This window comes from Ranitomeya variabilis, chromosome 2 (genome assembly GCF_051348905.1).
Source record: "Ranitomeya variabilis isolate aRanVar5 chromosome 2, aRanVar5.hap1, whole genome shotgun sequence".
In the NCBI taxonomy this organism is placed as follows: Eukaryota; Metazoa; Chordata; class Amphibia; order Anura; family Dendrobatidae; genus Ranitomeya; species Ranitomeya variabilis.
This window is the reverse complement of record NC_135233.1, coordinates 949322369-949466547: the sequence shown is the minus strand read 5'-3', so window position 1 is coordinate 949466547 and position 144179 is coordinate 949322369. Positions and strand designations below refer to the sequence as shown.

The window sequence follows — 144179 nt, the reverse complement described above, 5'->3', positions numbered from 1 at the left end:
ACTCTCAAGGCACTCACATAATGCAGTTTGGCAGATTTTTTGCAGTGACATGACAAGAATCTGCATAACTAATCATATGATAAATATATTGATTTTATTAAATACAGAAATTCATATAAAAAGAAAAAAATTCCAAGACATACAGACTCACATAGAACAGCCCAGTGGGTAAAAAGACCCCAACAAATTGTTGGTACCCTAGAAAAATGAGAGATGCAATTATTATAGGAGACACAGTAATATAATAGAGTGTAAACAGAGTTGTCAGGACTCTGAACATTTTTTACCTTTTGTGCATTACTGCCCTTTTTCAAGATGGCGTCTTTGGTCTCATGTGCACTGTGTCTCCTGCTATAAAACTCCACCCCAGCCTTCAGTCTGTGCTAGAGTATTCTGCCTTGCATCCAGCTCCTGACCTCTGATTACTCCCTGGCTATACACCTGCTCCTGTGAACCTGTGTGGTGATCCTGCTACTCTGCTCTGAGTTCCTGCTGCATACACAAGTTTCCAGTAATCCTCCTTCATCTGCTGTTCGTGTTTACTTCCATCTGCATTTGCTGGTCATGTAAGCTGTTGCTGCTTTGCAATAACCTGAGACTATTAACCAGGCCTCCCTGGTTGAGCTAAGATATGATTTGAACTGCCTAATAAGCATATCTATCTGTGCCTGGACTAAGACAAGGATTTATTCGTGTCAAGTATCCTCAAGAATAACTGTGCTTCATAGACTTTCTGCTTCATTGCATTTTCCTCTGAAGTTTCCTATAGACTGCTAATCTGCGTTTATTATTTGCACAAGTGTTGTGGACTTGAGTTTCTCTCTGCACCTGTTTGAATCACCGTGTGATAATATAGACTTTACCACTTATAAAACTGTGTCCTGTAGTTGTCTTGTTCCATGCAAAGAGTCTCCTGAGTTATCCCCTATAATTATTACAAGAGTGCCTCCAAAATCATCAGTCCACTTGTCATAATATAAGTCCATTCAAAACTGCATCAATTATATAAATAATGTAGATTATATTTCATAATCTAACGTATTACTGAATGCACAAACTATATATGTAAATCACTGTTTAAAAGGGTATAAGAATCCCAATGTAGTTAATATCAACGTGCATCAGACATATATATAAGCATAAATAGGGACAGTCACCTGACGTGGACCCGACGTGCGTTTCACAGTTACTTCAGTCAGGGGTGACTGGTGAATCACTGGCCCAGCAATTTAAAGTACAGGCAGCCAATCAAAAACAAACATAAAAACAAACAGGTGTATTATAATGAACACAGCCAGCCGGTACCTCAGTCTTATTGCCGACGCATGCGCAGTTGTAATATAATGGTAATATAGCGCTCGCGTCTGAGACCAATATCCGGACACAATGACCGAAAAGGCCATAACTTGACAAAGGTCCGCAATGCGCATACACGCATAGAATTCCAACCCGACCGTGACCACACTACAGCCACTCGCAAGCGCACAGCTACGGGTATGTAACATCCCTGTCGGCATCACTGCATGGCTTCCCATCTCCCATCTTACTCACCACTCCAGGCAATGCTGTGAATTCTGTCTTCTGCTCCTGACTCTGGGCCTCATGTCCTTGCTTGCTGCCTACTTCCTGGCTGTATGCTTAGGGCGGTGGCCCCGACACTTCCTGATTCTTATAGAGACAGTGTGCACCTTCCTAAGGTGTCCCCAGCCAATTGCCAAGAGGCATCAGGTAGTTAAGACATCTCCACCCACTGGGAGATGCCTGAGCAACAAACTCTCTTAGTCTGCTTTCGGCTACAGAGTTGCCAGGTCCTATCCAGTTTTCCGTCTCCCTGGGGGATGCATACCTAGACCCGTTTCTGTGCATTTTGTGTCTAGTTTCTGTCACCCTGGGAGCTGTATACCCAGGCCTGAATCCTTTGTCCTGAACTTGTTCCCGTGTCTGTCCTTGTCTGAACTTCGTCCTGTACCGGTACCTGTTTATATCCTTGTCTGTTGTCTTCCCTACTCCGTTGTGTGTGTCCTTGTGTCCACTCCTTCTGCCCTGCTCACTACAACCTGCATTTCTGCTCTCCACAACCTGCAGCTCTGCTCTACACAACCTGCGGCTCTGCTCACCACAACCTGCGGCTCTGCTCTGCTCACCGCATACTGTGGCTCTGCTCTACTCTACTCACCACAACCTGCGGTTCCGCTCTGCTCACCGCATTCTGCGGCTCTGCTCTACTCCCCTCTCTCCTCCTGCGGCTCTGCCCTGCTCTCTGCATCTTGTGGCTTTGCTCTGCTCCCGCTCCGTGCCCTGTGTGTCCTTGTCCTTCTAGTCTGAACTGGTCCCTTACAGTTATCTGTCCCTCCCTCTGTACTGGTTCCTACCTGCTCCCTTATCCTACTTATACCTGCCTGTGTTCCTGTCCTACTCATTACGGTCCCTATTACTGCAGACTGTTCTGTGCCTGCCTGCCAGCCATAGTGCCAGCCATGCATGCTTGCCTTCCAGAGTGCCAGCCTTGCCCGCCTGCCAGAGTGCCAGCCTTGCCCGCCTGCCTGCCAGAGTGCCAGCTATGCCCGCCTGCCTGAGTGCCAGCCGTGCACGCCAGAGTGCCAGCTGTGCCCACCTGCCTGCCAGAGTTCCAGCCGTGCCCACCTGCCTGCCAGAGTGCCAGCCGTGCCCACCAGAGTACAGTCAGACACCGCCCTGGAGTGGTACCTGGTAGCTACCTGTCGCATAAGCCTGACCTCACCACTAGAGGCTCCAGTGAACACCAAGGTAGCTGCTTAGTCACGTCCCTCCAGGGTAGTCTGGTTTGTGGCACAGTGGCGCCCCAATCCTTGCTCGCATCACCCAGTCAGGGCGCGAGTGTTACAGGGTGCAGAGCAACAGAGCCGAAACACTGCGTGGACTAGGCTACGCGGGGGCACTTGGCTTTTTCTGGAAGCCCTCAAAGAGGATGAATGGAGCTGCGGTTAGACATCCCATCTGCAGCTCCATTTTAAAATGGGCATGCAAGTGTCAAGGATGAAAGTTCCACATTCTTCCGATTGGAGAGGTTTACAATGGTTGGATTCCACCGATCAATAACTTATCACCTACCTAACCTGTGAATCGGTGGTAACTTGTTTTCATCAAAGAACCCTTTAATGCAAACTATCATAATTGTACATCCCATGGTGGTGCACAGCAGATGTGCAGCAGCCTCCTGTGCTTTACAGTCGATGCTCCACTATAACAGGGATGACGGCTAACAAGTATTTGCATATAGCTGTAGGGTGGGCCCCTAGAGTCCATTCCCTGTGTGGGCCCCCGGCACCTCAGTCCGACACCGGATTATATTATACCAGTATGCCCCATTTGTGATTATGTGTTTATTTTATTCTAAGTTCTATTATTAAAATATACTTTGTTTGTGGGACAACCCCTTTAAGTTTGTTTCCATATGAAAAGGTTCATCATTCTATTTGATTATAAGGAAAAGCTTTCTCAATTGTACCCTAATAAATATCAAGTTTGGCCCGCGACTTTGTCCAAGTTTTTAATTTTGGTCCTCTGTGTATTTGAGTTTAACCTCTCTAGTCTACAAGATCCGCAGGTCTATCTCTAGAATGGGGTCATTGAATTCTAAAAGACTTCCAAAAATGGCAGAGCAAGTGTCTGAGACGGGAATACCTCTGAGACATAATAGGTGTCGTGCCTTATGAATCGCTATCAGAGAGCAGAGGCAAATATGCTTGCCCTAATTTGTATCTTTTTTCATTAATCAGACAAGATTTCCCAGGGCTATACTTTAATCCTCCATTCCATTGTCTGTAAGCTGGTATGTGTACATAAATTCTAGCAGTATAGAATGAAAGGGCACAATAGATGATGATAAAATCGGTAACTGAAATGATTTAGCGCACTGTGTGACAAGCTGCTATTTGTTTCCTTGGGCTTTTATCTTAGTAAATGTAGCCTTATCTCCATAGCTAGGAAACCGTCCCAAACACTCTTTCTATTGCAGTTTCACATAGCACTAGAGCTATAGTTTCGTAACAGTAAATATTCACTGACAAAAGTGAACGTTTCATTAAACTACAGGAACATTACTGAAGTTCTACCTGTTAAAATGACGTTTTTCTTATTTAGAGGCTAAAACAAAAACGGGCCAGCAAACCTGTTAGTATAAGTGTAGCATGCAGGTGCACATGAACACTGTGACCTTTAACTAATAGAAACAAACCATAAGATAAAAATAAAATGAACAAATGCCATGCAGTAAGTAAATAAATGGCAATAGTGCAAGATAAAAATATAGGGAACTTAGTTACCATAATTTTGATTTAAAGAAACGTAAAAGCCATACTACCACGTCAAGGTGACCCTATTCGGGACGGTCCTAACCTCTAGTATTAAAACCTTATCATGTGTCAAATGATTTAAATGTGAATAAGGGCTGAGCAATACTGAGACCCCGACTAATGGACACCAAGCTATATTAAACGAATATATCCTAGAATAAATACATAATGCATAGGCTTAATGCACTAAGTAAAGAGCAACACATGTAAAAACAACATAGGATACTTACTTAAAGAGTTTTCCAAGACTTTTTTTCAATATGGGCCTAAAAACTAACAGACAGGTAGTTAACAAAAGCAACTACCTGCCTGTTCTGCCCAGCCCTGACTCAGAGCGGACATTAACCACTCATGCGATTAAACTGCTCCATGTCAACAGAGCAGCTCTTCTTCTTCTGGGCTGCTCTGCCAATGGAGCATGATTGCTGACATCCTGCTGCTTGGCAAAATTAAGGTGGCTGTCAATAAGCATGACATATGGGCAGTTACGTCCCATCAAAAGAGCAGAGCAGAAGAGAAGCCACTGCTTTGTCAACGTGATGTCAGAAGAAGTCACTGATTCACCAGCAGGAGCAGTCTCTGACAGCTCTGTGCCAGCAGAGATCAGCACTAGGCACAATAGGTAGGTAGTTAGCAACTACCTGCCACTAAGTTCTTAGTCACATAATAGAAATTAAAAAAAAAATAAAAGAAATAGTCCTGGGTAATCCCTTTAACATTTTTTGCATCAAAATTGTATAAAAGGGGTCCCACTGAAACAAGGTGACCCAATGAGGATGATCCCTAACCAGGGCCGCCATCCGGGAATTACTGCCCTTACTACTGTATGGGGCCTGGTGAGCAGTAGTAAAAAAGGGGTCCTGGACGCACTGGCAGCCCGGGCCCCTCTCTTGTATCTGCTTGCTGGGCCCCAGATGCAATAGTTTAGGGCTGCTGCACATCAGATACATAACAACATTGCGGCGATTTAAAGATACACCTACAGTGTTGTTAATGCATCCGGAGGTCGGAAATTGATGCTGTACCTTTAACCCCTTTACGCCCGATGGTGGTTTGCACGTTTATGACCAGGCCAATTTTTACAATTCTGACCACTGTCCCTTTATAAGGTAACAACTCTGTAACGCTTTAACGGATCCTGGTGATTCTGAGACTGTTTTCTCATGACATATTGTACTACAAGTTAGTGGTAAAATTTCTCTAACACAGAGCCGTGAAAATAAAAAATCATATTTTTTATCTTTTAGTCCCCAATTTCTTATTTTCCCAAGGGTATCCGGAGAAATTGGACCTAAAAAGTTGTGCAATATGTCCTGAGTACGCTGATACCCCATATGTGGGAGAAAACTACTGTTAGGGCACATGTCGGGGCTCGGAAGGGAAGTAGTGACATTTTGGAATGCAGGCTTTGATGGAATGGTCTGTAGGCGTCATGTCGCGTTTGCAGAGCCCCTGATATGCCTAAACAATAAAAAAACCCAAGTGACCCCATTTTGGAAACTAGACCCCTTAAGGAACTTATCTAGATGTGCCTAAACAGGGGCAATGACCAACTAATCTACTGTTTCCTGGTATGTGAATTTTATAATGTAGTGGCATACGTGAGTTGTGTAGTGGCTGTCATACATCAGTTGTGTAATTCAGAAATTAATTTAGTAGTGCATGGATATGTGGTACAGTCTGAAGCATTCTTTCATACACAGGCGAGGTTTTTCGGGGCAGGTGTTGCATTGATAAATAGTGTCCTTGAGTATTCCTCTTCTGTAACACACTCGGCACCTCTTTTGCGACTTACCTTTTTTTCCACTTTGAGGAATCTCCCCCAGGAAAAGCTGACCTGGTACGATACGAGCACCTTTAGTTCCGGAAGTACTGGGGCCCGCTTTTTCCTGATCTCCAAAGATTAAGGTCTTGATCACTACCTCCTGGAACTGAAGGTACGATGGAGTGGTCTGGCCTGCACATCATGACAGCAGGAAAGCGTTGAGCATTGCCATCTGTACGATGTGCACGGCCAGCTTCTTGTACCACACCCTGGCCTTTCTCAAAGCACTGTACAGCTAGAGAACTTGATCGGAGAGATCAACGCCCCCCATGTTTTTGCTGTACCCCAGTACACAGTCCGGCTTGCAGACCTGTGCAGAGGTACCTCGTACAGTGATGAGGGTACTGCCATCACCATGTACAGTGGTAAAGAAAAAGACATCCCTTTTGTCCTTGTACTTGACCACCAGCAAGTGGTTGCTACATTGGGCTCTGCTGTCGCCCCTTCTGAGCCAATTAGCGTTTTTGGGAGACCTCTCTGATTTTTTCGGACAGTACCACAGGCTGCGGCACCTTGCGCAGAGAGGGACTTGAAGTGTGGGATGCTGGTATAAAAGTTATCCATGTAGAGGTGATAACCTTTATCCAGTAGTAGGTGCACCAAATCCCACACAATTTTCCCACTCACTCCCAGGATAGGGGGTATTCAGGGGGTTAAATCCAGGTGTCCTTCCCTTCATAAACTCTAAACCTGTGGGTGTACCATGAGGTCCTCTCAAACAGCTTATAGAGATTAATTCCGTACCTGGCCCTCTTACTGGGAAGGTACTGATGGAATTTGAGCCTCTCTTTGAAATGAATTAGGGATTCATCCACTCAGATGTCCCTTTGGGGCACGTACACTTCAGCAAACATTTTGTTGAAGTGTTCGATGACCGACCGAACTTTGAACAGACGATCAAAGTTGGGGTCATCTCGGGGAGGACACCATGCATTATCATTAAAATGCAGGAAATTGTGGAATGGCCTCAAAATGTGTCCGAGCCATGGCCATTCTGAAAACTGGAGTGTTGTATAAAACATCAACACTCCAATATTGCCGAACTTCTGGCTTCTTCAGGATTCTCATATGAAGGACCAGTCCCCAAAACTGCATAATTTCAACTGTGTGTACAGGAGACCAGTTAGAAAATTATGAATCGGGGTTTTGTGCCATAAATTGATGCGCGTACAAATCAGTTTGATCAGACTGATCAGAGATGCAGCCAAGAGGCCCATGATCACTCTGGATGAACTGCAGAGATCTACAGCTGAGGTGGGACAGTCTGTCCATAGGACATCAATCAGTCGTACACTGCACAAATCTGGCCTTTATGGAAGAGTGGCAAGAAGAAAGCCATTTCTCAAAAATATCCATAAAAAGTGCCATTTAAAGTTTGCAACAAGCCACCTGGGAGACACACCAAACATGTGGAAGAAGGTGCTCTGGTCAGATGAAACCAAAATCAAACTTTTTGGCAACAATGCCAAACGATATGTTTGGCATAAAGGCAACACAGCTCATCACCCTGAACACACCATCCCCACTGTCAAACATGGTGGTGGCAGCATCATGGTTTGGGCCTGCTTTTCTTCAGCAGGGACAGGGAAGATGGTTAAAATTGATGGGAAGATGGATGGAGCCAAATAAGGACCATTCTTGAAGAAAACCTGTTGGAGTCTGCAAAAGACCTGAGACTGGGACAGAGATTTGTCTTCCAGCAAGACAATGATCACAAACATAAAGCAAAATCTACAATGGAATGGTTCACAAATAAACGTATCCAGGTGATAGAATGGCCAAGTCAAAGTCCAGGTCTCAATCCAATCGAGAATCTGTGGAAAGAGCTGAAAACTGCTGTTCACAAACAATCTCCATCAAACCTCACTGAGCTCCAGCTGTTTGCCAACGAAGAATGGGCAAGAATTTCAGTCTCTTGATGTACAAAATTGATAGAGACATACTCCAAGCGACTTGTAGCTATATTCGCAGCAAAAGGTGGTGCAACAAAGTATTAAGTTAAAGGGGCCCAATAATATTGCAAGCCCCACTTTTCAGTTTTTGATTTTCCACAAAAATTTTAAATAACTAATAAATTTCATTCAACTTCACAATTGTGTTCCACTTGTTGTTGATTCTTCACCAAAAATTTACATTTGGTATCTTTATGTTTGAAGCATGATATGTTGGAAAAGGTTGAAAAGTTCCAGGGGGCCGAATACTTTTGCAAGACACTGTAGATAGATAGATCTATAGATAGATCTATCTATCTGTCGATAGATATATATATCTATAGATAGATGGATAGATAATACCAAGCCCGATGTTTAGTAATAAACATAATAAAATGTTACATAAAGAGTTAAATAAAGACACACACACACACATAAAATATGCATTAGGCCGGGGTCATACTTGCGAGAAGCTCGAGTCTCTCACATCAGTACCCGGCACTTGGGACCAGAGTGTTCAGCTACATAGAAATACATGCAGCCGCACACTCCAGCCCTGAGTGTAGGCGGCAGTGCTGGGTATTGAGGTGCTAAACTCATGCGAGTTTCTCGCAAGTGTGACCCTGGCCTTAAATGCAATATCTGTTTAATTTAAAAAATTGAAAAGAAATGGCGTGGGCTCCCGCGCAACTTTCTGTGCCAGAGAGGGAAAGCCCGCAACTGGGGGCCAATGTTTATAGCCTGGGAAGGGTTAATACTCATGGTTCTTCCCAGGCTATGAACCTCAGTCCGCAGCTGTATAATTAGCCTTTACAGGCTATTAAAATAGGGGGACCCCACCAAAAAAATGACATGGGGTCCCCCTATAATTAATAGCCAGAAAAGGCTATGCAGACAGCTGCGGGTTGATATTCATAGCCTAGGAAGGGACCATGGATATTGCCCCCCCGGCTACAAACACCAGCACACAGCTGCCCCAGAAATGGTGTATGGTGACATCAAGCCAGTTTAGTAATGGAGAGGCGTCAAAAGAATACCTATCCATTACTAATCCTATAATTGTGAAAGGGTTAAACCCACAGCCAGAAAAAAAGTATTTTAATGAAATAAAACACAACACAGTTTTGCCATCTTTATTGTTCTGCCAATCCATGCGACACCCTCGATCTCCTGCAGAAAATAATAAAATAAGAAATCAACACAAATACACTCTGTTCTGATGCAGTCCATTTAATAACGATGATCTCCCCTATAGAGCGGTCACATCAGGTGATGTTACTGCTCTATAGGCATCTCGCGATGCACTGACAGGAGACAATGGCTCCTGCAGTGCATCACTGAAGAGGTTACCTGATTTCAGGCTCTCAGTTTACAGCAACGCTGTGTGAGAATTTTCCCACGCAGCGGTGCCGCAAGTGACAGTGACTTCTGACGGTGGAGGGATACAATGTGGAGGATTACCTGCCGTCATTGTATCACTGGAGCCCCTGGAAAGCGATCGCATTTGCCGATGTCACAGCTCTCCACGGGAGATCGTTGGGGGATACTCATTATTAAATGGATTAGATCAGATCAGGGAGTATACTGTTGTTTTTTTTATTTTTTACAGGTGATCAAGTGCTTCGGGGACTAGGTGATTGGTGAGTATGTACTGTATGTTGTATGTACTGTATGTACTGTGTGTCTATATGGGTGTATGTGTTTTTTTTACACTTGAACACAGTAGACGTATGATGGGACTACTACTGTCCCATCATCCGTCTAGCTGTCACTGTAGCAGGCATAGCCAGATGGGATTAGTAGTCCCATCGGATGATGCCTGCCTGCCTACATACAGCCCCGCACACACACAGCCCCGCACACACACACAGCCCCGCACACCTACACACACAAACACCATTACACAGACACACACATCTTCTCCACACACACAGTCTCCACCCACACACACAGTCTCCACCCACACACATAGTCTTCGCCCACACTCGGCCCATACACTGTCCCCCTTCCCGATCTGCTGGGTTTCTCGCAGGCATACCTGCAGCAAATCTGCAGATCTTTTTTAATCCTGTGGTTTTGCTGCAGATTGGCCTGACACAATGGAAGTCAATGGGTGCAGAAACGCTGTAGATCTGCAAAAAGAATTGACATGCTGTGGAAAATAAAATGCTGCAAATCCGTGCTTTTTTTTCCGGAGCATGTGCACACCAAATGTCAATTTCACATTGACTTACATTGCTTGTGCACTGTTATGAACTATACTTTTGGGCTCCCTCTTGTGGTCACTCGCGGTATGGCTCTTGGATCTCTTTCCCCAGGTTGGTAGTCACCTGCTTCGTTAAGACTCTGGGTGTTTCTATTTAAACTTCCTGGAGTCTTAGTCCATTGCCTGGCATCCATGTAATCAGTCCTTGTCTGGTTGCTCTTGTCTACTGGTCCTGATTTTTGCAACATAAGCTAAGTCCTGCTTTCTTGCTTTTTTGTTTATTTGTATTATTCTGTTTTTGTCCAGCTTGTTCATAATGTGATTCCTGATTTTGCTGGAAGCTCTTAGGGGGCTGATATTCTCCCCCCATACCGTTAGTCGGTACGGGGGTTCTTGGATATTCAGCGTGGATATTTTGGTAGGGTTTTTCGCTGACCACATAAGTCCGCTTTCTATATTTCTGCTATTATTTAGTGGGCCTCTCTTTGCTGAATCTAGTTCATACTTACGTTTGTCCTTTCCTCTTACCTCACCGTTATTATTTGTTGGGGGCCTGTATCTACTTTGGGGTATCTTTCTCTGGAGGCAAGTGAGGTCTGTATTTTCTCTGAAAGGGTTAGTTAGATCTCCGGCTGGCGCGAGACGTCTAGAACCAACGTAGGCACGTTCCCCGGCTGCTATTATTTGTGGGCTAGGATCAGGTATGTGGTCAGCTCAGTTACCACCTCCCTAAGAGCTAGTTTTTATGTTTGCAGACTTTGCTGAAGACTCTGAGATCCTCTGCCATTAGGATCACAACAGTGCACTACACTGCAGATTTGATGCAATTCCTCATGTCCAAAATACGCTGCGGATCTGCATCAAAATCTGCAATGTGTGCACATAGCCTAAAACAGCGGGCACGAGCTCTGATGAGTGAACTGCGTCACTTATCAGTGCTCAACTTTGGAAGATTATTTTGTGTTTAATGCAGTCAGAAATCAAAACTTTCTGCCTGGTTTAGCCTTCATCAGTTACTACAAAATGAGAATTCATAATACATAAATTAGAACAAAGTAAAACAAAATAAATGACAAAAAATGAGGTATATACTAAAGCCAAACAAATAGATGTAATAGTCATGTGGTTGTATAGCATAGGAAAATGCGAGAAAATCCACATACATTGCTCAAAGCCACAATAAACAGGCATTAGGCTTGACAAAAATCAGAAAAAGATTTTTTTTTAAATTTCAAAACAAGGGTTTTAAATATGTCTAATGTCAGGGAAGGAAGATATGAAGTAAGGAGAACAAACACCTATCAGACTGCACAGTATGTGCATAGTCTTGTCAAACAGCAAGGATCCGCAGCAAAATCCGCAGCGTGTGAACATAGCCTTAAGGGACAAATTGGTTACTGCAGATCCTCACCTACTGTATCCTCACCCATCCCTTGTAGATTGTGAGCCTTCTCGGGCAGGGTCCTCTCTCCTCCTGTACCAGTTATGACTTGTACTGTTTAAGATTATTGTACTTGTTTTTATTATGTATACCCCTCCTCACATGTAAAGCGCCATGGAATAAATGGCGCTATAACAATAAATAATAATAATAATAATAATTTTGGGAAACCCACTAATTCTGTGGCACAACAGTTCCTACAAAAACCCAAATTAGGCACTTTTCCTTGTGTAAGATGTAATTAATGTAAAAATGTGATTAAAGATGAGAGAGAGAAACTCCAGAATGGAAAATGGAGCTACGGAGCATGCTCAATCTAAAAAAAAAAACAGAATTGGTCGCCGGATTCACTCGACGAATCTGGTGCCATAGGCTTCCATTATAGCAAAAGCTGCACGGCGCTGAATCCGTCACTGGCCGTTTTTTAGACGGACACAAAAAACTTTCCTCTTGGCGTTCTCTCTGGCCCCCGGACCGACAATTTTTGACGGATTCGGTGAAAAAAGGATGAAACGCGAGGCCATCCGGCGCTAATACAAGTCTATGAGAAAAAAACGGATCCGTTGCCAAATTTTGCCGGATCTGTTTTTTTCAAAATTCACCGGATTGTGCCTGAGCACTAAAAAATACTCGGAAGACCCCCAAGCGTGCTCGGAAAATCTCGAGTAACGAGTATATTCGCTCATCACTAGTAAAGATCTGTGGAGTTGAGGCCCCTGTCATCCTTGATGACAAGGGTATCCAAAAAATTATTTTTTTTTCTGTCATGTGTCATTGCAAAGCTGAACCAGGCCAAGAAGAGTTAAGAAGAGAAAATAACAAATTCAGTGAACCCATGTGTCCGCTTCATATGCAAAAGATATAATCTATATAGCGTTTCCATTACAGGACAATGTCCTGAGAGAGGAATTATAAATGATGGTGTTTTCGAAATCAGCCATACAGCAGTTTGCATATGGAGGCGCTACTTTTGAGCCCATGGGTTAGGGGCAGATATACAGCATTATGGAATGCTGTATATAAGCCCTGAAAGGCAGTGGCCGTAAATCGTATCGACCAAGCCTGGTGACAGGCTCCCTTTAAGTTTAGTGTTAGGACTCGCAAGTGTGAGGACCCTTGATGCGGGTTTGGAGCTTGCTTATCTTGGCCAAAATATCGACCAATACCTCACATATTTCTATGTATTTTCGGCACATTATTTTTCAGGGTGCAGCCAAGCCCAGCACTTTTGGTCTTGTAAACTGGGGTGTCCACATGGGATGCATTTAGAGAGCACTGGGCAGCCCGCCTGATCTAATAGTATGGGTGTCACTAATAGGCTGTAAGCCGGATGCTGTGCATTACCTGTATGTGACCAGCGCCCTATGCAGGCCTCTTTTGTGCAATCATATACTAAGCAGTGACCCCCCTCCATGAGTTGGCAGGCTGTGAGTGGTTGTCTCATCAGTATCTTGCACCTGTGTTGCCGCCATCTATACTACAGGGGAGCTGCATCTGCTTGAGAAAGCACACGGGAAACGTGCGTCGGGGAAGTCTGGTGGGTGCATCTAGTTTTCCCTGGCTATGGGTAAGCACTACATACTAAGCAGCTACATGGCACTTTTGTAAGTACCTGACACCATCTTGTTACTCTCATATTAATATGTGGAGCTGGCTATAATGGTGGTTGTCAGTATGTGCAGCTATATGTATTGTACTGGGGTCTGAGGCTATTATTTTTCTCTTGTTAGACGTTAGTTACATCTTAAGATGGTGTTTAATTTTTTAATCATTTAAACAATAAAAAGGTGATTTGATTTTATTCCTTTGTATGGTGGTAATTGTTTACTCCATTTTTGTTTGTGTTTCTGGTTAATTACTGTGATCTCAATGTTGTGTGACATGTACTATTGCCGCAATACATCCCCTATACCCGTATGGTTGGTAACAGTCAGTGACCCGTGACATAAACACCACATCGAAAACTATGGATACTTGACATAAATGTCAACAAAATGTAGAATCATTCTTTAAAATTCCAAGATTGCACAGAATCTGCAATAAACGACAATGTTGTAATCTCTTCCTCTTCTTATTCCTTCCTCTAATGGAAGTAGGGAAGAGGCCGAGGCGTCAGTGCTTTTGCTTTTCAGCATTATAATTCTGCTTTGATACATAAACAGTGTGTAACCCCAGTGGGTATTGTCACCACAAGATGCACCATCATAACCCCACGTTACAGGAGTTGTCATTCCGTAGCCCTACCCCCAGTGGATGAAATGGACGGAGTTATTCCTGTCTTACAGACTGGAGGTGATGATGTCACCAGCTGTCAGACCGCTGAGTTCTGTGATTGGCTGCAGTGGTCAGGTTACCTGTCTTCGGATGTTTTATGATGACACATTTCCTGGCTCCGGACGCTGCTGATAAAGGTTATATTACACATCCGGCATCTGCTGTGTAGAACGTGGCTGCAGCTCCTGAGCCTGCTCCATACAGCGGTTAAAGGAAATCTATCCGCAGGTTCTTGCTGTGTAATCTGGGAGGAGCATGATGCAGGGGCAGAGACCCTAATTCCTGCGATGTGTCACTTGGTGGGCTGCGTGTTGTCATTTTGATGCAATCACGGTGTTCTCTGCTGCAGGTCTAGCTGGTCTCAGAATGCTGAGCCCTGTATAACTGCGCCCTGACTGGCAGACTTCTGTGTGTACTGTGCATTGATCAGGGGTGGGGGTTTACAGCGCAGTTGACTAGGGGACACCTACAGTAGTTCTGTAGTGATAATCTCCTGCTAATAAAACACTGATTTCAGTGAAACAGCCACACACAACCTAGTAAGCGACAGAACACTGGAACCTGGGTCTCTGGCCCTATATCATACTGCTCGCAGGTTACATAGCAAAAATCTGCTGACATATTCCCTTTAGTATAGGGTAAAAGGGGTTCATATAAATTGTAATGAAAACTAAAAAAAAATACCTGTAAGGCCGGGATCAGACATATGCGAGATACGGCCGAGTCTCGCAGGTGAAAACCCTCCTCTTGCGCCGGCACTCCGGAGAGGAGTGTGCAGCTCCATGTATTGCTGTGCGGCTGCACGCTCCAGTCCAGAGTGCCGGTGCCAGAACTGGGTTTTCACCTGCGAGACTCGGCCGTATCTCGCGTATGTGTGATCCCGGCCTAACACAAAAGCCCGATTTAAACAATAGGCCATCTTGTGATGACACATTCCCTTTAAGACTCTGGCCCGTTTTTGGTGTTTTAGGGTATGTTTCCACGGTAAGTAAACGCTGCTTGTTTGACGCTGCAGCGTCAAACAAGCAGCGTCCAGATGTTCCAGCATAGTGGAGGGGATTTTATGAAATCCCGTCTCCACTATGCGTGGAAACCCGCACGCGGCGGCCCTGCGACTACGGACATGCTGCGCGTCTTTTCAGATCGCAGCATGTCCGTACACCTTGCGGGGACGCAGCGTCCCCGCAAGGCATATCACAGGGCCCTATGGCGAGGGGTGCGATGATCCCGGATGTGTACTGTACACATCCGGCACCATCGCGTCCCAGAAAGGGGGCGGGGCTTAGCGCCGAGCGGCTTCGCCGCTGCGGCGATACCGCCGCCCCTCCGGACCGTGGAGCCATACCCTTAGTCCTGTTTCCGATTGGTAACAGGTTCTTCCTTTGATCTGCGCCTCATTTCTTGTCTGTTTTTCGTGCTCTCTGTGGAGGGTTTCTTCTCCAAGATGTTAGTCTGCGGCTCCAGTCGCCCTGGGGTCAGGCAAGGCTACTTTCACATTTCCGTTTTTTTTAATCCGTCACAATTAGTGTTGAGCATTCCGATACTGCAAATATCGGGTATCGGCCGATATTCACTGTATCGGAGTTTCGATACTGAGTTCCGATACTTTTACGATATCGAATACTGGAATCAGAAGTTCCCATAGCGCAAAGATGCACTATAATGGAGTGTGGGCGGTGCGTGGGCGGAGACTGCGTATCTGTGTGTGTGGGCGGAGTCTGTGCATGACTGTGGGGGGTCTGTGCGGGCCTGCCGGTGGTCTATACGGGCCTGCCGGCGGTCTGTGCGGGCTGCCGGGGGTCTGTGTGGGCCTGCCGGGGGTCTGTACGGGCCTGCCGTGGGTCTGTGCGGGCCTGCCGGGGGTCTGTGCGGGCCTGCCGGGGGTCTGTGCGGGCTGCCAGAGGTCTGTGTGGGCTGCCAGGGGTCTGTGCGGGCCCCTCGGGGGTTCTGTGTGTGTGTGCAGGCATCGTCCGATGGGAATACAAGTCCCATCGGGTTATGCCTGCTACAATGACAGTGATTGACACATTAGCCAATGATGGGACAGTAGTAGTCTCATCATCCGGCTAATGTGTTGAATGTAAACAACCCCCCACAAACATACATACTACATACATACAACATACATACTACATACATATAACATACATCCTACATAAATGCTACATACATACTACATACATACATACTACATACATGCATACTGCATACATACATACTACATACAACATACTACATACATACTACATACAATATACATACATACAACATACATACTACATGCATACAACATACATACTACATACATACAACATACTACATACATACTACATACATGCATGCAACATATATACAACATACATACTACATACATACATACAACATACATAATACATACATACAACATACATACTACATACATACATACTACATACAATTACATGCAATACATACATATAGACATACAGTACATATAACATAGAGTACATACTTACCATCACTTGTCACATTGTTCCCCGAAGCCAGTGTCATCTGAAAAAAATATGAAAATACCAAACAATATACTCCCTGTCCGCAGAAATCCACGAGTGTCCCACGACGATCTCCCGTGGAGAACGGCAGCATCAGCTGATGCGACCGCTCTCCAGGGGCTCCAGGAATACAGTGACGGGAGGAAGGTATCCTTCCACACTGTATTCCTCCGCAGCAGTAAAAATATAGTCCCTAGACTCACTTTTGGCATTGCTGTGTGAGAAATTTCCCACACAGCAAATGCCATAAAGTGAGACTCTGAACTATAGTAACCTCTCAGTGATGCACTGCTGGAGCCATTGTCTCCTGTCAGTGTGCCACTGAAGGTCCTATAGAGCAGTGACATCACCCGATGTCACTGTTCTATAGGGGAGATCGTCGTGGGACACTCGTTATTAATTGGACTACGGCAGACAGGGAATATACGGTTTATTATTTTACGTTTTTTGCAGGCGCTGAAGTATGGTAAGTATGGTTAAATGAAGAATATTAAAATACTTTTTTCTGGCTGTGTCTTTATTTTTTTTTAACTCTTTCACTACACTAGGATTAATAACGGATAGGCGTCTTATTGACGCCTCTCCATTATTAATCCGGCTTAATGTCACCTTACAATAGCAAGGTGACATTAACCCCTTATTACCCCATATCCCACCACTACACGGGAGTGGGAAGAGAGGGGCTAAGTGCCGGAATTGGTGCATCTTACAGATGCGCCATTTCTGGGGCGGCTGCGGACTGGTATTTGTAGCCGGGGGCCAATATCCATGGCCCCTCTCTAGGCTATGAATATCAGCCCGCAGCTGTCTGCGTAGCCTTTCTGGCTATAAAATATAGGAGGCCCTCACGTCATTTTTTTTGGGGGGTCCCCCTATTTTAATAGCCAGTAAAGGCTACGCAGACAGCTGCGGGCTGATATTCATAGCCTGGGAAGGGCCATGGGTATGTCACTGCTCTATATGACCTTCAGTGACACACTGACAGGAGACAATGGCTCCTGCAGTGCATCACTGAGAGGTTACTATAGTTCAGAGTCTCACTTTATGGCATTTGCTGCATGGGAAATTTCTCACAATGCAATGCCAAGTGAGTCTAGGGACTATTTTTTTACAGTGGCTGAGCAATACAGTGTGGAAGGATACCTTCCTCCCATCATTGTATTCCTGGAGCCCCTGGAGAGTGGTCGCATCAGCTGATGCTGATACTGTACATACCACATACATACTACATACATACCACATACATACTACATACATACCACATACATACATACTACATACAGTTATATGAAAAAGTTTGGGCACCCCTATTAATCTTAAGCTTAATGTTTTATAAAAATGTTTTTTTTTTGCAACAGCTATTTCAGTTTCATATATCTAATAACTGTTGGACACAGTAATGTTTCTGCCTTGAAATGAGGTTTATTGTACTAACAGAAAATGTGCAATCTGCATTCAAACAAAATTTGACAGGTGCATAAGTATGGGCACCCTTATCATTTTCTTGTTTTAAATACTCCTACCTACTTTTTACTCACTTACTAAAGCACTTTTTTTGGTTTTGTAACCTCATTGAGCTTTGAACTTCATAGCCAGGTGTATGCAATCATGAGAAAAGCTACTTAAAGTGGCCACTTGCAAGTTGTTCTCCTGTTTGAATCTCCTCTGAAGAGTGGCATCATGGGCTCCTCAAAACAACTGTCAAATGATCTGAAAACAAAGATTATTCAACATAGTTGTTCAGGGGAAGGATACAAAAAGCTGTCTCAGAGATTTAACCTGTCAATTTCCACTGTGAGGAACATAGTAAGGAAATGGAAGAACACAGGTACAGTTCTTGTTAAGGCCAGAAGTGGCAGGCCAAGAAAAACATCAGAAAGGCACAGAAGAAGAATGGTGAGATCAGTCAAGGACAATCCTCAGACCATCTCCAGAGAGCTGCAGCATCAACTTGCTGCAGATGGTGTCACTGTGCATCGGTCAACTATACAACGCACTGTGTTTTTTTGCCGCCATGCATAACGCCTTTTTGTATTACCAAACAACTCAATCTTGGTTTCATCAGTCCACAGGACCTTCTTCCAAAAAGAAATTGGCTTCTCCAAATGTGCTTTTGCATACCTCAGCCGACTCTGTTTGTGGCGTGCTTGCAGAAACGGCTTCTTTCGCATCACTCTCCCATACAGCTTCTCCTTGTGCAAAGTGCGTTGTATAGTTGACCGATGCACAGTGACACCATCTGCAGCAAGTTGATGCTGCAGATCTCTGGAGGTGGTCTGAGGATTGTCCTTGACTGATCTCACCATTCTTCTTCTCTGCCTTTCTGATGTTTTTCTTGGCCTGTCACTTCTGGCCTTAACAAGAACTGTACCTGTGTTCTTCCATTTCCTTACTATGTTCCTCACAGTGGAAATTGACAGGTTAAATCTCTGAGACAGCTTTTTGTATCCTTCCCCTGAAGAACTATGTTGAATAACCTTTGTTTTCACATCATTTGACAGTTGTTTTGAGGAGCCCATGATGCCACTCTTCGGAGGAGATTCAAACAGGAGAACAACTTGCAAGTGGCCACTTTAAGTAGCTTTTCTCATGATTGCATACACCTAGCTATGAAGTTCAAAGCTCAATGAGGTTACAAAACCAAAAAAAGTGCTTTAGTAAGTCAGTAAAAAGTAGGTAGGAGTATTTAAAACAAGAAAATGATAAGGGTGCCCATTCTTATGCACGTGTCAAATTTTGTTTGAATGCATATTGCACATTTTCTGTTAGTACAATAAACCTCATTTCAAGGCAGAAACATTACTGTGTCCAACAGTTATTAGATATATGAAACTGAAATAGCTGTTGCAAAAAAAAACATTTTTATAAAACATTAAGCTTAAGATTAATAGGGGTGCCCAAACTTTTTCATATGACTGTATGTAGTATGTATGTATGTGGTATATATGTAGTATATATGTAGTATGTATGTAGTATGTATGTTGTATGTAGTATGTATGTATGTATGTATGTTGTATGTATGTGGTATGTATGTATGTATGTTGTATGTATGTAGTATGTATGTGGTATGTATGTAGTATGTATGTATGTATGTGGTATGTATGCTGTATGTATGATGTATGTTGTATGTATTATGAATGTAGTATGTATGTAGTATATAGTATGTTGTATGTATGTATGTTGTATGTACAGTACAGACCAAAAGTTTGGACACACCTTCTTATTTAAAGATTTTTCTGTATTTCCATGACTATGAAAATTGTACATTCACACTGAAGGCAACAAAACTATTAATTAACACATGTGGAATTATATACTTAACAAAAAAGTGTGAAACAACTGAAAATATGTATTATATCCTAGGTTCTTCAAAGTAGCCACCTTTTGCTTTGATGACTGCTTTGCACACTGTTGGCATTCTCTTGATGAGCTTCAAGAGGTAGTCACCGGGAATGGTCTTCCAATAATCTTGAAGGAGTTCCCAGAGATGCTTAGCACTTGTTGGCCCTTTTGCCTTCACTCTGCGGTCCAGCTCACCCCAAACCATCTCGATTGGGTTCAGGTCTGGTGACTGTGGAGGCCAGGTCATCTGGCGTAGAACCCCATCACTCTCCTTCTTGGTCAAATAGCCCTTTCACAGCCTGGAGGTGTGTTTGGGGTCATTGTCCTGTTGAAAAATAAATGATGGTCCAACTAAAAGCAAACCGGATGGAATAGCATGCCACTGCAAGATGCTGTGGTAACCATGCTGGTTCAGCATGCCTTCAATTTTGAATAAATCTCCAACAGTGTGTTATAGCAGGATCCATTTTATCTTGCTTGCCTCCATTTTGTGTAAGTGTCACAAAAGTTCAGAAAAACAAGTTGTTATTCCCTATTCTTCATAGCTGTTATTGCTGATTGCTAAGAACTAATTGTAACAGGGAATGTCCTTGGTAAGATAACGAATAATGTTCTGTGTAAAAATATGTTTTCGAAACCATAGGGAGAATGGAGTAATACACTCCGACGCTTAGCCCATGTATGGAGAATCCGCCTCCGACATAAGAATGCATAAAAAGTGTGTGTAAGCTTAATAAAACTAGAGATACTTTGGACGCATGCCTGGTGTACTGTGTCTTATCTCTCCGGTGGACTCATCAGAGAGTAGGTCGAGACCTGCGATAACAAGTGTCACCAGTAAAGCACCCCCACACCATCACACCTCCTCCTCCATGCTTCACGGTGGGAACCAGGCATGTAGAGTCCATCCATTCACCTTTTCTGAGTCGCACAAAGACACGGTGGTTGGAACCAAAGATCTCAAATTTGGACTCATCAGACCAAAGCACAGATTTCCACTGGTCTAATGTCCGTTCCTTGTGTTCTTTAGCCCAAACAAGTCTCTTCTGCTTGTTGCCTGTCCTTAGCAGTGGTTTCCTAGCAACTATTTTACCATGAAGGCCTGCTGCACAAAGTCTCCTCTTAACAGTTGTTGTAGAGATGTGTCTGCTGCTAGAACTCTGTGTGGCATTGACCTGGTCTCTAATCTGAGCTGCTGTTAACCTGCGACTTCTGAGGCTGGTGACTCGGATAAACATCCTCAGAAGCAGAGGTGACTCCTGGTCTTCCTTTCCTGGGGCGGTCCTCATGTGAGCCAGTTTCTTTGTAGCGCTTGATGGTTTTTGCCACTGCACTTGGGGACACTTTCAAAGTTTTCCCAATTTTTCGGACTGACTGACCTTCACTTCTTAAAGTAATAATGGTCACTCGATTTTCTTTACTTAGCTGCTTTTTTCTTGCCATAATACAAATTCTAACAGTCTATTCAGTAGGACTATAAGCTGTGTATCCACCAGACTTCTGCACAGCACAACTGATGGTCCCAACCCCATTTATAAGGCAAGAAATCCCACTTATTAAACCTGACAGGGCACACCTGTGAAGTGAAAACCATTCCTGGTGACTACCTCTTGAAGCTCATCAAGAGAATGCCAAGTGTGCAAAGCAGTCATCAAAGCAAAAGGTGGCTACTTTGAAGAACCTAGAATATAAGACATATTTTCAGTTGTTTCACACTTGTTTGTTAAGTATATAATTGCACGTGTTAATTCATAGTTTTGATGCCTCCAGTGTGAATGTACAATTTTCATAGTCATGAAAATACAGAAAAATCTTTAAATGAGGTGTGTCCAAACTTTTGGTCTGTACTGTATGTAGTATGTATGTTGTATGTATGATGTATGTATGTAGTATATAGTATGTTGTTTGTATGTATGTTTGTTTTTTTTACATTCAACACATCAGCCGGATGATGGGACTACTACTGTCCCATCATTGGCTAATGTGTCAATCACTGTCATTGTAGCAGGCATAGCCAGATGGGACTTGTAGTCCCATCGGACGATGCCTGCACACAGACACAGAGACCCCCGAAAGGCCCGCACAGACCCCCGGCAGGCCCGCAGACCCCCGGCCGCCCGCATAGACCCCTCAGAGGCCCGTACAGACCCCCGGCAGCCCGCACAGACCCTCGGCAGGCCCACACAGACCCCCGAGAGGCCCGTACAGACCCCCGGCAGGCCCGCACAGACCCCGCCCGCACACACAGACACGCAGTCTCCGCCCACACTCTTCCCCCCTCCGGAACTGGATGTGCAAAGGATAGAAAGGGCTTATTTTCATTCCGATATTTGTGTCCCATTGACTTGCATTGGTTTCCGGTGTCGGCGATACCCAATATTTTTTGGGTATCGGTCCGATCCAATCCGTTATTTCCCGATATCAGAAGGTATCGCTCAACACTAGTCACACTGCATTGTTTTGGTAAAAAAAAACCTCATCCTGCAAATGTGTTCGAGGGATACGATTTTTTCCCATAGACTTGTATTGCCGACGTATGGCCACACGTTGCGTCCGTCGTGCACTGGATTGCGCTGGGTTTTGGCGGACCGTCGTCACAGAAAAACGTTCAAGGGAATGTTTTTCTGTACATCAGACAGAAATGTGAAAGCAGCATCACTCCAAATATGCACACGAAATACACAAAAATAAGAGACATGATAATAAATCATATATGAAAAAACAAGATTTTTATTGACACACAATAGAAAACATAATTAAAAACAGCAGAGAGCCTTGGTCATACACAATCCTATAAATCTGAGAAGAAGAGTGAATACCCCACTGGTGTCACACGGTGTAATCTGTGTACAGCAGAAGCTTTCCCAGGAAATCATTGTGCAAATAAACACATCGGATTTAGTTTCCACAATCTGATGAAGTCCCCTCCGACCACCTAATAATTAGGGTCGGTTGTGCGACCTGACAACTACCAGCCGCCCCTCTGCCTTTTGGGCCCCTGCCGGCGGAACAGCTTGCACCAATCACGTCCGCCCCTGATTTGCAGGTTGTGCCACGTGACAACTAGCAGCCCCATCCTGCTCCTTCATCCCTAATGATCCCCTCCGCTTTCTGCCTGTACGACCTCGGTACACTCATTTCTACAGCTGCCCCCTAGCGGTGTGGCGCAGTATCTCCAGCCTCCCCTCTGCTGACCCCGCCCCTCCAGCAATCCATGCTGCTCAGTCACGTGCACAACAGGATGTTCCTTAGCAAATGTTAACTGACAGATGCAATGACCAATCAGCGCTTTGACGTGCGTCTAGCCAGCCAATCGGAGAGGGCGAATTGCGAGTTTTCCCACATCTTTGCTTGCGGTGGGCCGAACAGTGGTGGCTGCGAGGAATGAGCGGTGGGCTGCAGCGGGGGTGTCTGCATGTCTCCGCTGTATTCGGAGCAGCGGCCGTAGAGCTAGCAGGTAACGGTCCTGATGTAAGTGGACTTCCTCCTGTCCATTCCCCGTGTGTAGTCCTTGACTCCTGGAGCGGGTGTGACACTGCGCCGTCCCCTTGGTGCCCCCTGTGCTCCTGTCACTGAGTCCCCGCCGCATTGTGTGCTCGGCACTGTGCTATTATACTCCACGGTGACACTGTGTATGGGGGACACGTGACCATTGTGCAGAGGGAAAAGTAGGAGGAGGGGGACTGTCACATGACCATTGTGCCGACACGGGGGGGGTGTCACATGACCATTGTGCCGACACGGGGGGGGGGGGGGTGTCACATGACCATTGTGCCGACACGGGGGGGGGGGGTCACATGACCATTGTGCCGACACAGGGGAGGGTGTCACATGACCATTGTGCCGACACTGGGGGGGGTGTCACATGACCATTGTGCCGACACGGGGGGGGGGGTGTCACATGACCATTGTGCCGACACGGGGGGGGGGGGTGTCACATGACCATTGTGCCGACACGGGGGGGGGTGTCACATGACCATTGTGCCGACACGGGGTGTGTGTCACATGACCATTGTGCCGACACGGGGGGGTGTGTCACATGACCATTGTGCCGACACGGGGGGGTGTGTCACATGACCATTGTGCCGACACGGGGGGGGGGTGTCACATGACCATTGTGCCGACACGGGGGGGGGTGTCACATGACCATTGTGCCGACACGGGGGGGGGTGTCACATGACCATTGTGCCGACACGGGGGGGTGTGTCACATGACCATTGTGCCGACACGGGGGGGTGTGTCACATGACCATTGTGCCGACACGGGGGGGTGTGTCACGTGACCATTGTGCCGACACGGGGGGGTGTGTCACGTGACCATTGTGCCGACACGGGGGGGGGGTGTCACGTGACCATTGTGCCGACACGGGGGGGGGGGTGTCACGTGACCATTGTGCCGACACGGGGGGGGGTGTCACGTGACCATTGTGCCGACACGGGGGGGGGGGGGGTGTCACGTGACCATTGTGCCGACACGGGGGGGGGTGTCACGTGACCATTGTGCCGACACGGGGGGGGTGTCACGTGACCATTGTGCCGACACGGGGGGGTGTGTCACGTGACCATTGTGCCGACACGGGGGTGTGTGTCACGTGACCATTGTGCCGACACGGGGAGGGGGGGGTGTCACGTGACCATTGTGCCGACACGGGGAGGGGGGGGTGTCACGTGACCATTGTGCCGACACGGGGAGGGGGGGTGTCACGTGACCATTGTGCCGACACGGGGGGGGGTGTCACGTGACCATTGTGCCGACACGGGGGGGGGTGTCACGTGACCATTGTGCCGACACGGGGGGGTGTGTCACGTGACCATTGTGCCGACACGGGGGTGTGTGTCACGTGACCATTGTGCCGACACGGGGAGGGGGGGGTGTCACGTGACCATTGTGCCGACACGGGGGGGGGGGGTGTCACGTGACCATTGTGCCGACACGGGGGGGGGTGTCACGTGACCATTGTGCCGACACGGGGGGGGGGTGTCACGTGACCATTGTGCCGACACGGGGGGGTGTGTCACGTGACCATTGTGCCGACACGGGGGGGGGGGTGTCACGTGACCATTGTGCCGACACGGGGGGGGGGTGTCACGTGACCATTGTGCCGACACGGGGGGGGGTGTCACGTGACCATTGTGCCGACACGGGGGGGGGGTGTCACGTGACCATTGTGCCGACACGGGGGGGGGTGTCACGTGACCATTGTGCCGACACGGGGGGGGTGTCACGTGACCATTGTGCCGACACGGGGGGGTGTGTCACGTGACCATTGTGCCGACACGGGGGTGTGTGTCACGTGACCATTGTGCCGACACGGGGAGGGGGGGGTGTCACGTGACCATTGTGCCGACACGGGGAGGGGGGGGTGTCACGTGACCATTGTGCCGACACTGGGGGGGTGTCACGTGACCATTGTGCCGACACTGGGGGGGTGTCACGTGACCATTGTGCCGACACTGGGGGGGGAGGGGGGTCACGTGACCATTGTGCCGACACTGGGGGGGGGGTCACGTGACCATTGTGCCGACACGGGGGGGGGGGGGTCACGTGACCATTGTGCCGACACGGGGGGGGGGTGTCACGTGACCATTGTGCCGACACGGGGGGGGGTGTCACGTGACCATTGTGCCGACACGGGGGGCAGGTGTCACGTGACCATTGTGCCGACACGGGGGGGGGTGTCACGTGACCATTGTGCCGACACGGGGGGGTGTGTCACGTGACCATTGTGCCGACACGGGGGTGTGTGTCACGTGACCATTGTGCCGACACGGGGAGGGGGGGGTGTCACGTGACCATTGTGCCGACACGGGGAGGGGGGGGTGTCACGTGACCATTGTGCCGACACTGGGGGGGTGTCACGTGACCATTGTGCCGACACTGGGGGGGTGTCACGTGACCATTGTGCCGACACTGGGGGGGGAGGGGGGTCACGTGACCATTGTGCCGACACTGGGGGGGGGGGTCACGTGACCATTGTGCCGACACTGGGGGGGGGGGGGGTCACGTGACCATTGTGCCGACACTGGGGGGGGGTCACGTGACCACTGTGCTGACACTGGAGGAGGGGGTCACGTGACCATTGTGCCGACCCTGGGGGGGGGGGAAATCGTGTGACCATTGTGCCGACAGGGGGGGTGGGGTCGCGTGACCATTGTGCCGACACTGGGGATGGGGTCACGTGACCTTTACTTGATGCCCACTGCCAGACCTCCTGACGGTGGGGTTGATTGGCGCCCTGTACTGTTACCTCTATACTCAGCATTCCTGCGGGTCCATTACATACAGTAGACTAATGCTGGTGGACTCCGCTGACAATCTGCATATGGGGCCGCCAAGTATCCTTCATTGCTCTGGGATGTAAGTGGGGGCCGGCAGTGGCGCTTGTCTCCCCCTCAGGTCTTCTCCCTTATCTGTCTATTTCCCAGTCTCCTCCTGGTGGTTTCTGCTGATTCCTGTTGCCTAAGACTGGTGCTGCTGTATAACTGGTGTTGGGCTCCCATGTGTATACTGGGGGCTTCTGCGGCTCTAGGAGACGTACACTTGTTACTGATCTGGCAGATACCAAGAAGACCCTTTTTTTTTCTGGCTGTCATCAGAAGAGGGGAGCCTGTAGATAATGTTACTTTTAGCACAATTGGGCGACGTTGCAGAAAGCGGTGAGATGGCAGCCTGGTGTGTGGTCGGTGTAAGGCTGGAGGACATGGCCACTTATGGCAGCCTGGCGTGTGGTCGGTGTAAGGCTGGAGGACACGGCCACTTGTGACAGATGGCCACATGTTTCATCCGTCGTGCACAGGATCCGTCGTAAAATTGCTGTCCATTGGGTGGAGACAACGCACAGAGGAACTTTTTTTTTCTGTACGTCGGAAAAATGGCTCAGCGACAGATCCTGCGCTGTCCGTTGTTGGCAATAATGGAAGCCTATGGATGCAGGATCCGTCACTGACTGAGCATGTGTGGAAGAGTTTCCCGTCAGGGAAATTCTCTCTCTCTTTTTTTACTATTGATGCTGCGTATGCAGCATCAATAGTAAAAAGATATAATGTTAAAAATAATAATTAAAACAAAATCATGATATTCTTACCTTCCGGCGTCCCCCGCAGCCCCCCGCTCCTCGTGATGCTGCCGGCCGCTCCGGCTCCCAGTGATGCATAGCGAAATGACCCGATGACGTAGCATCTCGCGAGACCTCTACGTCATCATAGGTCATTCTCGCTATGCATCACTGGGAACAGAGCATCGGCAAGGCTGAGGGGGCTGCGCGGGACGCCGGAAGGTAAGAATATCACATTTTTTTTTTTATTTTTTTTTTACCATGGGTTGTGTATGCGTTTTCACAGCAAAAAAAGCAGTGAAGACGCATACACAACAGGTGCACATAGCCTTCTAGGATGCACTGGAACAGTCAAAAATAACAGCTCCAGTGCATCCGTTTTTTACAATCAGCACAGGATCCGTCTTTTCAACATTTTGACGGATTGTGACTGACTGTAAAAAACAGAAGTGAGAAAGAGGCATAAGGCTGGAGTAGCCAGGGATTAGGCAGCGTGATGTAGTGTGGTCACTGTCATGTCGTGGCTCTGTAACCACATTTTCTTCTACCACCCTGTCATGTTGCAGCTTTGTGACTTGTGTTTTAGGGGTTGAATAATCCATGATAGTAGCACATGGCTCAGAGCTGTACTTGTTGTATAGAGCTGTGCTATGTGGTGTCCTTGGGAATATCGGGGGTCTCTCAGGTACTTGCTGCACGATCTCAACCTCTGACTCGAGCTGAATCAATAGTATTTTATGTGTACAGCATTTAACTCTTATTGTTCATATAACTGATAGTTTGTGTGAACATTTAGAAAGAACCCGTCAGCATGACTTGTAATGTAACATAAAGACATGGCGGTAATGGTGCTGTAATGCTGCCTGCATTGATACCTTTTGTGAAGAAATCTGCTTTGTTGTTCCTCGTTAATCACCATTGAAACTTTTCTGTTCTGGTAATTAGATTTCGGTGCCCAGGGTCCGGCGTGTATACGGGGTCTTCTATTCCCTGTCGTAATTCCCCAGCCCCTCCGGTCTGTGAATGATTGGCCTCCTCTGTTTGAAATCTCAGCAGTGACCTGTCATGCACAAACCGGAGGGGCTGGGGAGTCAGACAGGGAGAATACCCCCCATTAAGTCTCCTCCTCTAATTAGCAGAAAACTTTAAATGTTGATTAAAGGGGTTTCCCACAAACAAAGTTTATTTTATTCAATAGATCTTTAAATAATAAGTCCCACAATTGGCTATGTTTGAATAAAATGTTCTTGTGCTGGGATAATCTTATAAATGTGCCCCTGCTGTGCACTGTGTAATGGCTGTGTCTGACCGTACAGGAATATGGTCTGATCACACCACAGCTCCTGGGCAGGGGAGGAAGCAACAGAGAGTATACAGACAGGACAGCATGGGGTCACAGATGATTCTTTCTGTGACAAAAAACATTTCCCTGCCTGTTTTGAAACAATATTGTACCTCAAAGAAAGAATCATCTGTGATTCCATTCTGTCCTGTCTGTATACTCTTTTGCATCCCCCCTGCCCAGGAGCTGTGGTATGATCAGACCATGTCCCTGTACGGTCAGACACAGCCATTACACAGTAACACAGCAGGAGCACATTTATAAGATTATCTCAGCGCAGGAACATTTTTAAAACATCCAGTTGTGGAACTTATTCCAAGGTCTTTTGGTTAAAATTAACTTTGTTCCTGGGAAAATCCCCTTATGAAGAAGACCACAAAGCAGATGTCATCACCAGAGGAATCAATGTAGTCAGTATTACAGAATCTTTACAGTCTTAACATTAGAATCGTGCTGATAGGTTCTATTTAAACAGAGTTTTGCAGATCTCCATTGTTTTTTGCAAATATGTTGCAACTCCCAGGACTGTGAATTTGAGTGAACAGCCGATCTTTGGAGTGACCCCGATCAGTCAGAATGAGCTGACCACATCCCCTACCTTACTGTGACAGTGATGTCCATACACTGGCATCTTCTGGCCCTGCCAAGTTGCCGTACCAGACACAGCGGCATAGACGTGATTTGCTGCCTCAGGTCTGTGCCACTGTCCCTTCATTCTGTTTTTCAACGTGGGCTACATGCGATCACACTTTCTGTCTTCAAGATAGGTAATTAATGTAATACGCACGGCCCCCCAGAAACAAAAAACACTTTGGCCCAGTTTATTTAAAAAGGGTGTATTTCTTTAAAATCTTAGGAGGTCCCAGTGGAATAATCCAGGTGACTGGTGGTATAATGGCTTCTAGCTAGTATAGATGGGTGGTTACTGGCTTCCTTTCTCTCAGCAGGTGCAGTGGTCAGGGCTTCTATGATGGGGGACGACTGCCTGATCTGCAGTGAGGGTCACAATCCATTATACTAGGCTTGAAGTCTTGCCAGCTTGCATATGCAGCACTAAAGCAGAACACATGATGCAAGTGGTTCATTGTAATGTCCGGTGGGTCTGCATTCATCGGTTTACTGTCAGTCGGCCTACTTGCAGAGGAAAACTATTTATTCCCTAGATGCAAGAGCTGAGTGTATTGTGTAACCGTGGTATGGATTCTGTGCTCTATAACATGGAAGGAAATCATCACATTATTACATACGTTTTCTGCAATCCTGATACACTGTACACTGAGCAACCCACACAGGCTGCCATTGTTCTCGGCAGTGTGACACCTGTTTACACAGGACAATTCTCTGACAAAACAGTGATCTTTTCTGCCATGCAAAAGCTTACTTCACCTGATGAACAAGAGCTTCTCTCATTCATCAGGTGATTGGCAGCCAGTTTACACAGGGAAAGGATTGTGAAATGTTCATTCATGATCCTTTCTGTGTAAATGCATCCTAAAGGAAACCTGTCAGCAGGATTGTGCCCAGTATCCTACAGACAACGTCAGGTCGCGCCGTTATACTGATTAAAATGATACCTGGGTTGATGAAATCCATCTTTTGGTTGAATATATATATATATTTCGATCTCTTGGAAAAAAAAAGTCCCCTACTGCAGGCAGGCGATGGTGCCTGTGCTGCAGCATGGTCGCATCTATAATGTGTATGGAATTACTTTGATGTTATCCATAAACTCATAACAAAAAAAAGTCAGGAACAAAACATATTGCCAACCATTAAGCTTGGGGGTGGATCAATCATACTTTGAGGTTGTGTTACAGCCACTGGCACAGGGAACATTTCACATGTACAGGGAAGAATGGAGGGTTTATTTTTTGCGCGCCAAGCTGACTTTTAATTACCGGTATACCATTTTGATGGAGATATGTTAGAGAGAAATGATGGAGAAATGTTATTGCATTTTAATGCAATGTCGCGGCAACCAAAAAAGCGTAATTCTGGCGTTTTGATTTTTTTTCTCGCTACGCCGTTTATTGATCAGGTTAATCTTTTTTTTTTTTTTTTTTTTTTTTTTTTTAAATCTGGCGATTCTGAACACGGCGATACTAGTGATGAGCGAATATACTTGTTACTCGAGATTTCTCGAGCACGCTTGGGGTCTTCCGACTATTTTTTAGTGCTCGGAGATTTCGTTTTCTCCACCGCAGCTGAATGATTTACGTCTGTTAGCCAGCATAAGTACATATGGGGGTTGCCTGGTAGCTAGGGAATTCCCTACATGTACTTATGCTGGCTAACAGATGTAAATCATTCAGCTGCAGCAATAAAAACTAAAACTCCGAGCACTAAAATAGTCGGAGGACCCCCGAGCGTGCTCGAGAAATCTGGAGTAACAAGTATATTCGCTCATCACTAGGCGATACCAAATATGTCTAGGTTTGATTTTTTTTATTTATTATTATTATTATTATTATTATTATTTTATTTTGAAAGGGGGATGATTTGAACTTTTATTCTTTTTTTTTTTTCCATATTCTTAAAAGCATACTTTAACTTTTGGCATGCTTCTGTAGCCTCCATGGGAGGCTAGAAGCTGCCACAGCGTGATCGGCTCTGCTACATAGAGACGATGCTCAGATCGTCTCTATGTAGTAGAATTACAGCATTGCTATGAGTGCCGATCACTGGGTGGTACTCATACCAATCCGGCACTGACAACCGTAGAGGTCTCAAGGAGACCTCTAGTTGCCATGCTGACGAACCGATGACCCCCGTCACGTGAGCGTATTTCTGGCTTGACTGCCAGAAGTGCGCGTTAAATGCTGCTGTTAGCGTTTGACAGCAGCATTTAACTAGTTAATAGCGGCGGGTGGACCGCAATTCCACCCGCCACTATTGCTGGAACATGTCAGCTCTACAAAACAGCTGACATGTCCCGGCTTTGATGTGGGCTCTGCGCTGGAGCCCACATCAGAGGAAGGGATGCTACCTCCGCCGTACTAGTACGGTGGAGGCTGCGAAGGGGTTAAAGAAAAAAAATTGTGTGGGCTCCCGCATAATTTTAATAACCAGCAGAGGGAAAGCCAACGGCTGGGGACTGATGTTAATATTCTGGGAAGAAGCCAATAGCCATAAAGGTTCCCAGGCTATTAATATCAGCTCACAGCGGTTTGGTTAGACTTTACTGGCTAGGTTACAGGGGGACCCCAGAAAAAAATTGACAGGGTCCCCTATGAAATCTAACCAGCAAAGGCTAGGCAGACAGCTACAGGCTGATATTGATAGCCTAGGAAGGGGCCATGAATATTGGCCCCTCCCAGACTCAAAACATAAGCTCTCAGCCGCTCCAGAAAAGGCGCATCTATAAGATGCTCCAAATCTGGCGCTTAGCCTTGTTCTTCCCACTCTCCCTGTAGTGATGGAAAGTGGGGTTCATATTTGTGGGGTTGATGTCACCTTTGTATTGTCAGGTGACATCAAGCCCACAGGTTAGTAATAGAGAGGCGTCTATAAGACACCTATCCATTAGTAACCCCATAGTGATATTGTATAAAAGCAGACACCCAGAATAAAGTCCTTTGTTTAAAATGACAGATTCCTTTTAATAATCTTAATTAAACCATATTTACCGAATGCCTAATCCACTGACGCCAACGTCTCCTGCAACAAAATTAAAATAATAAACCACAATATTCCTCACCTGTCCGCTGAGAAGATAATCCATAATATCCCACGACGATCCTGATCACTTTGAGAGCAGTCACAGTGTATTGCTCCCGCAGTATATCACCGAGCTGTCATAAGAGAGTTCACTGGAGTTCATCAGCTTACGGCACCACTGCTGCGTTGGAAAGTTCTCACGCAGCGGTGCCATTAGTGAGCGCACTGGAGCTGGTGAACTCACGGCAGCTCAGTGACACACTGACAGGATGCAATCACTCCCGCAGTGTGTCACCAGCAGCCAGGTAGAGCGGTCGAGATGTGACTGTTCTACACATGAGATCACCGTGGGACTCTCAGATTACCTGAACTTTGGCAGACATGTGAATATATGTTGGTTTATTATTTTACATTATTTCTAGGAGACAAGGGCATCGGGATTTGGTGTTATTTGAGCATAATTAATTTTTTTTTATTTGAATGTGTATGTAATTTTATTTATTTTTTTAACTTTTAACTGAGCACAGGCGCTGGCAGATAATACTACGTCTCCCATCAGTGGCACCTGCTGTCACTGTTATCAGTGACAGCAGACATAGCCTGATGGGAGCGGTAGTCTCATCAGCCCACGCCTGCAGGTCACAGCTTTGGGATCATGCTGACATCTGACAGCATGATCCCGCAGTGCTCTGACCGACAGTAGCAGCGGTAATATTACCGTGGGTGACAGTTACAGCTGCAGAGTCACGTCGACATCTGACAGCGTTACTCTGCAGGGCTCTGATCGGCAGTAGTGTTACCGCTGATAAGAACTACCGCGTCTGTGTTTCCCACACTGTCACACAGATGACATTGTGGGAAACACCATAGGAAGATGGTAAAACGCAAAACAAATCCCCAAACTTTTTTAGGGTATGTTCACATTGGGCATTTTTGCTGCGTTTTTTTAATGCTAATTTTCAGCTGCTTTTTACAATATCAGCAAAGCCTATGAGATTTCAGAAATCTCATGCACACACATTGTTTTTTTTGTCATCAGGATTTTGTGCTTTGCTGCTTTTTGAGCATTTCATTTCTTTCGGCGTTTTTGCAGCGTTTTTCACCCATTGGCTTGAATGGGTGTTGAAAAAAACACTGCAAAAACACTGCAACAATGCAGGTATCATTATTTGCAGCAAATCACATGTGTGCAAAAAAGGAAAAGATGAACGGCACCGCTGCACAACAGAAGGCTTATTCAAACTCCAGGGACACGGGTGCCGATCAGCCAAGAAACAAGCAAATGTCCAAATTCACCATGTGTAAGAAGAGAGCATGGCACTCACCGTCCCACAAACAATGTCCTTTATTATGGATACATGTATAACAGAGGCAGGGAGGCTTTCACATGGAAACTGCACCAGACGACGGCCGTTTCGCGCTGGCTTGCGCTTCCACGGGTCCTCCGTTTTACATGTATCCATAATAAAGGACATTGTTTGTGGGACGGTGGTGAGTGCCGTGCTCTCTTCTTACACATGGTGAATTTGATCATTATTTATAGCCTTTTTGCTGCAGAAAAGTCATGGACAGCAACTCCACTTTTTTTTTTATTAGCATGCACAAAGAGACTCAAGTTAGCCGAAAAAAAACACGACAAAACTGCAACTGAAACACACCTAAACCTGCGTTTTTGTCGCTGCTTCTTTCCTGCCAAGAAATCAGGTTTGCTGCAGAAAAAAAACACGCCCTGTGTGAAGTTACGCTTATACCTGTGGATTTGACTGATATGGCTAGGTTCACATTAGCGTATTTGTGCGCAGCGTTTCATCTGCATGCGCAAACATGCCGAAACGCATGCTTACACTGCATTTTTTTTTATCCACATGATGCCAAAAAAAGCTGCGTTTGTATGCATTTTTTTGCCTGCGTTTGCGTTGTTTATGCGCATGTGTTCGATATTTTATGAAGGGCGTGTCTCAATGGGTGTGTTCCTGGACATGCGCAGTCCAAAGTACGCAAACATATGCATGTCGTTGCGTACCAATGCGTTCCCATAGTAATAGTAATGCGTTGTTTTGACGCACTCATCCACATGCACATGCCTGCGCATTTTTTACGCGACAAAAAATGCAACATGTTGCGTTCGGGCGCGGCGCAACAACGAATGCGGACACATCCGCATACAAACTGATGCCAACGCATGTCCCTGGGTACACAATGTTAAATATAGGTACGCAAGACGCATGCTGATATATGCGGGTCTGTACGCTGCACACAGATACGCTAATGTGAACCCGGCCTGAATTGAAGTGATTGGGTGCAGAAACGCAAAAAGAATTGACCTGCTGCAGATAAAACGCCCTGCAAATACACCTGGAAACTTACTGATCGTGTGCACAACACTTCAGGATTGTCATTGAGTTACCTTGATTCCATTGCGTTTTTGGACCATTTCCGCACATGAGAAAACGCCTAAAATCCGGATAGTGTGCACACAGCCTAAGACCGCAGACACGGTCAGAGGGTTGGGGGCTTGTTCACACATCGGTTTTGCTATATTATTCCTGTTGGGGTGGGGGGATGCAGTCTCACAGTAGCAGGAAAATAACATTTCTAATATCTCGTTCACACACTGCATTTTTTTTTCTAACTCCAATGCCGGTTTTTAAAACTGCAGCATTTTAGATCTTTAAGCGTTTTTGCTTCATAATTGAATACATAAAAATGCATCAAAAAAGTCACATGGAAAATACATCAAAAACATGCATAATGTACACAGCGTTATTCCTGCTAGCACGCTATTTTTTAAAATGTATAGAAAACGTTGCATAAAAAAGCATTGTGTGAACATACGCCTACTTTTGCAGCTAGAGGAGCATAATGATTGACTTTGCATGCTCGGCCACCTGAGATCAGGTACATACACAGAGCCACATTGCGGGTATTATTACCTACTCCATGGAGAGCCAGCCTTATCATACCTCATAATTATCTCTATAACCATGCTTTTCTTTAATACCCCTGTAAGACCGGCTGTTTACTACATGAAAAGAGCACTGGAGTAAAACGTGACAAATGTATTAGGAGGCTTGGGCGTTTGCACCTTTCTTTCCATCTTGTCTGTCCGTACAAACCTAAGTGAAGATGGGGCATTTGTATGATCCGCTTTCTGCTTATTAGAGGGCTGAGGCCGGTAGCTGGATGTACAGAGATTATGGGGCTCACCCGAGACGTTCTGCCAAGCAAGGAAGAAGCCAGAAAGTGCAATGCTCTGCAGCTAGAGGGGCACACAAGTCAGCCGCCCCTTTAATGTTTAGGGATGATTTCTTAGTAATGCAGACTTCATTACAGCGGGGAACAGAACAGCTGATTGAGCAGTTACATAACACCTGACTGATGTCAGCGGGTCTTTCACCTAGATGAATCAGAAATCCTGTCTGTTTAGCTTTGAGCTGAGGGTGTGACACAAAGCTGGCGAGGACTCGTTCCCATCTCTCCAGCTCACACAGGTAGCCTCATAGTCTGGACTACTGACCCCTTATGTTTTAAGGAGAAATATAAATGAATAAGGTTCTCTCACGAGAAAAAACAATGACCTATCGTCAGTGGATGCTATCACTTTATGGACATTGAGGTGTCAACCTCTGAGACCCCCAACCACCCATAGAAAGATAGGGTTGACATAGCGCTGCCTTCACTTTTTACTTACTGCTCCCCAGTATTGCACCCATCCAGGGTGTATCATTAAAGTAAATGGGACCCCCACCAATCCTGGTCCTAGTGATACGTCATCGCTTTGTTGTGGGAGCACTTACAGACTAGAGATGGATATAGCAGAGCTCCATCTGATTCATAGGAATAGCAATGACTGCACTCTGTGGTTCAATATTGATTTTAATTTCCAGCATCTTTTCCCTCGGATGCAATGTGTTGGATTCATTAATTATTGGAAACGTGGAGATGTTCCTAATGAGCGCTGGCCTTTGAACATGTGGTCCAATGGTTGCCCTTCATTACATGTGCACCAGTGGTGATGCTTGGCTTCTCTGGATTTATTCACGAAGGTTGGGCTTTTATATGGCCTCTTCAGTCTCTAGAATTATTGCAAGTCTGATTAATTTCCTTGTATAGCCCCATTAGCTCCACAGCACTTTAACACATCAATGTCCCTATTAGGGAATGTAGATTGTGAGCCCCATCAGTATGTCTGTGGAGTCTGGAAGGAAACTCGAGAACCTGGGGGAGGCTCACACAAACATGGGGCGAACATACACTTGTCGTGTGGCCCGTTAAAAATTTGTGTATCTTGTCTGCAAGTTGTTGTTCCACAACTATATATATATATATATACAGGTCCTTCTCAAAAAATTAGCATATAGTGTTAAATTTCATTATTTACCATAATGTAATGATTACAATTAAACTTTCATATATTATAGATTCATTATCCACCAACTGAAATTTGTCAGGTCTTTTATTGTTTTAATACTGATGATTTTGGCATACAACTCCTGATAACCCAAAAAACCTGTCTCAATAAATTAGCATATTTCACCCGGCCAATCAAATAAAAGTGTTTTTTAATAACAAACAAAAAAAACATCAAATAATAATGTTCAGTTATGCACTCAATACTTGGTCGGGAATCCTTTGGCAGAAATGACTGCTTCAATGCGGCGTGGCATGGAGGCAATCAGCCTGCTGTGACACTGCTGAGATGTTATGGAGGCCCAGGATGCTTCAATAGCGGCCTTAAGCTCATCCAGAGTGTTGGGTCTTGCGTCTCTCAACTTTCTCTTCACAATATCCCACAGATTCTCTATGGGGTTCAGGTCAGGAGAGTTGGCTGGCCAATTGAGCACAGTAATACCATGGTCAGTAAACCATTTACCAGTGGTTTTGGCACTGTGAGCAGGTGCCAGGTCGTGCTGAAAAATGAAATCTTCATCTCCATAAAGCATTTCAGCCGATGGAAGCATGAAGTGCTCCAAAATCTCCTGATAGCTAGCTGCATTGACCCTGCCCTTGATGAAACACAGTGGACCAACACCAGCAGCTGACATGGCACCCCACACCATCACTGACTGTGGGTACTTGACACTGGACTTCAGGCATTTTGGCATTTCCTTCTCCCCAGTCTTCCTCCAGACTCTGGCACCTTGATTTCCGAATGACATGCAAAATTTGCTTTCATCAGAAAAAAGTACTTGGGACCACTTAGCAACAGTCCAGTGCTGCTTCTCTGTAGCCCAGGTCAGGCGCTTCTGCCGCTGTTTATGGTTCAAAAGTGGCTTTACCTGGGGAATGCGGCACCTGTAGCCCATTTCCTGCACACGCCTGTGCACGGTGGCTCTGGATGTTTCCACACCAGACTCAGTCCACTGCTTCCTCAGGTTCCCCAAGGTCTGGAATCGGTCCTTCGCCACAATCTTCCTCAGGGTCCGGTCACCTCTTCTCGTTGTACAGCGTTTTCTGCCACATTGTTTCCTTCCAACAGACTTACCATTGAGGTGCCTTGATACAGCACTCTGGGAACAGCCTATTTGTTGAGAAATTTCTTTCTGGGTCTTACCCTCTTGCTTGAGGGTGTCAATGATGGCCTTCTTGACATCTGTCAGGTCGCTAGTCTTACCCATGATGGGGGTTTTGAGTAATGAACCAGGCAGGGAGTTTTTAAAAGCCTCAGGTATCTTTTGCATGTGTTTAGAGTTAATTAGTTGATTCAGAAGATTAGGGTAATAGGTCATTTAGAGAACCTTTTCTTGATATGCTAATTTGAGACAGGTTTTTTGGGTTATCAGGAGTTGTATGCCAAAATCATCAGTATTAAAACAATAAAAGACCTGACAAATTTCAGTTGGTGGATAATGAATCTATAATATATGAAAGTTTAATTGTAATCATTACATTATGGTAAATAATGAAATTTAACACTATATGCTAATTTTTTGAGAAGGACCTGTGTATATACACTCACCGGCCACTTTATTAGGTACACCATGCTAGTAACGGGTTGGACCCCCTTTTGCCTTCAGAACTGCCTCAATTCTTCGTGGCATAGATTCAACAAGGTGCTGGAAGCATTCCTCAGAGATTTTGGTCCATATTGACATGATGGCATCACACAGTTGCCGCAGATTTGTCGGCTGCACATCCCAAAGATGCTCCATACAAGGCAGGATGGATCCATGCTTTCATGTTGTTTACGCCAAATTCTGACCCTACCATCCGAATGTCGCAGCAGAAATCGAGACTCATCAGACCAAGCAACGTTTTTCCAATCTTCTACTGTCCAATTTCGATGAGCTTGTACAATTTGTAGCCTCAGTTTCCTGTTCTTAGCTGAAAGGAGTGGTACCCGGTGTGGTCTTCTGCTGCTGTAGCCCATCTGCCTCAAAGTTCGACGCACTGTGCGTTCAGAGATGCTCTTAGGCCTACCTTGGTTGTAACGGGTGGCGATTTGAGTCACTGTTGCCTTTCTATCAGCTCGAACCAGTCTGCCCATTCTCCTCTGACCTCTGGCATCAACAAGGCATTTCCGCCCACAGAACTGCCGCTCACTGGATTTTTTTTCTTTTTCGGACCATTCTCTGTAAACCCTAGAGATGGTTGTGCGTGAAAATCCCAGTAGATCAGCAGTTTCTGAAATACTCAGACCAGCCCTTCTGGCACCAACAACCATGCCACGTTCAAAGGCACTCAAATCACCTTTCTTCCCCATACTGATGCTCGGTTTGAACTGCAGGAGATTGTCTTGACCATGTCTACATGCCTAAATGCACTGAGTTGCCGCCATGTGATTGGCTGATTAGAAATTAAGTGTTAACAAGAAGTTGGACAGGTGTACCTAATAAAGTGGCCGGTGAGTGTGTGTGTGTATATATATATATATATATATATATACTAGACTGTGGCCCGATTCTAATGCATCGGGTATTCTAGAATATGCATGTCCCCGTAGTATATGGACAATGATGATTCCAGAATTCGCGGCAGACTGTGCCCGTCGCTGATTGGTCGAGGCAACCTTTATGACATCATCGTCGCCATGGCAACGATTATGACATCTATGTCGATACTGTGCCCGTCGCTGATTGGTCGAGGCCTGGCGGCCTCGACCAATCAGAGACGTGGGATTTCCATTATGACATCATCGTCGCCATGCTGTGCCTGTCTCTGATTGGTCGAGGCCTGGCGGCCTCGACCAATCAGAGACGCGGGATTTCCAGGACAGACAGACAGACAGACAGACAGACAGACAGACAGACAGACAGACAGACAGACAGACAGACAGACAGACAGACAGACAGACGGAAAAACCCTTAGACAATTATAGATATATATATATATATATATATATATATATATATATATATATATATATATATATATATATATATATATATATATATATATATATATATATATATATACACATACTAGACTGTGGCCCGATTCTAATGCATCGGGTATTCTAGAATATGCATGTCCCCGTAGTATGTGATTCGCGGCAGACTGTGCCCGTCGCTGATTGGTCGAGGCAACCTTTATGACATCATCGTCGCCATGGCAACCATTATGACATCATCGTCGCCATGCTGTGCCCATCTCTGATTGGTCGAGGCCGCCCGACAAACCGTCGACCACTCCATATAAGGTATGGTCTACAAACCGCCAACCACTCCATATAAGGTATGGTCTACAAACCGCCGACCACTCCATATAAGGTATGGTCTACAAACCGCCGACCACTCCATATAAGGTATGGTCTACAAACCGCCGACCACTCCATATAAGGTATCCTGTTTGTAGACCATACCTTATATGGAGTGATTTCCAGGACAGACAGACAGACAGACAGACAGACGGAAAAACCCTTAGACAATTATATATATAGATTACATATAATATGCATATATGAAAAGCTACTTGCATTGAAGCCTGGGACAAGCGAAAGAAAAAATCATTAATGTGATGTTACAACATCCTGCTTTCAGTGTCGCATGGTATGTAGTCCCATTACTGCTGCAATACACCCCTAATCCCATTCTTGTCAGTGGCAAAATCCACATTGAAAACGTATTCAAACCAAGCTTAAGAACACAGCCGGCGTTCGAAACGGGTCTGGTATATTTCCACATTACCCCCACACCGTTGAGAGGTTGCTTTTTCATCTGTGCATTTTTTTTTCTTGTCACCATATTTTAATCGTAATAATAAAGCACTTACAATTTGAGAACGCTCTTGGATTTGGGTTTGGAAGCTGGATCAACTCACCCTTTTCCAATATTCCCTTTAACCATTGAAATGTTAGTAAGTCTGGTGTGGTGTAAAATGTTGACGGTATATATTTAGTGTGTCATGTGCACCAAAAGCAGATTTCAGCTATCATACAGTGCTACGTGGGGGGAACAGATGAGTTCTGCAGCTGCCCCCATAGGAACATTCACTAGGGCTATTTTCACATGTTTAAGGAACAGCTTTATAAAAACAAAAAAAAAACACTGATGTGGCAGATATTTCCACAGCAAGTGTGTGGCTGTCTGCATGCTTCATTCAGATCAGATCAGTCCTGCTTTTTTTTTGTCCATTTATACAGAATTTAATAAACATGCTTTTAAGGAGGAATCGCTCTGACACTGTTTTTCTGCATAAAACCTAAAGCTGAGTTCCGATGACTGCACCCATACATGACAAGTCTGCTGATCGCTGACGCTAAACAGGAAGTCTTGCCCAAATACTAAATCTCTTGTTCTCCTTTTGAGACCTGAGCGTGAACTCGGCTAATGTTACCAATAACAATGAATTGTTCTCGAGGTTTTTCAGGTTTACATTGGAATGAGATATTTTAATGACGGAAAAGAAGCAGAGTTCAAGTACTGCTCTATAAACTCAAGACATAATTACATGTTCCACAGAAACATTTTACAAGATTCTGATTTATTTTTGCTTTCAGGTTAACTTCAAAATGGAGATCTTAAAAATGTGCGTATGGTCTGTGAGAAGAGTCAGTCTGTGGGTAGTCCACATCCTCGCCATCGCTTACGTTCTGCCTGTAAATGCTGACATCATTGCTGTAAGTGAGAGGACTTGTTCTTTTTTTTCCTCTTTCCACAGCTGTGTGAGTATGCATAGTGATTATCTGCAGCATAGCTACCAGTACTGTGTAGTCCTTAAATCCACTGACTCTTATAACTATCTAGTTTGTTTGCCAACAAATAAAATAGTATTCTGAAAATAGGAAAACTTTGAGAATGCTTGGTGCTTAAATTGAACAATTCATATATACCCGGCAGCTACGGTAAGGCGATTCCTGTTGCTGGGAACCTGCCTAATGTGAATCCTCTCCGAGGCTGAATCCTAATGTGGGTAGATATGATCCTGCTATAATTAAAACCACCAGAGGCTGATGGGTGGAGTGCTCAGCCAGAGGGCCTATGTATACAAATAACAAAAGACTGACCGTCACTTCCAAACAGAAATCAGGTGCGAACTAAGAGTAGCCATCACTATACGTAACAACAAATAAAGTTGCACTTTGTAGCACTATAGCATGAAAACATGAAATAACAATTGCATTACTGCTCTCGAAAATAGGAGAAATTGAAAATACTTAGTGCATAAATTGGCCACTTCATGTGTACCTGGCAGCCACGATAAGACGATTCTTGTTGCTGAGAACCCATTTGCGGCTGCCGGGTACACATGAATTGGCCAATTTATGCACAAAGTATTCTAAATTTTTCATATTTTCTAGAGCAGTGATTCAATTCATTAAGTTTTCATACACGAGAAGCAGGGAGACATCAGACGCTGTCTGCTCCCACGCGCGGTCCTGCATAGCTTCAGGTGAGTCCACCGGCCAGGACTCCCTGAACGCTTTTACTGCGATCGAAGCTTGGACTGTTCTATCCACTTCAGCACAGGATCACTGTATGTGCATCAAGGTACACCGCAGACCATTTACTTTCTTTTGTGTGTGTTGTTACTGTCAGTGAATGAATTTGTAATCGCTACTGTTCTTGTATATGTGCGCAGTTCGTATAAGATCAGCTGGTACTCTCCACCACACTGAGTACTAACACTATATCTACTCTAAAAAGGGTGGCTACACCAATCTAGTGGCATACAATTTGTGCAATTGTGTTTACAAACAGGGTTAATACCGTATATACTCGAGTATAAGCCGAGATTTTTGGGCTGAAAGTGCCCCTCTCGGCTTATACTCGAGTCATGGTTGGCGGCGGGTGAGGGGGAGAGAGGACTGTCGCATACTCACCTGCTCCTGGTGCTCCTAACGCTGTCCCAGCCTGTCTCATGGTCTCCCGCGCTGCAGCTCTTCCTCTATTCAGCGGTCACGCGGTACCGCTCATTAAAGTAATGAATATGGACTCCTCTCCCATAGGGGCGGAGCCGCATATTCATTACTGTAATGAGCGGTACCAGTGACCGCTCATTACAGGAAGAAGCTGCGGTACTATGGGACATGCAGGGACAGCGTCAGGAGCAGGTGAGTATTTCATATTCACCTGTCGGCGTTCCACCGCCGGGCGCCGCTCCGTCTTCCCGTCCTCTTGCTGTGACTGTGTAGGTCAGAGGGTTTCGATGACGTATGTGTGCGCGCCGCCCTCAGCCTGAACAGTCAGTGCGGAGTGACGGGACCCTGAGGAGCAGCGGGCAGCGACGAGAGGTGAGTGTCTTTTTTTTTTTTTTTTTTTTTATTGCAGCAGCAGCATTACATTGTAATAATTATAGGGGATAACTCAGGAGACTCTTTGCGTGGAACAAGACAACTACAGGACACAGTTTTATAAGTGGTAAAGTCTATATTATCACACGGTGATTCAAACAGGTGCAGAGAGAAACTCAAGTCCACAACACTTGGTGCAAATATCAAATGCAGCTCAGCAGTCTATAGGAAACTTCAGAGGAAAATGCAATCACGCAGAAAGTCTATGAAGCACAATTATTCTTGAGGATACTTGACACGAATAAGTCCTTGCTTAGTCCAAAACACAGATAGATATGCTTATAAGGCAGTTCAAACAATATCTTAGCTCAACCAGGGAGGAGGTCTGGGTAACAGTCTCAGGGTCTTGCAAAGCAGCTACAGCTTACATGTCCAGCAAATGCAGATGGAAGTAAACACGAGCAGCAGATGAAGGAGGATTACTGGAACTGGTGTATGCAGCAGGAACTCAGAGCAGAGTAGCAGGATAACCCCACAGGTTCACAGGAGCAGGTATATAGCCAGGGAGTCACCAGAAGTCAGGAGCTGGATGCAAGGCAGAATACTCTAGCACAGACTGAAGGCTGGGGTGGAGTTTTATAGCAGGAAGACACAGTGCACATGAGACCAAAGACGCCATCTTGGAAAAGGGCAGTAATGCACAAAAGGTAATAAAAAATGTTCAGAGTCCTGACATACATGTGGCACAATGTTATATGGAGCGTCTATGGGGCCATAAAGAACTGCATGGAGCATTATATGGGGCCATAACTGCATGGAGCATTATATGGGGCATCTATGGGGCCATAAAGAACTGTATGGAGCATTATATGGGGCTCCTGATTCAATATGGATATTCAAAAACACTTAACCTACTGATGTCGCAATCAATTTTACTTTTATTGGTATCTTTTTATTTTTGAAATTTACCGGTATCTGCTGCATTTTCCACCCTAGGCTTATACTCGAGTTAGGCTACGTTCACATTTGCGGTCCGCGCCGCAGCGTCGGGCGCCGCAGCGGCGCTGCATGCGTCATGCGCCCCTATATTTAACATGGGGGCGCATGGACATGCGGTGCACTTGCGTTTTGCGCCGCATGCGTCCCTGCGGCGCACGCGTCCGGGCGCAGAGGACGCAGCAAGTTGCATTTTTGCTGCGTCCAAAATCAATAGAAAAAAGGACGCATGCGGCGCAAAACGCAGCGTTGTGCATGCGTTTTGCCGCGTTTTTGTTTGCGTTGTGCGTTGCGGCGCCGACGCTGCGGCGCACAACGCAAATGTGAACGTAGCCTTAATAAGTTTTCACAGTTTTTTGTTGCAAAATTAGGGGGGTCGGCTTATATTCGAGTATATATGGTAATAATTTTTTGTTGATCTTTATCTTTCATTTATTAAATTCAATATTTTCTATTTCTGAAAACAATAATTTTATAACAATAATAAACACATACATGACCTGATTGGTCTTTTTGGATCATATTTGAATTTCTAAGCCCTAGTCTGACTGTAATCTGTTGATACACGGTCTGCCTGGGACACACTGAAATAGCGCTCACAATTGAATAGCACATTGATCACACCAGTGCATTTCTTGTTCTTTCAGGTGTATATCCATGAAGCGTGGAGGTACATGCCAAAAAACAAATATTACATGTTTTCATGCTATAGTGCTACAGAGTGCCTTTTTTTGTTGATTATAGATGGAGATGACTACTCTTAGTTTGCACCTGGACAACCTAGTTTTCCGTTTGGTAGGGACCGTCAGTCTTTTATTAGTCTGAATTTGCACCACCTATTGTCCACCTTTGATACAAAATTTATGGCTCATTTTTTGGCATACTACACTGCACATTAAAATGCGCCCCATTTCTGACATATGACATCCCTTACCAGGTAGCCTACACCCCCATGATCGGATAAGGCATAGAATGTGTACAACACATCATAAATATGGTGCAGGTCATCAGGTGTTTTGTATGTGTGTGTGTTTGGTTTCTCTGGTACTTCCAACTTAATCTACCTCAATGTTTCTCTTTAGCACTCTGCAGACAATGTATCAAAGTCTTTTGAAGACCTTCCTGCACGGTTTGGCTACAGACTTCCCAGTGATGGCCTAAAGGTATGTGGAGATCAAAAGATCAAATCATGGCAGCTAAACATACTAAAGAAAATATGTTAGGGCCTATTTCGTCATTTGTCAGTGGCAGAAAAAGAAAAACCAAATTCTTCACACAGTGGAGCACATGATACATGAATTTTGTCTTAACTTTTTTTTTTTTTTGCTACTTTTTAGCCGACAAAGTTGCATGTTCCCCTAAAGTGTTGTAAAATTTTTGCAAAAAATCAGGAGTACATAACTAGGTGGGGGAGACTGGGGAATATTTGCTCAAACAGCGACTTTTAAAAAGCTGTAATTGATGATTCTGTCAAACATTTGAAAACCCCAAACATCGTCCACAATGAGGAACATAAAAAAAAGGCAAACTCTTATATTGAATAGATTTTTTTTTTTTCTTTTTTGAAAGGGAATTAAATGAAGAAGTCTCAAATGGAAAAACACCTAAAACTAGACAAAAAATGCATTAATGACTTGGATTCTAATGTTTTCGTCTGCGACTCCTTTTCATGATGCAGACTTGGTGCACACTGCAAGTTTGCATCAGAAATCCAAGTGTGAGCCTCGGGTTTCTGCTGTGAAAAATACTTGTTGGATTTTAACTTAACTCATGACACCGAGTGGTTTGAGCAAACTCCTGTCTTCTGCTTTATGTTGGTGAGATTTTTACTTTTCATCAAGGTGTCTGTTATTGTTTTTTTGGGGAGATTTTATACATGTGTAATATATAATTGGATATATCCGGCTATTCATGACTGCGATGATTCACCACCATCAGTTGGGTACTTTTTATTCTGCACAGATGGTGATCTGTTTCTACAGTCTGTTACTATAAGGAGAGTGGAATGAATGGAAAACCCAAGTGAGGTTTCCTTGTCTATTTATGACGGAGGGCGTTGGTGTATGCCTGTACTGTGTCCAATAATGTGTCAGTAATTTTATTAAAAAGTCAGTAAATGTTCTTGGGCGCTCATTACTACAAGCTGTGAGGCATTACATTACATTACGTTCCACAGTACAGATAGCGTCCTAGCTGGGGATAACCGGGGCAGCTTCAAGGATCGTAGTGATGATGGGTCAGTCTGCTACTTGGGACCGGCGTTTAGGACAGAGTCATGCTGGAAGGGCGGGAAGTGTCTTCTCCCGGGACTCTACTATTATAATGAAGCAATATCGGTATATTATTGGAAGTATTATTCTAACTTCCTGCTTCAACCTTCAATATTTATAATGCAGGCTTATTGTGACTATCGCTATTTCATGTGTAGTATCTAGAGAACTTATGTGTAAAGTACCTGATAGGCAAAGGGATTGGATTGGAAAAAGTAAACATGTAGCACTTTATAAAATAATTTAATTAAATCCCAAAAATCCCATGCAATATAGAAAAAATAAGATCTAGGGTGTTCAGTCTGGTGAACCTACAAACAGTATGTATGGTTCAATAGACAATCAATAGATATACCGTAGATCCATTGACAGAGGTAGACAAAGATATATATCTCAGGCAGCACCAAAACCTGTGAATCCCTGGTCTGATGCCCTTATCTGGTACTGCCTAGCTGCAGAGGTCGGCACCCTAAATGAACAAGATAATGGGGGCTCCGCTCACTTTTGGCGCTCCCTAATTCTCCCTAATCATCCCTGTTCTAACCGTAAGGTAAAACATGAGAAGTTAGATCCTGGATAGTTAGAACAGTGATATAAGACAGATATATCAATACTTGGGAGCCCACCGTGATAAGTTATCGTGATATCTTTAATCACTTATCATTCATTGCTTGTGCATCAGTGTGTCCCTATCTTAACTCTTAACCAATACTGCAGGCCTCTCCTGTCCTCAAACACATCTGCACTTCATCCTTTGATATCATGTTTTAATATATTTCTTCGTGAAAGCTTGTTACCTTTTATTATTTGGGCTTCATTGCTTCCACTTTTTCGGTTTCTTATATATTCATGGAAGTGGGTCTTATGTAGGTTATTTTTGTGTAGAAGGGGTTAGACCTTCTGTAATTATACACTGCGACCGCTATACGTTTGTTTGTTTTTCCCCATGTGTGCACACCATACCAAGTGAATCTTCATGCAGTCATTTTTCCAATAGCAGATATGTATAGTTGTAGCGCTTTACCGTCTATTGCTGTGTGCTCTAACTTAGAACACACACACACCTGCCCAGATATCATAGCGTGATTGTGAGCAGAGTGATGGAAGTGACGTCAGTATGGCAAGAGGTGCGCTCCAGCATGGAACGGACAGGCCATTGTCAACCATGTCAATGCGCATGCGCACATGGAGGAAAACATACGCTGTGGGCGCTTCTGTGCACATGTGTTTTTGAGGACAGGAGAGACCTGCAGTATTGGTTAGGAGTTTTATCATGCGGGTGTTTGGTTTTATTTAACCCCTTAACGACTGCCGATATGCCTTTTCACAGCAGCAGTTAAGGGTGCTTAAACCACAGTGCTGCTTTTTAATGGCGCTGAGGAATAAGGGTATAGCGCTCCCCAGAGTAGTAATTTCTCCGGGGTCTCGGCTACCGGGGTTAGCCAAGACCTCAGAGAACATGATTTGGTTTATTATAACCTACCCCGGTGTTGCGATCGCTGTAACGGTATAATGCCGACTGCAGAAAAAAAATCCAAATTTTTTTTTTTTTTCCAATTTAACCCCTTTCCGACATCGGGCGTTATAGTACGCCGATGTCTGAGTCCCTCCCTTTGATGTGGGCTCCGGCGGTGAGCCCACATCTTTCTGGGGACATGTCAGCTGTTCAAACCAGATAACATGTGCCCGCAATAGCCGACGGTGGAATCGCGCACCACCCGCTGCTATTAACCAACTAAATGCGGCTGTCAAACTCTCTGACGTCGTCATTTAACAAGCGCTTCCAGCAATCGCGCTGGAAATACACACGCTGGTGACCCCCGTGACGTGATCACGTGTCACCGATGTGTTAGCATGACAATTAGAGGTCTCCTGGAGACCTCTATGGTTGTCAGTGCTGATTGCTGTGAGCGCCACCCAGTGGTCGGCACTGATAGCAAGTGAGTAAATCTGCTATATAGAGGTGATCTGAGCATCGCCTGTGTGTAGCAGAGGTGATCGGAGTAGTGCAGCAGACCAGTGATTCACAGGTTTTGGTGTTGCCTGGGATATATCTTTGTATACTTCTATGAACGGATCTATATTTATTGATTGTCTATTAAAGTATATGTGCTGTTTGTAGGTCCATCAGACTGAATACCCTAGATCTTTATTTTATGTTGCACAGGATTTTTGGTGTTTAACATAATTAATAAAGTTTTAGTTTTTAAATGGTTCACATGTTCACTTTATAGCATCTAGAGAAGAAAACTGTTCTATAGTGTTTCATTAAAGCTTAGATTGAAATTGGGCATAAACATGTTCTTAAGGAAGGGTGCTCATCTTTGTAAGAAATGTGCTACATTTTAAGTCTTTGTGCTTAATAATGCAACTGCTGCTGTTCCCATACACATGGATTAGGCAGTAAAATGATTTAGGATTGTGCACAGTAACCTACACACAGTGTCAGGTCGGCGCCGTTATACTGATTAAAATGATACCTGGGTTGATGAAATCCGTCTTTTTTAATCTTTATTTTCAGTTTTGAGTTAATGATATCCTTGTGCTCCGGGGCGGTCTGTGGGGGGTCTTCATGTGGTGCTCTGATAAGGTATTCATAATGCAGACTGCTGACAGGTCACTGATCCCTCACTGACCTGCCCCCTAGATTACATAATGAATATCTGTACATATTGAAGAAAAAAAAAACCTTCTGGCCCCTGCCCTGCAGCATAATCGCATGTTTAATGTCCCAATAATAAATGTGAATGCTGCTATTCAGATAGAAGGGAAAAAATAAAAATGTAACCCCTTTTCGACATCGGGTGTAATAGTACGCTGATGTCGGACTCCCTCTCTTTGATGTGGGCTCCGGCGGTGAGCCCACATCTTTCCTGGCACGTCAGCTGTTTTGAACAGCTGACATGTGCCACTAACAGCCGTGGGAGGAATTGCGATCCTCCTACAGCTGTTGACTAGTGTTGAGCGATAGCTTCCGATATTTGAAAGGATTAGATCGGCCGATATCCAAAAAATATCGGATATCGCCGATACTGATACCCGATACCAATACAAGTCAATGGGACACAAATATCGGAAGTGATCCTGGATGGTTCCCAGGGTCTGAAGGAGAGGAGACTCTCTTTCAGGCCCTTTATCAATAAATATTGGCGGGCACCACTACAAGGGATCTCCCATCGCATGCCAAAAACACACCATAAGTACCGTATATCAAACAAAGAAAAGAAAGGCATGCACGAGACGGGGATCACCACACAAGTAATACAATTTCAAATACATTTATTCAGGACACAACAACACTGAACACTGCAATAGACTATTAAAAACAAGTAAAATCACACACATGGTAAATACAAAGACCTATAATAAGGTCATGCCCTGGTCCCAAACCCCACATCACTCAGTATGGCTAAAAGAAGGGGGTGATTAAGTAGCTCAAAGAGCTGGTAAGTAGGCGTAATACACTAAAGTCCACCATAAAACGCACAACCTAAACCAGATCAATAATGCACATACAATATGAGAGCATAAACATCACAAAACCCAAATACAACCTGTCCTAAAGTAGATTCCAGTCCCTATGGGGAATCCTAGGGTGGTATAAGGTAAGCCAGGAGGGGGGAGGACCAGGGCACTAAATGCCCAACGCGTGTCGCCAGGAAACCTGGCTTCTTCAGGGGCAGTAGGTACAGTGAGCGTGCAGGCGTTATATATACCTTAATAATTATCAGACCAGGAACAGCTGGAGTCCAAGGGCAGATCGCAAAGTGCATGGCGCCGGAGCTGACCGGAAAACCGGAAGTAACAAAGACGCCGGCGTCTGCGCAATAGGAGGAAGGAGCTCAGAGCAAAGATTTCCCTAAGTCCGGGCAGCTGGTCAGTGCGCAGGCGCCGTCCGGCGCGTGCGCACTAAGAACCAGCATAAAATAAGCCCATACTAATACTCTCGGCCGAGAGAAGGATCTAAAGGGAAAAAGCAGGAGTTTTGAAGAAGGTGGTATCCATAGGGCAAAGAGTATACTACATGCCGGAGGCACAGAGAAGAGATATCCACATGTATACAGGTGCATATATTGAACGATAGTTTTACAATATTGCCACAATGACTCCTTCATAGGCAGATAATAATAAATATAAATATAAACATACACCCATATATCTAATCCCATTATTACAAAAACCGGGAAGAAAAGGAAGTGCAGTATAGTAATACCTAGAAAAAGAAGTCATTTTTCGGGACATAAAGTGTTGGAACAGTTATAAAGCACTTGTAAAGTCCATAAAGAACACATGCAACAGATAGTAGGACTATTTATAATAGCCAGAGAATAAAAGTTCCTCATTTAGTCCATGTGGGGTAAAACTCTGTAGGTCGTGGATCCACCTGGATTCACACCTTAACAGTTTCTTCACTCTGTCCCCACCTCTAATGTTGAGTGGGACCACCTCCAATCCCATGACCTTTAGGCCCTTGGTGTGGCCACAATGGACATCAAGAAAATGGGTCGCCACCGATGAAATATTCTTGCCCTTCTCTCGGTCCTTCTGAGCCGTGGCAATGTTGGACAAATGTTGCTGAACCCTTCTTCGCAATTCTTGGGTCGTTTGACCTACATAGATCTTCGGACAATCACAAATTAAGGCGTAGACCAGCGACCCGAGTTTTACAATTGAAGAAAATCTTCCTGGGTTTGATCTGAAAAGGAGAGATAGGTAATGACAAACCATCCTGGGCAATAGTAAATTGGCAAACATTGCAATTTCCACAAGGATAGGTGCCAAAAATCCTCATACCCCTATTAAGCCTAGTGGTAGGGCGAACAAAGTGACTATGGCAAAGTAAGTCCTTGAGGTTTCTGGCCCTCCTAGCTATGAGTTTGGGTTTATCTGAGATATGGGATTTCAACTTCGGTTCACTCAGTAAAATTCCCCAGCTCCGGTCCAGAAGTTTGTACACATCACCCCACTGATTGTTAAACGTGGTAACAATGCCAAGAGGTCGTGGGGACTCACATGTACGTCTTTGAAATAAATCCGATCGTACACTGGTTCTTGCTCTCTGATAGGCAGAGGAAATAATGGCCTTAGGGTATCCCCGATGTTTAAAACGGTCAGTCAATTTCCGAGCCTCCCTGTTGAAATCAGCCGTCATACTGCAATTCCTTCTCAACCGAAGAAATTGGCCAGTTGGAATGCCGTTTTTTAGGTGTCTAGGATGGAAGCTAGAGTAATGTAACAGGCTGTTCGTAGCTGTAGGTTTACGAAAAAGGGTAGTAGTGACATACGAACCATCTAGAATTAATTTGAGGTCAAGGAACTCCACCGATGTCCGTGACAGATGTGAGGTGAGCCTTATGTTGAAGGGGTTATTGTTGAGGTCCGCAAGGAAAAGATGATAGTCCTCCTCTGTACCTGTCCAAAACATTACCACATCATCAATAAAACGAAGCCACTTCTGGCAGTGTTCCTTGAATGCCACATGTTGGAAAACTACAGACTCCTCCCACCACCCTAAAAAAAAGGTTTGCGTATGAAGGTGCACAACGTGCCCCCATAGCCGTACCCTTTACCTGTCTATAAAGTGTTCTATCAAACACAAAGTAGTTCTTGTCGAGGACAAAAAATAAAAGATCAAGAATGAACTGATCATGTCCTCTGTCCCCTGTACTATTGTGTTCCAAGAAAAATGAGACGGCTCTAAGGCCCATGTCGTGATTAATGCTGGTGTATAAGGACTCGACATCCAAAGTAATCAACAAAGTGCCTGATGGTAAAGCAATATCCTGAAGAAGTTGAATCAAATGTGTCGAGTCCCTAATAAACGATTTTAATGATATGGCCATAGGCTGAAGGAAGAAATCCAGATAGGTACAGGGTTTCTCAAACAGACTATTGATGCCAGACACAATTGGCCTACCTGGGGTTTTTTCCAATGACTTGTGCACCTTAGGGAGCAAGTAAAAAGTTGGTATCACAGGATGGTCTGTAGTCAAGAAATCCACCTCCTTCTTGTTCAAAATACCATATCGGAATGCTTGTTCGAAAAGTTGGTCCAGTTTCCTCTTGAAAATCTGTGGGATCAGCAGGTAGACGTCTGTAACATGTAGAGTCCCCTAATTGCCGTTCAACCTCCTGTACATAAAGGGAAATAGGCCATAAAACAATATTACCCCCCTTATCCGCTTCACGGACCAGAAACTCCTTATTATTCTGTAGACCCAAAAGGGCCTTCCGTTCAGGTGGACTCAAATTCCTGTTCTTATTACCATCCAAACGTAGAGTCTGTATGTCTCTGCAGATATGGTTAAAGAAGATCTGAACCACAGGGAAAAGGGAGAGAGATGGAGTGGCTTGTGAAGGCAGTCTTCCAGAGAATCTTTTCCTAGTTGAATCTGTATCATTTTCCTCAAGCAAGTCCATAAGGTCCCTGAGGACTTGTCTTTCATCATTCGGAAGTTGGTCAGCTAGAGAAGGATGGTGATACAAAAGTTTAAAGATTAGCTGACGGCAAAACAAGTAAACATCCTTGACAAGAGTGAATTTATCAAGTGTATTCATGGGAGAAAAAGACAATCCCTTGGTCAATACCGTTGTTTCTACTGATGTCAAGGCATGTGTTGACAGATTAATAATCTGGAGGTTACCTGGGTCCTGGGGGTCTTCATGTTCCAACAGGGATGGTAGAGTCAAAGTTAGTAATTCCTGCGGTTGAACCTTGTCTCCCGTTTGTGCAATGGGGGAGAATTCCTGTAGGCCCTGGTTTTCCTTTTCTTCACCCCTCCTAGTCTTACGTCGACCCCGCCTGTGGCCCCTTCGAGGTCGCTGGGGTCTGATGACAAAAAATCACTGGAGGAGACTTCAAGTCTTGTGTTGGTGTCACTCGGGATTTTGGAATCAAAGGACACCGCCCTCTTATTGCCTCGATGGCCCCATTTGTAGGCATAACCACCAGAGAAATCTGCTTTGTCCCTTTGAAATTTACGTTTTTTACCTTCAGCAATCTCCCTTTCATATTTATCAATGGTGGTTTTAAGTTGCTGCTTGAAAGAGGAGATCAGTGTCCCATCAAAACTAGCTAACAGAATCTCTCTGGTCTTGATGTCTTCCTTTAATTTATTTAGGAGAGCCTGATCATGTGTAATCAACATATCAATAAGTATGAAGGAACATTTCATTAAACCAGCCTCCCAATTTTTACGAAAACACTCATCTACCTCCCAAGCAGGGAAGATCTGGATCCTTAGTCCACGAGGAACAAAACTGGACATCTTGTACTCCTCCAAGCTCCTCAAATTCCACCATACTTTGGTTAAGGATCTATGTAAGTTGGTTAAAGGGAACCTGTCACCACGTTTTTGGAAGATGGGATAAAAATAGCGTTAAATAGGGGCAGAGGTGGGCGTTACATTAGTGTGTGTGTTATGCGTTTATTACCCACCTAAGTTGCCGAAATAACTTTGCAAAGTCTCCGTTTTCGCCTGTCAATCAGGCTGGTCAGGTCGCATGGGCGTTGTCTTCCCCCAGATTTGGCGTAGTTTTCCGTTGGTGGCGTAGTGGTGTGCGCATGCCCAAAGTCCGGAATCCTCTTCCAGGGGATTTAAAATAGCGCGGTGTTCGTTATTGCATTGGTGATCGGTGGGCGCGGCCATCTTCCTTTGGCCGCGCGTGCGCAGAAGCGGCGCTCTGCTGGCCGCGGCTTCAGGAAAATGGCCGCCGCGATATCCATCTGCGCACGCGCGGCATCCCGCGGCCATTTTCCTGAAGCCGCGGCCAGCAGAGCGCCGCTTCTGCGCACGCGCGGCCAAAGGAAGATGGCCGCGCCCACCGATCACCAATGCAATAACGAACACCGCGCTATTTTAAATCCCCTGGAAGAGGATTCCGGACTTTGGGCATGCGCACACCACTACGCCACCAACGGAAAACTACGCCAAATCTGGGTGAAGACACCACGCCCATGTGACCTGACCAGCCTGATTGACAGGCGAAAACGGAGACTTTGCAAAGTTATTTCGGCAACTTAGGTGGGTAATAAACGCATAACACACACACTAATGTAACGCCCACCTCTGCCCCTATTTAACGCTATTTTTATCCCATCTTCCAAAAACGTGGTGACAGGTTCCCTTTAATTCATTTGTAACTTTAGCAAAACCCCCATCATCACTAGTGGATTCCATGCTGGCACCACTCCCAGTTTCAAAGATCCCCTGAGCCCTCTGGCTCCAAGCTGTTTCCCTAGCCTGTAAATCCATAATCACCAGATTAGATAAAGTAGTGTGCCACACTCCAAGAAGAGTTTTCAGGCCCTGGGATCCATATTCATGTAAAAAATAAAGAATAAAAATAAAAAAATATGGATATACTCACCCCTCGGACGGGCCCTGGCTGTCACCGCTGCAAGCGTCTGCCTCCGTTCCTAAGAATGCAGAGTGAAGGACCTTCGATGACATCGCGGCTTGTGATTGGTCGCGTGACCGCTCATGTGACCGCTCACGCGACCAATCACAAGCCGCAACGTCATCGCAGGTCCTACACTCACTGCACTCTTAGGAACGGAGGCAGACGCTTGCACCGGTGAGAGCCAGGGCCCGTCCAAGGGGTGAGTATATCCATATTTTTTATTTTTATTCTTTATTTTTTACATGAATATGGATCCCAGGGCCTGATGGAGAGTCTCCTCTCCTCCACATCCTGGGAACCACACGCCTGGGAACTTATAGGAACTTCCGATTTCCGATATCACAAAAATATCGGAACTCGGTATCGGAATTCCCATACAGCAAATATCGGCCGATACCCGATATTTGCAGTATCGGAATGCTCAACACTACTGTTAACCCATTAAGTGCTGCTGTCAAACACGTTCTTCTGGCAAGCACGATAGAAATCACGCCCATCGGCGCCTGTGGCATATGACCGTGGGTTGCCGATGGGTTCACATGACAACCTGAGGTCTCCAGCAGACCTCTATGGTTGTCACTACCGGATTGCTGCCTGTTGGTCGACGTTCATAGCAAGTCAGCAATTCTGCTACATACAGGCTATGTGTCGTTCAAAAGTATAACTTGTCCTGCAAAACACAAGCCCTCGCATGGCCATATTGACCGAAAAATAAAAATTTATGGTTCTGGGAAGCAGGGGAGCGAAAACCGAAAATGCCTTTGGTCATGAAGGGGTTAAAATGGCACCTGCGCAGCATCAGTTAATCGGTGTGTGTGTATATCGATATAGATAGATGATAGTATATAGTAGTGCATGCTACTCTGCATGTATCGGCGGCGCCATCTTGCTGTAGAAGAAAAAAAAATCCTCCTCCAAGATGGAGCCGCCAGTGCAGTAGCAGCTCTCGGCTATCTCCGACAGCTGCTAAGGCACAGACGCGGAGGGTGCCATTTTAAAATTGTATTTTTTTTTCTCTATCTGAATAGCATCAACCACATTTATTATTGGGACACTAAACATGCGATTATGCCGAAGGGTTATTTTCTCTCCAGTTTGTACAGATATTTATTATGCAAACTAGGGGGCAGGTCAGTGAGGGATCAGTGACCTTTCACATGAAGACCCTCACCCCCAACAGGCCGCCCTGGGGCACGAGCATATCAGTAACTCAAAACTGAAAATAAAGAAGAAATCCGTCTTGTGGTTGTTTTTTTTAATCGACCAAGGTATCATTTTAATCAGTATAACTGTGCCGACCTGACACTGTGTAGGTTACTGTGCACAATCCTGCTGACAGAGTCCCTTTAAATACTTCTTGGAGAGTTTACTTTGTCCCAATAAGTGGACTGGATCCTGGCAGATTGGGCCTTTAGAGCCCTTTGGTGCTCATTTGCAGCAGTGTACCCCTTGTGCCCTCGCTCATCTCTATGGCCCCACTCTTGGGATGTTCTTTTGACAAACTATATGTAATGCCTTCTCTCATTTTCTGATGAAAAGTTGAACGTTAAATAGGAGAGACGTCCACTGGATCCACAGGCATCATTCTGGGTCACTGCAGAATAAAAAGTTACTAAAGTAATATCATTTGGTGCAAGGCTTTCATTTTTCAGATGGAGCAACCGTTAGCCATGTGAGAGTGACCATTGTGCGTCCTCTGTGCCTCGGGATTGAAGTAAACATGATGTAAGAAGTCAGATGTAGGGATCTCGTGTGTCTCAGATGAGCTAGGAAGGGGCAAGAAAAGCCTCTTTATAAAAGGTTTTATCAGCATATGTGACTGTAATGCTGAACATGGAAATCTGTATGTATAAAAATATAGATTACATATAGTATAAATATATATAAATATAGAATAGATAGTACTCTCACCCGATAATATTTGTGACATTTTTGTTATAAGAAATGTCCTATCTGCATATTCTGTTATACTGAGCCTTGAATGTACTATAATGCCACTTCTGACAGAACCACATACACAATACAGTACAGCCAGTGCTCAATGGTGAAGTTACAAATCACTGGATTTAAGAAATTGTTGCCTTATCCCTGATAAACCTCCACAGTTGCAGTGGTAGCCGGTCACATGTAATGCACACTCGCCATCATTGTGCGTACAGCACCCTAGTGGGGCAATGATGGATCTACTCTTGGCAGCTGTCCCTGTACATGCTTAGGCTATATGCTGTTGTTGCAATATGATTTGCTTTCACCAGGATAGCATGGTTATAGCACGATTGTGGCGCCGTATGGATGAGGAGACCAGTTCATCTGCTCGGCTAACCGTGCACCCGCTAGCACAGAACTTCACTTTATGGCATATACTTTTTGACCTTTCAAAGGACAGAAAATCCTAGTTGGTCCGAGCTTCTGTCATCTTTTAATAATTAAGATCCGCTATTAGCTATGAATGAATACAGTGGCACACTACACCATTTTCAAAGGTAATAACGTTATTCCTTGTCAGCGATTTTAAAAGCCTTATTCTTAACACATTGTCAAAAAGTGTCCTTATTTTAATTATTTAATCTCTAATACAGTGGATTTAAATTAATTGAAAGCTGGACTAACTTTTTTTCTTATCTTTGAAATCTACACGAACTATCGAAATGGTACCATAATTTTTTTTTTCATTATTGTATCTGTAGTTAATAAGATTACTAATTGAAGAGGACCTATAACAAGGTCAAAGGTTGCCAGTTTGCTGCTCCCAATACATTGTATGGATGACTTTATGTTGCAGAGACTCGTGTATCCGCAAGGTAAATTGACATGCAGCGTTCTGGAGAGATGCGCCACATGTCCGTCTCCGCAGGAAAGCCACGGACATCAGTGCACGCATAGTGGACATGGGATTTCTTGAAATCCCATCCACTATCCTGTAACAGCTGGATGCTGCAGGTTGGAAGCTGTGCTAGTACACAGTGTCCATTGATCGTGAGCACATACCTTAAAGGGACTCTGTCACCCCCTCCAGCCGTTATAAACTAAAAGAGCCACCTTGTGCAGCAGTAATGCTGCATTCTGACAATGTGGCTCTTTTAGTTATTGGTGCAGTCAAAGCAGAAATAAAGCGTTTTATAATTTCGCAAAAATACCTGTCTTTAGCCCTTGAGACAGGTCTTAACCCCCCTGCTGCACACGCCACACTGCCGTCACTCAAGGCTTCTTCGGCGCCGCCCCCTCCGTGCTGTTTTCAAATCAAATCCTGTGCCTGCGCTGTTTTGTTCTGCCTGGGGCAGGCGCAGTGAACGCTGCCCGTCTGACCTCAGATGCAGTCTCGCAGACGGCACCTGTGCGGCCACCCAGCTTGTGAATCCCAGCCCCGCACTGTACATAATGCATAACACACTGCGGGGCTGGGATTCACAAGCTGGGTGGCCGCACAGGCGCAGTCTGCGAGACTGCATCTGAGGTCAGACGGGCAGCGTTCACTGCACCTGCCCCAGGCAGAACAAAACAGCGCAGGCGCCGGATTTGATTTGAAAACATAGCGGAGGGGGCGGCGCCCGGCGCCGAAGAAGCCTTGAGCGATGGCAGTGTGGCGTGTGCAGCAGGGGGGTTAACCCCTTCCCGACCTTTGACGCAGCGTATGCGTCATGAAAACCTATGCCAATCCGACCTGTGACGCAGCATATGCGTCATGGTCGGATCGCGCTCCTGCAGGCCGGGTGAAAGGGTTAACTGTAATTTCACCCGGCCTGCAGGGACAGGGGGAGTGGTACTTGAGCCCAGGGGGGGTGGCTTCGCTTCAGCCATGGCTGGAGATCGCGATCGGCCCCCCCACCGCCACCGATCTCCTCCCCTCCGGTCCTCCGTCCTGTCATATAGTGTCCCCCGCTCCCCTCCATTCTCCTGTCCGCTCCCCCCCGCTGTCCGATCACCCCCTCGCTGTCCGATCACCCCCCCCCCTTCGTACTTACCGACCTGTGTCCCTCCCGGTGTCCGGTGTCCCGGTGCCATCTTCCAAAATGGCGGGCGCATGCGCAGTGCGCCCGCCGAATCTGCCAGCCGGCAGATTCGTTACAGGTACATTTTGATCGCTGTGATAGGTTCTATCACAGCGATCGAAATAAAAATAATAATAAATAAACTCCTCCTTTATCACCCCCATAGGTAGGGACAATAATAAAATAAAGAATTTTTATTTTTTTTTTTCTTCTGTGCAGGGTTAGGGTTTTAGGGTTAGGGTTTTAGGGTTAGTTCACACTGCGTCTAAGCAGTCCGTTTGACGGACTACGTTACACCGCGGCATAAACGCGGTATAACGTAGTTCGTTACGGCCGCCATTGACAGCAATGTCGGACGCATCACAAGCGCACGCCCACAATGGCTGTGCGCTAGGGATGTGCTGTCATTGAGTGACGGACCCCGGAGACGCGAACTGCATCGTTTCCGGGTCCGTCACTGCTAGCGCAGATAGAGCTAGCAGATGCTCTATCTGCGCTAGCGCGATGCAAACGTCGGCATTTGCGCTAGCAGCAGCCCGTTAGCGTATGTGCTGAACGGGCTGCTGCTAGCGCAGTGTGAACCTGGCCTTAGGGTTAGGGTTACGGCTAGAATTAGGGTTAGAACTAGGGTTAGGGTTAGAAATAGGCTATGTGCACACGGTGCGGATGGGGCTGCGGATCTGCAGCGGATTTGGCTGCGGATCCGCAGCGGATTTGGCTGCGGATCCACAGCGGATTGGCCGCTGCGAATTCGTAGCAGTTTTCCATCAGGTTTACAGTACCATGTAAACCTATGGAAAACCAAATTCGCTGTACCCATGGTGCGGAAAATACCGCGCGGAAACGCTGTGTTGTATTTTCCGCAGCATGTCAATTCTTTGTGCGGATTCCACAGCGTTTTACACCTGTTCCTCAATAGGAATCCACAGGTGAAATCCGCACAAAAAACACTGGAAATCCGCAGTAAATCGGCAGGTAAAATGCAGTGCCTTTTACCTGCGTATTTTTCAAAAATGGTGCGGAAAAATCTCACACGAATCCGCAACGTGGGCACATAGCCTTAGGGTTAGGGTTGGAATTAGGGCTAGGGTTGGAAATAGGGTTAAGATTAGGCTGTGGTTAGGGTTATGGTTAGGGTTAGGGGTGTGTTGGGGTTAGGTTTTGGATTAGGGTTGGGGTTAGGGGTGTGTTGGGGTTAGGGTTGTGGTTAGGGGTGTGTTGGGGTTAGGGTTGTGATTAGGGTTATGGCTAGAGTTGGGATTAGGGTTAGGGGTGTGTTGGGGTTAGTGTTGGAGTTAGAATTGAGGGGTTTCCACGGTTTAGGCACATCAGGGGTCTCCAAACGCAACATGGCGCCACCATTGATTTTAGTCAATCTTGCATTCAAAAAGTCAAATGGTGCTCCCTCCCTTCCGAGCCCCGACGTGCACCCAAACAGTGGTTTACCCCCACATATGGGGTACCAGCATACTCAGGACAAACTGGGCAACAATTATTTGGGTCCAATTTCTCCTGTTACCCTTGTGAAAATAAAAAATTACTTGCTAAAACATAATTTTTGAGGAAAGAAAAATGATTTTTTATTTTCACGGCTCTGCGTTGTAAACTTCTGTGAAGCACTTGGGGGTTCAATGTGCTCACCACATATCTAGATAAGTTCCTTGGGGCTCTAGTTTCCAAAATGTGGTCATTTGTGGGGGGTTTCTACTGTTTAGGCACATCAGGGGCTCTGCAAACGCAACGTGACGCCCGCAGACCATTCCATCAAAGTCTGCATTTCAAAAGTCACTACTTCCCTTCCGAGCCCTGACGTGTGCCCAAACAGTAGTTCCCCCCCACATATGGGGTATCGGCGTACTCGGGACAAACTGGACAACATTTTTTCGGGTCCAATTTCTCCTGTTACTCTTGTGAAAATAAAAAATTGTGGGCTAAAAAATAATTTTTGAGGAAAGAAAAATGATTTTTTATTTTCCCGGCTCTGCATTATAAACTTCTGTGAAGCATTTGAGGGTTTAAAGTGGTCACCGCACATCTAGATTAGTTCCTTGGGAGGTCTAGTTTCCAAAATGGGGTCACATGTGGGGAAGCTCCAATGTTTAGGCACACAGGGGCTCTCCAAACGCGACATGGTGTCTGCTAACGATTGGAGCTAATTTTTCATTCAAAAAGTCAAATGGCGCTCCTTCCATTCCGAGCCCTGCCATGTGCCCAAACAGTGGTTTACCCCCACATGTGAGGTATCCGTGTACTCAGGAGAAATTGTCCAATACATTTTAGGATCCATTTTATCCTGTTGCCCATGTGGAAATGAACAAATTGAGGCTAAAAGAATTTTTTTGTGAAAAAAAAGTACTTTTTCATTTTGAGGGATCAATTTGTGAAGCACCGGGGGGTTCAAAGTGCTCACTATGCATCTAGATAAGCTCATTGGGGGGTCTAGTTTCCAAAATGGGGTCACTTGTGGGGGAGCTCCAATGTTTAGGCACACAGGAGCTCTCCAAACGCGACATGGTGTCCACTAAAGATTGGAGCCAATTTTTGATTGAAAAAGTGAAATGGCGCTTCTTCCTTTCTGAGCCCTGTCGTGCGCCCAAACAGTGGTTCCCCCCCCACATATGGGGTATTGGTGTACTCAGGACAAATTGTACAATAACTTTTGGTGTCCAGTTTCTCTTTTTACCCTTGGGAAAATAAAACAATTGTTGCTAAAACATCATTTTTGTGACTAAAAAGTTAAATGTTCATTTTTTCCTTCCATGTTGTTTCTGCTGCTGTGAAGCACCTGAAGGGTTAATAAACTTCTTGAATGTGGTTTTGAGCACCTTGAGGGGTGCAGCTTTTAGAATGGTGTAACTTTTGGGTATTTTCAGCCATATAGACCCCTCAAACTGACTTCAAATGTGAGGTGGTACCTAAAATAAATGGTTTTTGTAAATTTTGCTGTAAAAATGAGAAATCGCTGGTCAAATTTTAACCCTTATAACTTCCTAGCAAAAAAAAATTTGGTTCCAAAATTGTGCTGATGTAAAGTAGACATGTGGGTAATGTTATTTATTAACTATTGTGTCACATAACTCTCTCGTTTAACAGAATAAAAATTCAAAATTTGAAAATTGCAAAATTTTCAAAATTTTAGCCAAATTTCCATTTTTTTTCACAAATAAACGCAAAAATTATCGACCTAAATTTACCACTAACATGAAGCCCAATATGTCACGAAAAAACAATCTCAGAACCACTAGGATTCGTTGAAGCGTTCCTGAGTTATTACCTCATAAAGGGACACTGGTCAGAATTGCAAAAAATGGCCAGGTCATTAAGGTCAAAATAGGCTGGGTCATGAAGGGGTTAAGACCTGCCTCCAGGGCTAAAGACAGGTATTTTTGCGAAATTATAAAACGCTTTATTTCTGCTTTGACTGCACCAATAACTAAAAGAGCCACCTTGTCAGAATGCAGCATTACTGCTGCACAAGGTGGCTCTTTTAGTTTATAACGGCTGGAGGGGGTGACAGTCCCTTTAAGGCTACTTTCACACTAGCGTCGGGCACTGCACGTCGCAATGCGTCGTTGTGGAGAAAAAACGCATCCTGCAAAGTTGCCTGCAGGATGCGTTTTTTCTCCATAGACTTTTATTAGCGACGCATTGCGACATTACTATGGGGCAGTGGAAGCGTCGTAAGACTGCTTCCGCTGCCCACGTCGGGCATTTTTTCACAGTATGCGTCGGGCCGACGCAGCGCGACGGCCCCGTACCGACGCTAGTGTGAATGCAGCCTTAGACTCCTAACAAGTCTCCTTAGACTTGGGGCTCATAATCTCATTTATTTCCATTTATTTCACATATGAGAGAAACGGTCCTATTTTCAGCAGGGTTTCAATTTTGCCCTGTCTTCCATTAGTTTTTCTTGGATGAGAAATAAAAGTTCTTCTGCCTTTTTATCCTGGGGTTTTCACTTACCCATACATTTGCATTGACCATTTTTGATCCAACATTCACATCAATATTGGACAAGTAGTAACAGCACAAAGAGTTTGCACTCCAATAAGCTTTATTCCAAAATGTTCATTTAAAGGCATGGACAACCGACAATAGAAAAATGGCATAAATAGCAGGGGTCCCAGACACCTGTTTACACGTTTCAGGGCAAAATATGCCCCTTAGTCATAACCTAGTATTATACCAGTGAGTCAGGGTTTATATAACAAAAAAAACCCTCCCCATCACATGGTTGTTATTTCACACCCACAACATTAAGGCTGTGTGCACACGTAGCAGATTTTTCGCTTTTTTTTCGCCATAAAAACGCTATAAAACCGCAAAAAAAACACTCACATTAAGCATCCTATTTAATAGAATGCAATCAGCATTTTTTGTGCACATGCTGCGTTGTTTTCCTGAGCGGAATCGCATTCCAGAAAAAAACGCAGCATGTTCATTAAATTTGCGGAATTGCAGGGATTCTGCACACCTAGGAATGCATTGATCTGCTTACTTCCCGCATGGGGCTATGCCCACCATGCGGGAAGTAAGCAGATCATGTGCGGTTGGTACCCAGGGTGGAGGAGAGGAGACTCTCCTCCACGGATTGGGCACCATATAATTGGTAAAAAAAAAAAAATTAAAATAAAAAATAGTGATATACTCACCTTCTGATGGCCCCCAGAGTCTTCCCGCCTCTCAGCGGTGCACGCGGCCACTTCTGTTCCCATGGATGCTTTGTGTGAAGGACCTGTGATGACATCGCGGTCACGTGTCCGTGACGTCATCGCAGGTCCTGAACACAAAGCAGCTATAGGAACGGAAGCCGCCGTGTGCATCGCTGAGGAGATCGGGGGCCATCAGAAGGTGAGTATAACCATTTTTTTTGTTTTTAACATATCTTTCTACTATTGGTGCTGCATAGGCAGCATCAATAGTAAAAAGTTGGTCACATTTGTCAAACACTATGTTTGACAAGTGTGACCAAGCGATGCTACAGATCGCTTGGAAAACGCTAGCATTCTGCAAGCTAATTATGTTTGCAAAACGCTAGGAATATGCATGCCAATTCCGCATGCGATATACCCACGGCAGGAGTTGCAGAATTGCTGCGGAAATTTTCGCTGCAATTCTGCAACGTGTGCACTTAGCCTAAAACTTTTTCCAGTACAAAAATACAAACTTCAAACCAACAATATGATGCTGTCATTAAGCACAGTCAAATGTTCAGTGAACAATATTAATAAAACAATATTATATCTGCGTTTATTTAAACTGTCATCAAGATCCAATGGGTTTCTCGGCTAAGACCTTATGGGCTTGCTGTCCCTTTCCATTCCGAAAAACTGGAAACCGCTCAAATCGCCACCGTGCACTTGGAAAAAATGTTATGATACATTAGAGGTATTGGGTGCATCTCTGTTCACTGAATCCCTAAGATGTTCACTGATGCACTGCTGGAGTTTTCATGTTGTGCAGCCTATGCAAGAGAGATAACAAATACTGCAGGTAACCATATACACTGCTAAAAAAAAATTAAGGGAACACTAAAATCCCACATCCTAGATATCACTGAATGAAATATTCCAGTTGTAAATCTTTATTCATTACATAGTGGAATGTGTTGAGAACAATAAAACCTAAAAATGATCAACGTAAATCACAACTAATATCCCACGGAGGTCTGGAGTTGGAATGATGCTCAAAATCAAAGTGGAAAATGAAGTTACAGGCTGATCCAACTTCAGTGTAAATGCCTCAAGACAAGGAAATGATGCTCAGTAGTGTGTGGCTTCCACGTGCCTGTATGACCTCCCTACAACCCCTGGGCATGCTCCTGATGAGGTGGCGGATGGTCTCCTGAGGAATCTCCTCCCAGACCTGGACTAAAGCATTCGCCAACTCCTGGACAGTCTGTGGTGCAACGTGACATTGGTGGATGGTGCGAGACATGATGTCCCAGATGTGTTCATTTGGATTCGGGTCCGAACGGGCAGGCCAGTCCATAGCTTCAATTCCTTCATCTTGCAGGAACTGCTGACACACTCCAGCCACATGAAGTCTGGCATTGTCCTGCATTAAGAGGAACCCAGGGCCAACCGCACCAGCATATGGTCTCACAAGGGGTCTGAGGATCTCATCTCGTTATCTAATGGCAGTCAGGCTACCTCTGGCGATCACATGGAGGGCTGTGGGGCCCTCCAAAGAAATGCCACCTTACACCATTACTGACCCACTGCCAAACCGGTCATGCTGAAGGATGTTGCAGGCAGCAGATCCCGCTCCAATGCGTTTCGAGACTGTCACGTCTGTCATGTGCTCAGTGTGAACCTGCTTTCATCTGTGAAGAGCACAGGGCGCCAGTGGTGAATTTGCCAATCCTGGTGCTCTGTTTGCAAATGCCAAGCGTCCTGCACGGTGTTGGGCTGTGAGCACAACCCCCTTCTGTGGCCGTCGGGCACTCAAACCATCCTCATGGAGTCGGTTTCTAAACGTTTGTGCAGACACATGCACATTTGTGGCCTGCTGGAGGTAATTTTGCAGGGCTCTGGCAGTGCTCCTCCTGTTCCTTCTTGCACAAAGGCTGAGGTAGCGGTCCTGCTTCTGGGTTATTGCCCTCCTACGGCCCCCTCCACGTCTCCTGGTGTACTGGCCTGTCTCCTGGTAGCACCTCCAGCCTCTGGACACTACGCTGACACCCACAGCTCGCATTGATGTGCTATCCTGGATGAGCTGAACTACCTGAGCCACTTATGTGGGTTATAGAGTCCGTCTCATTCTACCACGAGTGTGAAAGCACATCCAACATTCAAAAGTGACCAAAACATCAGCCAGAAAGCATTGGTACTGAGATGTGGTCTGTGGTCCCCACCTGCAGAACCACTGCTTTATTGAGTGTGTCTTGATAATTGCCAATAATTTCCATCTGTTGTCTATTCCATTTGCACAACAGCATGTGACATTGATTGCCAAACAGTGTTGCTTCCTAAGTGGGCAGTTTGATTTCAGAGAAGTTAGATTTACTTGGAGTTATATTCTGTTGTTTAAGTGTTCCCTTTATTTTATTGTGCAGTGTGTATATATAGACACACACACACACACACACGCGAGACAGTGCTGCACATAACAGCAGAGGAAGCTATGTAATAAGGGACAGCACCATATATAATTAGAGGATGGTATGTGATAAGGGACAGTGTTATGCATAATAAAAGCGGAAACTATGCAACTAAGGACAGCACTATACATAATAAGGTAGTACACTATATACTAAGTGACTGCGATACATAAGTGTTTACACTACACTATATACTAAGGGACTGTGCTATACATAATGAGTGAGTACACTATATACTAAGGGACTGTGCTATACATAAGTGAATACACTATATACTAAGGGACTGTGCTATACATAATGAGTGAGTACACTATATACTAAGGGACTGTGCTATACATAAGTGAATACACTATATACTAAGAGACTGTGCTTGGCGTTATATTCTGTTTGTGTTCCCTTTATTTGTTTGAGCAGTGTATATGACATCTGTACTACAGTTATATAAATCCTGACTCACAGGTATAACACAAGGTTATTACTAAGGGGCATATTTGGACCCCTGCTATTTATGCCATTTTTCTATTGTTGGTTGTCCATTCTTTTAAATGAAGATTTTAGAATAAAGCTTATTGGAGTGCAACCTCTTGGTGCTGGATTTTTTTTACGACTTGTTGGATTTTCCTGGGATGGCAGCCATGCACAGAGTGGGCAGGTGAGCTGAAAAATACTTTATTTACTTACATCAATATTGGACATGTCTCTGTTTTTGTGGGGACCACTTTGCAAAATGCACAGACATGTGAACAACGCCATAGGCTATAATAGGTACGAGTTCTATCTGTGGTAACCATAGATAGTACTTGAACAAAAAAAAAACGGATGTTTGAATGAGCCCTTACATTGAGAATGTAACTTCCGGTCCACAGATAAGCCCCTGTGTGATCCAGTTAGTCTTTTTTCAGGTCACGTAGACCAGAATCGGGTAAGACTGCACTCAGTAAATATTCTAATAAGATAATTAGGATGGATTATGATAGAAAAATTGATTGAACTGCTCCTTTAACGCACCCCTCCAGAAGGTAGGTTTGTGTCTTCATTTCAGTGCTACTAATCTAAGCTCCCTAGTATTATACTCACCAACCATTGTCCTCAACTCTTTGCAGCGCTGCTCCTGTCCAGTGCCAACATCTTCTGACTGACGAGAAGTCAGGGGTAACGTTAATGTAAGTCTGAGGCCTCGTTCTGGATCTCATACTTACGTTGAGTTGTGACTTCCAGATTGCCCAACAAACACTGGATCGGTCAGGTAGGTCACACCCTGCGGAATACCCAACGGAGCGGCACCGATAAAAGGTGAAGACAGCGGGCAGTAAAAATAATACTAGGGGCAAGGAACTTAACTCTACTTCAGGGGGAAAATAAAACAAAATACTGGAGTGGTGCTTTCAGAGCGGGTGTAAGACAACTTGTGCATGTTGTATTCCACCGCTGATGTGGTGTCTCCTCCATGACCATGCACTGACTCCATTACCGGGATTCTCTCTTAGATTGGCTCTATGTGACGCCTTAATTGGATATCACATTGTTTGTTGTACTTCTGTTTTTCCTATTGCTGCAGTTTTGCATTGAATTGTATGCTATGCATATTCACTATATGCTGTAGTTGTCCATATGCACCTTACATTTATTTTTGCACATTTTCTGCCTACGCTTCTGTGGTGGGCCACTGGGGAGGCGCCATTTGTTGCAGAAGGGCCAGGTGGGGCATGTTGTTCCACTGGCAGCAGATAGTGATGTCACGGAAGCTGAAGTGGGTTGCTGGACCCATCAACATGTCCCTCGTGTTCACAATTGTCAACAGCGGGAGGCGGCACTTGTGGATGGTATAGGACCCCCCGGGGGCACTCTTGTAGCGGTGGTGTCTTGGTGCAGGTTTTGGAGCGCCTGTGGTGTTTGTGCAATCTCAAGCAGCCAGACACGCAGGTGAACTTGTAAACATAGCAATTTTACTGAAAGAGGTAACGGGTACAGTCTCTCTCTTAAAGGCAAAGTTCACAGTATATTGTGCATATGAAAGTAATGGTTCTCTCCCCATGATACAAGCGGGGTTATGGCCTCTCAGGGCGGCGGGTAGAAGTGCTATGTGCAGTTCAAAAAATCTTACACTGATGGAGGGACATTCACAGATTGGCTCTGTGGAAACACACTAAAGTGTGGAAGTACCCATAGTTTTGAGCCTATCGCAGGGGGGTAGGTTAACCCATTAACGACCGCAGATACGCCTTTTAACGGCGGCAATTAATTAAGGGTACTTATGTCTCGGCACCGCTATTTAACAGCGCTGTGAAATAAGTGTATAGTGCCCCCCAGCGTCGGAATTTCTCCGGGGTCTCGGCTACCGGGGGTATCTGAGATTCAGAGAACATGATTCGGGTCGGTTTTTACGGTCCCCAGTGTTGCGATCGCCGTTATTAACGGAATAACGGCGACCACAAAACAAAAAGTCCAATTTCCCATTTAATTTCTCTCTTGCACATCAGAGGAGAGAGAAATAGGGTCCTGCCAGGAGCGTCTTCTTCCGGGAAGAAAATAGCAGGCGTAGTGCGCTCACTCAGATCTGCCAGCCGGCACCAGGCAACAATAGGAAATTTTTCCTATTGGTTTATTTTGATCACTGTGATAGGCTCTATCGCAGTGATTAAAATAAAAAAATAGTAAATTAAACCCCCTTTATCACCCCTTAGTTAGGTAATAATAATAATAATAATAATAAAAAAAAAAAATTTAATTTATTTTCATTATGGTTGGGGCTATGGGTTGGATTACGGTTGGGGTTAAGGTTGGAATTAGGGATAGGGGTGTGTTGGGGTTAGGGTTGGGATTAGGGTTAGGGGTGTGTTGGGGTTAGGATTGGAGTTAGAATTGGGAGGATTCCGCTGTTTCGTTACATCAGGGGGTCTCCAAATGCGACATGGCGCCACCATTGATTCCAGCCAATTTTGTGTTCAAATTTTGTAATTATGCTCCCTCCCTTGTGAGCCCTGCCATGCACCCAAACAGTAGCTTTCCCCCCACATACAGGGTATCTGCATACTCAGGAGAAATTGCGCAACAAATTTTGAGGTCCATTTTCTTCTGATACCCTTGTGAAAATGAAAAAAAAAAAATTGGTTCCAAAGTAAATGTTTTGTGAAAAAAGTAAAATATTCATTTTTTTTCTTCCACATTGCTTTAGTTCTCGTGAAGCAACTGAAGGGTTAATAGACTTCTTGAATATGATTTTGTGCACCTTGAGGGGTGCAGTTATCAGTATGGGGTCACTTTGGGTATTTTCTGTTTTGTTAACCCCTCCCAAAACTCACTTCAAATGTGAGGTGGTCCCTAAAAAAAAATGGTTTTGTAAATTTTGTTGTAAAAATGAGAAATCGCTGGTCAACTTTTAACCCTTATAACGTCCTAACAAAAAACAATTGTTTCAAAAATTGTGGAGTAAAGTAGACATGTGGGAAATGGTATTTATTAAGTATTTTGTGCGATATATCTGATTTAAGGATACAAAAATTAAGTTTTAAAATTGCAAAATTTTTGCCACATTTCCATTTTTTTCCTTTATAAGTAAACACAAGTTATATCGAAGAAATGTTACCACTAACATGAAGTACAATATGTCACAAAAAAACAGTCACCGAATCGGCGGGATCCGTCAAAGCGTTGTGGAGTTATAACCACATAAAGTGATAATGGTCAGAATTGAAAAAATTGGCTTGGTTATTTGGTATCAAATTGTCACTAAGGGGTTAAACAAAGTCAGTGGTGTGGAAGCTATGTGGATCTGGTCCTGGCTAGAAGCATAATCAGCATGCAGCACATGTGCAGCTTATCTCTCCTGACTGGAAGAGGCTTCACTCCTTTTGTGGAGGAGATTATGAGGAGAAAGATGTTCCCCCAGGGTGGACTGACATGGAAACAATGCTGGGAGCAGTAGTGTCTGTCTCCTATGCCTTCCTAGGCAGCTTGAATTGGAAGTTACCTCAAAGTGTGATAGTCCTGAGCCGGGAGGCTTCTCCCAACCGTTTCTATGGCAGCTTGTTGTGAGGAGAATGATCACTTAACTTCCATATACACATTGGCCAGTAGATGGCAGCAAAGCATATTTGAGTCGTTGGTATACAATGCAATGTATTACATTTTCTAACTCACAATGCCCAAACTAATCTTGACACACTGGAACAAATCTACTGCCACACGACAACTGTCTCATTCAGCAGCAGTAGAACGGGTACTGGGATACCACACTTCATTCATTGTCTATGGGACTGTCGGAGGTAGCTGAGCAATGTACTTTGCCTTCTCTGTTAGTCCCAAAGATCCAGATGATGTACACATTTTTTTTCTTTTGGTCTTTTCTTTGGAATGCCTGCTTTCCTCTCTGTTAAACTGGATCCAGGAAGTTTGGGGGAGACAAGTTAATGGCTGGAGAAATGCATGCTGGGAAGTGGGTGTACGGGCCTTATAGTGCTGGCAGAATGTTGATTTAATAGAAATGGCCATCTGAAAACAGAGTGGCTGGCAAGTTGGAGAGCATGAGAGTGTGTGCGGTTCCTGGCAGATGTCACACTAGTCCTTGTGCAGACTGTGTTACACTTTAAACTCTCTTATTACAACACCTGAGACTTCTCTTGCACCGCTTTAAAAAAAAATGAACATTCCAATGTGGCTGGAAGAGTCGTCCCATCTGGTGTAAGGATCGCCTCGTGGCTTCACATTGCGCAAACCATTAGGGGCTCAGTCAGATTGTCAGCGTGGTATCTGCACTTGTGGAGTGTCCTCGTGGAAGTGGCTGCAGCAGGGGTGATCATAGGTTCCGGAGTGCAGCCACAGCGGGCAGGTCATGTACCCTCTAATGCTGTGTGATGGAGAGTTCTACTCTGGGAGCTGTACACCAAAGCTGGAGGTGGTGAAGTGCAGGGGCTTTCTCTGTCCAAAGGATTTTTGCTAGAGGTTTTGGAGCTAGTAGTCAGTGATGAATATTGGGGTTTCATCAATCTGATAATTATGGGAGTTAGATTTCCCGTGTCATAGCGGAGGGACAAATATACCACATTCAGTCACATCACCCTAAGGCCAGCAGGACCCCTCCAGCTTAATATTGGACTAATGGATGATGCTATCCATGCCATGTTTCATCTCTATAGACAGGTAAAATCACCAGAAGAAACATGACAATATCTACCGCCTAGGACCTTAAGGGGAATAGATATCCTGAAAGTTGGGGATCTCCTAACATTCTACCAGACCTAGAACATCCCACAACCAACCTGCACATTAGCTCACCATGGGGAAGTATGTGGGCATAACCTTTATCTAGTAAAAACGAGTTTGGCTGTCTGGCGTCATACATTCTGGAAGACATAGAGAGAGAGTTCCACTGTCCTGATCAGAGCGCTTCCCTCCATAAAGATAAGAGCCAATCCTGCAACATCAGGTTTAGTAATTCTTTTGCTATTCCTTTTTATTCCATGTGATTGGAAATAACATATTTTGTTGTTCCCATTTTGTATCATGTTTGTATATTTTTTTTCTAAACTGTCTACCTTTCTGGATTAAATATATACAATTTAACCCCTTCCCGACATGTGACGGAATAGTACGTCACATGTCGGGACCCCCGCTTTGATGTGCGCTCCGGCGGTGAGCGCACATCAAAGTCGCGACATGTCAGCTGTTTTTTACAGCTGACATGTGCGCGCAATAGCGGCGGGTGAAATCGCGATCACCCGCCGCTATTAACTAGTTAAATGCCGCTGTCAAACGCAGACAGCGGCATTTAACTACCGCATCCGGCCGTGCGGCCGGATATGAGCGCATCGCCGACCCCTGTCACATGATCGGGGGTCGGCGATGCTCCTCCATTGTAACCATAGAGGTCCTTGAGACCTCTATGGTTACTGATTGCCGGTGGCTGTGAGCGCCCCCCTGTGGTCGGCGCTCACAGCACACCTGCATTTTAGCTACATAACAGCGATCTGATGATCGCTGTTATGTAGCAGAGCCGATCGGGCTGTGCCTGCTTCTAGCCTCCCATGGAGGCTATAGAAGCATGGCAAAAGTAAAAAAAAAAAAGTTTTTAAAAATGTGAAAAAAATAAAAAAAACATAAAAGTTTAAATCACCCCCCTTTCGCCCCAATCAAAATAAATCAATAAAAAAAAACAAAAACCTACACATATTTGGTATCGCCGCGTTCAGAATCGCCCGATCTATCAATTAAAAAAAAGCATTAACCTGATCGCTAAATGGCGTAATGAGAAAAAAATTCGAAACGCCAGATTTACGTTTTTTTGGTCGCCATGACATTGCATTAAAATGCAATAACGGGCGATCAAAAGAACGTATCTACACCAGAATGCTATCATTAAAAACGCCAGCTCGGCACGCAAAAAATAAGCCCTCACCTGACCCCATATCACGAAAAATGGAGACGCTACGAGTATCGGAAAATGGCGCAATTTTGTTTTGTTTTGTTTTTTGCAAAGTTTGGAATTTTTTTTCACCACTTAGGTGAAAAATAACCTAGTCATGTTAGGTGTCTATGAACTCGTAGTTATAGAAAAAACGTGTGCACTACTGTGTATATGGTGCTAAGGTAGGTTCCCACACCTTAATATAATCAAGAAAAAAACCTAGCACTCAACTTTGATGCGTTTTGTGAAATTTTATTGTAGTACCCAACAAACGTTTCGGTCCCTCATACGGACCTTCATCAGTAACGTACTTAACTGTGGCTTGGGCATAAAGAGACAAAAGGAGTCTCAGGGCACATAAACATGCAGCGCCAAAGCGCTGGGCTGGTGTGAATACTGTTGGAGACCTGGCAACATGTGCAGTGATCAGACGCGGTGTCCGCGATTCTTGATATGAACTCGTAGTGACCTGGAGAATCATAATGGCAGGTCAGTTTTAGCATTTAGTGAACCTAGCAAAATAGGCAAGCAAAAAACAAGTGTGGGATTGCACTTTTTTTGCAATTTCACTGCACTTGGAATTTTTTTCCCGTTTTCTAGTACACGACATGCTAAAACCAATGATGTCGTTCAAAAGTACAACTCGTCCCGCAAAAAATAAGCCCTCACATGGCCAAATTGACGGAAAAATAAAAAAGTTATGGCTCTGGGAAGGAGGGGAGCGAAAAACGAAAACGGAAAAACGGAAAAAGCTCCGGGGGTGAAGGGGTTAAAGGGAACCTGTCACCCCCAAAATGGAAGGTGAGCTAAGCCCACCGGCATCAGGGGCTTATCTACAGCATTCTGTAATGCTGTAGATAAGCCGCCGATGTATCCTGAAAGATGAGAAAAACAGGTTAGATTATACTCACCCAGGGGCGGTCCAGGTACGATGGGCGTCGTGGTCTGGTCCGGGGCCTCCTAGCTTCATCAGATGACATCCTCTTCTTGTCTTCACGATGCAGCTCCGGCGCAGGCGTACTTTGTCTGCCCTTTTGAGGGCAAAGTACTGCAGTGCGCAGGCGTTGGGCCTCTCTGACCTTTCCCGGTGCCTTCGCACTGCAGTACTTTGCTCTGCCCTCAACAGGACAGACAAAGTACGCCGGAGCCAGAGCCGCAGCGTGAATACAAGAAGATGATGTCATCGTAAGAAGATGGGGGGCACCGGACCGGACCGCGACGCCCATCAGACCGCCCCTGGGTGAGTATAATATAACCTCTCTTTCTCATCTTTCAGAATACATCGGGGGCTTATCTACAGCATTACAGAATGCTGTAGATAAGCCCCTGATGCTGGTGGCCTTAGCTCACCTTCGATTTTGGGGGTGACAGGTTCCCTTTTAATGGCTCTGTTCCTCTTGCTCCCCTGAAGCCATACACTGCCTGTAATGGGTGTCCCGTCGGCCTGTATAAACGATTGGTGGTGGAAGCTAGTGGTTCTTTATGTTATTGTAAAGCTGACAGTGACTTCCGTGTGTGTGAGAGAGCTGGAATCTGAGGTGTATATACCATACACTCACTGTGAGTTTCCCAATAACCGGCCCAGTTGTGGAGGCCGTCATGTCCTGACTATTTGATATTTGATATTGTCCTTATCCTGACGGATAAGGACAATAAGGCGCCGTGCTAGTGGCAGCCCATTGCAGCAGCAATAGTTTTAGTTTTATTTAGGAATTATTTTTGTTATGTGTGAACCTTTTTTCTTTCTGAGCCTCAGTTTTGGAACTCTAAGGAACCTTTTCCCCAGTACCTTCTCCTTCTGAACTTGGATCCGCTGGAATGCTTCCCTTGGATTTATGCTGAACCCTTGGATTTCCCCTTGGATGTTTGCTTCTAAACCTTGGATCCTCTGATTTGTTTCCCCTGGATGCATACTGCTACCCACTGCTTCTGGATATAAGCTTCTGAACCTGGGTTCCTTTGAAATGTTTCCCTTGGATGTTTGCTACTACCCACAGCTATCTGGATATACAGTGCATTTGTGATCACCTTGCAACTTAGGTCTGGTTTTTTAGTGGCCACTACCTGTCTGGGAATTGGCACAGCTATGTCTGGAGACGTGCACTGTATGCCACCCTGCACGGTCATGCTTGGTGCGACTAATATGGCCAAGGTTTTGATGGATGTCTCAAAGTCTGTTCCTAAACGTGTTGCTTACTCAAGGGGCCGACTTCTGGAGCTGCGCAGGCTAATGTCTTCTCCTGCAGTGGGTAGACCACGTGTCCCTAGTGAGGTAAGGCGACCTTTCAGAGGCTGCAGAGCGGGCAAAAAACTAAAGGCAAGGCGAAGACGGTTTAAACCTGTAGTTCCGTCCATCATCATGGGGAATGTTCAATCACTGGGAAATAAGTCGGATGAACTGTTAGCATTAATACGGACCCAGAGGGATTACAAGGAATGCAGTTTGATGTGTTTTACTGAAACATGGTTACGCGGCGAGATCCCTGACTCGAGTGTTTCAGTACCAGGATTTCACATGGTCCGGGCTGATAGAGACACTATGAAGAGCGGCAAAAAAAAGGGCGGAGGAGTTATACTCTACATAAACAATGGATGGTGCAATCAGGGGCATGTGACTGTAAGGGAGCGCCATTGTTGTCCGAACATTGAACTGCTAGCTGTTGGCCTCAGACCTTACTATATTCCTAGAGAATTCTCGCTTGTTATTGCAATAGTGTTGTACATACCACCAACTGCAAACCATGAGGCTGCAGGTGAAGTGCTGTCAGGAGTCATTGCTCGGCTCCAGATGAAACACCCCAACTCGCTTACTGTAATCTCTGGGGATTTTAATCGGGCTAAAATTTCAACTGCTCTACCTAAATTCTATCAATTTGTTAAATGTACAACACGTGACAACATTATTTTGGACTTACTCTATGCGAATGTCAAGAATGCTTATTCATCGTCTACCCTGCCGCCCTTGGGGAAATCTGATCACAATCTTATACTATTGTCACCAGTCTACCAACCTGTTGTTAGAACACAGCCTGCTACCATTAAAACAGTTAGAATGTGGAGTCCAACAAATGAACAGGCTTTGCAGGATTGCTTTCATCTTACAGACTGGGATGTGTTGCTTGGGACAATGGATGAGTATACAAATGTTAATGAAGTGGTTGGTAGAGTGACTGACTACATTAACTTCTGCACTGATATGCTGGTGCCGGCTAAAAAGATTAGGTGTTTTGCAAACAACAAGCCATGGATAACAAAGGAATTGAAGCATTTGCTCAACAGGAAAAAAAAGGCATTTAAATTAGGCGACAAAGAGGAAATTAAAATGATACAGCATGAATTGAAGTATAAAATAAAGGAGGCCCAGAAAGCCTTCAGAATTAAACTTGAAAAGAAACTGTCCCACAATAATACCAGGGACGTTTGGTCAGGAATGAAATTACTGACTGGGCTTAAGGCAAGGTCTGATCACGGGGGAGGAAATCTGGACAAGGCTAATGAGATGAACGAGTATTTCAATAGATTTAGCAGTACATGTGTACTGCCAACTGGAAGTGGAGGGGAATTGGGTGCAAATTCTGCAACATCGATATTGGAGGAGGAGCAGACTAATTTTAGAGTATCCGAAAATGATGTGAGGAGGCAGTTTAAGTCACTTAACATTGGTAAAGCTGCTGGACCTGATGGACTCAGCTCACGTGTCCTTAAAGTTTGTGCAGACCAGCTGTGTACTGTCTTTACACTCCTATTTAATGGAAGTCTACAAACACAGAGGGTACCTGTGTTATGGAAAACTTCCTGTCTGGTGCCGGTACCCAAGACTTCTTCTCCTGCAACCCTAAATGACTATCGTCCGGTAGCCTTAACATCTCACGCTATGAAGGCCTTGGAAAGATTAGTGCTTGCTCACTTAAGACCAAGGGTCAATGCTTTTATCGATCCCCTTCAGTTTGCTTACCGACATAGATTGGGGGTGGATGATGCTATTCTTTGTCTGTTACATAGTGTACATTCATTTCTGGAGACTGACGGAACCATGGTGCGAGCGATGTTCTTAGATTTCTCGAGTGCATTTAATTCCCTGCAGCCACCTTTACTACACAAAAAGATGACTGATATGAAGGTGGAGGAGGGGATGAGAAATTGGATAACTGACTACCTATCAGATCGGCCACAGTTTGTACAGATGGGTGCAGTTGTGTCAAGCAGATTATTGAGCAGTGTAGGTGCCCCCCAGGGAACGGTGCTTGCACCCTTTCTATTCACACTGTATACATCGGACTTTCAGTATAAATCTGATCTTTGCCACCTTCAAAAATTTTCGGATGACTCCGTGGTTGTGGGATGTATTAGGGGAGATCAGGGGGATGAGGAATATAGAAGGGTGGTGTCGAATTTCGTGGATTGGTGCAATGGTAACTATCTACAACTAAATGTTAAGAAAACCAAGGAGTTGGTGGCCAACTATAGCAGGATAAAGATGGAATGCTTACCGATCACTATTGCTGGGCAGCAGGTAGAGCAGGTGGATAGTTACAAATATTTGGGGGTCCATTTGGATAGCAAACTGGACTGGAGATGCCACTCAGAGTTTGTCTACAAGAAGGGGATGAGCAGATTGTATTTCCTAAGGAAACTGAGGTCTTTTAATGTGTGTAGCAAAATGTTAGAAATGTTCTACCAATCTGTAGTGGCAAGTGCCATCTTTTTTGCAATCATATGCTGGGGTAATAGTGTGCGGGCCTCTGATGCTAATAAGCTGAATAAGCTTATCAAAAAGGCAAGCTCTGCTGTCGGCTGCAATCTGGACTCTCTTGAGGAGGTAGTGGAGAGAAGAACTCTGAAAAAGTGTATGGCAATTATGAACAATAATGCACATCCATTATATGAGCTATTCATGAGACAGAAGAGCACCTTCAGTAACCGGCTAATATTTCTGAGGTGTAAGAAGGAAAAATTTAGGAAATCGTTTGTGCCAACTGCTATGGGGATGTACAACAATAACATTAGGGTTAAATCATAGAGGGGATTGTCTACTTTATTTCTTCTACTTTTCAGTTCACCCGCTGTGTTTGTCCTATTCTAATGTATAATGTCCTTCTGTCAACAAACTGTTATGTCAATTATGTAATTCATTTTATGATTCTTATGATGTAAGTTGTGCTGCTGTGATACCATAATTTCCCACGGGATCAATAAAGTGTATCGTATCGTATCGTATTTAACAAGCTGGTGACAGCAGTGGGATCTGTGCGACCCCCTCGGCTGTGATCCTAGACATATACTAGTAGGCCAAAGGGGAACATGTAAATAATAACAGTGGTTTAGTACGTGTTGTTCCCACTTATTAGTATGGAGCAGAGATGTGAGTCGTAGTTCTGGTGCCCTAATCATTCGCTGGCTACAGTGTAGAGGTTAGTGCATTTGTCCACTAGATGGTGCTGTGCTCCTAACAAATTTCTCTAACAGGTTCTAATCTAATGAGTTATTACATGTGACTGCTACAATTGGATTTTTTTCAGTGCGAGTCACTGTACTGCCTACGTTCCATGATAAACCAGCTGTACGAATGTGTATGTATTCTATAATATGTAATTTTATAGGATTCTTGTATAGATTTGTAATCAGTGTTTCTTGAACTGTGAGGTGTCCCCTGATATTTGCAAAACGTCATCTGGTGAGGTAGTGTTCACTAATGGCATAAGTTGCACAAGCTTTTCTTTTGCTGAAGGAAGCTTTTTATTTTAGTGTTGATTTAACTTTAAGTAATTGGCAACTTCTGCAATCATTTTAATAATATATAGTTTTAACTTTAATAATATATAGTTTTAACTTTTAATAAGTACTTTGCCATTGGTGGTGGTGCTCAAATCTAAAAAGTCTGCGAATCCAAAGTATATTTGGATGGCCTCAGTGTATGAGCCGGTAGCCCTGCCCCATGGATTGTGTGCATCCTTGTTCCCCTAAGGCTACTTTCACACTTGCGTTGTTTGCTGTACGTCGGAATGCGTCGTTTTGGAGAAAAAACACATCCTGCAAAGTTGTCTGCAGGATGCGTTTTTTTCTCCATAGGCTTGCATTAGCGATGCATTGCGACGTATGGCCACACATCGCATCCTTCGTGCGACGGATGCGTCATGTTTTGGCGGACCGTTGGCACAAAAAAAAGTTACATGTAACTTTTTTTTGTGCGTCGTGTCTGCCATTTCCGACCGCGCATGCGTGACCGAAACTCCGCCCCCTCCTCCCCGGACATTACAATGGGGCAGCGAATGCGTTGAAAAACTGCATCCACTGCCCCCGTTGTGCTTAATTAACACACTGTCCGTTGGTGCATCGGACCGACGGTTTGCGACGGCCCGTTCCGACGGACTAGTGTGAATGTAGCCCAAGCTGTGACGTTGGTATAACCACTCTGCCAGTTCCCTGAGAGTCAGACACGTCCAGCTATGCTGAGGGTTGTGTTACGGCTCTATTTGGGGACTAGCCACAGGTTGGGGAACTCTGATGTTGATCCATTCCTGAAGCTGTTGTCATGGAGTGGGACCTTATTAGTCTCACTGCAGTGATCGGGGCCTTCTTAAAGAGCCATGAACCTGTGGGTTCACCACATTGACTAGAGCAGGATTTTTATCATCTTGAAGTAAAGATTCCCACTCATTGACCACACACAGGATTCTTGATCATGATCAGGAATTGGAATTGTGATGTCGAAGTTCCTGATGTCTTTGTTGGAAAATACTATAATTTCTACTTGCTTTGTTTTCTTTAGGGTTTTTTGATAACCTCCAAGCCAGAGAATGCTTGTGAACCCATCGCTCCCCCTCCAGTGCAAAAGGACAACACCTCCAGCGTTTATATCGTCCTCATCCGGAGACTGGATTGTAACTTTGACATTAAGGTAGGACCGGTTGTCGCTTTCTGATCGTTAAGACTTTAATTAGCAGGTAAGTTTACTTTTACTGTATGGTGTTTTAGAATCATTAAAGGGAACTTGTTACCAGGTTTGTCCCATACAAGGTAATGCCAGCGCCTATAAGCCCTCATATACAGTATTCTATTATGCTGTATATATGCCCCAAAGTGAAACACCTGTTGTTATACTCCCCTATGGGGCGGGCGGTCGCTGGTCTTGGTCTGGCACCTCCTTTGTTTTGATGCCGTCCTTGTTCTGTATTTCATGTGGATGACGTGTCCTGCATCATCCGTACAGCAGTGCGCATGCACCAGGACTCTCTGACTTTCCCGGCACCTGCGCACTGCAGTACTTTGCTGTGTCCTAGTCAGCGCAGAGAAGTACACCTGCACAGGAGCGCGATGCCGGGGATACACCGTGGATGACATAAGATGTGTTGCCCACACAAAGCATAGAAGGAAGACTGCATCCAAAGAAGAAGGGATGCGCCAGACCAAGACCAGCGACACCCCTCAGACCGGACCGCCCCATTGGGGAGTATAATAAAAGGTATTTTTCTTTTGTTGCAGGCCGGATGAAGGGCAGATATACAGCATTTTATCATACTGTGTATGAGGGCTGAAAGGCGGTCGCCGTATCTAATGTGGGACAATCCTGGTGACTGGTTCCCTTTAAACATTGCGCCAAAAACGGACATTGTTGCAAAAATCACAAGATTGTTTTTAGACGTTTTTGCTTCTAGAGGATTTTGGCTCTTGATTTAGTGGCTCTTGTAGCCTGTGCTTGAATGCCGCTGCGCCATGTCTCAGGTGACTCATAGTCAGGATGTTACAAGCGCCACCATTATTTTGTCTGGTGAATAATGAAAGAGACGGGGAAATGTGAAGTACCAATGTCTTTTGTTTTTATTTTTTATTTTTTTTGTTATTTTGGAATTTATTAGTATTCGCAATACAATGATTTAGTTCTTTAAACAAATCCATGCAAAACAAATCTTAAAGCTTTAGCTTTGACGTCTTGATCCTGCGCCCCCTTATGTACTCAGCCGGTGTAAGGGAATGGTGGCGGCCATGATGATCCACCCTCTTGTGGTAGTTGCTGGATGACCTTGCTGATTGACATGGTGCGCCCGGCTCGTCATGTACTATTGTGGGAGCAGATTTAATAACCGTAGCAATCAATGTTATTAAGTAATGCTTTACAAGAAGCCTAGGGAAAATCTGGTGTGAAAATCCTCATATCTCTGCTTCCTAGAAGTGTGGGATTCCAGGCCGTGTGTTGGGATTATGGTGCTAAATGCAGTCTTGGAGCAAACCTCCATTATGCCTGGTACTAAATAAAGTGTCTATGGACTGAGGCCATCCGAATGGTATTCATCTACCAATAGCCAGCATTATGCCTTAGGGGCAGGGAAGAGTTAAGCTGAGCGCTGGAGCCAGACATCAGGCCTTTTTAGGTAATCACGTTTGCATTGCTTAATGTAAGATTCCATTACCTGCCTGTGGAGATCGTCCCCGTAGAGGCTTGTGGTCAATAGCATTCAGCCGCTTGGAGCTGGAGGAATGACTTTCAGCAGACATTTCGGCCTGTTTTACATTGTCTCACTTTACGGGAACTCAATCACCCTGGTTAGTTTGTAAATCCGGTGGCTCCAGGCCATGTATCTGTAAAAGTAATTTATAGATGGACGTCTTCACATTTTATATCCCTGTGCAACAAATGCTTCTGAGCGGACGGGTCCGGGTATGCATGACTTCTTGGTGCCGTGCCCACAGTTGACCTACACACCTAGAAGTGGCCATTATGTCATCAATCCTCGGTGATTGTCCTATAACATAAGGTTTGGGTAAGAATCGCGTGTCATTGCCTGATCTACTGATTTCACAGAACTCTCCATCGTTGTACCCTGTCGCCAGGTCACTGTATGACCTTGTTATTGGACATTACCTATGACGGTGGCTTGTTCAGATGCTTTTCTTGTTCTTTTCTCATTCATAAACGCAAGATAAAAAACAGAGTAAGTAAATACCGTATTTTCCGGCGTATAAGACGACTTTTTAACCCCCGAAAATCTTCTTAAAAGTCGGGGGTCGTCTTATACGCCGGGAATCGTCGTGTACGCCGGTGTATATGGTGGGTGGGGAGTGGGAGTGATCCTGATGACGAGGGGGCGTCTCACAGGAAAGTGAGTAATCCCCATTACCTTATCCTAGCGGTGCAGCGTGGGGGTGTCAGTGCTGGGAGCGGCGGCGGCTGCTGTGTTCTGGTGCGGCGGCTCCTCTTCTGTGTGGGGCCTCTGTGCTGTGAGGTGGCGGCGGCAGCGGCGTATCTTTATCCAGTCGGGGCTCCTCCGGCATCTCCTTAGCCCTGGAGGCCCCGCCGCAACTCCATCGGTGCAATGTGGTGGCCTCCGGGAAAATGGCCGCTGCTCAGATTCAGATCTCGTGTCCCGAGATTTCGGGACGAGATCTGAATCTGAGCAGCGGCCATTTTCCCGGAGGCCACCGCATCGCACCTATTGAGCTGCCTCCGGGAAAATGGCCGCTGCATTGCACCGATGGAGTTGCGGCGGGGCCTCCAGGGCTAAGGAGATGCCGGAGGAGCCCCAACTGGATAAAGATATGCCGCCGCCACCGCCACCTCACAGCACAGAGGCCCCACACAGAAGAGGAGCCGCCGCACCAGAGCACAGCAGCCGCCGCACCAGAGCACAGCAGCCGCCGCACCAGAGCACAGCAGCCACCGCACCAGAGCACAGCAGCCGCCGCACCAGAGCACAGCAGCCGCCGCACCAGAGCACAGCAGCCGCCGCCGCCACTCCCAGCACTGAGACCCCCACGCTGCACCGCTACGATAAGGTAATGGGGGATACTCACTTTCCTGTGAGACGCCCCCTCGGCATCAGGATCACTCCCCCCCCCCCCCCAAAAGGCACATATTCACCGGCCCTATAAGACGACATAGGGTGTATAAGAAGACCCCCGACTTTTAAGAAGATTTTATATTTTAACTGGTAAAGTTGGGGGGTCGTCTTATACGCCCAGTCGTCTTATACGCCGGAAAATACTACTCTGCAATAAATAAACAGCAATAGTGCATGAAAATCGTGTTTAATTAACATACTTTTGGTAGAATAAAAAACGCAATAAGCTGTCTTCCCACATCACGGAGACCCTATTTGGAATGGCCTTAAAGGGAACCTGTCAGTAGGATTGTGCTCAGTAACCTACACACAGTGTCAGGTCGGCACCGTTATACTGATTAATGACACTTTGGTTGATGAAATCCGTCTTGTGGTTGTTCTTTAATCTTTATTTTCAGTTTTGAGTTAATGATTTGCCTGTGCTCTGGGACGGCCTGTGGGGGGTCTATCAAAGCCACCTGGGCTCCCATAACACCCCAGCAGTGCCACAGGCTGATCGCCTCCATGCCACGCCACATTGATGCAGTAATTGATGCAAAAGGAGCCCCGAACAAGTACTGAGTTCATTAACTGAACATACATTTCAGTAGGCCAACATTTCAAATTTTAAAATTATTTCTCAAGCTGGTGTTATAAAGTATTCTAATTTACTGAGATAATGACTTTGGGGTTTTCATTGGCTGTAAGACATAATCATCAACATTAAAGGGAACCTGTCACCCCCCCCAAAATCGAAGATGAGCTAAGCCCACCAGCATCAGGGGCTTATCTACAGCATTCTGTAATGCTGTAGATAAGCCCCCGATATATCCTGACAGAGGTTAGATTATACTCACCTGGGGGGGCGGTCCGGTCCAATGGGCATCGCGGTCCGGGGCCTCCCATCTTCTTACGATGACGTCCTCTTCTTGTCTTCACGCTGCGGCTCTGATGCAGGCGTACTGATTTGCCCTGTTGAGGGCAGAGTAAAGTACTTCAGTGCGCAGGCGCTGGGCCTCTCTGACCTTTCCCGGCACCTGCGCACTGCAGTACTTTGCTCTGCCTTCAACAGGTCAGACAAAGTACGCCTGCGCCGGAGCCGCAGCATGAATACAAGAAGAGGACGTCATCGTAAGAAGATGGGAGGCCCCGGACCGCGACGCCCATCGGACCGGAACCAGATCGGGACCGCCCCTGGGTGAGTATAATCTAACCTTTTTTTTTCTCATCTTTCAGGATACATCGGTGGCTGGTGGGCTTAGCTCATCTTCGATTTTGGGGGTGACAAGTTCCCTTTAACAGAAATAATCACTTGAAATAGATCACTCTTTAATGACTCTACTTAATGAGTTTCACTCTTTGTATTTAAGAAGTGAAATAAATTAACATTTTGATGATATTCTAATTTAGTGAGAATCCCCTGTATATTCCAGTTCATCTTTGTAGGTTTTCTCTTTCAGTTGCATTGGAACTTTTCTCTCCCACTGGGATCTTACATCAGCACTTCGGCCTCCGGAGATATTAGCAGGTTTTCTCCTTGGAGTTGTCTTGCATCACACCTGACAATGTTCGTGACATCTTGCATTTACATTGCAGGGAGCAGTCTACACCCAATGTGCTGTTTTATCAGGCCTGGCTTGGTGCTGCCATTGCTCTTTCTGGGAAGTGATACTATTCTAGGGATCTGAGTGGGTTGCACAGGGACAGAATGTGTAATGCCACCGGTCGTCTGTTTCTATGGTCACTTGAGCGATCGCTATACCCCTGCAGGTTTTATGCTATTTATATGCTGTTGTTTTTTTTTAAGCAGCACCAAGTATTGTACTTATTCCTGTATTTATCTTATTGGTGTTAGGTGAGATATCTGAAAATCAGGAGCCACTACAGAGTTTTACTGCTGCTGCATTCTATCATACTACTGGGTGTTGAATCCCAAAAAAGCCTCTTCTCCAGATCAACTATATTGTATGCAAACTAGGGGGTAGGGAAATGGGCCCTTATAAGCAGGGGTAGGGGCATCGCCAGGCACAGTTATGGGAAGCCATTCCAACTTTAGGACCCCCTTTCTTAGATGTCTGTATGTATGGCAGCTGAGAATACTTAATCAGATTTTATTGGACTAGATTTAAATGGGTTGTCCACCTTTTTTCTTTTTCTCCCTTTACTTAAATGCATGTATTTAGGGCTAAAAATCATTTTTAATTAAGTTTTGCTAAAAGTTTTTCCCCATTTTGTCTTTTACAGCCTCTGTTTCCCTGCACATTCTATGGTCAGGTTTTCATAAATGTGCTGTAAGGATCTCCGAAAAAGAGGGACAAAATGAAAACTTCCCATTAAGCTATTATAGCAGATTGACTGACTGTCAGTTATATCACTCTGCAGCCAGCAGCAGACCGGGTAATGCAACATTTTTAATAAAACCCAATTGCAAAAATGATTTTTTAGCCCCAATACATGCATTTTAAGTTAAAAATGAATTATATATACATGTCTGCCTCAAAGGTGGACACCTCCAATAAAGTCAGCATAGCCCTTAATATACGTTCTATAGATACAAACGGGTACATGTATGGGTTTTTTAGAAGCCTTCTTCAGATAAACAGGATGTAACAAGTCTGCACACCCCTGTTAAAATGCCAGGTTTTAACAATGTAAAAAAATCTATCAAGAAGAATAATTTCAGCACTTTTTGCATCTTTAACCCCTTACTGACCTCGGACGGGATAGTACGTCTGACGTCAGCTCCCCTGCTTTGATGCAGGGCTCCGCGGTGAGCCCACATCAAAGCTGGGACATGTCAGCTGTTTTGAACAGCTGACATGTGCCCGCAATAGCGGCGGGTGAAATCGCGATTCACCCGCCGCTATTAACTAGTTAAATGCCGCTTTCAAACGCAGACAGCGGCATTTAACTACCGCATCCGGCCGGGTGGCCGGATATGAGCGCATCGTCGGAGGTCGGCGATGCTTCTCCATTGTAACCATAGAGGTCCTTGAGACCTCTATGGTTACAGATCCCCGGCAGCCGATTTTCTGCTACATAGCAGCGAACAGCAGATCGCTGCTATGTAGCAGAGCCGATCGTGCTGTGCCTGCTTCTAGCCTCCCATGGAGGCTATTGAAGCAAGGCAAAAGTTAAAAAAATGTGAAAAAAATAAAAAAAATATAAAAGTTTAAATCACCCCCCTTTCGCCCCAATCAAAATAAATCAATAAAAAAAATCAAACCTACACATATTTGGTATCGCCACGTTCAGAATCGCCCGATCTATCAATAAAAAAAAAACATTAACCTGATCGCTAAACGGCGTAACGAGAAAAAAAATCAAAACGCCAGAATTACGTTTTTTTGGTCGCCGCGACATTGCATTAAAATGCAATAACGGGCTATCAAAAGAACATATCTGCACCGAATTGGAATCATTAAAAACGCCAGCTCGGCACGCAAAAAATAAGCTGTCAACCGACCCCAGATCAGGAAAAATGGAGACGCTACGAGTATCGGAAAATGGCGCAAATGTTTTTTTTTTTTTTTTAGCAAAGTTTGGAATTTTTTTTCACCACTTAGGTAAAAAATAACCTAGTCATGTTAGGTGTCTATGAACTCGTAGTGACCTGGAGAATCATAATGGCAGGTTAGTTTTAGCATTTAGTAAACATAGCAAAAAAGCCAAGCAAAAAACAAGTGTGGGATTGCACTTTTTTTGCAATTTCACCGCACTTGGAATTTTTTTCCCGTTTTCTAGTACACGACATGGTAAAACCAATGACGTCGTTCAAAAGTACAACTCGTCCCGCAAAAAATAAGCCCTCACATGGCCAAATTGACGGAAAAATAAAAAGTTATGGCTCTGGGAAGGAGGGGAGTGAAAAACGAACACGGAAAAACGAAAAAATCCCAAGGTCATGAAGGGGTTAATGTCGCCCATAATCTATATCCACTTTTCTATTGAAAAACTGATCTTTTTGAGAAGGAAAATTAACCCCTTAAGGACCGAGTCACTTTATAGGTTAATGACCGGGCCTCATTTTTTAAAATCTGACCACTGTCACTTTGACAACTCTCGAACACTTCAATGGATCCCGGTGATTCTGAGATTTGTTGTTTTGTTTTTTTTTCGTGACCTATTGTTCTTCATGATAGTGGTAAAATTTGTTTGATACAGCTTACGTTTTTTTCTGAGAATATCAGAAATTTGGCAACCAATCTTGAAAATTTCACAATTTTCAAAGTTTTAATTCTTATGCCCTTAAACCGGAGAGTTATGTCACACAAAATAGACATGAGGGAAATGTTATTTAACTATTTTACATCTGCACAATATTTGAAACATAAGTTCAAAGTTGACCAGCGATTTCTCATTTTTACAACAAAATTTACCAAACCAAATGTGATGTGGTCACTAAATAAATTAAAAAGGACTTTAAGGGGTCTATATGACAGAAAATACCCAAAAGTGACACTATTCTAAAAACTGCGCCCCTCAAGATGCTCACACATTCAAGAAGTTAATTGAACCTTAAGGTGCTTCACAGGAATTAATGGAAAGGCAACAGGAGAAAATGGACCCCAAAATTTGTTGTGCAATTTCTCATGATCATGCCAACACGCCATATGCGAGGGCAAAACTGCTGTTTGGCTGCACAGCTGGGCCGAGAAGGGGAAGGAGCTCCATTTGACTTTTTTAATGCAAAATTTGCTGGAATAGTTAGTGGATGCCATTTCACGTTTCGAGAGTTACTGATGTGCCTAAACAATGTAAATTACCCAACAAGTGACCCCATTTTGGAAACTAAAACCCGTCAAGGAATGTATCCTTACGTGTGGTGAACACTTTGAACCCCCAGGTGTTTCATAGTTCATAGAAGTTTATAACTTTGAGCCGTAAAAATAAAAAAAATAAAAAATCTCACAAATGTTTTTAGCTCTATTTTTTTTCACAAGGGTAACAGGAGCAAATGGACCCCCAAAATCTGTTGTGCAATTTCTCCTGAGTATGCAGATACCCTATATGTGGGGGAAAACTACTGTTTGGGCATATGGCAGGGTTCAGATAGGATGGAGTGACGCTTTCGAACTCCGAGTCTTATGTAATGGTCTGCTGGTGTCATGTCATGTTTGGAGAGCCCCTGATATGTCTAATCTGTGGGAAACCCCCCCACAAGTTACTCCGTTTTGTAAAGTAGACTCCCGCAAGGAATTTATCTAGACGTGTGGTGAGCACCTTGAAACCATAGGTGCTTCGCAGAATTTTGCTTCGTTGATCTGTGAAATTTTAGCCCCAAATTTTTTGACTTTCACAAGAATAGCAGGAGAAAATGGACCCCAAAATTCGTTGTGCAATTTCTCCCGATTATACCCATATACCATATGTGGTTGAAAACTACTTTTGAGGCACAGTGCAAAACTCAGAAGGGAAGGAGCACCATATTCGAGTTCAGATTTTCTTGGACTGATTTGAGGGTACCATGTCACACTGATAGAGCCCCTGATATGCCCTCTTCCCCCCCATAAGTGACCCCATTTTACAAACTACGCCTCTCAATGAATTCAGCTGCAGTGATCATATTGACACCACAGGTTTGTCACAGAATTTTAGAACTTCGGGCAGTGAAGAAAAAATCATTACACTTTTACCAACAAAATTTTGTTTTGGCTCCAGATTTTACATTTTGACACAGGGAAGTGGATAAAAATTGCACCAAAATTTGTCCATCAATGTCTGAATGTAGAAATACTCAGTATGTAGCTGTACAGGACTGTTTAGCCACACGGCAAGACTCGGGAGGGACCACCATTTGCCTCTTGGAGCACAGATTTTCCTAGAATAGTTTCCGGACTCAATATACAGAGCCCCAAAGTCCTAGAAGCACTGAATACCCCCTCAAGTGACCCCGAAGCTGGGGATACGCACCCGTAAATTAGGCAGGCTCTCATCGCTACAGAAATGCCAAACCTATGGATGCTAAATGTGGTTTAGGCAGACTGGGGCTCAGAAGTGAGGGAGATATTTAGGAGTGCAGAATTTGCTGAATTTCTTATTGAGGAGGTGAGCGAGTCATTTCACTTTTCCAGAGCCTTTGTACTACCAGTAATGTGGAAACCGCCTTTATTTCAGTTAACAGATGATGGACCTGAGCGAGAGATTTTTTTTGTTGTTGATTGAATTGAAGCTTTTGTTGGCAACATCTTGCATAACATTTGGGATCACTTTTATCCGGCTCTCTGCACTGATCACTTTTGGGGTTTCCATCTAAATCTCCAAATTACATGATTCAGATGAAACCATGGAAGGATCCATTCACTATAATGAGGCAACAGAGTTACTCTGAACTCCGTCTGGCCACTATTCAGCAGTGTCCTCCTTTTCAGTAGTGCACAATACTGTGGCCAACTGCGCTATTATGTACACCTAAAAAGATGAACACTGACACACCAAAGGCCAGACGGCATCCACTCTGCCTCCATCTGCCTCATTATAGGAAATCTTCCGCCGGGGTTCGGTCTGAAGCCCGTATTTCAGAGATTTACTCGTAAACCCCGGTGTAGGCGCTCATCGTAGAGTGCAGGATAAATGTGAGCCATGCCTTGCTACGAACTTTGGGAGACAGAATGAACAAATCAACCGCAGGTGAAGAATTGACTTGACTTATTTTTTTTACGCCGTTCTTCCTGCAGTATATGTGAGAAGACTAGTTTATCCTTTGTGTCCGTGCTAATACAGCAATACCAGATTCATATCAGTGTTTTACATTTGGCTGCTGTCACACACTAAAAGGGTTTTTTGGTCAATTGTGCGTCGCCATATTTTGATAGTGACGTGCACAGCACCATGGATTTCATGTGTGTGTGTATATGTAATATATATATATGTATGTATACTTATTCCAGAGAAATGAATGTTTTTCTCAATATACAAATAAGCTGTTAAGATCTATTGGCTGGATCTAGATCTCCCTGAGAATCTGTCTCCAGATCTTATTTTACCTGAAAGGGGAGTTACTAGTGTGAGACATGTAAAGACAGTCTGCTCTCTCGGTCTATATGTCTCATATGCAGCATTACTGCTAGGAAGAGGGGGCAAAGATTGCCAATTCTTGATGTGCCGTGCTGATAGACTGCTACCCAAAAAGACTGACTGCGATCATAAATTCAAAGGGTACTTTTAATTTAAGAATGTGCGTATTTATGTAACCATATTATTTCAGTTCATTATTTTTCTCCCAATTTTGTTTTTTGTTTTTCAATTGAATTGTACATATTATAGGTGACATTAAAGGTTTAGCAAGTTATGAAAAGTTACGTAATATGATTTTATTACATGACAAAACCTGTAATTTTGATAGGGGAGTGAAGACTTTTTATAACCACTGTATAGTGTAGATTTGTGCTGCCGAGCTTTTCTGTAGTGGAAGCAGCATTACTTTTGTTAGCGTACAGACCTTTCCTGTTGCTCATAGAACAATATTACTTTGCATGTAAGACATGCATGTGTGCAGCTCCTGACTTATTTTTTGTGCGGTAATGTTGTTTTACAAGTTCTTTGGGTGGGCTGTCTTAAGGTGGGACTGTGTCCATGGGGCTGGCCATGGAATCTGAGGAATGCAGGCCTTTCTCCACAAACTCCTATTTAAACACCATCCTGGAACAGTTTAACCATTTCTAAGATTTATGGATAGAACTCCAAGCTATTTTTATGCAATAATATCTCTTTATTGATAGTGACAACATTGGACTGCGGTGTGTAGCCAGGAAAAGTAGACAAGAGACTGTTTTCACAGAACCAATAAAGCAAAGAGCTACTTTAAAAAAAAAAAAATTCTTGTTATATGTTGGGTTTTCTGTGGATATTGCTCCCTATTTGCATCAGTACATGAACCTGCTGGGTTTGAATATGTGAAGCAAAAACAGTAGTTACAAAGCTGCAACTAATGAAAGTGGACTCTCCTCCAAAGCTTTGTGCTGTCTAGTGTGCAAAATAAGTTATCCCATGCACTCTGTTCTGGTAAGGGAACATGCAAATATAATTTTGCAATTAATGTATTGACGATAGTTTGTGTTTTGACATCACATGCATTGGTGTCAGTGGTGGCTCCCCGTTGATTTTTCCCGAACGCCATCATTTATGAAAAAGATAGGGTTCAAACTAGGAGATAACAGTGGATGTTAACCCGCGCTGCCGAGGATCCAATATACGATAAGACCAGATGCGGTTTTATCTGTCAACGCGTTTGAAGTAATCCCTCTTCACCAGGACCAACCACAATCATAGTGGAGGTATGAAGAGGTATGATTACCTCGAAACGCGTTGTCGGCCTGGAGATTTTGAGGCTGCTGCTTAAAATCAGTAGAAAAATCATAAATTGCACTCCAGAGGGGATACCAGTAGTAGTGATGAAACGCTTCACTCCAAAGGATATGCTGCAAAACAAGGTGAATTTATTTACAGTCCTTGGATCAACAGCTTCACTCCGGTGATACCCTCTTGAGGTCGGCCACATTTATGATTCATGTATGATAATGTGGAGATAGGTTACATTTATGATTTATATATATGCTAATATTGGACAATGTGAACTATTCTTATGATGTTCTAATATATTGAGTGCTCCACTCCCTTTCATGTTATTTTATAGACATGAGCATGTCATTCAGGATATGCTACTATTAACCCCTCATATGACTCCAGCCAGTACATTTGGGCTCTTTAAATATTACTTGTTACATTAGTAGATCATGAATACGGTACATATATATCTTATATCTAGTCATGTTGTTACCGGCTACTGTCCTGAGTACGCTGATACCTCATATGTGGGGGTAAACCACTGTTTGGGCGCACGGCAGGGCTCGGAAGGGAAGGAGCGCCATTTGACTTTTTGAATGAAAAATTGGCTCCAATCTTTAGCGGACACCATGTCGCGTTTGGAAAGCCCCTGTGTGCCTAAACATTGGAGCTCCTCCACAAGTGACCCCATTTTGGAAACTAGACCCCCCAAGGAACTCATCTAGAGGCATAGTGAGCACTTTAAACCCCCAGCTGCTTTACAAATTGATCCGCAAAAATGAAAAAGTACTTTTTTTTCACAAAAAAAATTATTTTAGCCTCAATTTTTTCATTTTCACATGGGCAACAGGATAAAATGGATCCTAAATTTTGTTAGGCAATTTCTCCTGAGTACACCAATACCTCACATGTGGGGGTAAACCACTGTTTGAGTGCACGGCAAGGCTCGGAAGGGGAGGCGTGCCATTTGACTTTTTGAATGGAAAATTAGCTCCAATCGTTAGCGGACACCATGTCGCGTTTGGAGAGCCCCTGTGTGCCTGAACATTGGAGCTCCCCTACAAGTGACCCCATTTTGGAAACTAGACCCCCCAAGGAACTTATCTAGATGCATAGTGAGCACTTATAACCCCCAGGTGCTTCACAGAAGTTTATAATGCAGAGCCGTGAAAATAAAAAAATAATTTTTCTTTCCTCAAAAATGATTTTTAGCCCAGAATTTTTTATTTTCCCAAGGGTAATAGGAGAAATTGGACCCCAAATGTTGTTGTCCAGTTTGTCCTGAGTACGATGATACCCCATATGTGGGGGTAAGCCACTGTTTGGGCGCACGGCAGGGCTCGGAAGGGAAGGCACGCCATTTGGCTTTTTGAATGGAAAATTAGCTCCAATCATTAGCGGACACCATGTCGCGTTTGGAGAGCCCCTGTGTGCCTAAACATTGGAGCTCCCGCACAAGTGACCCCATTTTGGAAACTAGACCTCCCAAGGAACTAATCTAGATGTGTGGTGAGCACTTTGAACCCCCAAGTGCTTCACAGAAGTTTATAACGCAGAGCCGTGAAAATAATAAATGTGTTTCCTTTCCTCAAAAATATTTTTTTAGCCCAGAATTTTTTATTTTTGCAAGAGTAACAGGAGAAATTGGACCCCAAAAGTTGTTGTCCAGTTTCTCCTGAGTACGCTGATACCCCATATGTGGGGGTAAACCACTGTTTGGGCACATGCCGGGGCTCGGAAGGGAAGTAGTGACGTTTTGGAATGCAGACTTTGATGGAATGGTCTGCGGGCATCATGTTACGTTTGCAGAGCCCCTGATATGCCTAAACAGTAGAAACCCCCCACAAGTGACCCCATTTTGGAAACTAGACCCCCTAAGGAACTTATCTAGATGTGTGGTGAGCACGTTCAACCCCCAAGTGCTTCACAGAAGTTTACAACGCAGAGCCGTGAAAATAAAAAATAATTGTTCTTTCCTCAAAAATTATGTTTTAGCAAGTAATTTTTTATTTTTGCAAGGGTAATAGGAGAAATTGGACCCCAACAGTTGTTGCCCAGTTTGTCCTGAGTACGCTGGTACCCCAAATGTGGGGGTAAACCACTGTTTGGGCGCACTTCGGGGCTTGGAAGGGCGGGAGCACCATTTGACTTTTTGAACGCAAGATTGGCTGGAATCAATGGTGGCGCCATGTTGCGTTTGGAGACCCCTGATGTGCCTAAACAGTGGAAACCCCTCAATTCTAACTTCAACACTAACCCCAACACACCCCTAATCCTAATCCCAACTGTAGCCATAACCCTAATCACAACCCTAACCCCAACACACCCCTAACCACAACCCTAACCGCAACACAACCGTAACCCTAATCCTAACCCTAATCCCAACCGTAACCCTAATCCCAACCCTAACCACAACTGTAACCCCAACACACCCCTAACCCTATCCGTAACCCTAACCACAAGCCTAATCTTAACCCTATTTCAAACCCTAGCCCTAATTCCAACCCTAACCCTAAGGCTATGTGCCCACGTTGCGGATTCGTGTGAGATTTTTCCGCACGATTTTTGAAAAATCTGCAGGTAAAAGGCACTGCGTTTTGCCTGCGGATTTACAGCAGATTTCAAGTGTTTTTTTGTGCGGATTTCACCTGCGGATTCCTATTGAGGAACAGGTGTAAAACGCTGCGGAATCCGCACAAAGAATTGACATGCTGCGGAAAATACAATGCAGCGTTTCTGCACGGAATTTTCCGCACCATGGGCACAGCGGATTTGGTTTTCCTTAGGTGTACATGGTACTGTAAACCTGATGGAAAACTGCTTCGAATTCGCAGCGGCCAATCCGCTGCCGATCCGCTGCCGATCCGCGGCCGATCCGCTCTGTGTGCACATGCCATAACCCTAACCCTACCCGTAACCCTAACCCTACCCCTAACCCTACCCCTAGTTCTAACCCTACCCCTAGTTCTAACCCTAGTTCTAACCCTAACCCTAGTGGAATAAGAAAAAAAAATATTTTCTTTATTTTATTATTGTCCCTACATATGGGGGTGATAAAGGCGGGGTTTATTTATTATTTTTTTTATTTTGATCACTGTGGTAGAACCTACCACAGCGATCAAAATGTACTTGTAACGAATCTGCCAGCTGGCAGATTCGGCGGGCGCACTGAGCATGCGCCCGCCATCTTGGAAGATGGCGGCGCCCAGGGAGAAGACGGACCGACTTCGGGAGGATCGGTAAGTATGAGGGGGTGGTGGGGGGTGGATCGGAGCACAGGGGGGGGGATCGGAGGACGGGGGGAGCGGACAGGAGCACGGGGGAGCGAACAGGGGGACGGAGGGGGGTACCGGACAGAACGGAGGACTGGGGAGGAGATTGGGGGCGGTGGGGGGGGGCAGAACATGATTTCCAGCCATGGCAGATGCTACTGCAGCATCGGCCATGGCTGGATTGCAATATTTCACCATTTTCATAGCTGAAATATTGCAAATTGCTCTGATTGGCTGTTGAAAGTGCAACAGCCAATCAGAGCGATCGTAGCCACGTGGGGGCAAAGCCACCCCCCCTAGGCTGAAGTACAACTCCCCCTCTCCCTGCAGATCGGGTAAAATAGGAATTAACCCATTCACCCGATCTGCAGGGATGCGATCATTCCATGACGCCACATAGGCGTCATGGGTCGGGAAGGGGTTAAAGATTTTCTGTATTTTCATGACTATGAAAATTGTAAATTCACACTGAAGGCATCAAAACTATGAATTAACACATGTGGAATTATATACTTAACAAAAAAGTGTGAAACAACTGAAAATACGTCTTATATTCTAGGTTCTTCAGTATCCACCTTTTGCTTTGATGACTGCTTTGCACACTCTTGGCATTCTCTTGATGAGCTTCAAGAGGTAGTCACCGGGAATGGTCTTCCAACAATCTTGAAGGAGTTCCCAGAGATGCTTAGTACTTCTTGGCCCTTTTGCCTTCACTCTGCGGTTCAGCTCACCCCAAACCATCTCGATTGGGTTTAGGTCTGGTGACTGCGGAGGCCAGGTCATCTGGCGTAGCACCCCATCACTTTCCTCCTTGATCAAATATCCCTTACACAGCCTGGAGGTGTGTTTGGGGTAATTGTCCTGTTGAAAAATAAATGATGGTCCAACTAAATGCAAACCGGATGGAATAGCATGCCGCTGCAAGATGCTGTGGTAGCCATGCTGGTTCAGTATGCCTTCAATTTTGAATAAATCCCCTACAGTGTCACCAGCAAAGCACCATCACACCACCTCCTCCATGCTTCACGGTGGGAACCAGGCATGTAGAGTCCATCCGTTCACCTTTTCTGCGTCACACAAAGACACGGTGGTTGGAACCAAAGATCTCAAATTTGGACTCATCAGGCCAAAGCACAGATTTCCACTGGTCTAATGTCCATTCCTTTTGTGCTTTAGCCCAAACAAGTCTCTTCTGCTTGTTGCCTATCCTTAGCAGTGGTTTCCTAGCAGCTATTTTAACAGTTGTTGTAGAGATGTCTGCTGCTAGAACTCTGTGTGGCATTGACCTGGTCTCTAATCTGAGCTGCTGTTAACCTGTGACTTCTGAGGCTGGTGACTCGGATAAACTTCTCCTCAGAAGCAGAGGTGACTCTTGGTCTTCCTTTCCTGGGGCGGTCCTCATGTGAGCCAGTTTTTGTAGCGCTTTATGGTTTTTCGGACTGACTGACCTTCATTTCTTAAAGTAATGAAGGCCACTCGTTTTTCTTAGAATTTGTATTATGGCAAGAAAAAAACATTTAACAGTCTATTCAGTAGGACTATCAGCTGTGTATCCAGACTTCTGCACAACACAACTGATGGTCCCAACCCCATTTATAAGGCAAGAAATCCCACTTATTAAACCTGATAGGGCACACCTGTAAAGTGAAAACCATTTCCGGTGACTACCTCTTGAAGCTCATCAAGAGAATACCAAGAATGTGCAAAGCAGTCATCAAAGCAAAAGGTGGCTACTTTGAAGAACCTAGAATATAAGACATATTTTGAGTTGTTTCACACTTTTTTGTTAAGTACCGTATATACTCGAGTATAAGCCGACCCGAGTATAAGCCGACCCCCCTAATTTTGCCACAAAAAACTGGGAAAACTTATTGACTCTAGTATAAGCCTAGGGTGGAAAATGCAGCAGCTACCGGTAAATTTCAAAAGTAAAAATATATACCAATAAAAGTAAAATGAATTGAGACATCAGTAGGTTAAGTGTTTTTGAATATCCATATTGAATCAGGAGCCCCATATAATGCTCCATAAAGTTTGATGGGCCCCATTAGATGCTCCATATTAAAATATGCCCCATATAATCCTGCATAAAGGATAATAAGGGCCCCATAAGATGCTCCATAGAGATATTTGCCCCATATAGTGCTGCACAAGCGTTATGGCCCCATACAGATGCTCCATACAGCCACTTGCCCCTTATAGTGCTGCACAAGCGTTATGGCCCCATACAGATGCTCCATACAGCCACTTGCCCCTTATAGTGCTGCACAAGCGTTATGGCCCCATACAGATGCTCCGCACAGCCACTTGCCCCATATAGTGCTGCACAAGTGTTATGGCCCCATACAGATGCTCCATACAGCCACTTGCCCCTTATAGTGCTGCACAAGCGTTATGGCCCCATACAGATGCTCCATACAGCCACTTGCCCCTTATAGTGCTGCACAAGCGTTATGGCCCCATACAGATGCTCCGCACAGCCACTTGCCCCATATAGTGCTGCACAAGTGTTATGGCCCCATACAGATGCTCCGCACAGCTACTTGCCCCTTACAGTGCTGCACAAGTGTTATGGCCCCATACAGATGCTCCGCACAGCCACTTGCCCCTTATAGTGCTGCACAAGTGTTATGGCCCCATACAGATGCTCCGTACAGCCACTTACCCCATATAGTGCTGCACAAGTGTTTTGGCCCCATACAGATGCTCCGCACAGCCACTTGCCCCATATAGTGCTGCACAAGTGTTATGGCCCCATACAGATGCTCCGTACAGCCACTTTCCCCTTATAGTGTTGCACAAGCGTTATGGCCCCATACAGATGCTCCGCACAGCCACTTGCCCCATATAGTGCTGCACAAGTGTTATGGCCCCATACAGATGCTCCGCACAGACACATGCCCCATTTGCTTTTGCTGCCATAAAAAAAAAAAAATCACATACTCACCTCTCCGTCGCTCAGGACCCCGGCACTTTTACCTGCTCCTCGTGCGGCTCCGTCTTCGACACTGACGTTCAACAGAGAGCGCGCACTGACTACGTCACCGCACCCTCTGACCTGAGCGTCACTGCCAGAGGACGATGAAGACAGAGCCGCACTGGAACGAGGAGGGGTAAATATCGCGCTGCTCTCCCCCTCCCCGTATACTTACCTGCTCCTGGCGCTGTGTCCCTGCTTCTTCCCCGGCGCTGCATCTTCTTCCTGTATTGAGCGGTCACCGTTACCGCTCATACATTAATGAATATGCGTCTCCACCTCTATGGGAGGTGGAGCCGCATATTCATTTCTGTAATGAGCGGGACCATGTGACCGCTCAGTACAGGAAGAAGATGCAGCGCTGGAAGAAGCAGGGACATCCAGGGACCGCGCCGGGAGCAGTTAAGTATAATTACACAGCCCCCGCCCCCCCTCACCTGCCGACGCCCGGGTATGACTCGAGTATAAGCCGAGAGGGGGACTTTCAGCCCAAAAAAATGGGCTGAAAATCTCGGCTTATACTCGAGTATATACGGTATATAATTCCACATGTGTTAAATCATAGTTTTGATGCCTTCAGTGTGAATGTACAATTTTCATAGTCACGAAAATACAGAAAAATCTTTAAATGAGAAGGTGTGTCCAAACTTTTGGTCTGTACTGTACTTTTTTCGTATACAAGTGAGCGCCCTCTGTAGCATGTACAGGTGCTTCTCACAAAATTTAGAATATCAAAGTGTTAATTTTTCAGTTCTTCAATGCAAAAAGTAAAACTCAATTATTATATAGTGTTCTATTTCAACAAACATCTGTGGAGAAAATCCAATCTGCCCGAAGATTTCATCCATTACTCTCTCCAAACAAACATACTTCAACACCCTCATCCCCTCACTATCCAGTAATCCTAAACGTCTCTTTGACACTTTTCATTCCCTACGCAATCCATATGCAAATTGCCTCTTCAGAGAAAAAGAGGACTTGAACTCTATAGCGCCACCTATTGGAAGTGGCGATTCTACAAGTTGCAATCAACCCTTTAACGAGTCTTGCAATATGACTTCAGATAAGAGCCAAATTAGTATCTCAATTCACAGACAGTGTTTCGGGTTGTTGGCCCTCGTCAGTGTGAAGCATGAGAACTGATTTGGCTAGGTGAGAGGCTCTGGACTGAAGTCTAAGGGGTAAGGTTTCTCCTTGTGGAGAGTGAAACACCCAATCCAAGAATGCAGGCCGCAACCATGGATCTCCGTTCTGACAATCTGGCCCATCCCCTCATACCATGCACTGTCTTCCCTTCCCCACTGCATCTACTGTAGCTCACTTTCTGTTTTTGAACCAGTCAAGGAAGAAGAAGTGATCAGGCTCCTTGCACCAGTGACCCTATTCCCTTTATCTCTTCCAGTCCCTTTCCCCTGCTGTCACCACTTGCCCAACCTCTCTATTCTGATATCTTGTCCTCCTCATTTAAACATGCCATCATACATCCGTTACTTTAAAAAAAACATCCCTCAACCAAAACTGTGCTGCTAACTATAGACCTGTCTCTAATCTTCCCTTCATCTCTAAACTCCTGGAACTCTTTGTCCACTCCCGTCTCTGTTTTCTTCTTGACCCTCTTCAATCCGGTTTCCACTAATTACACTCTACTGAAACTGCCCTCGCTAAAGTCTCATAATCTACTAACAGCTAAATCTAATGGTCACTACTCCCTGCTGATTCTCCTGGATCTCTCTGCAGCTTTCAACACTGTAGATCATCAGCTCCTCCTCACTATGCTCCACTCCATCGGCCTCAAGGACACCAAAGAACCATTAAATTCCTCATAAAATAATATATTGATCCCTTCGTATATAACCACATCTTCACCAATAGAGAAAAAACTAAGGAGTGAAATCAGAGATTCATAAAAATATAAAATAGATTTTTATTTCAAAATATAATGCACAATATAGAAAAAATATAGTAAATATGATTATATAATTAGGGGCGCAGAAAACTAAAAAGCAGGTACAGACCCCAGGGAAGAAGACCTGACTTGTCATATTTTTCAATAATACAATTCTAATAATGTATGATACAACAGATATGTCTGGTAGAGATCATGTGCCCCTAATTATGTAATCCTATTTACTATATTTTTGCTATATGATGTATTTTTTTTAAAAAAAAATCTATTTTCTGTTTTTGTAAATTTGATTTCACTCCTTTGTTTTTTTTCTCTATTGGTGGAGGACTCGAGGACACCGTTCTCTCCTGGTTCTCCTCCTACCTCTCTGACCGATCCTTCACTGTATGTTTTGCTGGCTGCTCCTCCTCTCATCTTCCTCTTACTGTTGGGGTTCCTCAAGAATCAGTCCTAGACCCCTTCCTCCTCTCCTTGTATACTGCCCCTATTGGACAAACAATCTATAGATTTGGTTTCCAGTACCATCTCTGCTGATGACACCCAATTATACACCTCTACTCCTGGCATCACACTTGCATTATTTCAAAACACCAGTGATTGTCTTACAGCTGTCTCCATCATCATGTGCTTCCTCTATTTGAAACTGAACCTTTCAAAAACTGAACTCCTTGTGTTTCCTCCCTCTACTAACCTACCTATGCCCGACATTGCCATCTCCGTGTGTGGTTCTACCATTCCTCCCCAGCAACAAGCCCACTGTCTTGGGGTCATAATTGATTCAGAGCTTTCATTCACCCCCACATCCGATCATTGGCTCGCTCTTATCTACACCTCAAAAACATTTCTATAATTCAACCTTTTCTTACTTTCGACTGCAAAAACTCTGAACTGTTGCTCTTATTCATTCTCGTCTGGACTATTGTAACACTCTATTAATTGGTCTTCCTCTGACCAAACTCTCCAATCTGTCTTGAATGCTGCAGCCAGAATTATAATCCTCACCAATCGTTCCACCAATGCCTCTACCTTGTGCCAGTCATAGCTCCATTCAATATAAACTTATCACTCTCACCTACAAAGCGCTTCACAGTTAAGCACCACCCTGCATCTCCTCCCTCATCTGTCTACCACCCTACCTGTGCCCTCCGTTCTGCTAGACCGAAGGATAACATTCTCAATAATCAGAACCTCCCACTGCCGTCTCCAAGACTTCTCGCATGCTGCGCCAATTCTCCGGAATGCAAAACCCAGGATAATTAGATTAATCCCCAATGCCTACAGTTTTAAGCCCTAATAAATGCATTTCTTCAGACTTCACGTCCCCCCGAGGAAGCCTACGCGAAACGCGCGTCGGGGCCGCCGGACTCACACTGACACCAATTATATTCGGGTAAGACTGGCAGTATTTTTTACTGATACTTCTACTTAGTATGGGCGATTGAGTAATAATACATATGGAGGGACCTAGCACATGCAGGTCTCCAGGGAGCACTATGCACTTTATGGTTACAATTATGCTTCATGTGTAAATGAATTTGCCCATAGTAGCCATTATTTTTTGCCTTGTCTGTGCCCCAGGTGTTATTTGCAGTGTTGTTTGTCCGCCATACATGCACTACACGTGCACTTTGTCTATTACATGTATGTTTTATGTGATATGTTGATATTTAATAAAACTTGTTATATTTTATTTATTTTTGACCTCATGGGTATTTATACTCCGTAGTTTTTTGTAGGATCCGCTTATTAGTGGAGTTTCCCTGTTACTCCTCATGTCCATTGTGGGGCACATTCCTGTTAGGAGCTTTTCAATTGACATGCATCAGTGGTTGTTGTATTTATTTCTTCAGACTGGCCTACCATCTCAACACATTTATCTAACTGTCCCTGTATTGCCCATTCAAAAGCCCATTCAAAATTTTCTTCATAACCAAGACCCTTGTATCATCTGTTTTAATGCATTTAATAGTCCTCTGGTTATGTACTTTTACATATTCTCGTTGGTAACATATTCTGGTTCATGCAGCATGAATACCCGATTTATTACATTATGGATGGTCAGAACAATGAAAGATATCCAGAATGCAGCCATTGACAAACTCCACAGGGAGGGTAAGCCACAAAAGGTCATTGCTAAAGAAGCTGGCTGTTCAGATTGCTGATATTAATGGACAGTTGAGTGGCAGGAAAAAGTGTGCTAGAAAAAGGTGCACAAGCAACCAAGATACCTGCAGCCTTGAAAGGATTAAGAAAAGGACATTCAAATATTTGGGGGAGATTCTCAAGGAGTGGACTGCTGCTGGAGTCATTGTTTCAAGAGCCACCACACACAAACATATCCAGGTCATGGGCTACAAGTGTCACATTCTTTGTGCCAAGCCACTCATGACCAATAGAAAATGTCAGAAGCATCTTACCTGGGCCAAGGAGAAAAAGAACTGGACTGTTGCTCTGTAGACCAATGTGATGTTTTCAGATGAAATTTAATTTTGCATTTCATTTGGAAATCAAGGTCTCAGAATCTGGAGGAAGAGTGGAGAGGCCACAATCCAAGCTGCTTGATGTCTAGTGTGAAGTTTCCACAATCAGTGATGGTTTGGGGAGCCATGTCATCTGCTGGTGTAGATCCTCTGTGTTTAATCAAGACGAAAGTCAGCGCAGCCATCTACCAGGAAATTTTAGAGCACTTCATGCTTCCCTCTGCCGACAAGCTTTTTGGAGATGGAAATTTCATTCTCAAGCAGGACTTGGCACCTGTACACACTGCCAAAGGTACCAATACCTGGTTTAAAAACAACCGTGTCACTGTGATTGATTGATTGATTGGCTAGCAAACTAGCCTGACCTTAACCCCACAGAGAATCTATGGGGTTTTGTCAAGGGCAGGGGTGGGCAATTAATTTTGCCATGGGGCCGCATGAGAAATTGGGATGGTTTTAGAGGGCCGGACTAATATAATTACCGTATTTTTCGGACTATAAGACGCACGGACTATAAGGCGCACACCAAATTTGGGGTGAAAATTGCAAAAAAAAAGATTTTTTATAAGATGGGGGTCCGTCTTATTGTCGAATTTACAGTATCTTACCTGAGGGCTGCCGGTGGCAGAGCAGGGTCACAGGAGGCATGGTGTCGGCAGAGGTGGGGTGATGCGGTGTGGCGTGCACCTGAGCAGGGTCCCTTCCTGCTTAGGTGGGCGACGCCACGGCCTGGTGTCCATGGGGGGTTGCAGCAGTGGTGCGGTATGGCGTGCGCAGTGTCCCTTCCACAAGTGAGGTGACGCAGCGGCCCGGAATGCAATGTGAGCAGCAGAGCCGGGTTGAATATCTGTGGCGGCGGCCATCTTCCCGAGGCCGCGCGTGCGCAGATGGAGTGCTCTGCTTCACGGGGCTTCAGGAAAATGGCCGCGGGAGGCCGCGCGTGCGCGGATGGAGATCACGGCGGCCATTTTCCTGAAGCCGAGATCTAAATCTGCAAACTTGGCTTCAGGAAAATGGCCGCCGCGATCTCCATCTGCGCACGTGCGACCTCCCGCGGCCATTTTCCTGAAGCCCCGTGAAGCAGAGCACTCCAGCTGCGCACGCTCGGCCTCGGGAAGATGGCCGCCGCCACCGATAAACCGGTGATCAACCCGGCTCTGCTGCTCACATTGCACGTGACGTACAGGGCCGATGCGGATGAGCTCGGGGCCTTCACTCCAGCGGTCCTCCTCAGAAGCGTCTGGCGGCTGGCCGAATGGTGCTGGGGGCGGCTGTCAGAAGTGACAGCTAGCTGGCGGACCGTTTAAAATCATCAAGCGGGCCAGATGCGGGCGGCCGCATCTTGCCCAGGTCTGGTCAAGAGGAAGATGAGAGGCACCAGACCCAACAATGCAATCTAAAGGCTGCTATCAAAGCAACCTGGGCTTCCATAACACCTCAGCAGTGCCACAGGCTGATCGCCTCCATGCCATGCCGAATTGATGCAAAAGAGCCCCAACCAATTATTGTGTGCATTTACTGAATACACATTTCATTAGGTCAACATTTCAGATTTTAAAATAATTTTTCAACTGGTGTTATAAAGTATTCTAATTTACTGAGATAATGACTTTTTTGGGCTTCATTGGCTGTAAGCCATAATCCTCAACATTAAAAGAAACACTTGAAATAGATTACTGTTTGTAATAACTCTATATAATGAGTTTCACTTCTTGTATTGAAGAACTGAAATGAACTTTTTGGTATTCTAATTTAGTGGGATCCACCTGTAGCATCATTCATTGCCACCCATCTATATATAAAGCTGAATGTATGTGTTTGTATCAATCCACGCCCATGCCACATGGCCCCGCCCACTCAACAGACAGTATCACACAGGATTGGATTACATACACAGCTCAGCAGACAGTATCACACAGGATAGGATTAGATACACAGCTCAGCAGACAGTATCACGCAGGATAGGATTAGATACACAGCTCAGCAGACAGTATCACACAGGATAGCATTAGATATACAGCTCAGCAGACAGTATCACACAGGATAGGATTAGATACACAGCCCGCATAAACTCTTTCTAAAACCTGGAGCACCTATTCTGCTGTTGAGAAATTTAGATCTACCAAAGCTGTGTAATGGAACAAGACTCTTGATTAAGAACCTGGTTACTCATGTAATTGAAGCAACCATTTTGACAGGATGTGCCAAAGGAGGACATTTTCATTCCAAGAATTCCACTCATTCCATCTGATTTACCTTTTGATTTTAAAAGCCTCCAGTTTCCAGTTCGTCTGGCATTTGCAATGTCCATTAACAAGGCTCAGGGGCAGTCCTTGAAAGTAGTAGGGATCGATTTGCAATATCCATGCTTTTCTCATGGTCAACCTTAGGTGGCCTGTTCAAGAGTTTGAACTGCCAAAAATCTGTTCATCTTTGGACCTGAAGGAAAAACAAAAAATGTTGTTTATCAAAAGGCTCCTGAATGAGTTGAAAATAAAATACTATCAATACTTGGGTAATCATTTAGTTAATTTGTGTTGCAAATCTGTAGTGTTGAGTATATGATGTGAAATGTAGTGATGAGCGAGTATATTCGTTGCTCGGGTGGTCTCTGAGTATTTGTAACTGCTCGGAGACAGTTTTTGTTGATGCTGGCTGCATGACTTACGGCTGCTAGCCAGCCTGAGTACATGTGGGGGTTGCCTGGTTGCTAGGGAATCCCCACATGTATTCAAGCTGTCTGTCAGCTGTAAATCATTCAGCTGAGGCAGCGAAAACTAAATCTCTGAGCAGTCATAAATTCTTGCAGGACCCCCGAGCAACGGGTATACTCGTTCATCACTAGTGAAATGTTTTTATGTGCAATATAATCATTATAATTTGTTATAACTAACCACAGGTAGTTATTATGTCCGGGCAAGGCCGGGCTCTTCAGGTAGTTGTTTAATAAAGGTGTTTTATTTATATTAAGTCCCACATTTTCTTCTCTGACCATAGATTTGGCGTTCTCTCTTTTGGTTTTCAGTATTTATATTTGCGTAAGGTTGTCATTTATTTGCTTGTGAGTTTGAAATTGCATTTGATTTTTATTTGGAGGAGAACTAATATTTCATTAAAAAAAACAACTGAAAATTGTGTGACAATACCCAATGTACATCCTAGTAAACTTATTTTCACTTCTGCAGATGTGAGAAGTGGAAGGTAATGGGCTGTGCTTTTTCCTAGGTGTTGAATGCACAGAAGGCCGGATACAAGGCTGCAATTGTTTACAATGTGGATTCTGATGACCTTATCAGCATGGGGTCCAATGATGGTATGTATGCAGGCTATCCTCTCACAGTGCAGGTCGCTTTCAGGCATTGTTCTTGTTAATGCATTCCTGCAAAGTAAAGCCAAAATGGAGTGATGCAAATGTGGAAGTGACATTGGGCAGGTCTTTTCTGCAGACACGTTTTGATAACCTACCCATGATCTCGACAGGGGGCTCTTGTATGTTGCAGGTCTCTTCATATAGTGGGGCCATATCTTTTGTTTGCAGTTTATTAAGGGTGTTCAGTGAAGGTAGAATAAACCAGGACACTCGCCTGGACTGGCAACAATCTTTTATTTCAAGTCCTCTTTTTTTTTTTTTTTTTTTACTAGACCATATTGACAGTTTCATGTAGCTACTTAAAAAGTTTTTGTTTTCTACCACTAGGGGGCAGACTTGTACACATCAATTTTCTAAACCTTTTTGGGAGGATCAATCATGTTCCTAATTTAAACTCACCAAATCAGAATCTCAGTTTGCTGACATGGTGTTTCGAGGGTATTGCCCCTCGTCAGTGCAAAGTATGACAAATTGGTTTGGCTAGGTGAGAGGCAATTTGCATATTAAATTTCCCAGCAGAGCATTGCACGTGAATTAGCCTCCTCACCTTGGCATGTCTTAGTCAGGATGTCACTCTTCACAAGGAGAACACTTACCCCTTAGACTTCAGCCTAGAGCCCTTCGCCTATCCAAATTGGTTGTCATAGTTTGCACTGACAAGGGGCTATACCCCGAAACACCGTACCTGCAAATTGAGATTCTGATTTGGCTTTTGTCACATTTCAAGGCTGGGTAAAGGGTCAATAGTGACTTGTAGGATTGCTACTTCCAACAGGTGGCGCTATAGAGTTCAAGTTGTCTTCCTCTCTGAAGAGGCAATTTGCATCTGAAATTTTTTAATGGAGCATTGCGCAGCAAATAAGCCTCCTTACCTTGGCATGCCAGAGCCCGGTATGTCACACTCCACAATGAGAAAACTTGTGCTATAAAAATACATGGAATTTTTTTTCCGTTTCAGTTGACATTCTCAAGAAAATTGACATTCCATCAGTCTTTATTGGAGAGGAGTCTGCAAAGATCATGCAAGAACAATTCACTTGGGATAAAGGGTAAGGCTGATCTAGTACTTTGGTGGAATCCAGTTGGTAGCGGAAACCTATTTTCTACAATTTAGCTCCAATTACGGTGTGTGTGTTTTTTTTTTTCTTTAGTTTTTTTTAGTTTTAAAATGTTTATCTCTATCCAAAAAGCACTTTGTGGCTGTAGTATTAGATAAGGAGATGTACTCCAGAAGAAAGTGAATGCATAGTGCATATTTGTAAGCCCAGGCTCACACTAGTATCCGAGCCTCCATTGTCCATCATAAGAGACCCATGCTTTTCCTGTAACTCCTACCCCTAGTGTGACCTCAGCCCAATGTCCTCACAATTCATACTCCGAATAAATTCAGTCTATTGTGCTCCTAATCTTATTCATGCTTTGTTTTACTGACTTTTATTTTGCATAGTGCATACATTGAGCTGAAGCCTGATGGAAACCTGCCTCTGGAGTACTACCTGATACCATTTCTAATCATTGTTGGGATTTGTTTGGTGCTAATTGTCATTTTTATGGTATGTAGAACGATTATTATTGCTTTTTATTGTTCAAGAAGGCTACTGTACAGTTCTGTATTACAGCTTATAAATATTCATCCTCCATACGTATGCTTCATTTTGTGAAATGTCCTGATGCAGCAAGCCACACCAAAATGTTATTTTAAGGTTACGTGCATTTGACTGTTTTTCCAGGCAGGTAAAAAGAATGAAGTTTTCCATCGGTATCCGCTTCTGAAGTCATCAAGGTTTAAAATATATAAATCATTTTGTAAAGAAAAAAAAAATTCTAATGCTCTTTCATCTATCCCACTATTATATTATTATATTTTATTGGCTCTCAATATATTCATTTTTTCTGTTGTTCTGCATTACGAATGTCATCACTGTGTAAACCATCTTTATTTGATTTGCATAGTGTGTTCTCATCTGTTCTGCCAAGTCACCAGACTCCATGGTGGTCTTCTTCCTCTTCCTACGTTTAATAAAAAAAAAAGGGATCAGTTCAAACCAAAAACTCGCAATAAAGCTACATTGGGGTGTGGAACTCTCATCACACCTATCTTCCACATTATATCCAAACCCTTTTCGGGACATTTTTGTAAGCTGTTTTATTTTGGGGGTGAGGGGATTCTTTTAAGCTTGAGGGGTTTTTTTGTTTGTTTTTTTTTATGCCTACTAAGCAGTGTGTACAATGCAAGCATTTTCTTTAGGGCTCCAAAAGGCACCCAGGTCTTCCATGAGTCTTTCTAGATTTCCCATTGACTTGCTTTTTAAGTATTCAGGGACTTTCAAGTGGAAAAATACTTGAAGAATTGTCTTCTCGCTTGACATTTCTGGAAACCTGAACCTGTTAAGACTCTCAAAAGCCTGAACATATGAATAGCCAGTCATTTTTACCTAGGAATTAACATGTTCATTATTATTTTTTTTCTTACTTTATAAATAAATTAGATCATGAACTGCGTTGACATCTATATGTAAATTGTGAATGGTATACAATACACACCAAGAAGCCCCCAAACAGGAATAATGCACTGCCATGTACAAAATCTACAGATTTTTCAAAAATGTATGTACGGTATTACATACACATTGCTTAGTTTATGGATATATATATATAAAGTAGGAACTTATGGAAAGAGAACAGATATTGGAAATGGTTACTAAATAAAATAAACTTGATACCGCACAAGGGAAATCTTATGAGACAAACTCCATCTAAAAAAAAACCACACAAACAACCATTTCAGATTAGAAAATGTTTATAACCTTATAGTTGGCTATTAGGTGTTTTTATTAACATGATGGAGAAAATGAATATATTGAACATTAGAACATCCTATATTTTATGTATCTGCATGACTTTCTACAAACACAGATCACAAAGTTTGTGCAAGATCGACACCGAGCAAGACGGAACAGACTGCGCAAAGACCAGCTAAAAAAACTACCCATTCATAAATTTAAGAAAGGTAAGATAATGTGAATCGGGCAGAGGAAGAGCATTTCAGGTAAACGCAGAAAGTCCATTTTATTTATATATTTACCGTATATACTCGAGTATAAGCCGATATTTTCAGCCCAAATTTTTGGGCTGAAAGTGCCCCTCTCGGCTTATACTCGAGTCATGTTCGTCGGCGGGTGAGGGGGAGAGAGCAGTGTCGCATACTCACCTGGTCCCGGCGCTCCTAACGCGGTCCCAGCCTGTCCCAGGGTCTCCCTCGCTGCAGCTCTTCCTCTATTCAGCGGTCACGTGGTACCGCTCATTAAAGTAATGAATATGGACTCCACTCCCATAGGGGTGGAGCCGCATATTCATTACTGTAATGAGCGGTACCGGTGACCCCTCATTACATGAAGAAGCTGCTGTACCATGGGACAGGCAGGGACCGCGTCAGGAGCACCGGGACCAGGTGAGTATTTCATATTCACCTGTCCGCATTCCATTCTCCGGGCGCCGCTCCGTCTTCCCGTCCTCTTGCAGTGACTGTGCAGGTCAGAGGGCGCGATGACGTATTAGTGTGCGCGCCGCCCTCTGCCTGAACAGTCAGTGCGGAGAGACGGGACGCTGAGGAGCAGTGGGCAGCGACGAGAGGTGAGTATGTGATTTTTTTTTTTTTTATTTTATTTTTTTTTCTATTGCAGCAGCAGCAGCATTACATGTGGCACAATGCTATATGGAGCGTCTATGGGGCCATAAAAAAACTGCATGGAGCATTATATGGGGCCATAACTGTATGGAGCATTATATGGGGCCATAACTGCATGGATCATTATATGGGGCCATAACTGCATGGAGCATTATATGGAGCATCTATGGGACCATAACTGTATGGAGCATTATATGGGGCCATAACTGCATGGAGCATTATATGGGGCATCTATGGGGTCATAACTGTATGGAGCATTTTATGGGGCCATAACTGCATGGAGCATTATATGGGGCATTATATGGGGCCATAACTGTATGGAGCATTATATGGGGCCATAACTGCATGGAGCATTATATGGGGCATCTATGGGGCCATAACTGCATGGAGCATTATATGGGGCATCTTATGGGGCCATAACTGCATGGAGCATTATATGGGGCATCTTATGGGGCCATAACTGCATGGAGCATTATATGGAGCATCTATGGGGCCATAACTGTATGGAGCATTATATGGGGCCATAACTGCATGGAGCATTATATGGAGCATTATATGGGGCCATAACTGTATGGAGCATTATATATGGGGCATCTGTGGGGCCATAACTGCATGGAGCATTATATGGGGCTCCTGATTCAATATGGATATTCAAAAACACTTAACCTACTAATGTCTCAATTCATTTTACTTTTATTGGTATCTATTTTTTACTTTTGACATTTACCGGTAGCTGCTGCATTTTCCACCCTAGGCTTATACTCGAGTCAATAAGTTTTCCCAGTTTTTTGTTGCAAAATTAGGGGGGTCGGCTTATACTCGGGTCGGCTTATACTCGAGTATATACGGTATTTATTTTTAAGCATTTTATATGATTTGCCATCAGTCACTCTGTAAAGTAGACTTTGTCAGACATAATCTGTAGCCAGTCATCCACATTATTCACCCTTTTTCTTCCACTTCAGCAGTCATAACTCGTGCATGATGAGTCTGAATTGGAGAGAAAAATATAATAATAAAATATATATAAAAAAATCATATTTGTCCAATAGCTTGTCTTCTACACTAGTAGTCTTAGCCTAAAATGACTGGCGACCATAAGCTCGCATTGATTTCTTCATTGTGTAGATTGATTATAGCCTTGACGTCTAGGGAGATGTGCTAAGGAGCAGCCGTGTCTCCTTGTACGGTAAAGTTGCTGTAAGATTTCCAAGTGCTGAGCAGCTTAAAGATGTGTAAATATTTAGATGATGCAAGAATTTGCTTCAACATCTGTAACAAATCAGGAAAGCATGGAGGAGAGCGGAGGTAGTGCAGTGCGGGAGTCTATAATTAGCCCTATGGATAGAATTCCAGGTATTTTCTGGCATTGTACCTTACTTCACATTTTGTTTTGTCATCTGTAGTTTAATGCTGTATGATTCTGATCTCTATTCCAGGGGATGAATATGATGTGTGCGCAGTCTGCCTGGATGAGTATGAGGAAGGAGATAAGCTGCGAGTATTGCCATGTTCACATGGTAAGAAAACTGGAACCTGACGCTAAGTAACCTGATGAGCAGAGATGAAGGGCTGCGCTCTATAGACAAAGCACCACATATTACACCTATAAGATATGTATTGTATTGTTCCTTCTATTGTAGGTAAAACGGCTTCTGGGAAAGCTTTGTACAAGATATTTGAGTATTTGGCCATTTTTGCCCATTCATCTAGGAGAGCGTTTGTGAGTTCTACGTATGTTGGATGAGAGAGCCTCACTCCTCTCCGTTCTAGTTCACCCCAAGGTGTTGGATGGGGTTGAGGTCAGGTTCTTTCCACCAAACCAAAACAATCATTTATGGACCTTGCTTTATTCACTTGGGAATCGGTCATACTGGGACAGAAAACCACCTTCCCTAAACTGTTCCCACAAATCGGAAGCATACAATTATCCAAAATGTTTTGATATGCAGAAGCATTAAGATTTCTCTTCACTGGGACTAAGGTAACCCCTCAAAAACAACCTCATGGCATTATCCCTCCTCAACTAAACTTTACGTTTGGTACAGTGCAGCCCGGCAGGTAACATTCCCCTACTCTTTACATTTCTCCAATCTGATGCTTGGCATTGTGCTTGGTGATATAAGGCATCCATGCATCTGCTTGGCCGTAGAAACCCATGCCATTAATCTCTCGGTGCGCAGATTTTGTGCTGAGGTTATTTCCAGAGGAGGTTTGGACTCTGCAGTCATTGATTCAGCAGAGTGTTGCTGCCTTTTATGCACCTCAGCACTCCGTGACCCCAATCTGTGACTTTACGTAGTTTCCACTACATGGCTGATAGGAGTTGATGTCATTCCTAGACGCTTCCACTTTTCAGTAATATCATCTAGTTGGTCGGGAAATATGTAGGAGGCAAGAAATACTGGAATTTGAATAATTGTGGCATCCTATTACAGAACCACAGACCAATAACGTGAGCTCTTTAGAATGAGTCGTTCACAAATTTCAGTAAAACCTGGCTGCATGGCGAGGAGCTGGATTTCATACACCTGTCGCTAATGGGACTGCATTATGGGATTATGATGTGTCTTAATACATTGGTGCATATAGTTTATATAATGTATGTTTAAATAAACAGACTTAAATATTTATGTATCCTCACTCATTCAGGTAGAAGATGCAAAGTTACACCTATTCCGCCAATAGTAATGATGCATCGTGTGTGGGGGAAGATCGATGTCGATGGCTGGATTACAAATCTGCTTATTTGAGCATTTGTACAGACTTATAGGGAATTTGTCACCTTGGAAAATGCTATTTACCTGCAGATATTGGGTTAATCTGTGGGTAAATGGCATTACAATGATGCACAGCTTCCTTACAGAAAGTGCAGCTACCGGGAGAGAATGAACTTGGATGGCTCCCAGGAGCTGCTGGCTTTCAGACATGGGGACATGGACGGAGTGCCTGCAACCACCGCTCACTATATTGTACCCACCGCATCTAGACAGCCATCACTGCACAGATTCAAGTATAGTGAGCGATGACTGTAACCGCTCCAGCAAACCTTTATACTGGCATCTGGCAGGAGGGATGTTCATTTTCTCCCTGTAGCTGCACTTTCAGTATGTTATGTGCGTGTGTGTATGTGTATATATATATATATATATATATATATATATATATATATATATATATATATATATATGTATGTATATATATATATATATATATATATATATATATATATATGTATATATATATATATATATATATAATATATATATATATACATATATACACATACACATACGCACACTCTACAGACCAAAAGTTTGGACACACCTTCTCATTTAAAGATTTTTCTGTATTTTCATGACTATAAAAATTGTACATTCACACTGAAGGCATCAACTTAACAAAAAAGTGTGAAACAACTGAAATTATGTCTTATATTCTAGGTTCTTCAAAGTAGACACCTTTTGCTTTGATGACTGCTTTGCACACTCTTGGCATTCTCTTGATGAGCTTCAAGAGGCAGTCACCGGGAATGGTCTTCCAACAATCTTGAAGGAGTTCCCAGAGATACTTTGCACTTGTTGGCCCTTTTGCCTTCACTCTGCGGTCCAGCTCACCCCAAACCATCTCGATTGGGTTCAGGTCTGGTGACTGTGGAGGCCAGGTCATCTGGCGTAGCACCCCATCACTCTCCTCCTCGGTCAAATAGCCCTTACACAGCCTGGAGATGTGTTTGGGGGTCATTGTCTTGTTGAAAAATAAATGATTGTCCAACTAAATGCAAACCGGATGGAATAGCATGCCGCTGCAAGATGCTGTGGTAGCCATGCTGGTTCAGTATGCCTTCAATTTTGAATAAATCCCCAACAGTGTCACCAGCAAAGCACCCCCACACCATCATACCTCCTCCTCCATGCTTCACGGTGGGATCCAGGCATGTGGAGTCCATCCGTTCACCTTTTCTGCGTCGCACAAGACACGGTGGTTGGAACCAAAGATCTCAAATTTGGACTCATCAGACCAAAGCACAGATTTCCACTGGTCTAATGTCCATTCCTTGTGTTCTTAAGCCCAAACAAGTCTATTCTGCTTGTTGCCTGTCCTTAGCAGTGGTTTCCTAGCAGCTATTTTACCATGAAGGCCTGCTGCACAAAGTCTCCTCTTAACAGTTGTTGTAGAGATGTGTCTGCTGCTAGAACTCTGTGTGGCATTGACCTGGTCTCTAATCTGAGCTGCTGTTAACCTGCGATTTCTGAGACTGGTGACTTGGATAAACTTATCCTCAGAAGCAGAGGTGACTCCTGGTCTTCCTTTCCTGGGGTGGTCCTCATGTGAGGCAGTTTCTTTGTAGCGCTTAATGGTTTTTGCCACTGCACTTGGGGACACTTTCAAAGTTTTCCCAATTTTTCCAACTGACTGACCTTCATTTCTTAAAGTAATGATGGCCACTCGTTTTTCTTTACTTAGCTGCTTTTTTCTTGCCATAATACAAAGTCTAACAGTCTATTCAGTAGGACTATCAGCTGTGTATCCACCAGACTTCTGCACAACACAACTGATGGTCCCAACACCATTTATAAGGCAAGAAATCCCACTTATTAAACCTGACAGGGCACACATGTGAAGTGAAAACCATTCCCGGTAACTACCTCTTGAAGCTCATCAAGAGAATGCCAAGAGTGTACAAAGCAGTCATCAAAACAAAAAGGTGGCTACTTTGAAGAACCTAGAATGTAAGACCTAATTTCAGTTGTTTCACACTTTTTTGTTAAGTATATAATTGCACATGTGTTAATTCATAGTTTTGATGGCTGCAGTGTAAATGTACAATTTTCATAGTCATGAAAATACAGAATCTTTAACTCCTTCATGACCTTGGGATTTTCCGTTTTTCCGTGTTCGTTTTTCGCTCCCCTCCTTCCCAGAGCCATAACTTTTTTATTTTTCCGTCAATATGGTCATTTGAGGGATTATTTTTTGCGAAACAAGTTGTACTTTGAACGACATCATTGGGTTTTAGCATGTCGTGTACTAGAAAATGGGGGGGAAAAAAATCCAAGTGCGGTGAAATTGCAAAAAAGCGCAGTCCCACACTTGTTTTTTGTTTGGCTTTTTTGCTAGGTTCACTAAATGCTAAAACTGACCTGCCATTATGATTCTCCAGGTCCTTCTCCAGGTCCCGAGTTCATAGACACCCAACATGACTAGGCTATTTTTTTTTATCTAAGTGGTGAAAAAAAATTCCAAACTTTGCTAAAAAAAAAAAAAATTGCGCCATTTTCCGATACCCGTAGCGTCTCCATTTTTCATGATCTGGGGTCGGATGAGGGCTTATTTTTTGCGTGCCGAGCTGGCGTTTTTAATGATATTTCAGTGCAGATACATTCTTTTGATCGCGCGTTATGGCATTTTAATGCAATGTCGCGGCGACCAAAAAAAACGTAATTCTGGCGTTTCAAATTTTTTTCTCGCTACGCTGTTTAGCGATCAGGTTAATGCTTTTTTTTTTTTGATAGGGTGATTCTGAACGCGGCGATACCAAATATGTTTAGGTTTGATTTTTTTTTTATTATTTTGAATGGGGCAAAAGGGGGGTGATTTAAACTTTTTATATTTTTTTTTATTTTTTCACATTTTTTTTTTTACTTTCTTTTTTTTTTTTACTTTTGCCATGCTTCAATAGCCTCCATGGGAGGCTAGAAGCTGGCACCACTCGATCGGCTCTGCTACATAGCAGCGATCATCAGATCGCTGCTATGCAGCAGAAATGCAGGTGTGCTATGAGCGCCGACCACAGGGTGGCGCTCACAGCTATCCGGGATCAGTAACCATAGAGGTCTCAAGGACCTCTATGGTTATTCTGCAGAAGCATCGCTGACCCCCGACCGACGGGGGTCAGCAATGCGCTCATTTCCAGCCGCCTGGCCGGAAGCGCCGGTTAAATGCCGCTGTCAGCGTTTGACAGCGGCATTTAACTAGTTAATAGCGGTGGGTGAATCGTGATTTCACCCGCCACTATTGCGGGCACATGTCAGCTGTTCAAAACAGCTGACATGTCCCGGCTTTGATGTGGGCTCAGCGCCGGAGCCCGCATCAAAGCGGGGGTTCTGACCTCGGACATACTATCCCGTCCGAGGTCAGAAAGGGGTTAAATGAGGTGTGTCCAAACTTGTGGTCTGTACTGTGTGTATGTATGTGTGTGTGTGTGTGTATGTATATATATATATATATATATATATATATATATATATATATATATATATATATATATATATATATATATATATATATAATATATATATCTATATATCTACTATATAATTGTCTAGGGGTCGCTTCCGTCTTTCTGTCTGTCTGTCCTTCTGTCTGTCACGGATATTCAACGCCCATGACCATTGCCACGACCAATCAGCGACGCGCACAGTCCGGAAGAAGATGGCCGCTCCTTACTCCCCTCCAGTCAGCGCTCACATAGGGTTAATGGCAGCGTTAACCGACCGCGGTGTAACGCACTTGGTTAACACTGCTATTAACCCTGTGTGACCAACGTTTTACTATTGATGCGGCCTATGTGGCATCAATAGTAAAAATATCTAATGTTAAAAATAATAAAAAAAATAAAAAATCGTTATATACTCACCCTGTATGGACTGGTTACCAGAGCATCGCGAGCGGGAAAGGCCTGTTGTGGATCCAAGGGTCCGACGGAGGGTGAGTATATAACGATTTTTTATTTTAATTCTTTTTTTTTTTTTTTTTTTAACAGGGATATGATGCCCACATTGCTATATACTACGTGGCTGGGCAATATACTACGTGGCTGGGCAATATACTACGTGGCTGGCCAATATACTACGTGGACATGCATATTCTAGAATACCCAATGCGTTAGAATCGGGCCACCATCTAAAAAAAAAAAATATATATATATATGTGTTTAGGATTGATTGGCTTATGTAACTAGATGTAGCTCACAAACGGGTGTGTGTGTATATGTCTCATTTGATGTACAGTAGGTGTACGAGACCAGCACAACAGCTGAGCTAACACCATGCCTAGTGGGTGTCTACTGGTATACAGCTGCTGTGGCCGAATCTAGTTCTGATCATGGTGGTTTATCCCTAGCAGGGTTCAGTTGAAACACCCCGTAATACTGCAGTCTTGCTGTATATTAACCCGACAGTGTATTTAGCAGTGATTGAACATAATTGGTAGAGATACTGCCAGAAAAGTCTGAAGTTTAAATTACGGCAGTAAAAACAAAACAAAAATCTATGAACATTTCCATCTTAGATGTTAGAGAGGCAGGGAACTGATGGAAATGTTCAATAACAGAATGTAGAAAAAAAAATGTAAATTTATTAAGCAGTAGAAAAAAATCAAGCTAATCCAATTTTAAGCTATTAAAGAACTGTGTGCTATAAAATTGGGTGGCAAATTGTAAGTAAATTGAGAATTAGATGGAAATGGGTAAGGTACTTGCGAAACGCTTATGTTAACATAAGGCACCTAATAAAGCATAGCGTCTTTAAAGAAATGATTTGTTTCAATCGGTTGTTTTCATTTCAGTGCTTGCAGCAGCAGGAACATGTGTTCCTCCTCCTGCCCTGCAGGCACAGTACTAATAAGTCCTTAGATAGAAATTCTCCATTATTTGCACGGTCTTGCTTACTGTTGCCCAGAACCAGATAAGTGGTGGATAATAAGAAACCAACAAAAAATAAGTTCTTCCAAGAAGATAAAGTGTAATTTCATTTTTAGGAACTGGAGTTATGCCAGTTTTAGCAAAGAAATCAGACCATGTCATTATTCTAAACTTTCCATTGTTAGGAAATTAATCCGCATAAATTGCCTGAATCATTTAATCTTATACAGAGAATTCAAAATGAAGTCAATAAAATCTACAACTCTAATGACAGTTTTTAGTAAACCCCATTTTAAGAACTACAGAGGCGTGTAAAAGTTTGGCCACCCCTGGACAAAACTACTATTATTGTGAACAGTTAAGCAAGATGAAATGATCTCTAAAAGGCCTAAAGTTAAAGATGACACATTTTCTTTGTAATGGTTGTTGAGATGTGCTTTTCCTGAAATTCTGTGCTTTTTCTTTTCTTCACACATACCTTTGATCATTGTGGCCAAAGAGCTCTTTTTTAACCCTCATCATTTCACAGGACTTGTTTCCAAAATGCATTGGGCTTGTTTAGATGTTCTTTTGCATACTTCTGATGCTGAATTTTGTGAAGACACATGAGAGGTTTTCTTCTGAAGAGTCTTCCATGAAGGCCATATTTTGTGCAGGTGTCTCTGATCAGTAGCACAATGTACCACAACTCCAGAGTCTGCTAAATCTTTCTGAGGGTCTTTTGCAGTCAAGTGGGGGTTTTGATTTGTGCCTATAGCAATTCCACAAACAGATCTCAGTGAAAGTTTGCTTGGTCTTCCGGACCTTATCTTGACCTCCACTGTTCTGTTAACTGCTATATCTTAATTACATTTCAAACTGAGGGAAGGGCAATTTGAAAATGCTTTATTTTCTTATAGCCTTCAGCTTTGTGGGTTTCCACCATTGTCCTTTTCAGAATGCTAGGCAGCTTCTTATAAGAACCTGTTTTTTGGCACAAGGCTGGGTTTTTATAAAGCTGGGAGATTTGCATCACCAGGCCTTTCCTAACGATATTTAACAGGCCGTAACCCTAACAGGCTAATTAAGGTCTGAAACTTTGGTCAAAGTTGTCTGAACATAAATCACAGCGAAAATCTCCAAGGGAGCCCAACTTTGATACCTTTTGATAATCAAATCAGTGTTGTGGTTGTTGTCTTTATGTGGTGCGCTGCTTAGCTATTCATCAGTATGGCTTTGGATAGGTCACTGATCCCTCACTGAACTGCCCCCTATTTTACTTAATGAATATTATATATATATTGAGAAAAAAAATCACCTACAGCAGGCGGTGGCGCCTTCGCTGCAGCATGATCGCATGTATAATGTGCAGTTAATTCTTTTATTTCATGCTATAAATAAGTTCATTAAAAAAGTGCTTCATAATGACGTCATCTTGCTAGAGGGAAAAAAAAAATTTGCCTCATTCAAGATGGCGCTGCCTGTACAGTAGCAACTATCGGCATTACTACTATCGGCTATTACTGCGCAGGTGCAGCTGGTGCCATTTTGAGACACTTTTTTTTTTTATTTATAGCCTGATATAAAAGAACTAACTGGACATTTTACATGCCATCATGCTGCAGCGCCGGCACCTGCCTGCTGCAGGTGATTTTTTTTTTCCCTCAATATATAATATTCTTTATGTAAAATAGGGGGCAGGTCACCCAACACACACAGGCCGCCCTGGGGCAGGGGCTTATCATTAACTCAAAACTGAAAGTAAGGATTAAACAACAACCACAGGACGGATTTCATCAACCCAGGTATCGTTGTAATCAGTATAACAGCGCCGACCTGACACTGTCTGTAGGTCACTGAGCACAATTCTGCGGTCAGGTTCCCTTTAACTGTTCACAATAACTGTAATTTTGACCAAGGTTGCCCCAACTTTTACATTCCACTGTACATGCTAGCTAATTCCTATACATGAGGATTACGTTTAACCCCTTCATGACCTTAAAAGTAGCCATACGTCCAGGTCACCTGTTACTTAACGACTTTGGACGTATGGATATCTCCTGGCGATTTTGTGTGCACAGAGGCTTACACCCGGCTCTCAGTGGCAGGAGCGGTGCTTGCACCACTCTCAGCACTTTAACCCCCTAAATGCTGTGATCGCAGCATTTAGCGAGCAGGCCAGAGGGAAGAAAGCCCCTTTGCCCTTGGATGATGTTGCGGGGTCTCAATTGTTGCTATGGTGACATCCGGGTCACCAGGCACTAGCAAGTTAGTTAGATTCTGTGCAGTGCGTGAGCTAACAAACTTGTTTCTGCAGGGCTGAAGGGCTATAAATGCTCCTGCATTGCTGTACCTTATAACTGCGATCAGACTGCAGAAAGGAAAAGTCCCATAGTGGGACTAAGTAAAAAAAAAAAAGTGTAAAAAATCTTTTACAAAAAAAATAAATCACAAAATAATAAAAAATATATTGTAGCCATAAATAAATATTATGAAGAAAGAAGGTACATATATGCTATTGCTGCATCCGGAACAACCAGACCTATAAAATTGTCATACAAGTTAACCCCTGTAGTGAACACCGTAAAAAAAAAATAAAAAAAACCTTTGCAAAAAAATGATGTTTTATCATCATACTGCCGAATAAAAAGTGGAATACAACACTATCAAAAAAATGAATGTACGTAAAAATGATATAGATGAAAATGTCATCTTGTCCCGCAAAAAAACAAGCCACCATACGCTCCATCAGCCAAAAGAAGTTATAGCTCTCAGCATAAAGCGATGCAAAAATATTTTTTTCTATAAACGTTTTTTTAATTGTTTAAAAGCGCCAAAACATAAAAAAATATATAAAGTATCACTGTAACCGTACTGACCTGAAGAATAAAGCTGTCCAATCCATTTTACCATATTTGGAACTGCATAAAAAAATTAAAAAAAACAACAAATTGTTGGTTTGTTTATTCTGCCTTCCAAAAATCAGAAAAAAAGCGATCAAAAAATGTCATAAGCCCGAAAATCATACCAATAAAAACGGCAACTTGTCCTCCAAAAAATAAGCCCTCACATTACCAGCGGAAGTAATATATAAAGGTTTAACCCAGTTTTTCTTGGCAAAAATAGGTGCCTCGGCTTATACTTCGGTCGGCTTATTCTCGAGTATTTACGGAAGTTTTTTCTTTCCTCTGATATATTCCAAAACTTCTCTTCTGTAGAACTGTTGATGTTTACTTTAATTTGTATAGGGTTTTTTTGGCTAGTTATGAATTTGTGATAAAAATCTGCATTATTTGGACAGATATATAACAGTGTTTGTTTTTTCAGCCTATCACTGCAAGTGTGTTGATCCATGGTTAACCAAAACAAAGAAAACCTGCCCTGTCTGCAAGCAAAAGGTTGTCCCGTCCCAAGGAGATTCTGAGTCCGATTCAGACAGCAGCCAAGAAGATAACGATGTATCCGAAAACACCCCACTACTGCGACCGGTGCCATCTGCCAGCACCCAGTCATTTGGGGCAATATCGGAATCGCACTCCCAGCAGAGCATAGTGGAGTCCTCTGAAGAAGATGACGACGACGATGATGATGCAGATGATGACGACGCAGATGACAGTGACAGCAGTGATGAGGAGCACAATACTGGAACTGTCGTGGTGCAGCTGCAGCAAAACCTGGATTCTCGAGAGAGAAATACTGTCTGATTCATAACTGGCATCACTTGGGAAAGGTGCTTGCTGTGTTTGCTCCTGTAATATTTTTTCCACCCACAAGCATTGCTGCCTATTGTTAGGTCTTGAGGCTGCAGGCAAATTTAAAACAAAATGTACAGAATATTTAATGATGAGAGCTGCTAGGTAATCGATGCTTTAGTACTCGTACTGGACACTAGTGACAGGACATGGACACGACCAAACTACCTGCATGTGGAATCTTTTAATTTTTCTTCGCTGCACTGGAACTACCCATGGGCTCCTAAGCACAGATAGCGGTGCGGTATCTCAATGTATACGCTTTGCTCTGCACAATGGACATACTCTCAAGCACTGCTGTAAGCTAGGTATGCAGATGGCGGTATGTGACGGGCACAGCTCTGTGCGGCATGTGGCACAAGGCGAGGACATTTTCTAGGTAAATTTCCGGTTTTCAATGGAGATTGTTACCAATACAATAAATAGGTCAGACTTGTTTTAATTATTTATAATGCAGCCTAGTTATTTCCTGCTACAGCAAAACCTAGAAGTTAGTGCTTACAAAAATCTGTAAAAATCTTCAATCTGTTAGATAAAAAAAATCTCTCTCCGGAAGAGAGTATATTTTATGGTTTTCAACTTTGTATAATTTCTCTGGATTTATGCACTTTAGGCAGAAGCTTATATTCATTACCTTATCCACTGACTCCAGATTATATTACTGTAGAAAGTCATTATACTTGTGTAAAGTTACACATTTTTATATCACATGATGTAAAGTCTCAAAATAAAAGCTTGATTTCCCACCTGATCATTTCTGGCTCACCTTCCTCCTCCTGGGAATAAATATACATTTTGGCGTATGTGTATATATAGATAGGTAGATATAGGATGATGTAGATCCATGGCATTTTTTTTGTGATCTGCTACTTCTCAACCTGAAATTTCAGGCTTTTTTTTTTAAGGTTTGCGTCAGTTCATGTAAAGAACATGCCTAATTTTGTGAACATTTTTGGTTTTCTTTTTATTGTGAAGTAAACAAATAGGACAAGTTAACTGAAAACTTCAGTGTGCATAACTATTCACCCCTCCCCCCAAAGTCAGTACTTTGTAAAGCCTCCTTTTGTGCAAATTACAGCTGTAAGTTGCTTTGGATAAGTCTCTATGATCTTTCCACATCTCGCCACTGGTATTTTTGCCCATTGCTCAAGGCAAAACTGCTACAGCTCCTTCAAGTTAGATGGTTTCTAGTAATGAGCGAGTATGCTTGTATAAGGTGTTATGCCAGCGCACTCATGTGCTAATAGAGTATCTTCGGCGTGCTGGAATACTATGTTTGAGTTGAATGTGTTGCGGCTGTGCAGCCATGTTAACTCGAAGATGGTATTCGAGCACACTGAAGATACTCTATTGGCACACGAGCGTGCTGGTATAACACCGTATCCGTATTCTCGCTCATCGCTAATGGTTTCTTCTGGTGAAAAGCAATCTTCAAGTCTGACCACAGATTCTCAATTGTATTAAGGCCTGGGCCACTCCAAAACATTTACACGTTACCCTTTAAACCACTCGAATGTTGCTTTTTTTTCCACGGACAAGATATAGATCCCCAACTCACATCAGGACTACAAGATCCCAGGTACTTTCAGCTGCATCACATCTAATGTGGTGTACCTAATTATTTGTACTAAATGTCCAACTGGGGGTCTGTATGTGGGGAAGACAGGGCAAAAGCTTCACAAGAATGAATTCTCACCGCCACACAATAAGAGAAAAAAGAATGGATATACCTGTGGCAATACATTTTTGTCTCCCAAATCATAGCATTATGGACATGAAATTACTTGTATTGAAAGGTAACTTCAAAACACAGAGAGACGGAAGAGTCTGGGAATATAAACTGATGACGACCTTTGACTGTCTTAGTGGTGGAATGAATGTGTCGCATGGATTTATGTCTTTTTACATCAACTAAGGAACTTGCCCCTCAGACTATAAGGGGTCATCACAACAGAGACCCCAATCGGGACAATAAAACATTCGTTATCTAAGAACTGGCCCAACATTTATGGACGTAACTGTTTATCACTCATGGTAATTCTGCTTCATGCCACCTGTCTTATCCATGTTTTTTTTTTTTTTTTTTTGTTCTGTGCTATGTTGTGCATAAATATGTGATTCTTCAGAATTTGTATTAGTCTATGCCTGATGAAGAGACCTGAGTAGTCTCGAAAGCTTGCAATTTGTTACCATCTTTTCAGTTAGCCATTAAAAGGTATCAACCACTGAGGACTCTCAATTCTAAACATTTTTCTAAAAAATAGTTGTAATTCAGCCACATTGGAGGGTTTTGAGCATGAACCGCCTTTTTATGGCCCTGCCACAGCATCTCATTTGGATTAAGGACAGGATTTGACTAGACCACTCCAAAGTCTTAATTTTGTTTTTCCTAAGCCTTACAGAGGTGGACTTGCTGGTGTGTTTTGGATCATTGTCCTAATGCATAATCCAAGTTTGCTTCATGTTGAGGTCACGAATAGATGGTTGGACATTCTCCTTGAGGATTTTTTTGGTAGACCGCAAAATTCATGGTTTCTTTTACCACAGCAAGTCTTCCAGGTCCTGAAGCCACAAAATCGCACCAGACCATAACACCACCACAACCATATTTTACTGTTGGTATGATGTTCCTTTTCTGAAATGCTGTTACTTCTCCCCCAGATGCAATGGGCCATATACCGTTCAAAAAATTCAACTGATATCAGTCCACATAGTATTCTCACAAATGTCTTGGGGATCATCAAGATGTTTTCTAGCAAAACTGAGACTAGTCTTCATATTCTTATTTCTCAGCAGTGGTTTTCATCTTTGAACTCTGCCATGCAGGCCATTTTTGCCCAGTCTTATGGTGGATTCATGAACACTGACCTTAACTGAGGGGAAGTGAGGCCTGAAGTTCTTTGGATGTTGTTGTGAGGTCTTTTGTGACCCCTTGGATGAGTTGTTGCTGTGCTCTTGGGGTAATTTTGGTCGCTCGGACACTCGTGGGAATGTTCTCCACTGTTCCATGTGTTCGACATTTGTGGATAATGGTTCTCACTGTAGTTTGCTGGAGTCCCAAAGCTTCCTAAATGGCTTTAGAATATTTTGCGGACTGATAGATCTCAATTACTTTTTCTCATTTGGTCCAGAATTTCTTTGGATCGCAGCATGATGTGTAGCTTTTTAGAATCTTTTGGTCTACGTCACTTTATCAGGCAGGTCCTTTTTACTTGGATTTCTTGACTGAGAACAGGTGTGGCAGTAATCAGGCCTGCCTGTGGCTAGCGACTTTGAACTCTGCTTCCCAAAGATGTGGTAAATCACACTGGATGGCCGGCAATCACTTTTTTTTTTTTACAAAGGGCCCTATAGGTTTGGATTTCTTTTGTCCCTTAATAATAAAAACCTTCATTTAAAAACTGCATTTTGTGTTTACATGTGTTATGTTTGCTAATATTTTAAATTTGTTTGCTGAGCTGAAACATTTAAGTGTGACAAAGAAAGTAAATGAAATCAGGAAGCGGGCAAACACAAATTTTTCTAAGTAAATACCTTTCTAAAGGTGCCATCGACATGAAATTCTCATCAGACATCTGTAACATCCTATCCAGTCCACAAAGGAAAATAAATTAAATAAAACCATATACGTCAATAAATTGATAATGAGAAATGAAGTTGTTGAACAAATGAAGAGAAGTGCAAAAAGCCATGAAAATGCATGACACCAGCTGAAATCGATCAGTAATTGGAATCAATTCTGCCACTTAGTGAAAAATATCAGCTGATTCAACTGATGGCCTATGAAAATATGTCTCACAAGAAACATAATGGCTGAAACCAGTGAGGTGTCTCAAGACCTTCACAATCTTATTGTTGCAAAACATTCTGATTGCATTGGTTGCAGAAGAATTTCTTAGCTACTGAAGGGTTAAAGTGAGCACTGTTGGGACCATAATCCGGAAGTAGAAAGAGCCTCATCTCACATTAATCGGCCACGACCAGGTGCCTCCCGCAAGATTTCGCCCATTGCAGTGCATAGAATAAAACCTGCACTGAATTCACATCTAATACTTAGGGATTTTGTGTTTTCGTCATGTGTGAATATACCCGAGGTGTAAATATTTATTTTTTGGGGGGGTTAAGGCTTGTTACTGAATATTTTTACCGTGGTATTTTACTAAAGAAGCAAAATTCAGTATTTGGTTGTTATAAATTAAATTGGCATGTATTAGGAGGTACATTTCATCCCATACAATGATATAGGTGATGTCTGACTGGATGCACAATAGACAAAGCATGCAGTCAATTTAATGTTTAATGGATTTCTTCACAATTCGTGTTATTTGTTTTTCCTCCTCAATTTAATTTGTTTTTAATCATTTCATTGATATGCACTTGACAGTGCTTTAGTTGTGGTTTCCACACAAGACCCGCAACATATTCACCACACTCAGGCGATTACAAGTCCCATGTTTGACAACGCCATTTATGCCGTGTTCCTCTTTTTTTTTTTTTTTTACTTTTTTTTTTTTTTTTTTTTTCAAACTACACACCCTTCCTATAAATTTCTATTTCCTTTTTTTAAGTTGGCAATAAAGCCAAAATATGACTTTTTATGGAATTATATTTCCTATAAAGTACAGTCAAGTTCTAGAACTCTCCTCAAAAGCTGAGGATAAAGATCCACTACACTTGGTTGTGTTAAAGGGGGGTTTATGATGGATATCCCCTTAAAATTTACAAGAAAAGCTACAAAAAGGTAGGAAAAAAGCCTCCCCAATATTCATGCTCCTGCTGACTGATCCTGAAAGCCACAGGAGGGGCCCACGTTTTGCCCTACATGCATTATGTGAAGCTGCTAACCATCAGAAGATTTAACAGGATGTAGAAACAAAGCAATCCTGCTCTGTGTTTTGTATGTGGCGGTATAATTTTAGAATTTAATAAAGACTTTTACTGTGATTAGAAAATGAATAAAGCAGCTGCTGAGTGCTTGCACACACTCGATAAATAAACTAGCTTGTTAATGCAGTGGCATCTGCTGTTGTATTGTACCCCTACATGTTTTAGCACTATGGTGCTTTTCATAGCAAAAGGACTGTATTATGTGACTATACTGAATATCAAAATCAATGGAAAATTGGGATGCCTTCTGCAAAAATCATATAAAACCCAATATATTTATTAATAAATATTTAAAATGCCACCAACCTGTGGCTGCACCAAAAAAACCAAAACACACAGTGAAAAACCTGCTGTTGGGGGTAAGTATAAACCCTATCAAGATTGCTACACTGTTAACTACCTATCAGTGGGGGTTGGCGCCCTAGGGGGAACGTTGTGGCGCCCCCACTCCTCGTAGTCTTACCCTAGGATCCTGATAGACCCTGCCAGTATAAGAGGGTTCCCCTACCCACACATTGCATATATCTAAAGGTGCCCCTAATCGGCTAGACAGAGATGAACCTAACGATAGGGAATGCTATACCCCAACAACGTGAATTAAAAAGTTTGAGTACATGTAGTGGGCTTATGATGGCAAATTGTGAGATACTAACCCAGAAGAAGCGATATTCACCTGGGAAACTACACACAGCACCTATTAATATGTCACAGACTGCAGGGTATTAGAATAAATCCTGCATAGGGCACATTACCCATTCATATTGCCACAATGAGCAATAAGAGATGCTGTGACGATAGGCACATGAACACCATGCTGTACCATGAGAGTGAATGTCTTTTAGATAGCACGCACTGTCCCTCCAAGAGCGACTTGTTGTACCTGATATTAAATCATTTAAAGTGTCATGGTGCATATAGAAGTTGTAAACAATATTTGCAAATATCAGCAGCACCTAGTTAAATGAAGGCAGTCTATAAGCAGTAATCAAGACCATGGAAATCAATCCTCCGTAGGGCCCACTGCCCACCACAACCTTCGGTGCCACAGTTTTCACACTACCACTGTAGAACCACAGCTCTGAACAAGCGGACAGATTTAATATCATGAGCTGTCCCCAAAGGGCACGTTATACAAGATGCTGTGACATTGATTTTAAAGTGTCACAGTGCAATGTATTGCTATGGCCCGATTAGCAGCTGAATATGACTTCATGAATCAATGTCTGTGCGGCTTGTACTTATCACTCTCTAGGTGCCGCGCCATCTGCCACTTAGCATAGTTCGCCTCGACGCGTTTCGCCCCACTGGCTCATCAGGAGGCCCGATATTAGTGTCATGTATCTCGATGCTGAAAAGATAACTGAATTCTGATGTGCGTTACCTTAATTTATTGATTTGGTCGCCGGCACCCTTCCGCGTGCAAATACATCCGGTTAACAAACCCGGAAGTTGTAGATGCCCTGTAAAGAGTCACAACGCATGCACTCAGTGGTGCGCACGAGGTGAGCCGCACACGTGTGTAAATACATCCGGTTAGAAGCCCGGAAGTTGTAAAATGATGCAGGTACCCTGGATTGATTCCACCGCATGCGCTCAGTGGAACGCAACAGGTGAACCGTACTGGTATGTCAACTGCTATCTCATGTGGCGGTGCATGATTTGCGCCTGCGTAAGAATCTACGCTACTCAGCGCGCACTCAACGTGCGCCCTGCATTTAAACAGTAACCATGGGGATGGTCCATGTAGAACTTCAAGCATTCATACGCGTGTACCTGGCCAATGGAATGATATAATAAAGGCCCGCGGATCTCTATATATTACTGTGTTACCGGCCGGCATATACAACAAAATTAAGGAATAAATGATGTAATTACAGATAAAGGTCACACAAATCTATGCCTATAACCCCCGAACCAAAGGGGGTGTCAGGAAGACGGGGCATGGAAGCAATCCAGTTCATTTAGTCCTTAACCCAAATCTTGTTAATCATATTACGTCAATTCTAGTTCACTTAAGAGATCATATCATAGCCTTAAACAATAGAATAGTACCATATGGGGGTTTTTAAAAGGGAGGGTGCGGGGTTATTTCTCCAAAAGGAGCCATAAAGGAGCTATGTATGTTACGCAGTTAGAGTGTGGGGATTCATAGAAAGCAGGAATAAGACTGTTGCTCATTAATGCCTCTAGGGGCCACTGAATCCAGTCTAAAAATCCATTCACACTCCCTTTGGAGCACAGTTCTATCAAAATTCCCCCCTCTGGGGTTCGGTTTAACTACTTCGATCACAGAGAAGTTTACATCGAATGGATTGGCTGGATGGTGTACTCTCATGTGCCTAGCTAGAGGAGTGTCTCTATTGTGCCTTATATCGCCTATATGATCCCCCACTCTTCTGCGGAATTCTCTAACCGTTTTGCCTATGTAGTCTTTTGGACATGGGCAAGAGGCCAAATATACCACCCCTGTTGTTTTACAATTTGAGAAGTCCCGCTGGAAAAACTTTTTCCCGGTTGAGGAGCTAGTGAAGAATTTATTCGGTCTCATATATTTACAAAGTTGGCATCCGCCACACCTGAAAAACCCACATATCTTTCTCTGTAGCCAAGTGGAATTCCCCTTTGGTCGCATATAATGGCTATGCACCAATGAGTCCTTCAGGGATCTACCTCTCCTGAAGGTGATATCAGGATGAGTACCCAACAGATCAGTTAGTTCTGGGTCCATCTTAAGTATGTCCCAGTGTTTATTTATAACCTCTCTGACCTTGTTATGTTGGGAGTCAAAGGTACCTATGATCCTGATTTTATTCTCCTCAATTCTTGGCTCTTTTTTATGCAGCAGTTGTTGTCTGTCTGAGTTTATAGCGTTGTTATATGCTGATTTCAATATGTGGGGGGGGGTAATTTTTCTCACTGAACCTGTTGAGCATGTCAGTAGCCTGGCTATGGAACATTTTTGTGTCAGAGCAATTTCTCCTCAGTCTAAGGAACTGGCCCTTGGGAATGCCTTTTTTGAGGGGGGCCGGATGGTGACTGTGCCAATTAAGCAAACCATTTGTACTTGTTGGTTTGCGATAAATACTCGTTGACAAACCTCCATCAGGGGTTTTACTAATCATGACAACGGTGTTTGGGACAGATACCAACTGGTGGAATGAGTTCATAGCCATGTGGCTCAGGTTTATCGACGATGTTTTTGTCATATGGGTGGGCACTGAGGCCCAGTTCAATAGGTTTATTGCGGAGCTTAATGTAAATAATATCAGTCTTAAATTTACTTCAGAGATTCAGTCAAGGGAACTGGCCTTCTTAGATGTCATGATTAGTAAAACCCCTGATGGAGGTTTGTCAACGAGTATTTATCGCAAACCAACAAGTACAAATGGTTTGCTTAATTGGCACAGTCACCATCCGGCCCCCCTCAAAAAAGGCATTCCCAAGGGCCAGTTCCTTAGACTGAGGAGAAATTGCTCTGACACAAAAATGTTCCATAGCCAGGCTACTGACATGCTCAACAGGTTCAGTGAGAAAAATTACCCCCCCCACATATTGAAATCAGCATATAACAACGCTATAAACTCAGACAGACAACAGCTGCTGCATAAAAAAGAGCCAAGAATTGAGGAGAATAAAATCAGGATCATAGGTACCTTTGACTCCCAACATAACAAGGTCAGAGAGGTTATAAATAAACACTGGGACATACTTAAGATGGACCCAGAACTAACTGATCTGTTGGGTACTCATCCTGATATCACCTTCAGGAGAGGTAGATCCCTGAAGGACTCATTGGTGCATAGCCATTATATGCGACCAAAGGGGAATTCCACTTGGCTACAGAGAAAGATATGTGGGTTTTTCAGGTGTGGCGGATGCCAACTTTGTAAATATATGAGACCGAATAAATTCTTCACTAGCTCCTCAACCGGGAAAAAGTTTTTCCAGCGGGACTTCTCAAATTGTAAAACAACAGGGGTGGTATATTTGGCCTCTTGCCCATGTCCAAAAGACTACATAGGCAAAACGGTTAGAGAATTCCGCAGAAGAGTGGGGGATCATATAGGCGATATAAGGCACAATAGAGACACTCCTCTAGCTAGGCACATGAGAGTACACCATCCAGCCAATCCATTCGATGTAAACTTCTCTGTGATCGAAGTAGTTAAACCGAACCCCAGAGGGGGGAATTTTGATAGAACTGTGCTCCAAAGGGAGTGTGAATGGATTTTTAGACTGGATTCAGTGGCCCCTAGAGGCATTAATGAGCAACAGTCTTATTCCTGCTTTCTATGAATCCCCACACTCTAACTGCGTAACATACATAGCTCCTTTATGGCTCCTTTTGGAGAAATAACCCCGCACCCTCCCTTTTAAAAACCCCCATATGGTACTATTCTATTGTTTAAGGCTATGATATGATCTCTTAAGTGAACTAGAATTGACGTAATATGATTAACAAGATTTGGGTTAAGGACTAAATGAACTGGATTGCTTCCATGCCCCGTCTTCCTGACACCCCCTTTGGTTCGGGGGTTATAGGCATAGATTTGTGTGACCTTTATCTGTAATTACATCATTTATTCCTTAATTTTGTTGTATATGCCGGCCGGTAACACAGTAATATATAGAGATCCGCGGGCCTTTATTATATCATTCCATTGGCCAGGTACACGCGTATGAATGCTTGAAGTTCTACATGGACCATCCCCATGGTTACTGTTTAAATGCAGGGCGCACGTTGAGTGCGCGCTGAGTAGCGTAGATTCTTACGCAGGCGCAAATCATGCACCGCCACATGAGATAGCAGTTGACATACCAGTACGGTTCACCTGTTGCGTTCCACTGAGCGCATGCGGTGGAATCAATCCAGGGTACCTGCATCATTTTACAACTTCCGGGCTTCTAACCGGATGTATTTACACACGTGTGCGGCTCACCTCGTGCGCTCCACTGAGTGCATGCGTTGTGACTCTTTACAGGGCATCTACAACTTCCGGGTTTGTTAACCGGATGTATTTGCACGCGGAAGGGTGCCGGCGACCAAATCAATAAATTAAGGTAACGCACATCAGAATTCAGTTATCTTTTCAGCATCGAGATACATGACACTAATATCGGGCCTCCTGATGAGCCAGTGGGGCGAAACGCGTCGAGGCGAACTATGCTAAGTGGCAGATGGCGCGGCACCTAGAGAGTGATAAGTACAAGCCGCACAGACATTGATTCATGAAGTCATATTCAGCTGCTAATCGGGCCATAGCAATACATTGCACTGTGACACTTTAAAATCAATGTCACAGCATCTTGTATAACGTGCCCTTTGGGGACAGCTCATGATATTAAATCTGTCCGCTTGTTCAGAGCTGTGGTTCTACAAGTGGTAGTGTGAAAACTGTGGCACCGAAGGTTGTGGTGGGCAGTGGGCCCTACGGAGGATTGATTTCCATGGTCTTGATTACTGCTTATAGACTGCCTTCATTTAACTAGGTGCTGCTGATATTTGCAAATATTGTTTACAACTTCTATATGCACCATGACACTTTAAATGATTTAATATCAGGTACAACAAGTCGCTCTTGGAGGGACAGTGCGTGCTATCTAAAAGACATTCACTCTCATGGTACAGCATGGTGTTCATGTGCCTATCGTCACAGCATCTCTTATTGCTCATTGTGGCAATATGAATGGGTAATGTGCCCTATGCAGGATTTATTCTAATACCCTGCAGTCTGTGACATATTAATAGGTGCTGTGTGTAGTTTCCCAGGTGAATATCGCTTCTTCTGGGTTAGTATCTCACAATTTGCCATCATAAGCCCACTACATGTACTCAAACTTTTTAATTCACGTTGTTGGGGTATAGCATTCCCTATCGTTAGGTTCATCTCTGTCTAGCCGATTAGGGGCACCTTTAGATATATGCAATGTGTGGGTAGGGGAACCCTCTTATACTGGCAGGGTCTATCAGGATCCTAGGGTAAGACTACGAGGAGTGGGGGCGCCACAACGTTCCCCCTAGGGCGCCAACCCCCACTGATAGGTAGTTAACAGTGTAGCAATCTTGATAGGGTTTATACTTACCCCCAACAGCAGGTTTTTCACTGTGTGTTTTGTTTTTTTTGGTGCAGCCACAGGTTGGTGGCATTTTAAATATTTATTAATAAATATATTGGGTTTTATATGATTTTTGCAGAAGGCATCCCAATTTTCCATTGATTTTGATATTCAAATTACTCAGACGGAGCATGGCCAGCTTTTTGTCAGGTCCTGTCAATTTAGATTTTTGGCTAGAGGATGCTATCCAGGCCTTCAATATAGATGGTCCACAAGACAATAGTACCGGGGCTACAACATTAAAAAATATTTTCAACGAAGTCTATATAGGATATAAAGCTTTTCTCAAATCGTGGTGGGAGATTCGGACTCTAGAAAATTATATTAAAAACAGAATCATCCCTCGAGGTCTAAGGATAAATATTTCTCCCTCCCCTCGCACATCGTCCCCTGCACTTCTAGAGCTGTGGCTTAAAGAATCTATTGATTCATCTATACGGTTCATGCAACTCCTGTTATCTGAGGAGAAAAAATTACTAGAGAAATCGACAAGTGAGTTGAACTGCCTGATAGAAAAAGTGCTTAAATTTAAATCTGATTCAGACTTCAATAGACGGGAGGGTCTGTTGCAGACCTCGGTCGAAAAATACCAGGCCCTGTTGAAGGAAAGAAAGCAGATCCAGTTTCAAAAGGATCTTAAAAATTTTGCTGATAATCAAGCCTTTAATTTTCAAACAGGTAGAGGAGGTGAAGTATCCTCGTCAGATATTGACACCTCAGACACAGAGAGAACTGATACCTCTGGTAGAGGAGGTTTCAATAATAGGACACAGCCATTTAGATATAAAAAATGGCAACACCCAAGGGCCAGGCATGGAAGGAGGGGATGGGGAGGTTACAATACGGGAGCAGGAACTTCAGACATCCCTCCATCAAATATAAGAGATTCGCAAGCACAGGCCTCCTCTTCAGCATCCTGCTCGTCTTTTTTAGAACAGGGGATGAGAACGGGTTATTTTCTCAGACCAAAAAACAGCTAGATAGAGGACAGATTATCAATCTCTCGTCTCATATTCTGTCCAGGGATGAATATCAAGTTTTGCAGAGGGGGTTAAATTTTGTACCCACGGGGGGTTTCAATTGCTTCAGTTGGATAAAAGATCTGAACCTCTTTGGCAGAAAATTAAAATGGAAAAAGTTCTTCATGCACAACAGTAGGGAGAACTGTCTGCAATTGGGGCTACAAGAGGATGAGATGGAGAGCTTTGAAGCCCTAGTGGGTCTGCTGGGTGAAAATGAAGCACATATGAATACCAATAGGGGCCCGTTTACCAATCTTAGGAATAAGAGCACCAAGATGCCACCCCAGGGTGACACTAAAAATATCGACATCTTCCTTCAATTGGTAGAGAGAGATCTCAAAAAGATCAGATATATGGATGCTGGTACAGATCACAATCTCAGTGAAAAAGAAAGGGTAGCCCTGGATACACTCAGAAAGAATGACCAACTAGTGATAAAGGCATCCGACAAGGGTGGAAATCTGGTCATAATGGACCACAAGATCTATTGCAGTATGTGCAATAACATACTACAAGATAAAAGTACATATGAAACCCTTGATGTGGATCCCTCTGAGGGGTATAGAATTCAACTTAGAGAAATTCTCGAGGGAGCTCTATCAAAAGGACTGATATCCAAATCTGAATATGGGTTCATGCTTCCTACCTTCCCTCTGCAGGCCACATTTTACACATTACCCAAGGTACACAAGGGCCTTCACCCTTTGAAGGGGAGGCCCATAGTGTCAGGGGTTGACTCACTCACACAGAATTGTGGCCTGTATCTGGATGAAATTTTGAGGCCTTTCGTGTTGTCTATCCCTTCACACCTTAGGGACACCACTGACCTACTACAGAAAATAGAGGGCATACAATTGGATAAGGATTCCTTTTTGGCATCGATTGATGTTGAGGCCCTATATAGCAGTATACCACATGAGGCGGGCCTAAGGGGTATACACCATTACCTCAAACAAAGATCGATAGCTTGTGGGGAACATAATTCCTTTGTGATGTGTCTGTTAGACTTTGTACTCACCCATAACTCGTTCAAGTTTAATGGGAAACACTACCACCAGCTCAGGGGCACTGCGATGGGGTGCCCATGTGCCCCATCGTACGCAAATTTGTTCCTGGGCTGGTGGGAAGAAACAACGGTGTTTGGGACAGATACCAACTGGTGGAATGAGTTCATAGCCATGTGGCTCAGGTTTATCGACGATGTTTTTGTCATATGGGTGGGCACTGAGGCCCAGTTCAATAGGTTTATTGCGGAGCTTAATGTAAATAATATCAGTCTTAAATTTACTTCAGAGATTCAGTCAAGGGAACTGGCCTTCTTAGATGTCATGATTAGTAAAACCCCTGATGGAGGTTTGTCAACGAGTATTTATCGCAAACCAACAAGTACAAATGGTTTGCTTAATTGGCACAGTCACCATCCGGCCCCCCTCAAAAAAGGCATTCCCAAGGGCCAGTTCCTTAGACTGAGGAGAAATTGCTCTGACACAAAAATGTTCCATAGCCAGGCTACTGACATGCTCAACAGGTTCAGTGAGAAAAATTACCCCCCCCCACATATTGAAATCAGCATATAACAACGCTATAAACTCAGACAGACAACAACTGCTGCATAAAAAAGAGCCAAGAATTGAGGAGAATAAAATCAGGATCATAGGTACCTTTGACTCCCAACATAACAAGGTCAGAGAGGTTATAAATAAACACTGGGACATACTTAAGATGGACCCAGAACTAACTGATCTGTTGGGTACTCATCCTGATATCACCTTCAGGAGAGGTAGATCCCTGAAGGACTCATTGGTGCATAGCCATTATATGCGACCAAAGGGGAATTCCACTTGGCTACAGAGAAAGATATGTGGGTTTTTCAGGTGTGGCGGATGCCAACTTTGTAAATATATGAGACCGAATAAATTCTTCACTAGCTCCTCAACCGGGAAAAAGTTTTTCCAGCGGGACTTCTCAAATTGTAAAACAACAGGGGTGGTATATTTGGCCTCTTGCCCATGTCCAAAAGACTACATAGGCAAAACGGTTAGAGAATTCCGCAGAAGAGTGGGGGATCATATAGGCGATATAAGGCACAATAGAGACACTCCTCTAGCTAGGCACATGAGAGTACACCATCCAGCCAATCCATTCGATGTAAACTTCTCTGTGATCGAAGTAGTTAAACCGAACCCCAGAGGGGGGAATTTTGATAGAACTGTGCTCCAAAGGGAGTGTGAATGGATTTTTAGACTGGATTCAGTGGCCCCTAGAGGCATTAATGAGCAACAGTCTTATTCCTGCTTTCTATGAATCCCCACACTCTAACTGCGTAACATACATAGCTCCTTTATGGCTCCTTTTGGAGAAATAACCCCGCACCCTCCCTTTTAAAAACCCCCATATGGTACTATTCTATTGTTTAAGGCTATGATATGATCTCTTAAGTGAACTAGAATTGACGTAATATGATTAACAAGATTTGGGTTAAGGACTAAATGAACTGGATTGCTTCCATGCCCCGTCTTCCTGACACCCCCTTTGGTTCGGGGGTTATAGGCATAGATTTGTGTGACCTTTATCTGTAATTACATCATTTATTCCTTAATTTTGTTGTATATGCCGGCCGGTAACACAGTAATATATAGAGATCCGCGGGCCTTTATTATATCATTCCATTGGCCAGGTACACGCGTATGAATGCTTGAAGTTCTACATGGACCATCCCCATGGTTACTGTTTAAATGCAGGGCGCACGTTGAGTGCGCGCTGAGTAGCGTAGATTCTTACGCAGGCGCAAATCATGCACCGCCACATGAGATAGCAGTTGACATACCAGTACGGTTCACCTGTTGCGTTCCACTGAGCGCATGCGGTGGAATCAATCCAGGGTACCTGCATCATTTTACAACTTCCGGGCTTCTAACCGGATGTATTTACACACGTGTGCGGCTCACCTCGTGCGCTCCACTGAGTGCATGCGTTGTGACTCTTTACAGGGCATCTACAACTTCCGGGTTTGTTAACCGGATGTATTTGCACGCGGAAGGGTGCCGGCGACCAAATCAATAAATTAAGGTAACGCACATCAGAATTCAGTTATCTTTTCAGCATCGAGATACATGACACTAATATCGGGCCTCCTGATGAGCCAGTGGGGCGAAACGCGTCGAGGCGAACTATGCTAAGTGGCAGATGGCGCGGCACCTAGAGAGTGATAAGTACAAGCCGCACAGACATTGATTCATGAAGTCATATTCAGCTGCTAATCGGGCCATAGCAATACATTGCACTGTGACACTTTAAAATCAATGTCACAGCATCTTGTATAACGTGCCCTTTGGGGACAGCTCATGATATTAAATCTGTCCGCTTGTTCAGAGCTGTGGTTCTACAGTGGTAGTGTGAAAACTGTGGCACCGAAGGTTGTGGTGGGCAGTGGGCCCTACGGAGGATTGATTTCCATGGTCTTGATTACTGCTTATAGACTGCCTTCATTTAACTAGGTGCTGCTGATATTTGCAAATATTGTTTACAACTTCTATATGCACCATGACACTTTAAATGATTTAATATCAGGTACAACAAGTCGCTCTTGGAGGGACAGTGCGTGCTATCTAAAAGACATTCACTCTCATGGTACAGCATGGTGTTCATGTGCCTATCGTCACAGCATCTCTTATTGCTCATTGTGGCAATATGAATGGGTAATGTGCCCTATGCAGGATTTATTCTAATACCCTGCAGTCTGTGACATATTAATAGGTGCTGTGTGTAGTTTCCCAGGTGAATATCGCTTCTTCTGGGTTAGTATCTCACAATTTGCCATCATAAGCCCACTACATGTACTCAAACTTTTTAATTCACGTTGTTGGGGTATAGCATTCCCTATCGTTAGGTTCATCTCTGTCTAGCCGATTAGGGGCACCTTTAGATATATGCAATGTGTGGGTAGGGGAACCCTCTTATACTGGCAGGGTCTATCAGGATCCTAGGGTAAGACTACGAGGAGTGGGGGCGCCACAACGTTCCCCCTAGGGCGCCAACCCCCACTGATAGGTAGTTAACAGTGTAGCAATCTTGATAGGGTTTATACTTACCCCCAACAGCAGGTTTTTCACTGTGTGTTTTGGTTTTTTTGGTGCAGCCACAGGTTGGTGGCATTTTAAATATTTATTAATAAATATATTGGGTTTTATATGATTTTTGTATTATGTGACTATACAACCACTGATGTCCCGGTACAACTATTGGTATTGGTCCCCTTTGTTCTAAGAATACTGCAAGAATATTAAATAACGTAAAAAATCTTGTAAGGTAGATAGTTTAAAGAAGTTATCCGTCTCCCTCATTTCGTATCGGGAGTTGAGTGTCTACTGATCTGACCGATAATAGCAGGTACTGTGCACCTGTCCTATGAGAATAGGATGCATACCGGAGGCTGTAAATACTATGCCTCAACTCCCAATGGAGAAGTCATGAAATGCTGTACAATCCCCTGAAAAGGAATCTGTCACCAGGTTTTTGCAACCTAATTTGAGAGCAGCATCATGTAGAGACAGAAACCCTGATTCCAGCAATGTATGTATCTCTTACGGAGCTGCTTGCTGTAGTTTTGATTATCTGCTAATAAAATAGTGATTTTCACTAGAGGACTAGTAAACCTACTGCCAGGTAGTTCTCCATGTTCATGAGCTCTGTATAACCACTCATTGGCAGCTTTCTGTCTATGCACAGTGTACACGGAAAGCTGCCGATCAATTGGCAGGTTAGGCTACTTTCACACTAGCGTTAACTGCAATACGTCGCAATGCGTCGTTTTGCCGAAAAAACGCATCCTGCAAAAGTGCTTGCAGGATGCGTTTTTTCTGCATTGACTAACATTAGCGACGCATTGACACACGTCGCAACCGTCGTGCGACGGTTGCGCCGTGTTGTGGCGGACCGTTGGGACCAAAAAACGTTACATGTAACGTTTTTTGCTCCCGACGGTCCGCTTTTTCCGACCGCGCATGCGCGGCCGGAACTCCGCCCCCACCTCCCCGCACTTCCCCGCACCTCACAAGGGGCAGCGGATGCGCTGGAAAAATGCATCCGCTGCCCCCGTTGTGCGGCGCAGAGAACGCTAGCGTCGGTAGCCTCGGCCCGACGCACTGCGACGGGCCGAGCCCGACGCTAGTGTGAAAGTAGCCTAACACAGAACTCAGCATTCAGATAACTGGTAAATCTGCAGCAGATTTAATCAAAACACAAGTGAGTTATGCTATCTCCCCTGGTCGGGAGCTGTGGTATGCACCGACCATGAAATGGAGCAGCTCTGCGTGGTGGGACACAGTAAGGCTACTTTCACACTAGCGTCGTGCACTGCATGTTGCTATATGTCATTTTGTAGAAAAAACGCATCCTGCAAAAGTGCTTGCAAGATGCGTTTTTTTCTCCATAGACTTGCATTAGCGACGCAGTGCGATGCATTGACACACATCGCAACCGTCGTGCGACCGTTGCGTTGGTCCGTCGCCACCAAAAAACGTTGCATGTAACATTTTTTTGGTGCGTCGTGTCCAGCATTTCCGACCGTGCATGTGCGGCCGGAACTTCGCCCCCTCCTCCCCGCACCTCACAGTGGGGCAGCGGATGCGTTGAAAAACTGCATCCGCAGCCCCCGTTGTGCAGCGCTTGCACAGTATGCGTTGGAACGTCGCATTGCGATGTGCGTCGTACGACGCTAGTGTGAAAGTAGCCTAAATGACAGTACATAACTGGCGCAGATACAAAAACAAATGTTCCTGTGCGGAGATAGTTTTATAACACATCCAAGTGTGGAACTTATTATTCCAAGATCCATTGATTAAAATGTACATTATGTGGGACAACCCCTTGGTAATGGTAAGAAAGCTTATGCTCAGGTAGTAAAAATGACCATTCTCTTGCTGCATAATTCCTACATTGTGTAGTGACTGTATAGTAGGAAGGTCTAGGAAGAAGTGCTGATCTGGAACAGCCCTGTCCCCTCGTAGACTGAAAGATACCATAACATTTACAAACGGTGAGCAGTTTTAAGATGAGTAAATATTGAGATGATGGGTGAATTTGCCTCCAACATTTGTAATGATTTGAGGACAGAGATTGTAACAGACAAATCCAAACCCATCCCTCTCCCTGTCCTGTGTTTACGCCTCTTCAAGTAGACAATCGCCTCATCCTGCCTTAGATGCAGCTGACTGATGTCTGCAGAAATTATTTTTCAAAAATCTCTCTTCTAGTCTTAGGTTCTCTGTAAAATGGACCGACTGGCGGCACTAAACGACTGCCTATGGTTACACTTTTACTGATTGTCAGTCGTTTGATAGTCTGTTTACACAGGCAGACCGCGATAGACTATGTGCACTGAATGATCTGTAATTCATTGCTTAGGCTGCTATTGTTCTCGCCAGCGTGAGTCTTGGTTTACATAGAATGATGTGCTGCCGAGAACAATGAACTTTTGTAGCACAATTTATTTCACCGTTTTTCTCTTTCACTGGGTGATCGGCGGCCTGTATACACTGAAATATAGTGAAATGAGCTTCCTTAAGAACACTCATTTACAGGGAACCTGATACCAGCAAAAATGCAATTACCCTGCAAATATGGGCTTAATCTACAGGTCAATAGCGTTACCATCCTGCTTGACACCTGCACCCGAACGCTGCAGGGAGAAAATGAACTATATTCTCCCCGGCAGCATTCAGTGTCGGTCACCGCTCTGAAGATACAGTGTGGCGGCTGTAGCTGTGCCAATCACTCTTGACTGACAGCCGGCCCCAATGCAGAGCCAGTGTCAGTCAGGGCCGGGGATGCAGTTACAGCCGCACTCTGTATATTCAGAGCTGAACGCGCGTCGGTGCCTCCCCTGTGACTGAAGCTGAATGCTGCCTGGGACAAAAAAAATTTCTCCTGCAGTGTTTGACTAGCTGCAGGTGCTGGGCAGGTTAGTAATGCTATTAACCCGTAGATTAAGCCCATTTCTGCAGGTTAGTAGTGTTTTATCTGATGACCGGTTCCCTTTAAAGATAAGCTGCAGTTACACCGAAAGATTATCTCTGCCAAGGACATATACTGTATGCACATAGTACCTGGATGCATAACTTTACATTCATGCACACTGCTCATGAACGTCTCTGACTCTGCTTGCATCCAGCCGTGCTATGTATAGCAGAAACTCCGATCAACTATGAACTGGCCGGCATTTACAGGAGGATCGTAATGAAAGGCATAGAGATCATTAGCAGACCCATGGCTGTCATGACAACCCATCAGCCACCCCATGATTACGGCACTGGCATGCTGATTAGATCATGGAATGCTGCGTGCCCCTGTTGGCGTGGGTTAAATCCCGCTGTTAGAGATTGACAGCGAGTTTTAACAAGTTAACAACCGCAGGCAGAGAACAGCTCCACCCATGGCTGTTAAAAGAGGATCTGTCAGCAAGTTGTTGCTACCTCATCTGAGAGCAGCATGATGTACAGTCATGGACAAAAATTTTGAGAATGAGACAAATATTCATTTTTCCAAAGTCTACTGCTTCATTTTTTTAATGGCAATTTGCATATACTCCTGAATGTCAGAATGATCAGCTTAACAGCAATTACTGTACTTACAAAGTCAATATTAGCCCAGAAAATGAACTTTAACCCACAAAACACATTTCAACATCATTGCAGTCCTGCCTTAAAAGGAGCTAACATCGTTTTAGTGATTGATCCATTAACACAGGTGTGGGTGTTGATGAGGACAGGGCTGGCGATCAATCAGTCATGATTAAGTAAGAATGACATCACTGGACACTTTAAAAGGAGGCTGGTGCTTGGTATCATTGTTTCTCTTCAGTTAACCATGGTTATCTCTAAAGAAACATGTGCAGCCATCATTGCACTGCACAAAAATGGCCTAACAGGGAAGAGTATCGCAGCTACAAAGATTGCACCTCAGTCAACAATCTATCGCATCATCAAGAACTTCAAGGAGAGAGCTTCCATTGTTGTCAAAAAGGCTCCAGGGAGCCCAAGAAAGACCAGCAAGCGCCAGGACCGTATCTTAAAACTGTTTCAGCTGCGGGATCGGACTCCCAGCAGTGCCGAGCTTGCTCAGGAATGGCAGCAGGCTGGTGTGAGTGCTTCTGCACGCACTGTGAGGCGGAGACACTTTGAGCAAGGCTTGGTTTCAAGGAGGGCAGCAAAGAAGCCACTTCTCTCCAGAAAAAACATCAGGGACCGACTGATATTCTGCAAAAGGTACAGGGAGTGGACTGCTGAGGACTGGGGCAAAGTCATTTTCTCTGATGAATCCCCTTTTCGATTGTTTGGGACATCTGGAAAACAGCTTATTCGGAGAAGAAGAGGTGAGCGCTACCACCAGTCTTGTCTCATGCAAACTGTAAAGCATCCTGAAACCATTCATGTGTGGGGTTGCTTCTCGGCCAAGGGAATTGGCTCACTCAGTCTTGCCTAAAAACACAGCCATGAATAAAGAATGGTACCAGAATGTCCTCCAAGAGCAACTTCTCCCAACCGTCCAAGAGCAGTTTGGCGCCCAACAATGCCTTTTCCAGCATGATGGAGCACCTTGCCATAAAGCAAAGGTGATAACTAAATGGCTCATGGAACAAAACATAGAGATTTTGGGTCCATGGCCTGGAAACGCCCCAGATCTTAATCCCATTGAGAACTTGTGGTCAATCATCAAGAGACGGGTGGACAAACAAAAACCAACAAATTCTGGCAAAATGCAAGCATTGATTATGCAAGAATGGACTGCTATCAGTCAGGATTTGGTCCAGAAGTTGATTGAGAGCATGCCAGGGAGAATTGCAGAGGTCTTGAAGAAGAAGGGTCAACACTGCAAATATTGACTTGCTGCATTAACTCATTCTAACTGTCAATATAACCTATTGGTACTCATAATATGATTGCAATTATATTTCTGTATGTGATATAAACATCAGACAAACACTAATAAAAACCAGAGGGCAGTAGATCATGTGAAAATATAATTTTGGTGTCATTCTCAAAACTTTTGGCCATGACTGTAGTGAAAGAGACCCTGCTATCAACGATGTATCACTTTGTGTCAGAACTAGTGATCAGCGAGTGTACTTGTTGCTCGGCTTTTCTCAAGCACGCTCGGGTGACCTCCGAGTATTTATGACTGCTCAGAGATTTAGTTTTCATCGCGGCGGCTGAATGATTTACAGCTATTAGCCAGCTTGATTACATGTGGGGATTACCTAGCAACCAGGCAACCCCTACATGTATTCAGCCTGGCTAGTAGCTGTAAATCATTCAGCTGCCATGATGAAAACTAAATCTCCGAACACTAACAAATACTCGGAGGCCACCCGAGCGTGCTCGGGAAAACCTGAGCAACGAGTACACTCGCTCATCACTAGTCAGAACAGCTGCTCCCAGTAAACTATCAGAGTTTTTATATTTAGAATGCAGCAGAGCTGAGAACACTAACCCCACCCCCACCAGGTTCTCCATGTTCAATGGCTATTAACACTGAGCTGCTTATCATAGGGGGAGGGGGCATGGTCGGACTAGTGTAGTCTGGGCAATGACAGTCACAAGAATAAAAGCTTCACTGTAAGTAAACAACATAACACAGGTTAATGAAAGACGCATCATTCAACTCTGTGTCTCAGCCTTTTTATCCCTGCTGCCTTTGGATTATATAGCAAAAACCTGTTGACAGATTCCCTTTAAAGGCATGGCCATCATGTGACGGGAAAGATGTCAGGGTGACAACATCAAAGTCAGGGTCACAACATTCCGTAAATATATGTCAACATCTTGAACACAGACTTCACCAGGAAGTCCTTGTTACTGTTTGGGTAGTGCACCCCAAACACTGCGTGTTTCTCACACTGTTATGTGTGTGACAGAGTTGCAAACACTGCCTCTGATCGGCAGTAAAATCATTACCAACGATCAGACAGCCGCAATTCCCACACTGTCAAATGACAACGCGAGCCTGCAGCTGTGATCAGAGGTAAAAAGTTCATCTCCGGTCACTGGCGTCGACTGATGGGACTACTACTCCCAGCAGCCTACACCTGCTGCCGTTAATAACCGTGAGAACAGGTGCCGCTGATGGGAGTTACTCAGCTGCCGCCTGTGCTCTGAATACATTTTTTTTTTTTTTTTAAATGCATGGGTTCCACTGTATTTTTGATATTTAGCCAGGCAAAACTGACAGCTGCGGGCTGCAAGCCTCAGCTGTCAGCGTTCGCAAGCTGGTTATCAAGAATAGAGGGGTCCACACAACGTTTTCTTCAATTAGTTTAAAAACCGGTGTGGGGTTCCCCCAATTTTTGACAACATCCAAGCTAAAGCTGCCAGCTTGGGGCTGGTATTCTCAGACTGTTAAGGGGCCATGGATATTGGCCCCCCAGCCTCAAAATAGCAGCCAGCAGCCTCCCAGAAAGGGCGCATCTATTATATGCACCAATTTCGGTGCTTTGTCCGTTTCTTTCCACTTGCCTTTGTATTGTCCGGTGACATCAAGCCCATGGCTTAGTAATGGTCATAGCTACATATTCATAGTAGCCGTGTGTGTACTTTTTAGTAAATAAATAGCATTGTACATATCTACAAAGTCACATCTTTTTCAGACAATTTGCTAATATCTTTGTGTGAAATAAAGGCTTGGCAAATATAGTGGTCCATAATCTTGGACACTTATATTGCTAAATATGCCCCTTACAATAATCAGAAATGTTTGTCCAACAGATAATTTTCCCAACACGCTGAAAAGTAACAAAGTAATAACCTGACAAGCAGATTCATTACTTCTTATATTTAGCCTTCCTTTCCTGCATGTACTGTGCATTTTTCATACAAGGGATATCTGTGGTGCCTAAAATCTATATTTGGAAAAGCAAAAGAAAATAAAAAGTCAATTTCCCCAAAGAACTAAATAAAGTCGTCATTAAACCATCTAAATGCAATGAAGGAAAATGTACCATTTGGTACAAAACCGCCCGGCTGTGCTTTTGTCAAGCCCAGAACTTGATCTCGCTAAATATAGCAACCACATACTGCTTATCTGGCAGGGAAGGATGGCTTGATCTGCAATTCTTCGAGGTCACATATGACAATGGTGGTTCGTAATGAAATTATATTAATCATGCTACTACAGAGAAATTATTTTAATTTGATTAAACTCTAATTGGCTGCTTATAATTTCATTATTACATGCAAGTCTATTAGAAATTACCTGTCGTAAAATACTGCCTGGAATGATAATATAGAAACCAGAGACTTAAGGTTCCTAAACACAACAGCAAAGTTGGCCAAGTCTGCCAATTTGGCAAGAGTTGTCAACTATCCCGTGTGTGGTGGTCTTCTGACGCTTCCCTGACTAATGATATTGGATTAAGAAGGATCAGGCATATTGAATTTTAATATCCGATCCTTTTGTTGTCAAGGGAGATGACTACTATCATGTCCCACGACTTGGGGATCATATTGTAGTGTCATTGTTTTGTTGTTGTTTTGCTGCTATATATTCAGGTTTGCCCCTTTTAGAAGTTTGTCCAGTTGTTTTTTCAGCGCTGGAGTGGCTCTTTATGTGTGAACCCCCTGCCCCCAGTCATGTACTCACCCTCTGTCGTCTTCATCGTATTTTCGGCACCTCTCCTGTTTTGAGGTGCCATCTCGTGAGCGCAGCTTCTGACTGGCCGGGAGTCAGAAGATAAGCTCTCAATACAAGTTTATGAGGGCCAGAATGAGGCTCTCATTGACTTGTATTGAAAAGTGACCTGCGCACCGCTACATGAACACTGGAGCTGCTGGGAGGTCACTTTTACCTGCAGACCGACGAGAGTGACGAAGGCGGTGGCAGGTGAGTATGAGACAAGGGGCAGGAGAATTACATTTAAAGCACTACTCCAGAGGTGCAATAAAAAAAAACGACCCACACCATTACTTGCCACAGGTGAGTTTGAAGGAGCGTCACATGCTTGAAGCAAAGTTTTTTTACCCACAATTTTGGAAAGGTGCCAACAATTATTTCCAGACCATTTTTGGGATTTTGTGTGGAATTATGTCCACTGTGTATGTGTAACTGCAATAATTTTTTGGGAGAAATACTTTTTAGAACAATTTCAAAGGTGCCAACACTTTTGGCCTACAAAGAACTAGGATCTAAAAATTGAGAGCCCAAAAAATTTTCAAATACCTTCAAATATAATATAAATTCAAGATCCAAATAAAGAGTAATGGGGATTTGTTATGAAAATATATATTTTTTTTTGCACACATCAAAAATAAGACAAAAGTGGAAACATTCAGAAAAAGGGATAGCAGCTAAAGAGATCGGTGCTAAACAGTGTATTTATGATGGCAAGTAATGCACCGAATAAAAAACACACGTCTCGCCAGGCATGACTACATGAAACATGGGATAATTCAAAAGAGTAGATTCAGCATATTTATATGCTGAAATTGACCAGTAATCAGATTAGTAAATCCATGGACAAATTGTCCTAATATGGAAACCAAATAATGAGGTAAGCCTGGAGTTAATGGCTGAAAAGAACTGGTCAGAAATAAAAAACGAGATGCAGCCAGACACAGGATCCCTAGGTCAACAATATATTATGAGCGCTTAAATGGGGTTATTGCCTTGGGACATTGTGGCTGTCACATGCAGAGTAGCCAGTGAGACGCGCAGGGCCTATCTGACCAGGGACGGAATATTACGTCATCGAGATCGCCTGCGATCACGGGGGGGGGGGGGGCGGTGCGTGGGCGATCTCCGCTGGGTGTCAGCTGATTCTGACAGCTGACACCCGGCACTAGGCGCGGGGAGCGGTTTCAGACCGCTCCTGGCACTTTGACCCCCGAAATACTGCAATCGAAAACTCACAGCATTCTGGAAGCCAACAGAGGGCTGACAGCCCCTCTGCCTTTGAATCGGATACCCCGTGGCATAGTGACCCGATGTCATCATGACGACATCCGGGTCACCAGAGCTAGGAAACTTGCTGATCATGTGCAGTGCATGATGGGCAAGTTTGTCAGTCAGTGCAGAGCTGACAACTTCTATAGCATGCAGATGCTGCTTTATCTATATGCTATAAAAGCAATCAGCCAGCAAAAAATGCCCCATAGTGGGCCAAAAAAAAGTTTAAATAATTGTAAAAATATATACAGTTAGGGTACGTTCACACAGGACTT

The 144179-nt window shown here is 44.1% G+C and overlaps 1 protein-coding gene across 2 annotated transcripts; it reads left to right on the top strand.

Annotated features, from left to right (window-relative positions):
* The first annotated feature begins 23200 nt into the window (after positions 1–23200).
* RNF13 (ring finger protein 13) lies at positions 23201–119691 on the top strand. 2 transcript variants are annotated; one of them, XM_077290770.1, is made up of 10 exons: positions 23201–23355; positions 40876–40995; positions 44688–44768; positions 78542–78670; positions 103734–103821; positions 104837–104927; positions 105326–105431; positions 106795–106888; positions 109006–109086; positions 118518–119691. In XM_077290770.1, exons 1-10 carry the CDS (start codon positions 23269–23271, stop codon positions 118892–118894), a joined length of 1254 nt encoding a protein of 417 aa, XP_077146885.1. In that variant the 5' UTR covers positions 23201–23268; the 3' UTR covers positions 118895–119691. The 2 variants fall into 2 exon arrangements, with proteins under 2 accessions (XP_077146885.1, XP_077146886.1); XM_077290771.1 differs by having other exon boundaries at positions 23204–23341.
* Positions 119692–144179: the final 24488 nt, after the last annotated feature.

Coding starts and splice junctions, on each gene's coding strand:
- RNF13 (XM_077290770.1), top strand. CDS start 23,269: ATGAGCGGTGGGCTGCAGCGGGGGTGTCTGCATGTCTCCGCTGTATTC. Junction 40,996..44,687: donor TAAATGCTGACATCATTGCT/GTAAGTGAGAGG, acceptor GTTTCTCTTTAG/CACTCTGCAGACAATGTATC. Junction 105,432..106,794: donor TGCTAATTGTCATTTTTATG/GTATGTAGAACG, acceptor CTACAAACACAG/ATCACAAAGTTTGTGCAAGA.